The sequence below is a fragment of the Macaca fascicularis genome, chromosome 5, assembly GCF_037993035.2.
Source record: "Macaca fascicularis isolate 582-1 chromosome 5, T2T-MFA8v1.1".
Classification (NCBI taxonomy): Eukaryota; Metazoa; Chordata; class Mammalia; order Primates; family Cercopithecidae; genus Macaca; species Macaca fascicularis.
The window spans coordinates 113,226,669-113,370,847 of NC_088379.1; the positions used below are offsets into that span (position 1 = coordinate 113,226,669).

The 144,179-nt window shown below is 39.3% G+C and overlaps 1 protein-coding gene and 1 long non-coding RNA gene across 6 annotated transcripts; one reads left to right on the forward strand and one right to left on the reverse strand.

Annotated features, from left to right (window-relative positions):
• Positions 1 to 7,766: 7,766 nt before the first annotated feature.
• On the reverse strand, positions 7,767 to 111,407 carry PAPSS1 (3'-phosphoadenosine 5'-phosphosulfate synthase 1). Of its 5 annotated transcripts, none has more exons than XM_015450723.4 (13): positions 111,290 to 111,407; positions 109,527 to 109,581; positions 92,306 to 92,420; positions 84,876 to 85,111; positions 78,162 to 78,300; positions 73,447 to 73,565; positions 57,291 to 57,404; positions 54,219 to 54,330; positions 52,084 to 52,289; positions 50,883 to 51,018; positions 42,113 to 42,381; positions 25,825 to 26,054; positions 7,767 to 8,487 (listed from the first exon to the last, which is right to left on the reverse strand). In XM_015450723.4, exons 3-13 carry the CDS (start codon positions 92,415 to 92,417, stop codon positions 8,349 to 8,351), a joined length of 1,812 nt encoding a protein of 603 aa, XP_015306209.3. In that variant the 5' UTR covers positions 92,418 to 92,420; positions 109,527 to 109,581; positions 111,290 to 111,407; the 3' UTR covers positions 7,767 to 8,348. The 5 variants fall into 5 exon arrangements, with proteins under 5 accessions (XP_015306209.3, XP_073897072.1, XP_005555683.3 ...); XM_074040971.1 differs by lacking the exons at positions 109,527 to 109,581; positions 111,290 to 111,407 and adding exons at positions 103,376 to 103,504; positions 104,838 to 104,956; XM_005555626.5 differs by lacking the exon at positions 109,527 to 109,581.
• Positions 111,408 to 124,673: 13,266 nt separating this feature from the next.
• On the forward strand, positions 124,674 to 132,773 carry LOC141410380 (uncharacterized). The gene is made up of 2 exons (XR_012435337.1): positions 124,674 to 124,915; positions 130,304 to 132,773. It is a non-coding gene; the product is annotated as an uncharacterized lncRNA (long non-coding RNA).
• The last annotated feature ends 11,406 nt before the right edge of the window (positions 132,774 to 144,179 follow it).

Below are 144,179 nucleotides of genomic sequence, written 5' to 3' on the forward strand. Positions count from 1 at the left end.
CTAAGACCTCAAATATAGCTATTATGTGGTATATGGTGATTTCCCTGAGAGATTGGGACATTAAAATTTTTCTTTTGTTCTCAATTTTTAAAAGGAAACTAAATGCAAAAAAAAAAAAAAATACTAATACAATGCACAAGACACCAGTTAAAACATGGAAATCAAGAAGCATAAAGGTGAATGTTCTCATAGGAACCTCAGATCATGTATCCTGTTTCTATGCATGATCTGGGTGTTTCTGCTGATAAACCTGACATTTTGTTTGTTTGCTTGTTTGTTTGTTTTGTTTTTTAAGATAGAGTTTCATTCTTGTTACCCAGGCTGACGAGCAGTGGCATGATCTCGGCTCACTGCAACCTCTGCCTCCTGGGTTCGAGTAATTCTCCTACCTCAGTCGCCCAAGTAGCTGGGATTGCAGGCACCCACCACCATGCCCAGCTAATTTTTTGTATTTTTAGTAGAGATGGAGTTTTATCATGTTGGCCAGGCTGGTCTCGAACCCCTGACCTCAGGTGACCCACCCATCTCGGCCTCCCAAAGTGCAGGGATTACAGGCATGAGTCACCATGCCCTGCCTAACCTGACATTCTGGTCATGAACCCTTGTAAATCTGTAACTGCCTGGACAGTCATCATATGTTTAGAAGTGAAAACAACTACTAGAATAATTGCTTATTAAATTTTGTATTTATTTTTATTCTCTGCATTGTATCTACAAACAATATAATTATCTGTATTTTTTTTTCTCTGCACTGTATCTTAAAACAATATATTTATCTGTATTTACAAGTCTTTAGTTTCCATTACCAGAATTGGGTTGATGGATCGACACAGTGCTAAAAAACTGATCTAGGCTGGGTGCAGAGGCTCACACCTGTAATGCCAGCACTTTAGGAGGCCAAGGCAGGTGGATCACGAGGTCAGGAGTTCAAGACCAGCCTGGCCAACATAGTGAAACCCTGTCTCTACTGAAAATACAAAAATTAGCTGAGCGTGGTGCACATGTCTGTAATCCCATCTACTTGGAAGGTTGGGGTAGGAGAATCGCTTGAACCCGGGAGGCGAAGGTTACAGTGAGCACTCCAGCCTGGGTGACAGAGCAAGACTCCATCTCAAATAAATAAATAAATATAAAAATTCTAATCTATTCAGTAAACAGATCAGTCCACAAGGCCCCAAAATGAGTCAGACTGAATGTGTGACACTTAATTGAATTGTTTAGACATTTTATAGTCGTAGACATCCAATCTCACTCCTAGAATAGGAGGCAATTGAACAAGCACCACACAGATTTCTTTGACTTTGAGAGGTTAAATCTGCTGGAGAGTTTTGGTCTCTTCCCTTTATCATCTCCCCCTACCCTCCTTCTTCCCTCCAAGTCAGAGAAGGGAATAGAAAGGCACAATATACAAACTAAACATTATATGTAATGCTATGTTCCCCAAGTCTTTTAGGTGGAAACTCTGATGTGCAAACCCCATGATGTAGAACTAATTCTTGGTTTGGAGCAGGGGTTGGCAAACTTTTTCTTAAAGGGTTAAAGAGTAAATATTTTCAGCTTTTCAGGCTGTAAGATCTCTGTCCTAAACTCCTCACCTCTTCTGTTGGATCATGAAAGTAGCCACAGATAAAACATAAACAAATTGGCATAGCTACGTTGCAATAAAACTTTATTTACAGAACCAGGCAGTGAGCCAGGTCATTTGCCGACTGCTGGTCTACAGAAGTCTAGCTAGTTTGTTTTTTCTCATTGTATTAAGGATATATTCTATTTTAGAGTTCAGTAATTCAATGCTATTTTTTAAAAATATACACTGTTGCCTGATTCCAGTTTATTTCTTGATACTACTATTCTAATTAATCTATCAGGCATTCTTCTAATTGTAAAACTTCCAGCTCCAATTTCAGATTCCTTTAATTTTCTTTACCTTTATCACAACCCAAATTTCCCCAGCCTTCATCTGCTGATGAGTACAATCACAGCTGAGTTAGAACACATTAGCCTTATTACTTGCTTTAATTAGTGTAAGGTATCAGAATATGGCATCCCAAAATATGCCACTTTGGCATAAAAATTATTTTGAGTTGGAGGCATATGAGAATCAACAGATGTAGAAAGAAGTCATCCTGGAGCTTTCCACATCCAACTAAAAGCAGACAATTCTCAGAAGCGAGAACTGCCATGAATGTCCTCTCCTTGATGGCCAAGGAGATGGAAAGTCTGCACCAAGGGGGACCTGAACAAACAAACCTTACTCCATTTGTTTCTCCCACATATTCATCCTCCATTTGCCACTTGTCTTAGTCCATTTCGTGCTGCTATAACAGAATACCTGAGGGTAGGCAAATTATAATGAACAGAGATCTGTTTCTTATGGTTCTAGAGGCTAGAAAGTCCAAGATTGAAGGACTGACATCTGAATAGGGTCTTCTTGTGACATTATCCCATCACAGAAGGTAGAAACACAAGCAGGCACTTTCGTGAGAAAGAGAAGGGGGCTGAACTCAATCTTTTATCAGGTACCTACTTTCAAGATAACACACTCCTGCATGCAGCAGCATTAATCCATGTCTGAGAGCAGAGCCCTCATGTCCTAATCACCTAGTAGGATGCTACCCCTAAACACTGTTGCCTTGGAGATTAAGTTTCCAACACATGAACTTTGGGAGGCAAATTCAAACCACAGCACCACCTTTGAAAGCCTGAAACCGTTTTTCTTTGTTTTGTTTCTTTACCAATTTTTGTTTTGTTTTGTATTTTTTTTGTTTTTTTCATTAAAATGTTATTGGCCGGGCACAGTGTCTCACATCTGTAATCCCAGCACTTTGGGAGTCTGAGATGGATGGATCACCTGAGGTCAGGAGTTTGAGACCAGCCTGGCCAACATAGTGAAACTCAGTCTCTACTGAAAATAAAAAAATTTATCTGGGTGGCATGCACCTGTAGTCCCAGCTACTGGGGAGGCTGAGGCAGGAAAACCGCTTGAACCTGGGAGGTTGAAGTTACAATGAGCTGAGATCGGCCCCATCTCAAAAATAAATAAATACAAATAAAACAAAAGATGCTACTTAAACCAAATTCTAGCCTTTCTTTCATTTCAACTACTCTTCAAGAGGTTTCTGCCTTGCTGTGCACTGCATCCATTAATAAACTGGTTTTCTCTTGTTAACCTTTTTTTAGTCTAATTTATAGGGCCCTTGCCAGAGAACATGAGTAGATGGAGCATATTTTCTGTCCCCTACAAAAGCTATTGCCGTATAACAAAGCAACCCAAAACTCAGTGTCTTAAGGCAACTATGTAGTATCTTTTCGTGAGTCGTTGGGTCAGATGGTTTAAGTCTCTCCTCACTTTTTCATCATAACGTTCTCAGCAGTTCTTGGTATTTATTATTCCAAATGAACTAATAAAATAATATCCTCTAATTTCCAAAATAAATCATGGAGATTTTAATTGCAATTTCCCCATTTCTTTATTTTAGAAAGATTGACGTTTTTATGATATGTTTTTTCACCTAAAACCATGATATACCCTTCCATTTTTTCAGACCTTGTTTTCTGTCTTTTCCTAAAATTTTCCAGTTGTATTCAAACAGGCCCTGGTTTTTTTTTCTTAATTTTGCTCATAAGCATTTTACAAGTTGCATGGCTATCATTGGGGCATTTTCATTTGTAGTCAATTATTGTTAATACAGAGAATTTTGATTTTTATACATTTATCTTATGCCGACCCTCTTTACTAAAGTCAAATTTGTTTTAAATTTCCCTTTCTACAAAATTATATTGTACTTTTCATTTTTTTTTTCAATTCTCGATTTAGAACTCTTGTTTCTTCTTACTCCTTTCTTACTATTCCTTACTATGTGCCCAGTGTTGTTACAAGCATTAAATAAAATAGCATATGCAAAGCACTTTGCACAATGGCTGGTGAAAAGAGCAGTAAGCACTCAGTAAATGTTAGCCATTATTAAGAATTTGCTGTTTATTCAAGATGAATTTAAACCTTATGCTATACTTTGGTCATCATCCTAGTCATAGTCATGAGATCTTTTGACTACATGAAGTGGGAAAAAAAATATATGTGTGGAAAACTCTGGGAAACAATATACAATTCTATTTCATATTCCCATATTCCTAATACCTGTTAATATCCAGACTATATAAATAATGAGCTAACACATGAAATACCATTTTAGTTAATTCAGTTCTAAAGATTAAATGTAAGATTTTATGCTTTAATGAGAAGTATCAAATTGAATTTTTTATATGAAAATTATGCTTATGAAATGCAGCTTTAATATAACCAATGAACACAATTAAAGCAGACCTTCCTAATTAAATATAATGTTGAGAATAATCTATGTTTCTAATTCTGATATTCCACTACCTATATTGAAAGACACTTGATTCTGCTTTCCCAAAGTGCTATTTTTTAAATTTTTTTCTACTACATTTGAATTTATCTATGCTTGCTTTAGACAAATGTTTCCACTTTTCTGCTTTTTCCCCTTGTAAAAATACACTTTTTAAAAAAAATCTAAGAAACACAAGAGAAGTTGGACACAAGGAAAAAGAAGTGCGGCTGAACCAAGAATACTGTGTTTTGACTGCCTTTGGATTTGTATCTACCATGTATCACTACAGTCATGTGCACCATAAGGATGTTTCAGTAAACAACAGACTACATTCCTAGACCGACTACATACCTACAGAGGGTAGTCCCATAAGATCATAATGCTGTATTTTTACTGTACCATTTCTATGTTTACATATACAAATATTTACCATTGTACTACAACTGCCTATAGTATTCAGCACAGTAACATGCTGTTCAGGTTTGTAGCCTAGGAGCAACAGACTATACCATATAGCCTAGGTGTGTAGCAGGCTGTATCATCTAGGATTAAGTCAACTTTATGATGTTTGCACAATGACAAAATCACCTAAGGGCACATTTCTCAGAATGTATCCCTGTCATTATATTTAGTCACTTGGCTCAGTGGGCTATGTACCACTTGGCTGAGTGGTACTACGAAGCAAAGATTCCAAGGTCTAGTCTTGTCAATTTTGGTATCACTGTATTTCTTGGCCAAAAGACTGTATTTTAAAAGTAAATAAATATTAATAAAAGCAACAGTTTTTGAATGCAGTATTTCATTTAATTCCTGACTATAACTTTTGCTTCACAAACAAGGAAACTGAGGCCCAATAAAGCTGAAAGTCAAAAGCCAAGGAGGAATTAGTGGTTTGACTTCAGAATCTGAATTCTTAATCACAAAACTATACTCTCTTAAACTTTTGTCTTCTGTTTTGCCAAAACATTTTCTCCTAAGTAACTAAACTTTTAACCGATTTCTTACTCAAAATTCTTTATTGCTACGATGTAGTAGAAAAGAAAAGCGCATTTTTTTGAGGACAAAGCTTGCACTGTGCACCTGGAAAAGCCACAGAGATGATTTAGGGTATCTGAAGGGAGAAATTTCTAAGCAGCAAAGCATTCAAGAGGTGACTTGGGTGCTGTTAAGAGCATTCCATTTTAAAATGTAAAATTCTTTTGCATTTTTCATCAATTCTGTAAAATACCTAGTAGCCTTCCCATGATTTCTCTTGCTGCCTAAATTATCTGGAGTAAGTTTCTATCATTTGCTACCAAGAACCCTGATCATAACAGGTGGCACGTGGAAAAAAAAAAAAAAGTGTACTTTTCATAAAATTCTTGATACTGCTATCAAGTGGGTGTTGCTGAAAAGATATCCAAAAATGTGGATGCGACTTTGGAACTGGGTAACAGGCAGAGGTTGGAACAGTTTGGATGGCTTAGAAGAAGACACCAAAATGTGGGAAAGTTTAGAATCTCTTACAAGATTGTTGAATGGCTTTGACAAAAATGCTGATACTGATAAGGTCCAGGCTGAGGTGGTCTCAGATGGAGATGAGGAACTTGTTGGGAACTGGAGCAAAGGTGACTCTTGTTATGTTTTAGCAAAGAGAATGGTGGCATTTTGCCCCTACCCTAAGAGATTTGTGGAACTTTGGACTTGAGAGAGATGATTTAGGATGAGAGAGATGATTTAGGGTATCCGGAGGGAGAAATTTCTAAGCAGCAAAGCATTCAAGAGGTGACGTGGGTGCTATTAAGAGCATTCCATTTTAAAAGGAAAACAGAGCATAAAAGTTCAGAAAAATTGCAGCCTGACGATGCAGTAGAAAAGAAAAGCGCATTTTTTGAGGACAAAGCTTGCACTGTGCACCTGGAAAAGCCACAGACGGTCTTAAAGCCAGTCAGTTAAAGAAGCCAGGTGGTGGCTATACCCCACAAAGTCACAGGGGCAGATCTGCCCAAGACTCTGGGAAACTACTTCTTGCATCAGCATGACCTGGAGTCAAAGAAGATCATTTTGGAGCTTTAAAATTGACTGCCCCGCTGGATTTCGGACTTACATGGGCCCTGTAAACCCTTTGTTTTGGCCAATGTCTCCCATTTGGGATGGCTGTATTTACCCAATACCTGTACCCCCATTGTATCTAGGAATAACTAGGTTGCTTTTGATTTTACAGGCTCACAGGTGTAAGGAACTTGCTTTGTCTCAGATGAGACTTTGGACTGTGGACTTTTGGATTAATGCTGCAATGAGTAAAGACTTGGGGGACTGTTGAGAAGGCATGAATGGTTTTGAAATGTGAGGACATGAGATTTGGAGGGGCCAGGGGCAGAGTGATATGGTTTGGCTCTGTGTCCCCACCCAAATCTCATCTTGAATTGTACTCCCATAATTCCCACGTGTTGTGGGAGGGACCTGGTGGGAGATAATTTAAATCATGGGGGCGGTTTCCCCCATACTGTTCTCATGGTAGTGAATAAGTCTCACGAGATCTGATGGTTTTATCAGGGGTTTCCAATTTTGCGTCTTCCCCATTTTCTCTTGCTGCCAACCATGTAAGAAGTGCCTTTCACCTTCCACCATGATTCTGAGGCTTCCCCAGTCATGTGGAACTGTAAGCCCAATCACACCTTTTTTCCTTCCCAGTCTCAGGTATGTCTTTAATCAGCAGCATGAAAACAGACTAATACAAGAAACGTATCCCTACTCCCCAATTCCAAATATAGAGAACAGAATGGCAACTTTGGTACTTACTCACAACTCATGGTCACCAATATTCCCAGTCTACTTGTCTTCCTATACCCACAGAAGTCTGCATTTCCTAACCCTCCTTACACGTGAGTGGGGCCGTGTGAACTGTTTTGCCCGATGAACTAGCAGGTGATGTGTGTCACTTCTGATTCAAAACACTGAAGAGTTGGTGTGTAATTTTTATGCTCTTCCCTCTAAAACCTCCCTTTGACATAGGAACATAAGGTGGAAGAATTTCACCCTGAATGACTAAGGTGAACAGAATGTCAACCTGTATGATCAAATGGCACAAATTTAGAGATGTGTTTCTACAGCATAGTTTTTCCTAACTAAAGCAGTATGTACCCATCTATGTTTCAAATCCTTGGTAACTGTTATACAGGTGTTTTAAGAATATTAGAGAAATATTCAAAGAAACTTTTTTCTGGATGGACTAAGACTGCCTCATTATTTTCCCACTTAAATAATGGAACATAAGCTCCTGCTGTCAAAAATTTCACCGTAATACAATATTCGAAACCAAGTATTGGATTCCAGTAATAAAAAATGCCTGCATTTTCCCTCTTCCATCAGAAACTTTTTCACAAGGAGGAAAGGGTATGTGGAAACAAAGCAATATAAAATGTATCACATAAGTAAGAAGCCAAAAAGTTAATTTTATTGAGTAAAGTTCATTCAGAGCTTACACAGATCATAAGAATACTTTAGATTGTAACAGCTGAAAAGATCAATAGCTGACTGGAAAGAAGAAAGGAGGCAGTTTCTACTTTCAATGTAGAAAAAAAAAAATCTAATTGCTACAGATGTCTTGTAAAATCCTCAAAACAAGGTCTAGCCAAGTTTATTGTTTGGTAATTTTTTTTTTTTTCAAGGGGAAAAAAAGCAAGATTCAATGTGTGTACTACTGGTTACAACTAATACAACAGCTTGAAAAAATCATGAGACAAAAGCATAAATATAATATAAAACGACAAAATTTTAAAATTGTATTGTAGGAATATAACTATAATAAGTGGAAAAGATACATTAAAACCATCAGTGTGTTACACTTGTTCAAAACAGAACTCACAAGGCAGACGAAAACTGATGCAAGTTAAGGAAAATGGTCTGTTTTTAGGAAGCATGTCCAGACAGACACCACAAAGAAATGCCAACAGAGACTGTGGTCCCCTCTTGTTACTAGTAACGTGTGAAAGGTGGAGTGACTGGGTTAACAGCCTAAGCTTTCTCCAAGGATTTGTAGTATTCCATCAGCACAGTCCAAGCCTTGGGAGCCATGAAACCTTCAGGTGGTTTCTGGCCTTCTCGAGCAAGTTTGCGCATTCGTGTTCCTGAAATAAATTCAAAGTCTTCATGGCTAAAGGAGAGGAAAAAAAGAAAATTATTTCATAATTTTAGAAACTTATATTTTTAAAAAGCATTTGTTCCTTCTGTTCATATTAGATAAGCTTAATGAAAAAAATACTGAACATAGTACTTGTGAATATAAATCTGATTTCAAATTTGTCAGAACCAGAAAAAAAAAACAGTATGGAAATTTTTATTAAGACCATTGTAGAGTCACACGAAATTTTAAGAAATAATATAGCCAGTCACCATTGTACCCTTCATCCAGTTTCCTCCCAAAGGTAACATCTTGCAAAATTACAGCATATCACAGCCAGGGTATCAGTGTGGAAACAATCTACCAATCTTACTCAGACTTTCCTAATTTTACTTGTACTCATTTTTCTTATACACTTAATACTATACTTTATCACATGTGTAGGTTCATGTAGCCACCACAGTGAAGTTACAGAACACTTCCAAAACCACGCCCATCCCACGGGTTGCCCTTTTATAGTCATACCTGCCTCGCCCCTCTGCCCTCTCCTCCCCAGCTCCTGGCAGTCACTAATCTAGAATTAGATTTCTGTTTTTTTTTCAAGAAAACACTAAATCTAATTTAGCTAGCACAAACTGAAAACTTTTAAGGAAGTTACAACCTGAAAGGCTAAAAGAATGCTGAAATATTAAAATTGAATTTTTTTTTTCTGGAACAGCAAGTAAATAGCAATAATCAATACTATTTAATTGACAAGACACAACAGAGGTAGCGTTGATAGTTTTTCTCATCTTCACACATACAAAAACACACAAAAGCCCTCAAATCACTAAGCACAGAGCACATATAGGTATGGCATATATTGCTTACCTTAAATTCATCCTCTTCTTTCAAACATGGGAATCAACCTAGATGGCCAACTATGACTCAGCAAGCATTCAGAATTGCTCAGGTCACCAGATCATGAGCCTGTTTACTTCTAGTTGGTAGTTCTATGTTCCTTCCTCTCTTCATTATTTATAGACTTAACCTGAGAACCCAGTGCCATCATAAACTACCAAGTGGCCCTGGCTTCTGGAGGTATGCCAAGTATGTTTTAACTAATAATCACACTTCTACAAACCTAAAAGGAAATAATTAGAGGCAGACAAATATTATGCCTAAGACAGCTATGTGAAAGTCATTTTACAATAGCAAAATACTATAAATAACCTAAAGGCCAAAAGATCCTAAATAAGTTACAGTACAGTCCTAAGTAGAATATTACATAGTCATTAAAGTAAGGATGGGATAAGATGCTCATGATGTGATTAATGATAAATAAAATAACCAGGACACAAAACTATATACAAACATTGCTATGAACTCATAGGTGGAACCTTAGGGAAGTAATTAGAATTAAATGAGGCCAAAAGGGTAGGCCCCCCAAGATGGGATTAATCCCCTTATAAGAAAAGAAAGAGACAGGAGATTCTTGCTCTTTCCTCTACGTGAGGACACAGCAAGAAGGCAGCCATCCACAACCAGGAAAAAGGGTCCTCACCAGACACTGCATCTGCTGGCACCTTGATCTTGGACTTCCCAACCTCTAGAACTGTGAGAAATAAATGTTTATCATCTAAGCCTTCCAGGTTATGGTATTTTTTTATAGCAGCCTGAACTCAGACAAATATCACTGCTATTTTGAGAAAATACAGAGAGAGAGAGGAGAGAGAGAATGAATGAGCACATAAAGAAATATACCCTATGTACTCATTGTGGGGGTTTAAAAAAAAGAAGAAATAGGCCCAAATGTTAACAGTGTTTATCTCTGGGAAGTGGTCTTACAAGTGCTTTTTATTTTGTTCATGTTTTCTGCAGTTTTCTATAATGATCATTTTATCAATTATTAATATTATCAAAATCAAACAAAAATATCAATTATTATCAATAATCTTATACTGAGTAAAAACTTATTTTAAAAATCTCTATCCAAAGTGATCATTCTGGCCCCACAACAATTATAATGGCTATTAACACACCTGTAAATGACAGACATTAGCAGTAAAAAAATATCTGAATGGTGCTAAGGACATCAAATATATTCATATTCAATAAGTATTAACTAACCAGTGATAAGGTGGTTTATTATCTAAGTAGGAGCTCAGTAAATATGTGGTGAAATATGAAGGGATAAATAGGTACATGTATAGGAAAATGTATTGGTTCAATATAGCACCATTCATAGCCCTCAGTGACTAATCTTTATACTGTGGCAAAAAGGGGAATTTAGCTTTACTGAATACTGTGGTCAATTTGTGCCACTCCTTTGTTTTTTGAAAGACATTAATGTTTTATTCAAATGTAACAAATTAAGAATGGGTCCTAGAAGTGGGTGGCAGAGGGTCTTAAGACAAAAAACTAACATGCATTAAGATGGGATAGGAGTGCTGATATAAATAAGTGAACACATAAATACATAATATAAGAAATGTCAGTTACTGAAGTTTGGGCTACTTCTTCATTCCCTTTTATCTAAATCTGGACTATTCATATTAGAAGTTTCAGCACGCCCTTCATAACGATCTCATCAATAATCCTCTTCAGATCTGTCTTCTCTCTGACCTCACTTACCTCCACACTAGTCAGCTTTCCACCATCTTCCTTATCACAGTTCACTGAATCTAGCTATGAGCTTGTGGGCTATCCACTCACTAAGGTGGGCTCTAGAACAAGAAAGAAGTATTATTATTTCCTTAGTGATCTAGGTGGTATATCAAGCTTCTGGTTTCTTCTGTTTGATGTTTGTTATCTGTGTGCTCAATGACTCAACCGCTCATAGGGTTTATATGAGTCTTGGGCTTGTTTTGTTTTTTTTTTTTAAGACCAGTCTCCAAGCATCTCCTGTACCTGACCTACCCCTCTGTCTGACCACTGCTGTCAGTTCGTACAATCAACTTGACACTTGGTTCCTGGTCTAGTTCTACCTCTTAGCTTCACTACTGGCTCCAATTCTGGCCTTTCCAACTTGCCAGTGAGGAACCAGGATTTTAACAAATGCTCCATTCCCCTTTGAAACATGTCTAAGAGTTTTATTCTGGAATGCTATACATATATAATATGAATATAAACTAGTGTGACTCATTTAATCAGTCACAAGAAAAATCAGTGTCAGTGTTTTATAATCTCCTTCCTATTAAGCAGAAAGGTACTACTACTTTAATTCAGATATGTGACATCCTCCCCTAGTCATCCTGTCTATTCTCCCTATTCTCTGCATTACCAGGAAGTAGACATAACAAGAAGTAGACATTCAATTCAGTATTTCAACTCTCATCTTCTTAGGTAAAACACATTTTACATGTCTACACCAAATTATTAAAGATGATGGATAAACATTAACAGATAAAAGATTAACAGATACTGCTTCAAAACAAGATGGTTTGATTCAGAGAGTTTGTAAACGTAGGGAGTATCTCCCACCTCTATCATATTCAATGTGCAAGAAATGTCAAGTGGACCATGATATACGGGCCCATGCAGATGGGCTAGTTACTATAGTTCAAAATAAAGTAAACTATCATCTTTATATTACATAAAGGACTATGACTTAAGGGGAGAAAAACAAAGTTACTGCATGTGAAATGAGCCTAGGAAAATAAGCAAGGCTATGAGAGAAGAGATTTCAAAAACAATCAGGAGAGCTGGAGTTAGAAACAATTTGTAAGTGTATCAAAACTAAAATAAAAACTGAGTTTGAGAAAATGGGGAAGCTCTCCAAAGAAAGAAAACTCACCAAAAGGCAAAGCATTTGTCAAAAAGGTAGAAAGAGAACCAAGATGATTATATGTAGTCATAGAAGAAGGGAAACTTAAAAATGGTAAGGTCACAGAGGGCTTAGGAAGATGACCACATTAGGGAACAAAATACTGAATTTACAAATCAGAATTTAAATCTTCCTTAATAGAGGAGTTTTAATAGATGATGAAAGAAAGAGATGGAGCGGTGAAATGGCAGAGATACACAATGGAGTTAAAATGTGATTTTTTTTTTTTTTAAGGAAACCAGAGAAGGCTTAACAAGTTATATAGGCAGGAGAAAATAAGTGGCAAGAATGAGAAAGGGGAGAAGGATGAGCGCCAGGAAAAGAAACAAGAGAAACATAGGTTGGAGAAGGAAGGCCAGGATGAAGACACAGGGAGAGGGGCTTTGACAAGGAGGAGGGTCAGGAGTGATGAAAAGAGGAAAGAGAAGGTGGGGGCAGGGTGGAGAGAGAGAGAGAGAAATGATTTGGTGCTAGAAAAAGATGTCGTGGTTAATGCAAGACGGTCTTAATTTTCTCAATAAAGATGTCAGATTGCCTTCTGAGGGTGTGGAGAATCTGCGTGCGAATGAATATATAAAATAATCCATCAATGCAGTTAGTTGACTTTATCTCCAGGCCAGAGAGGTTACATCTCAGGACAAGACTTAGCGAGCAGAGCCTAGACAGGAAGTTAAGGGAGTTGAGTAGCTATGGAGGGGGTCCAGATAGCTTTTCAACTATATCCAAAAATGCTTGCTCTAGCCAGATGTAAAATTAAAAACTGGTTTGGTCAAGAATAATTTAACAAAATACTGACTGAATGTGCTTCAGTTCCATAGGAGGTTCACTTATCGGCTCCCTAAATAAACTTCATTTTGAAAAATTCTGATGCTAGAGCTTTCCGGTCATGTACATTTTAAACTCTGGTTTCAAAACAGAAAAACTTATCACTTGCATAAAGTGCTTGTTCTTGAAGGCAAAGAAAAAGAAGACAGCAGCTTGCTGGATGGCTCTGCCTAACTGTTTGGAAAAAAACCAGACAAATTAAAGTCCTTTCTTTCCCCAGAATGCCAAACTGTCTGAAATCCAGAAGTCTGCTTGCATTCCTTCTGAAATTGCAATTTGAAAGCAAGGTCCCTGGGTACCTCTTGTCCTGAAGCTATTTCACACTCCATCTGCCCTGCATGCCACAAGCATTTGTTCATCACACGAAATGGGAGTTTCCGCTTCCACATGGTGATGGTTCCACTCCACCCTGGCTACGGAAAACACATTTTCCTCTGCCTCATACTTACATTTCTATCTCTGGCACATAAGGATTTTAACTTTTTATCAGAATGTAGGTTCAAGGAGTTGACTCAAGAGTCACCATAATCAAATCATACTTTTCACAAGTACATCTTCATTCAAATGGACACTATTTTACAGAAATAACTAAATTTAAAAAAAAAAAACTGAAGAATTTCTGGAATGGGCTAAAATTATCTCTGAACTTCACCTGTGAGTAATCAGGAATCTGCCAGTAGCAGGAAAGGCTACTAAATATGGGACCTTAGGTTTTCACTACAAATAAATTCTAATTTGGGCCATTTCATTATACTAGTTAACCAATCTTCTATGGCACCTGGAAAAAGGAATACAAGTATGTTTGCTTTTTTCCTTCTCAAAACCACTTGGTTACAGATTCTTATAATCTACAGCAGACAGAATGCTAGCTCTTAAAAGAGAAGAGGTTAGAACAGCAAGGAGGGGGAAAAAAACCCAAATGAGCAGAATATGTGAAACCCTTCATAGCATACTAACCACATGTGGCCAGCATCTTGACTAACTCCAAAGTGGAAATGACTCTCGGCCACTTGTTGAAGATTTTAAATCTTTACAACCATCTGCTGTTTCTTACTCCACATACATGGCCATCACAGCCACCATTACAAGTTGCTCACATGGACAAGAGCTAGGGTCAGCAGATGGCCCTTCATGCGTATCTTTTCAAGGTTCATATTCAATTAGACCAGCTTTTTAAAAGTGCTAACTAGGCAACAAGCAATTCAGAGAAGCAAAAGGGAATTTCTTCTTTGATAGGATGAAAAATAATAGTGGTAACTTATAAGTGAATCTATTTTGAGTCTAATTAACTTTTTAATCTAACTTGAAAGTGGGTTACATCAAACACAGTATACATCAAAACACTAAGCATTTTTAAGACTGGGGTTAAAAATTCTCTTCAAAATCAGATAAACATTTACAGCTTTCTTTTTAGGGACTAAAAAGCACTGTTTGATATCATACATGACAAATTTAACAATTTTCATTTTCAAACCAAAGACCAACTGAAAGACATGAAAAATTGAATTATCTAAAATCTAATTAATAAAAGCCACTCATTTGTCATGTTTTCCTCCCCACACTCCAGTCTTCTACATAAAGGCCAGAGTGCAGCACCTATTAAATATTCAGCCAAATGGACTTCCAGGGCTGTCCTAAAGTGTACTGCAAAATCAACTCAATTTCTCAACAAAGATGATTTTTGCCATCCTCTTCCCCTTCCCCAGGGCAAACATCCCACAATGCATAGGACAGCCTCTCCAGAACAAAGCATTATCTGGCCCAAAAGGCCAATACTCCTGAGATTGAGAAACCCTGCTAATGGGTATAATAAGAAAGCAAGCTTGGGTTGATAGTTTTATAAAATATAAATTACACCCTCGCCCTAAAGGGGCAGAAAAGAAAAATGAAATCTCAAAGTCACAGGAAAAAAGAAAAGCAGGTAACAGAACAAAACATCACTATATAAGACATAGAGCTTTATAGTTATTTCCTCCTAGACCTCTTTACGGTAAGAAAGAAGGTCAATGACTGGACACAGCTCAGGTCTACAGCCTAAGGCAACATCATGTCCGGATCTCAGTGGCATCTGATGGTACAGACACAGAAAAACTATACTCTGTGTTTTTAAGAGGAGTGGGAAGAAATGGGACAAGGAGATGGATGCTACCTGCCCACAGTGATACCTAAGGACATGAGTGTGTGATGAGGAAGCCTTTTCCAGAGTAGGGGGGAGCCTTCATAAACTTCTTTATTCAACTACAACCAGTGAGACTTACGGCATAGTATGGTACCAGATACTGACAAAGAGCCATTAAAATGATTACAAAGAACTTCTAGTAGCATGGAACAATGCTCATGAAAAGTAAATTAAAAAGCAGGACACAAAACTCTATTATATTATAAACTCAACTATGCACAACTGTGTTAGATGAATGTATAAAGAGAATAAAAGCAAACCACACAAAAAGTATTGGTGACATAGGTGTTATTTTTCTCTTTTTAAATGCTCTCATAATTTTTCTCAAACATATTTTCAACTGGTTGACCTCTTAGGGAGCACTTATTCCATTTACCGCTTATTCACCCAAGAATGCACTGAAATCAGGGCACCCCACTTAGCCACAAAGAAGAAACTTTCTAGGAAGAGAGGTTTTTCAGAGTGAGCACAAATGACTGGGACCTATTTTCCTTCCACTGGAGGACAAAGGTACCTGTATGGGGAGACCTGGACTGCTCTACATAAGCACTAGGGAAAATACTCCTTCGGGAACTGTCTCATTTGCTCTTTTTACTTTTCTTTGGTACTGATACTTTACAAGAGTGGTCAAACCTGCTCAGGGCTTTAGAGAGAGAGAAAATGACCTTTGTCCTGCTTTGGGTTCAAAGCTACTTTGGCTTCCTGGCATTTAAAAAAATGTCTTCAACGTAGTCGATTCCAGCTCATTAGAATTCTACACTGGGGGCAAAGCCCAAGAGTACTGCTCTGTTTCAATTGCTGTTTACTGCTCCATGCATATCTCCCCTTCTCCCTCCCTTCTTTCTCCCAGATACTATGGTTGATTAAAAGCAGCATATGGGTATTGCTGGGTTTTATACCAAAAATATCATAATAACATCTCTTTAATGGTGTCATCTGTCATTCCTAGTATTAACCACTAAGGGAAAAAAAATCACTTCTATTTTGTTTCCAGAAAATGTAAGCTTCTCACCTCTCTAGAATGGTTTCAAGAGAGGGGCTATTGAAAGGATAAAACAAATAATGCATATTTCCATGTCATCTGTTTCATTACTGATTAAAGAAAGTTTCCCATCTTCTATTGTTAGAAAAAATATTCTAAAGAGAGCAAAATACAAAAAATCTTTTATTAACTGCTTTACGAAATGTAGAAGCAGACTCTTGCCATCCGAACACGTTTGGAATCAAAAGATTTGCTGTACAGAAAACTTAAAATTGTACACAATAACAATGGTGTGTGAAACACGAACTCTTCACTAATTCCATCACACTTTCATACCTACAGTTCTTTCTGTTAAAACTCTGCCCATTACCTGTGGAATTACAAAGGAGGACACTGAATTAAATTGCTTGTCTGTTTTGAAAGGGGGGAGGTGAGTAGATTTATGTATTTGATAAGAAAAAACAAAACAGCCTTCATTTAATATAACAGTTACACTACAAGTCCTACTGACTGTGCCTCCTGAAGATGCTTCGAAGTCAAGCCACTTCCTTCAATTTGCCCACTGCAACCCACCCATATGATACTGATACATGCCTACACACTCACCTCCCTGTCTTTCTTTCTCTTTTCTAAACTCCTAGGTCATTAACTTTTATGTTCCATGTGGATACTTTCACACTTGTCCTTGGTTTTACAAACACTACAAGTATGGTGATTTTATAACCTATATCTGGTAATTCTAACGTGAAGTCTCTGCAGGTCTGCTTCTGCTGACTATAGTTTCCATTTTTTTCTTGCTTATGGCACTTTGTTTCCTTGAATCCTTTGTCATTTTTGACTAAAACTGTTCATTAAGTATATATAAACATTAATAGGAGGAAGTCGAGACCTAGGACGCTGATGTGCTGCTCTAAGAAGAGTTTATGTTTGCTTCTGCTGAATGCTTACAGGCCTGCCTAGTCAAGAACCACAAAAAACTAACTTCACGACTTGAGGGTTTTTTGTTTGTTTTAATATCACCCAGGTAATGTAAGTTTGGTCCATATGAGGAGAGATTCCAGCTTTCGAGCTTAAAGCAGAATGTCCTGCTCACAGTCTCCTAGAACAGGGGAAGGAATCGGGTTCACTTCAGGTTCCCCCTTACACTTAATTAAGGTAGGAGGGAGTCTCAACTGAATGGGAGTGTCTCCTGTCGGGCTCTCCACCTTGATCATGACCAGAGTTGTATTTTCTGTCCCCAACCATACTACGAGGCATTGAAAATCAATACTCTCAAGTTTGCTAGGTTTAACAGGGCAAAAGCAGCTTCAGCACTCAGCTTATCTGACTTTTCAGCATTCACTTACTGGTTTTGGCCTCACAGTTCTTATCATCATCTTGTCAGATCCACAATACTTTTATGAAAATGTTTTATTTAATTCAGCATTTTTAATTTCTTCAGAAAGGCAATCTGTAAATCTAACCTACCTCTTTACCAGAAACCTGAATTTTTAATAACCAATCCACAGTCACACCACAGCCAACAGACACATGAAAAAATGCTCATCATCACTGGCCATCAGAGAAATGCAAATCAAAACCACAATGAGATACCATCTCACACCAGTTAGAATGGCAATCATTAAAAAGTCAGGAAACAACAGGTGCTGGAGACGATGTGGAGAAATAGGAACACTTTTACACTGTTGGTGGGATTGTAAACTAGTTCAACCATTATGGAAAACAGAATGGCAATTCCTCAAGGATCTAGAACTAGATGTACCATATGACCCAGCCATCCTATTACTGGGTATATACCCAAAGGATTATAAATCATGCTGCTATAAAGACACATGCACACGTATGTTTATTGCGGCACTATTCACAATAGCAAAGACTTGGAATCAACCCAAACGTCCATCAGTGACAGACTGGATTAAGAAAATGTGGCACATATACACCATGGAATACTATGCAGCCATAAAAAAGGATGAGTTTGTGTCCTTTGTAGGGACATGGATGCAGCTGGAAACCATCATTCTTAGCAAACTATCACAAGAACAGAAAACCAAACACCGCATGTTCTCACTCATAGGTGGGAACTGAACAATGAGATCACTTGGACTCGGGAAGGAGAACATCACACACCGGGGCCTATCATGGGGAGGGGGGAGCGGGGAGGGATTGCATTGGGAGTTATACCTGATGTAAATGACGAGTTGATGGGTGCTGACGAGTTGATGGGTGCAGCACAGCAACATGGCACAAGTATACATATGTAACAAACCTGCACGTTATGCACATGTACCCTAGAACTTAAAGTATAATAATAAAAAATAATTAAAAAAAAAAATTCTTATCAACTCCAGCTCCTACCATTCAAGAACTGCCTTATCTGGGCCCCGAATATCTCATCATCCTCCTTTGACTCTGTTCTACCTCACTCAGTTCAACCCTCTATGATCCTTCTCACCCAGACCTTGACATGCACAGATCCTTTTGTCCAGAATACTGTTATTCCCTTCTTCATCAAAGGAGTGCCGACTCATCTTCTGGAGCTCAGCACAAACATCACTTACTCCAGGAACCTATCCCCGGTACCTCAGACTTACTCAAACAAGTGCTGAGTTTTCCAAAGTCCTCTGCCAAGTACTTACCATCCTTAACTGTGTGGTCAGTGGTTTACTATCTGTCTTCTTTCCTAGAATTTAAGTTCCATAAGGGCGATGACAATATCTGCCTGTTTCCAACTATAGTGCCTACAACCTAGCAATGGCTTGCAAATAGTAAAGGCTCCAGAAGAAGTTAATAAATGAATAATGCAAAGTGAAGTCAAAGTTTTTACTAATTTCAATAGAATATATTGACCTCAATACAAGATCTAGTATATGTAAAATATATAATTTGCTTTTCAAAAATATACATAGTTATACTATACCTAATTATAATTCAAATGCATACTAGAAGACAACATGATAGAGTTTAAATTAGGTCTTATCTATTAATGATCATGAAGCAACTCCCTACAATAAAGTATGTGCAAAATTGACAAATACAGGATGAGACTCATTGGTAAATTCATGCAGTTATAGTCGGACTCTACATGTATTCAGAAGAAACATCAAAATTAATAAAAACAAAGCATTTTATGATCGTTTCCCAATACTCTAACAGAAATACTTGTGTATTGCAAAGACTGTGGCAAGAAAGGGAAAGGAAAGCATTCACACAAGAAATATTTCAGTGGTCAACCTGATAAGACTTGGCTATGAAGAGTGAGGGAAAAGGATAAAGGACTTGAAGGTTCTATATAGTGCGAATAAGAAGTAACTAAAGAAATGTAGGATTTGGGGATATTATGAGGGTAAAGGTAAAGCTGGTTTTGGTCATTTTAAGGAATGGCCAAAGAAGAAATAAATTTATAAAGAAATCAAAGAAGCAAGAAATTTAAGTAGAAATGTTCACTAGTGTGGCAGGCAGAATTCTAACATGGCCCCAATGACCTTTGCCCCCAGTGTTATTACCATCCTATGTTATCGCATGGCAAAAGAGATTTTGCATATACAATTAAAGTTACTCATCAGTTGACCTTAAGATAGCAAAATTATCTGGGTGGCCCTAAGCTAATCACTCAAATTTTCCTGTCTTGTAGCAGAAGGGAAGTCAGAGAGACATGAGGCATGACAGGGATGCAACATGAGGGAGGATCTACTGCTGAGAGGGAGGGGTCCACAAAAAAAGACCAAAAGTAGCCTCTAGGAGCAGACAGCAATCCTCAGCCAATAGCCAGTAAGAAGACAAGGACTTCAGTTCTGTAACTAGAAGGAACTGAACTCTGCTAATATCAAGGTTCAACTTGACAGTGGATTCTTTTCAGAGCCTTCAGATAAGAACCCAAGCTGGTCAGAGAACCCTGTCAAGCACACCCAGTCTTCTGCCCTAAAGAACCATGCATGAGGTAATAAATGGGTGTTATTTTCAGTGGTGCTTTGTTATACAACAAAAAACTAGTATGACTGGGAAACACTGATGTACAGGTTTAAAAATCACCCCCACAGAAACCACAGGAACAGATGAGCTCTCCCATGGAAAGTATATCTGAAAAAGCCTCGAAGGATGCCTACAGTCAGTGTTTTTTAAAAATGACACTAATAGTACATGATTTAAAGTATACTCTGGCATCAAACACGAAAGAAATACTGAAATAACCAGACAACAGGCATTTATGTCCACCTACCCAGTCATTTACAAATTTCCACAAGGCACTCTCACTTGTGTGTACTCTGCTTTTTGAGTTTACTATTTCACTAATCTGAATAATTCTGTATCTATCTACCCTAATACAAAGACTTACTTTATAATAGAGGAAAAAAATATAAATAATTGAATTACCTCTAAAAGTTTATTTGCAATATCTGAAAGATTGGACTTTAATCTTGTAGTCCTAAAACTAAATTTCCTTTAGTCCCTATTACAACTAATTTGAACCTCCTTAACTTTCTAAATATAAACAGATGATTTTTGTCATAATTCCTATCAACAATGTTTTGCCTGAAATCTTCATGAAGTTTGTTTCTTTTCTCCTAAGACTTGTCTTACATTGGTATTGAATCAAATAAAAAACAAAACAAATTCATTAATTACATAAAAGCTGGCGCTAAGTAACATCCATTAATCAAACAAAAGACAACCTCATCTGTGCATAATTAATAACTCTTTTCTCACTACATCAAAGGCTATCGCCTTTCCACAAAATTTTAATCACTTTCCAACGTATTACCATCAACTTAATTACTTTTGAACACAAACACAAAAAGTTAGAAAACTAAGGCAGTTTTAAAGCTTCCCCAGTTATTACCTATTAAGATTTTGTAACTCCCCAAAAATTCCAAGAAAATGAGCCACTCATGCAACTAATATAGAATTCATCTTTGGAAAATCTTATGAGACTGATGTAATTATTTAGCTTCTGAATGATTAAAAGAGAAACTTAAAGCAATACTACACAGTTATTTAACCAAATATCAAAGTTATCAAAGGCTTACCAGCACATCAGTCAACTACATACAGATGGGGTTTAGGGTCCTGCGTATGATTAAACCAACTGAGCATGCAGAGACCACAGTAATGAAACATTTCGGCACAAGTAAGTGTAAAAAAAAGCTCTACTCTTTTTAGTTTGGTTTTGTTTTCATAACTCATCAAAATGGATATTCATCTAAGTTTTAAGCATTTAGCCACTAGCAGAATAATTTTATTTCTCTCTCCTTTCTCTCCCTTGCCACTATATTAGCAACTTAAGGAAGTTAATCCTAACTCTCAGAAAAGATTGTGTTCATAATCCCTTATACAAAAACTAAATAAATTTTATGCTAGGTGAGAAGCAAAAGGTTTCTGGGCCCAGCATTTCACCTGACATTGTATGTTTTATAGATCTGTAGGAAGGCACTTCTACCCTTTTTTAGTGGTTTTAGGGTAGGGAGCTTTTAAAAGAACTACAAATTATAAGGCCTCTCCCCAGACTAAGTAAATCAGCACTTTTGACAATGGCCTACCATAAAAGGGCAGAACTGTACCCAAAACTTTTTTACTTCCCTTAATAATCAATTTATATTTTAAAGTTTTAATCCCTTTTGTGGTAAAACAGTTCAAAGTTTATTATAATTTATTTTTATTCTTTTTTTTTTTTCTTAAAAAAATTTTAAGGCATCCTTTGGTAGAAAAGGCCCATTGGTAGAAAAAATCCTTTTACAACTCTCAGCACACCACTTTTACAGTTGCACTTTTTAGACAGTGAAATCATACTAGGTGTACATATATAGTATATATGCCATACATATACATATTTCTTTTAAAGGCAAAAAAACTCCACACGATTTAGAACTATTTCTAAATGTTTACAAACCTAATTTTGTACAAGGGTAAAAATGTTCTAGTTTGTTGCAAATTTTTCTCTTGGTGTGGTTCAGAAGTATACTAGAATCTGGGCCACATTTCAGATCTTCAGAAAATATAAACTAGAATATCTCCTGTCTTGAATTATATAGGGAACAGTCAGGAGTCCTTTTACATTTGCCTGCCCCAGTTATGAAAGCCTTTTCTGTTCATTCACTCTCATAAGACTTTCCTGTATTTTAGCTACAGTTCACCTCTCAGAAAAGTCTGCTATTATCTAAAAGTATGCATTGTCTCCAGAATTATTTCTGTCATTAATGAGAAACCTAACATTCCCCAATTTCCACTGGTAATAATAGTACTTCTTTCTCCAGACAACTTATCATTTATTTCAAATAAATCAAATGACAACAAACTTTACATCCATTTTAGAAACAAGAGAATGTTGTTTTAATTTTTTAAAGGTTTCTTTTTCTCTTCTGTCTCCACTATTACAAAATGAGCCACACAAATGAGGGCACAGGGTCTGGGCTGCATTATTCCTAAATGGGGAACCAACTATGAAGTATCACGGCAAAGGATGGCAGCTTTCAGATTAATGGTTACTAGGCCATAGTCAATTTCCAATTAGTTCATATCAGTAGAGCTGACACTGATAAAAATGTAAATTAAAAAAATTACCTGTTTTGCTTGCTGAATTATCTGTTTGCTTGCTGAATGTGGATTGTGATTTGTACTAAAAGAGCAGGTATACTAATAAAGGTCAAGCACTAAACAATTCACATGTACAAGTACCTACTAAGGTATAAAAATGACTAGGTGCTCTAGATAATGCAAAGAGCTATACCTTTTGGGCTAAGAGTGAATCACCCTGTCCACTGCCTTTATTCCAGAGACATGGAAACAGGGCAGAGAAGACAGGACTCTCAAGTCACATAGCCAGGACAGAGCTACCTACCTGTCACACTACCACTTTAAACTTACAGAGTGTACTACCTATAGATGAAAGTTAATACAATTCTGTCAAAGAGAGACAGATACAACGGGTCTCCAAAAGGTTCATGGAAAATGTTCATTATGAAAAAAAGCTATGCATGGATTTCAATTTTTCACCAAAATAAACTCACACTAACTGATTATAACATGTCTGAACGGGATCCAGTTTGAGGCACTAGGAAGGATAAGACATCAGTTTGAAAAGAGCCCCTATCAGGGCAATATGAATTCTGCTAAAACTGAAGCAAGAACAAACATCAACTTTATGGTGAAGCTTGGGTAAAAGAATGGTGAAATCATGCTTCAGGAAAAGTTTATGGGGATAATGTCCCAAAGAAATCAGCAGTTTACATTTAAGAAGAGACAAAATGATGTTGGAGATGATGCCCATAGTGGCAGACCACATAAATTTTCCAGGAAGAAGTTAATCTTGTCCATACGCAAGACCAACAATTAACAGTAGAAACAAAAGCCAACACCATAGACATCTCGATTGGTGTGGCTTACACGACTCTGACTGTAAAATTAAAGTTAAATTAAAGTTAAAGTTAAAATTAAAATTAAAGTTAAGCAAACTTTCCACTTGACTGGTGCCAAACCCAGATCAGCTGCAGACAAGAGCAAAGCTGTCAATGGACATTTTAAACAAGTGGGATCAAGATCCTGGTAAGAATTGAGGGAGGAGACCAAACGTGGCTTTACGAGTACAATCCTGAAAATAAAGCACAACCAAGCTATGACTACCAAGAAGCAGAAGTGGTCCAGCCGAAGCAAAAGTGAACCAGTCAAGAGCACAGGTCGTGGAAACAGTTTTTTGGGATGCTCAAGGCATTTTGCTTGTTGACTTTCTGGAGGGCCAAAGAACAATAACATCTACTTATTATGAGAATGTTTTGAGAAAGTTAGCCAAAGCTTTAGCGGAAAAATGCCCAGGAAAGCTTCACCAGAGAGTCCTTCTCCACCATGGCAATGCTCCTGCTCATTCCTCTCATCAAACAAGGGCAATTTTACAGGAATTTCAACGGGACACTATTAGGCATCCATCTCTAAGGTCCTAATTTGGCTCTTTCTGGCTTCATTTCCTAATCTTAAAAAATCTTTAAGGGGCATCCATTTTTCTTCAGTCAAAAAAGACTACATTGACATGGTTAAATTCCCAGGACGCTTGGTTCTTTTTTATCCCTAGTCTCCAGATCTCCAGATACCCTCCTCCTTCAGGAATGGATGAAATGACTGGTATCATCACTCACAAAAGTGTCCTGATCTTGATGGAGCTTATGTTGAGAAATAAGGTTTACATTTTTTAGTTGTATGTTTTAATTTCATTTTCCATGAACTTTTTGAAGTCCCCTCACGTATGTTTGATATAGTTTGGCTCTGTGTCCCCAACCAAATTCCATCTTGAATTGTAATCCCCACGTCAGGGGAGGAACCTGGTGGAAGGTGATTAGATTATGGGGGCAGTTTCCCCCATGCTGTTCTCATGATAGTGAGTTCTCATGGATCTGATGGTTTAGAAGTGTGGCGCTTCCCCGCTTTGTTCTCTTTCCTGGGGCCATGTAAATTGTGCTTTGCTTCCCCTTTACCTCCCCAGCTGTGCAGAACTGTGACTCAATTAAACCTCTTTTCTTTATAAATTATCCAGTCTCATGTAGTTTTTTATAATACTGTGAAAATGGACAAATACAATGTTCAATACTACCAATAATTTGTACTAAAAGCTTGGGGTTTTTTGCTCTTCCTAAGATCTTTGAAGACAGAAGTTGTGCTGTTAATGATTAAGAGCACAGACTCTACAACCAGACTGCCTGGCTTCATATGCTGAGCTACCATTTACTAGTCCTGTGACCTTATACAAGCTATTTGGCCTTTGTATGCCTCAGGATACTCACCTATAAAATGGAGGTAACAGCACCTACTTTAGAGACTGTTACAGAAAATACAAGTTGAGCACTCCAATCTACAATCCAAAATACTCCAAAATCTGAAAATTTATGAGCACCAACAGGACAAAAGTGGAAAATTCCATCTCTGACACCTTTGCTTTCTGATGGCTCAATGTACACAAATTGTTTCACACACAAAATTATGTAAAATACTGTATAAAATTACCTCCAGGCTATACATATAAGGGTATATTTGAAACATAAATGAATTTCATGTTTAGAATTGAGTCCCATCCCCAAGGTACCTCATTCAAATATTCAAATATTTCAAAATCTGAAGGAATCCAAAATCAAAACCACTTCTGGCCCCAAGCATTTCATACAAGAGATACACAACTTGTAAACAATTTAATACTCGTAAATAATTAGGACATTGCCTGTCACATAGTGATTGCACAAATATTAGCTAAACTCTCTCTCTATACATAGATTCCCTGGGCTTACCAGAGTAATCATCACTAAGTCCTCAAACTACTTATGCTCAGTAAGCTACAGCAGACACAGTAGGCAGATAAATAACAATACTGTCCTTACAGACTTCAAAACAAAATTCCTGAAACCATGAAACTAGATTCAAGTTTTATTTCTACTTCTAATTTCCAGAATATTGGGAAATTAGTTTTCTGGGTTTACCTTTCTCTGACATGGGTACAACAAAGCCTGTCATCAGTACAGTTGTAAAGATTAGACAACAAGCTAAATCCCTGGGTGCAGCTAGACCACAAAGTACTTCAAAGATTTGTATAAAGAATGTAAGACTTACTGTTCAGAGTCATAGTAGTCCATACGCTTCTTTTTCTTGTTGTAAGCCGCCACTCGAAAGGGAACTATTTCCAAAGTGATTAAACCAGGGGCCATCGTCAGCACTTTGGCACCATGACTTGGCTCATAAAGATCTTTCCCTGTTTCTGGATGAGGCATGCCAGCAGGGTCTCGTCCAACAATGTAAAAGTTGGCTCCTGCAACCATCCGTGCTCTGCAATGCCACTGGACCTAAAATAAAAGTTTCATTTTGGATAACTTTGCTTTTATGACTATGTACTTAGAAGTAGTAAGTGGATAATAAATGCATATGCTTTTTACATAATCATTATCAGTAGGAAATCTCAACAAATTTAGATGTATCATCATGGGAAGCCAGAAACAAAACTAACAAAAAACAACAACATATCTCCCCCAAACCAAAAGATTAAAAGCATAAATATTTATGGATATATATGTATATATATTTATGTATTACTTATATGTAAATGTACATGTGTCTAGATGTTTGATTTTACACAACTACCAGATGCCATTTACACAGCTCAAAATCTAATCTCTGAGGTTAGAAGTCAGGATAATGGCTGATCCCTGGAGGGAGGCAACTGCAAGGAGCTTCTGGAATCATGGTAATGCTCTGTTTCTTAATCCAGTATCTAGGTTCTGGTAATTAGGGTGTGCTCACTGTAAAAGTTCATTGAGATATATACACATTTATAATTTATGAACTTTTCTGTATATTATACTTTAACAGGTTAAGAAAAAAAACCCTGTTGGATAAAAAAAGACATGTAAGTACTTACAAAAACTCGTACTGAGAAAATCATATAATATATAACTAATCTTGTAACATATGCCCAATACTAGCTAAAAAAAAAAAAAAAAAAAAAAAAAAGATTGGTTGTGAGTAAACGGCCATGCTTGCATTCAAAACTAGCCTTGAAGCCTCTAGTTTCGGACCTAGTAAGATCTATTATTAAAAAACCAAAATTAGTCTAACACCTGGAATAATGAAACCTTAGAACTTAAAGTGACAGTAAAAGATCATCTCTAGTTCAACAGTCTCCTTAAGATTTGAAGAAAGTGAAGGTTATGTGACTGATCAATAAAGTTTAGGATAAACTCAGGCCTAGAAATTTGGTCTTAGCTCCCTTTCAGTGTAAGGCTCTATTATTTAGTAATTTATAAAACCATCACTGTTCCATATTAAAATAAGGTATAAATGATGACCACTACACATAAATAACCAAATCATCTTTTATGGTTTTGTTTTCATTTTATGTCTCCCGATAATTTCCTGCATACCAGGTACTTACCTATTTACCAACATAGTTTAGAAAGTGCAACAGTAAGAGGGCAATTCCATACCTCACACCTGAATTGTTCACCCTGAGTGGTTTTAACTTTTTCAGTTGTTTCTACTGATGTTTGCCTGCATGTTTTCAAACAGCATGCTTACACTTTGTTTTGACTGTTTAATTTTACATAATATATAACATAGACCTTATTTCCACCTCACTTAGATTTTCTACCACATTTGAGTATTTAATGAGGTTCTTATTCTCCAACGGGTACAGTGATATCAATATTTTTGGTGAAATCAATATTCATTTGTAAAGTGAGGATTATAATAGTATTTATCTCATAGAAGTTTTAAGAAAATTAATAAATGAAACATGTGAGGGCTTAGAATAACACCTGGCACACAGTAAGCATACAATAAATGTTCGCCACTATTATCTCTATTTTAATCCCCTTTTTGTACAACTGTTTTTCCTAGAGTTAAAGATTGCCTTGATTTTTTTCCACTTGCATAGTTTTCCCAGGTTTCTGTGTACCTTGCTCTAACCTTCTTCATGAGCACACAGTTTAACATAATTCCCATGTTCCTTGCAGTGTGGCCATATGACTGAGTACTGACCAAAGGAATGACTGCCAAAGTGATATGCAGTTCTTCCAATTGTGGCCCATTAAAAAGCCCCCTGGCACTTTCCTAGTTCCTAGAACTAGGAAGGAACTATCATAGTTCTGAATGAACAATACAGCAAAGTATGATGCTGACAGATGTTTGTTCCATATATATATATATATATGTATATGTATATGTGTATGTGTATATATATATATATATATATATGCTACTACTTCTTCCACCCACCCTCAGATTCAGCTCTTCACAACAATTCTGATCATTCCCCTCAGTCCCTACACAGTAGATAGACATACGGCCTCTCAGTTCAGACTCCTGTAATCAAGGGATCAATCAGAATTTTATCTTCAATTAATTGCTCTGCAACTCCACTTAAATGGAAAATCTTTTCTGCCTCATGCAAATTAGAAGCTACTTATATGGAGTGAAATTAAAAGGGCAGTTTAAGTTCTCTGAACTTCAGTAAACCTAATTTGCCTATTAAATATCTATGTCTATCACATTCAAGTACCCAAAGGTCAATAATCTGGAAATGTTTGACTTAGTTTTAATATGTAAGGAAGCTCAGAAAATTTAACCCAATTCCTTTTGTCCTTTTAAAATCAGAGAGGAAACTGAAGCTCAGAAAAATTAAGCACCTTACCAGGGGGTAGAGCATTATTGGTGGCAGTGGCCAGTTCTAATTTCTAGTCTTGTACAATTACTAGAAAATTTAATTGCTTCTTTGATTTCCTCTAGAGGTTATATGAGTAAATTAAAACCATGAGTCAACATTCTCTTGCAGGTGACTTGAATGATTTTCATTTACATTTTACTGAATGGTTCTCCAATGAGAATACTTTTAAATTTTGAATAAACATGAATAAACAGAACACATGAAGCTCTTCCAAGAATACCTGTTGTGAGTCAACTTATAACCTACTTTAAAGTTATTATACTTTGTAGTCAAGAGAATGTAAGTCAGCCTTCATCAATGGTATATCTGGTTAAGAATACAGACCTTAAGAGTCAGGCTATCCTAGATTTGAGTCCTAGCTTTGCCCCTTACTGACTGAGTGTCCTTAAGTAAGTTCCTTACATAAATGCAGTCTTTTAATTTATAAAAATGAGAATAATGCTTAACACCAAAGGTTAATAGAAGATTTGAAAGCACTCAAGATAGCACCTGGCCCTCAAGAAATACAGCCACACACACTGATGCTGTTACTATTACTCAGTGAAACATTTCCTGCGAAACTCAGCTGAATGAATTGCTTCCTAACCAGAGTTTCTAAAGAAAATTCACCCTCTGAAAAAGATGACATGCTGCCTATAAAATGGGCACTGAGAACCAGTGAGAGTTTCCTGCTTATCTCCCTGACAGACTTAGGTCAAGATGTATTATTTCCTGGGGTTTTTTGTTATTGTTGTTATTGTTGTTGTTAAACAGTTTTCATTCTTCTGAGATTCCCCATCCATAGGACTATGTATTTTTTTTAAAGGCATTAATGCTCTTATTCCAACAGCATCATCTCAGGTATGTCTTTAGTAACAGTTTTTACTCTAGATTATAAATCACATTTTGCTGCTGCTTCTAGTAATTTGCTATTGTATGCTTCCAGTAATTTGTTATTGTATGCTGGACTTGTGGACGATTTAAGGAGTCTGCATTGTATTGTTTTCCTTCAGAGTGTGAAGACTTGATTTTAGCAGGCAGGTTATTTACAGGCACTTCTTCTGTTTTTGAGGCTTGGCATTAGACCCTGTGGGGCAGGTCTAGTCTAGCCTTCTGTGTTAGTCATCAATCTTTTGCCTCTCAATTCCAAATCCACCCTCAGTACCTATTCTGCGATAATGGATTAAACTCCTTTAAGCATTTTCCCTTTACAGTGAGCATAGCATTAAGTTCTATCAGTTCAGGACTTTAGAAAGACACTGTAGAAGAAAGAGGGTTCTCTTCCTGGTCCTGATAAGCTACATTTTGCTTTCTTGTTCCTGCTGTATAATCTGTCAGTGGCGACTGTGTATGGGAATACCTGGCGGCACTCTGTTCCAGCAGCAAGCACAATGCACACAGTTCTTCACCCATCTCAAAGCCATGGTCTGAGCCCAGTGACCACTTCACTGTGGCCCTCCTAATGCAGACACTAGTGCACTCCTGTTGCCCCTCCACTCCTGTAAACACTCAGCATGTCTGCTTCAGCAGCTCCAAAATCTCTGCTTCCTTAGCTTAACAGGACCACTGTCCTCTACTTGGGTTCCAACTACACATGCTGAGCTCTGGAAATTGTCTCCAGGCAGAGAACCAGGGTAAAGATGGGGTCTATTTTGTGTGTTTTCCATCTCTCAGGGATCATTTTCCTGCACTGCCTATTTTCCAATTCTTTTAAACAGGCGTTTTACATACTTAATTTTATTACTATTTTCAGCAAGAAGGCAAGTCCAACGTATGAGGGCAAAGCCAAGTATCAGTTACTCCATCACAACCATGGCAGAATTCAAATATATTTTGAAAGAGGCGGCAGCAGCATTTTTGTAGATAGATCAGGCATGGAGTATAACAGAAAGAGAGGAGTCAATCATGAGTCCAAGATTTTTCAGTGACGATTCCAAGATTTTTCAAAGTACAGTAATCAATTTAGATGGGGAGGGGCTATAGATAAACCAGATATGAAAGGGGTAAAATGAGGCAGTTAACATTTTAAATAAGTTTGAACTATTTGATAATTCAAGTCTCAGGTGGCTGGATCTATGGGTTTGAAGTTTAGAAAAGAGATGTGAATTAGAGATAGATACTTAAGCAAAATAAGCAATAGAGAAAGTATTTAAAGCCAGGAGATGAGACAAGATCATCACAAGGGTAGTATACAGAGAACAGAATCATCATACTGAGATGTAGGACATGAAGAGATCTGATTATTTCCTTAAGAAAAAGGATAGCCAAAAACCATTCAATTTTAACACTTTAGCTACACATTATCAAATCACCTCCCCCAAAAGGTGATAACTGTCAAATAACTTGCAGATCATTTCAGTTTTATCACTCAGAGTGTGAGAGTGTAAACTGATACAATCTTTTTTAAAAATAATTTTGTTACCATTTCAAGTTGGATATTTGCATTTCACAGGATCCAGAAATTCCATTCCTAGAAGAAACTTTGTTCACATGCACAAAAACAATATAAAACAAAAATAGAACACACCCAATAAAAAAGGAAATAACATAAATACTTAACAATGGGAAACAGATAAATTGTGGCATATTTTCAGAATGAAATACTATGTCACATATATGACATATATGTCATACATAAGCACATGAATCTTAGTAACATAAATGTTCCCATAAGTGCCATAAGCAATGAAAGCAAGTCCCAAAACACAAAGTTGGAAGCAAGTAAAATGAAACAATATATCATTTAAGCATATGTACATGAAATAAAACTGTGTGTGTAAGTGTGTAAAGATAAGGGAAAAAATACAAAATTCAGGACAGAGATTATCTGGGCGGTGGGGGGGCAGTGGATGATGGGAATGGCAGTGTGAGAAGGGGATTGGTAGGAGTACCTGTTAGACATAAGTCATATTTATCAGGTTAGCAGCAATTCTATGTTGTTCATTATATAGTCTGTTTATTGGTTTTGAGACAGGGTCTCACTCTGTCACCCAGGCTGGAGTGCAGTGGTACAAAAATGGTATATTGCAGGTTCAGTCTCCCAGGCTCAGCAATCCTCCCATCTCAGCCTCCCAAGTAGCTAGGACCACAGGGATGAGCCACCATGCCCGGCTATTTTTTTATTTTTTGTAGAGACAAGGTCTTGCCGTGTTCTCCAGGCTAGTCTCGAACTCCTGTGCTGAAATGACCCTCCCACCTCAGCCTCCCAAAGTGCTGGGATTACAGGTGTGAGCCACCATGCCTGGCCATTAAACAGTTTTTAAAAATAACAAATACATACATCATCAAAATTAAAAAGAGTAATTAATTCAGAGGCTAATGACAAGGCATCACGTACCACAGATTATGATTAATCCAATTCTGTGCATTTGCGGTCCATTCAAGATATTTTTAGGAAGTAATATTAATTTACATTCCTACCATGTTTTACTTTTTCCAAGTAAATGGGGGAACATTTTATTAAGCTTCAAATTTACCGACATAATTAACAAGATATGTTATCTACACATCATTTAAAATAAACGCAAACAAAGAAATACATTTCTTAAAACGTAGTTCATATTTTACCTAATTTGGTGCATAGGGTTCCTAACTCACACTGCTTAAATGTATTGCAAAGTATATGAACCATAAGATTTTGTATACATTACACAAGTTGGAAAAAAAATTAAAAGATGGCTAAATTTAAGAAAAATATTCACAAGATCCAAAATTTCTACACTATTTTAGACATATGTATATATTTGAGACGGGGTCTCGCTCTGTCACCCAGGCTGGAGTGCAGTGATATAATCTCGGTTCACTGCAAGCTCCGCCTCCCGGGTTCACACCATTCTCCTGCCTCAGCCTCCAGAGTAGCTGGAACTAAGGAACCCGCCACCACGCCCAGCTAATTTCTTTGTATTTTTAGTAGAGATGGGGTTTCACCGTGTCAGCCAGGATGGTCTCGATCTCCTGACCTCGTGATTCACCCGCCTCGGCCTCCCAAAGTGCTGGGATTACAGACGTGAGCCACTGCGCCCAGCCTATTCTAGACGTATTTTTAAAGTTTTTCTAAAATGTTTTATTTTTCCTTCTTTTTTATATTCTATTGGCGTTGACTAAAACATGAATACACTTCCTTAGATAGACTTCATCAATTTCCAGTTCCTTGACCAGAGAAACCTACTGTCTGAAAAAGACATGTTCCCTAAAGATGACTGCTAAAAACAAAAAGTGAGAGAAAAAATTTGAGGGAAAAAAAAATCTAATCTTTCATACCGTATTTTATTCCCAAGCATTAATATGGTATACACTTGCTGATGTTTTTTCACTAGGGTACAGTTTAAAATAAACATAAGAATTAAAGAGAAAAGTATCTCCACAAATATGATTCTTTTTGTTATCAACAAAGCCAAGAAGATGCTCATCCAACACGTCAATTCAATGACCTCTGCATTTAAAAGCAGGCCAATAATTAAAGGAAACAGGTGGAGCAAATAAGGACTGTTTTCCTCTACATACTTCCAATCTCCTACAAACTGTTTTTTATGATAAAGTGAGGCAATTATAGGAAACAAAAAGGAGAAACAATAGGAGGTGACCAGTGAGTTAACATTTTAAAAATAAAACCACTAACATAAATTTATATGCTGGTAATAACCCTACAGAAAGAATAATCTACATGCTGGGACCATGAAACTAAAAAATTACATAATAAACATTACTTTATAAAGACTTTAAAATATTCTTATCGCCCAAAATAGCACAACAGTTGCATTTTCTGGAAGCTGTGGTATTTCACGGACTTGGTGACGTAGGTACACAGAGACCCCGGCTTAGTAAGTGTGCTTCTCTGTTTATCTTGTCAGTCACAAACTTTCAAGCTTCCAGCATTTCAAAGTCAGTGACAAAGCAGGTGTGTGAGTGCACAGTGACTACCTTTTTAAACCGTATTATACTACTTTGCTCTGCTTATGTGAAAGAAAACTGGGTATAAGACATCTGAAAGGCAAGATTTTGATAATATGTCAAAAACCCCAAGCAATTTCAATTCCAGAAATATTGTGAGGCAAATATGCAAAAAGGTTCACTTTAGGATTCATTACAGGTTGTCAAAAGACAGAAACTAATCCAAAGATCCTTCAATTGGGTGTTGTTATTGAATTAAATTCCTAAACAGCAGGGAACTGTGCCATCATTTCAAAAAAGATCAATATCTAAATTAACATAAGAAGATATTTATAATATAGGAACTTTAAGAAGCAGTTTTACAATACAAAATACATAATAGAAACGTTGTGGAGAAACGAAACAAACATTCTAGGCCTTGATCTCTATCACAATCATCATGCCCTAGAGAATCTGATTTTGGAAAATCACTCGCTGAATTCGCTTACTAGTAAAACGACAGCAGAAGCGTGCAACTCAAGCAAAAGGAGGAATGAGAGTGATGAGAAGTATGAATTCGAAGAGACCAAATGGGTAACACTCTGGAGTGTAAGGCAGGGCTTACACTCTGGAAACAGAATAATGACATCCCCAGTGTGGACCTGATTCACGATGTGGTACAAAATTTCCACACTGCCTTATTCAAGAAAATGAAAAAGCAGGGGAGGCCAGGAGGACCAAATTCAAGTAAATAATACTTAGGTTCAACAATTATCTCATTTCACCTTTAGATAGGGTTTGAGAATTGTCTTATCAAAATGGAAGGCAGAATATGGGTTACTAAAAATAAATAACTATAATTAAAATAAACAGATATTTGTTTCAAAATTTCCTTCCCAAGGACATTTGTGGAGCTAAGGTTTACTCAAATTTTTACTTAATTTCCATACTGTGAGTCATACCAGTAAGAATTAGTTAAGTTTACTATCCAATAGTGAGAATAGGAAAGTAGTTTCTGATCCAAATTACAGTCAATGCTTTAAAAAATTTATCTATGAAAATTTTAATTCTATAATGGCTTCTCCTTGCCATCCATCATAGGTTAAGATACCACATGACTAATAAGTCAATGATTGCTGATAGATAAGAACCTCAGTTACGTATCTCCACACACAACATTTATAATATAAAATCCTTCAGAGTTAGAATAGTTCTAGATTCATCCCAATATGGCACGTTATTGAGAAGAGTTTCTTAACCTTTTAATTCATGCCCCTTTTTATAAACCTGATGTTTATATACATTCCAAATCCATTTGAAAATAGTGTCTATCACTTATCTCCCCACTTCCAAACCTGGCAAAGACTTTGGTAAATTTTATTTTCAGTAGTTTCTAAAACAAAAACAAATTAAAAACATACTTTTCAAATTTAAAGTTACATTATAAAATTATAAAATGGACTATACCGCTTACATATAATACCACTACCACTAAACCATTCTCTCCCCACACCTAACGGTTGAGAAATTTCACTGTTCCAGAAATCTGGCAGATTAGATATATGACATTTTCAATTTTTCTGAATTAAAAATACTGAGAATAATGAATTGAACAATTAAATTTTAAGTCCCACTTAAGTAGTTTATTTCTTTGTATCTTCACACCAAAATCTGCATTTATTTAAGTGTAATAAATTTTATTAAAGTCAACATTCTCTAAGGCCAACTTTATATACTCAAAGGGTTTATAAAAGAACATCAGGCACAGAAACTTTTTTTTAGTAAATGTTTGAATATTATTTTCTAGACTGTCAAAAATGTATAAAAATTCCTTAGGAAGTCAAATGCATTACCTAATTTTGCTGTGTAAAAAATCTATACCTTAATTAATCTGATGAGTTTGATATTAAAATATCCCTAATCTTGGTTGTACATTATCTAGCATTAATACATTTTCTTGAAATTCCCGAATCATAGTGGCCTGCCTCTTGATTTTCCAGAGATTGGAATTATTTTAAACTCTTCAAGCTGACTGGGAGAATCTAGACAGGCAAGTGAAAGGCAACGCTCATCCTCCCAGCATACAGATTCCTGATACTGTGGCTTTTGATCTTCTTTGTATTAATACAACTGATATTCTAAGTGCCTCTATTAAGTTCTATTACTCTGTACTGATACTGAACAGTTGCCTCATGAGAGTCACATTTCTAGTTTGCAATGCAAAAATTATGAAAGTTACTTAGACGTTTCATTCTTCATCTTGTAGGAGAGAATTAAACATACCTTACAAAAACTCTCAAACAATTTTAAGGGCTGACAGGGAGTCTAGATTATGGAGTCTGAATTATTTATTTCATATATGAGGTCCAATACAACATATACAGAATTTCCCCCAAATTTCCTTTATCTTTAAGAATAATGTCTCAATCTCCAAAAAGATATACCTCAAATGTAAGAGCTGCATTTTTTTCAGAACAATCAGCAACCAAACTACTTTTATTCTTGGAAGTGACCTTGCCCTGGCTGAGCCCAGACCCCCAGTCAGGTGAGGACAGTATCAGCCCTCCCAGAGTGGGGGCTCAGAGTAGAGACAGCAAGCCCGGAAACGCTCAGCCTCCACCTCTTCTTCCTGCCCCTCAAACCCAGGGGCCCTCAAGAGGCTCTCTGCCCTCCCACTGATTATTATTCTAAGAAAATAGAGGAAGGCAACCATGGTGATAAGGCACTGGAAAATATTTCATGAGGTCCTTCATTAGGGTGAGAAGAGGAAATTAAACTAGGTAACAATTAACAAGCTCTTCCTAATATGCCAGTCACTGTACAAAATGTTTTATAAATATTATTTAACGTTTAAAGCAAAAGTTATTATTCCTGTTTTACAAATAAGAAAACAGGGACTTGGAGAATTCAAATAACATATCCTAGCTGCAAAAAGAACTAGTGAAGGATCAAGTCTTTGGACCTGGGTCTGTGAGATCCCAAAACCCACACATTCATATTCATACTGAGCTACTGACACTGTGTCAAGGACACTTAGGGAGGAAGCTGTATAGATTACCTACCTGGGAAATCAGAAAACCTGAAAAATCAGACTAACAGACAAATCTGAATTTGATACTGCTTTAGTAAAGAAACAAGCAAGAACAAATTCTGAACTGAAACTCTATTAAGAGAAAAAAAAAATGACATTTTTCCCCTATGAAAAGCAACCTATAACACCTGCAAAATCTGATGTTTCCTAATGAAATAAGTTCAGTTCTCAAGACATAGATAAGCCAAAAGTATATAAAAAAGACTACAGGGATCCCCAAAATTACTTTCAAAGTAAATCAACACACTCTAAATGTATTTGTGGTACAGGCCCACAATTGCTTATCGAAACTTCTGAAATCTAAAAACCTAGTTTTGTAACTCACTTGGTAGCAAAACCTGATCAAAACTGAGGAAGTTTCAATCAGCCTTTTTGCCGACCCTATTTGTGAGAAAAATCATTCCCTTTGCTACAGGAATATTAATGTGCTTTAACATGGGGGTACCATCCCAGACCCATCAGGAGAAATAAGTAATACATAATCCTAAAGATTTTGGAAAAGAGATTGTGAACAGTATCATACTACTCAAGAAACTTTGGAACAAGATAAATGAGAAGACAAAATTAACAAAGACCCCCAAAGAGAGTCAAAGGTACAAGTAAAACTTAGGTGTCTATGGCTTATATAATTAGACTCAGATCTCAAGAAGTAACATCAGTTGCTAGAGCTCTTGGAAGTGTGTAGAGGGAAGAACAAGTTTATATCCTAACAGACACCCTACTCATTGCTCCAAATACTGTTGTAAAGCATGGACTAATTAAACAAGCACACTGGCATCCATGTCATAGTATGTTCTACTGTCCCTGGTGAAGGGTATCCACTCGCTTACACAGAATCAGTTTCTTTTAAAGAGTTATTTAACAGTGCATGGGTAATTTTCACCGCAAAGGATAATCTCTACCTCCAACTGCATTTTCCCCCAAATTCAACTGGTAATCCTCATTAAAACTTCATAAACCAAGGGTATATCTGTTAGTAACATATATCCACATTCTCAAAAACATCTTACTTTTGACACTTTCATGTCACAGGTCTTAGAAAGTATTATTTATCCTTCACAAAAATGGACTTAGTATTTAGTGAGATGAGACAAACAGAATTTCCTACATAGTCAATTAATACCTCAGAAAGACAAAATGTGTATCTATAACACCATTTTAGCATTAGAAAGTTAACACTCCCTCCACATCCTCGCCTCCTCCATTCCTGAAATGGAATTTAGGATTCAAGCCATAAAATCTTTACAGACTGGAAAATCAGGAACATCCTGTTGATAACCAAATAGGCTTAACAGCTGCTCATGGTTCTGAAAAGCATTTGTGCTAAGGAAACAAATCTGGTACCAATGCCTTCTAAACGACCTACAGAAAACGATTAAAGAGTCATTGTTTTTATTTTATTATTATTAGCTGGCAAATAAGCATTACTGACAGACTTTTTCCTGATGTCACTGGAAAAGCTACAAAAATGAGGGTGTTTTTTTATTACAAAAAAATTCTTCACTTATGGCTGCAAATAAGCCAAATAAGTCAAACACACAAGTTAGGTCCTTGAGAAAAAGAGATACTTTTCCTAAGCAGCGCAATCCAACAGCCTAAATACTGCCAGTCCAAAAACATTAAAACACTTCATGGTCTGAAATATTAAGATGTTTACTAGAATTTCTAAAGCTTATTCTTCACAAACTCAGAAGTTAAAAAACCACCTTTTGCTCAGGCATCAGAGCTGGGCCTTCCTGAAAAGAACCACATCTCTTACGCTCACAATTCACACTCCAGACAGAGATGTAGAGGCAGACACAGCTTTAACGTGCCTCTTAGTCTCCCTAGAAAACCTGGGAGCTCTGTAGGCACCCAGAACAACTAACTTCTTGGCCTTCCCTCCAAATGCCAAAGCCCAAAGTTACTTTGAGGCTTCCTGGCAGCAAGGAGCCCTAGAAGAAAAAAAAATAGGCCCAAGTTTCAGTTCCAGTTCTGCGTCTCTCCTAGACAGACACTAACTAGTCAGGCTCCTCTGAGCCCTCTAAGCCTTGACCTTTGGTGTCCATCCTTATCAGGCCTGCATTGCCCAACTGTAGCAAAAATCTTGCCAAGTTTGTTTATTGAGAATCCTCTATTCTCAGTATCTGCTCACCCTCATTATCTGATCAAATTCCTTATCTTCCACCCACTTCCCAGGTACCTGATGATCCTGGCCTGCCTTCAGCAAAAATCCCACTTATCCCAGAATCCCCTGCTTCCAATGTTTCCTCTCAGTAGTTTTCCATCCACTTACCTCCACCCTGTCCTTGGCTATCAATCCCCACCTGTCTATGCTGTATTCAGAGTTGAGCCCAGTTCTACACTGAGGTCTTTATTCTCCTGTTGCAATACTTCCTGAATAAAGTTCTGTTTTTATTACTTTAATCACTGTACAGCTCTGGTCTTCTTTGACAGACTACAGTTAAGTCACTTAGCCTCTCTGTGCTTCAGTAATCTCACTGGTAAAACAAGAATAAAACCTTCCTCACCAAGTTGTGGGGTAACCTAATGCATGCAAAGCAGCTATTCAGTGAGTGACACATGCATAGGCACTCATAAAATGGGTATTTTCAATTTCTTTATATTAGCTTTATACATTATTAAACACCAAAGGATATCCCAAATCAGGGCTAAGACACACGCTCTGACATGAAACCTGTTAGGCAGTAGGTCATCCCAGGCTCCCTGTCATAATCAAACTCTAGGACTTCATAGACTTATGAAGCAGCCTAGAGATATAGACAGTTCCTTGGATGTGGGGCCAGAATCCTGGAAATGCTGAGAATTTGCAGCAAAGCAGTTTTTTAAAGGAAGCCCAATTGCCACATATTGTCATGAGCCAGGCAATGTGTTACATGATTTACATTGATCCTATTTGCTCCTCTCAACAACAGAAATATAGGCAGATAATACCAATATCACGAGTCAGGTATTGTAAGAATACAAAGATTAAGAATACATATTATACAAAGAATATCACAACCCACAACTCTAGGCTCTGAAAAAAAAATAAGTTTGTTTGGAGATTCCACCTCTAACGAATGTTGCTAGGGCCATCCTAACTCACTATTTTGGAACTCTTATAGGATATGATAAGAATTTATTTCTAGTCTTTTCAAAAAAGATGTGGCTACACATTTTTAAAAATATCTTAATGTTATATAATAATATTAAAAATTATGTGAAATTATAGTACATAGCTCTGGAGCCAGATTACTTAGGTTTAGATTTTATCTCTACCATTTACTACTACTATGTGATCTCGAACATAGTTTAACCTCCCTACTTGAGGTTCCTCAGCTGTGAATTGTGAATAACAATAGTACCTACCCTCTTATAAGGATTAATCCTTATAACATAAGTTATAAAACCTAACATAAAACTTAAAACAAATAACTTATAAGTTATACATTAACTAGCAATCTTTATAAGGATTTAGTTAACATATGTAAAGCATTCAGAATATTGTCTGAAAAATATAGTAAGAAATCAATAAAATATGGACTATCATTATATTCTATTTCTCAATCCTTTATAACTACAACGCATTTACTAAGACTCCATTTCAGTGAAACTGGTTCAATGAGGAGATTTTTTGAGGCTGGTTAAGAAGTAGGAAAAGTATTACAGAGTGCTTGGCTAAGTAATCAGGACTAAAGGACCAAAATGGCTAAAATGAAAAGGATACTCAAGTACTGATGAGGCAATACACTGCTGATGGGAGTGTAAACTGGTACAACCACATCAAAAAACTGACTGGCAGAATCTACTAACACTGAACAAATACATATCCCAGGACCTAGCAATTCTCCTCCCTGGTATAACTAACAGAAATGTCCACAAAAACACATGCACTTAACTCTTCACGCCAGCACTATTCTTAAGAGCAAAAATCTGTAAAGTGCCCAAATGCCCATCAACAATATTGGGTATAATCACACAACGAAACACCACACAGCCCCAAGAATGAACAATCTGCCACTAATTACATAACAATAGAGGTGAGTTTCACAAGCACAATGTAAAGTGAAAGAAGCCAGACACAAAAGAGCATATGTGGTATGATTTGAATTACAGAAATTTTAAAAACCAGCTCGACTTAATGCTGTGATGCAATACTCAGGCCTTCTGCAGGAAGGGAGCGGGCTCTCCAGGTTCTCGGCTGCCAGCAGACACCCAGCAGCTGTCACCCCGCTCAGAAATTGCTTCTATTGAAAGGAGAAGCAGCACCCAAAGGTAAGCCCCCTCCCATGGGCAGCCAACCCCTGGAAACACTGAGGTATAATGCCTATTTCCCATGCAACTTTGGACATCTCTGAAGGGCCTTTCCAGAGCTCCCCATGGACTCAACTAAAGCCTCCACTGAGACTGACTTGTAGCTCGACCTCCCCCTCTACAGAATCCTGCTCCCTTCCTTTCTCTTCCCTTCCAGAGGTGTTGATCCCAAGAGTTCTCCCTAAGAGACTTCCTGAACTCTCACCTCACTCTCAGAGTCTGCTCCCAGGGTATCCAATCTTAAAGACAAGCTAATTGGGCCTATGATGTTAATGTGAGGGTACTGATGACTCCTATGGGGAGGACAAGTAGTGAACAGAAAGGGGCAAGAAGAAAAACTTCTGGGTGCTGATAAAATTTTTTTTTAATCTGGAAGCTGATTGTATGCCGCTGTTCCAATGGGAAAAATTCATTTACTTGCATCTATGAAAGATGTGCTTTTTCTTTTAATACGTCTGCAACTCAAATCATATATACTTTTTCATGTATACTTTCTCGTGTGTGTGTGTGTGTGTGTGTGTATACGTCAATGTGAAGTTAAAAGAAAATAAGACAAATTAGGAACTGATCAGAATGGGACAGAATCTTAAAGAACCCTTAGTCCTACCTATTCCACTTACTGTGCACTTAAACATAGTCTAGAGAGGTCTCAAGAAGTCTAATGTGAGATTACAAACCAGCTGGTGGCAACCCAGGCCCAGAACTGTGCCTGGACTGCTCGGCAACAGTCTTGTATTATTTCCACTAGACCATGCTCTTGCAGGTAGTGAGCAGAGCTGAATCTGAGGCCAGGGAAGGAGTTGCTGCAGCTAGCATACTGATACGGTTCAGGACACACTACTCCAAAATATGGCACCTTGGCATTTGAGAAAACAGCAGAAAAAACCAAGCCACTCTCACCTTCCCCTAAGGCAGTCATAAAAATGTAGCAGATCTTCCCCTGAAGTAGGTCAAAAGACCCTCATTCCAGAGGTGCCCATCCTATACCTAGAGGAAAGGAATGTGCCTATATCTGAAAACACAAGGACACAGAGAAGAATATAAACAAAAAGGCTTTGCCCAGCTCCCCTCTTTAACAAAGACCTAGAACTTTGGTAACGGGACAAGATCAGTGTTGTTGTTGTGTCTGCAATGTGGCCAGCAATTACAAGAGGAGCTTGTGGCATAACTTCCCAAACACATCCAGCCCTGTTTGCAGGGAACATCCCCTCCTTCACAACTGGCACTAAGACCCACAAGAGCAAGTGAAACCTCTCCCCACCTTTCCTTTCTCAAGGCTGTCCCTAACATCCAGGGAACATCCCTAATGAGCAGGAGAGGATGTCATGTATGCTAAATGTTTGGAACAGGCCTACACAGCAGAGAAAAAGCAATTGGATGGTGACGCTAGCTGTGTTGGTAAGAGTGGCTTTAACACTGCTGCAGTGAAAATCTTACAAGCAGTCTACCTCTGTTGGTCCGGCATACATCATGGGAGATGGGAAGATGGCCACCACTGTCGTCTCAGGATTCAGAACTCCTTCTTCCAACACTGCAGCATGCTGCTTCATACGCCACATCAAAGGAACGTCATCATCCTTTGTCCAGCCACCCAGAGGGTGGAGGAGGAGGACGGGGCGCCGGTAGCCCCTCTCTAGAAGTTGCTTATGGGTATCCTGCATTAACAGGGCATGTCCATTGTGCACTGGGTTGCGTAATTGAAATGCAAAGACAGCATCTGAAAAGAGAATTTCCAGAGTTAAGAATAGCACGCTTCTAACAGATTACCTTCCAAAGGATACGCAATTTTTCTTAAAACTTGATACTCAGGATTAAGCAAACATATGCAAACTCAGAAATCAGAAAACTGGTAAAAAAAAAAAAAAATGTTCTGCTCTGACCATTTACTCTAGGATAACATGACCTATACTTCTACTATACAATATTAAGTAAATCATACTTATCTGAGGATATGTAATATAGCAATCATGGATTTATAAGAATTACTTTCTTGCATTCATGGGAAATGAGAGCAATCATCAGACTTTCTGATTCTAACATCGTGGATCCACTGCTTACCACAGATATAAATTTTTGGTCTGTGCCTCAGTTACCCATCAGATCAATCCCTCCAAAGGACCTAAGATAATGCTTTACTAAGGGAGACAGAAAGGTAGAGACATATATTTGTAGTTTCAAAAATTTACTTACTGTCCAAACATGCTCACTTACGATTACTCTGCTCGACTAGAACCATATTTTGTTTTATGATCGAAGGTCTGAATTCTAGATTATAGTTTAGCAACAATATCCCGTAAAACAATGAAAACTACTAGACAGATGAAACTGGTTAACTCCTTATCTCCTGCTTACAACCCTGGCTTCATTCCTACCTGGTGCTTGCTAGCAGGAGACCTGTCTAATCCGGTTAGAGGAGCTCTGTATTTCGCCGCCCTCACAATACCTGACAAAGCATCATGCCATGCTGATCCAAGGTCGACTCAGAGAGAGGAACAGCCTCTCTCCTCTAACAATCTGTAAGCCAAATAGTACATTTTCTCCAATTTACTCTCAATTCTGACCCTCTTCTATCACCATAACAAAAAGGTATCACAGGAAGACTGTGGCATCCTACTTAACTGGAATTTTTTGTTTTTGTTTTGCCACATCATGTAAAATCCAAGATTTACAGCATGATCACTACTCTTGGAAGTTCCTCACGTTACCTTTATACATGAACAGAACAGGGCTGGTTTTCACAAAGGAAACAGCTGATACGACATTAGGTACAAAAGACAGAAAAGTCTTGATATACAAGCATTTAAAATTATTTTGCTTTGGGATGGGAGGAGGGAAATAGACCTCACATTTTTCTATCCTTCTCAATGTACTTCAAATTTTGTTTTACATATGGACCTAACATTTTTCTATCCTTCTCAATGGATATAGACCTAACATTTTTCTATCCTTCTCAATGTACTTCAAAGTTTGTTTTACATATGGACCTAACATTTTTCTATCCTTCTCAATGGATATAGACCTAACATTTTTCTATCCTTTTCAATGTACTTCAAATTTTGTTATACATATGGACATAAAAGATCCCAAAATATCCCTTTTGACCACTAGAACTACAGATATACACACACACACACCTCTTCATTTTATCCTTTTTTTTCTTTTTTTTTGTAGGACCATCGTTTGGTCCCACAAACAGTGACTACCCAGTGGCAAGAAGCAAAACAAAAGCCCAAATTTTACGTTCTAAATACCATTCCCCACTTAAATAAACAAGAGCTCCTTGGCAAATGGCAGCTTTTAGCTGGGGCAAGGAAAGTACAACATGAGCTGGAACACCTTTTTGTACCACTAAGAAGGGAAGTGCTCAAAGAATAACGGGGACATCTCATGAAGGCTCATCTGACAGACCACAGTCTACACACTAGTGAATAAAGCCACACTATGACAACAGCAAGGACAGGCGCCGCCCTCCCCGTCAAGCCCCTCCCAACTCTGCTCTCAGGTGCCTGAGGTCACTGAGCAGAGCCCTAGGTACTAGTGATTTACAAACTGTGTCTTCTGACCAGAACTCTACCCAAACTCAGACTACTGTCTCCTCAACCGCCTCTTAGTGCTCCACAGGCACCTCACCAGCAATTCACCATTACCCACCTTAGAGGCTCAGCTTCCTTTCTTGCCCTGTCCTCCACATGTAATGAGTCCCTTCTGTTCCCTGCATCTCATTTGCAGCACACTAATTACCAGCACACTCAGCCTTCCTCATCTCTTCACAAGATCTATCTTCAAACAGGTCTTCTTCCCCTATCCAACTTTACACAACAGCCAGTGACAGGGAAGAAATCCAACAGGGACAGGATGCAAATGCAGTTGGAGACATGCTGAGCCTGAGGAAGTAGTGAAATTGGCCTGCCCTCCAGGGGCTTGCAGTCTAGTCAGAGCAGGGGAGCACAGACGTTACCTAAAAGAGTAAATACACATTAAAAGGAATATAGTTCCCTCAACTCCAGTAGGACATGACAAGATTCCTTCACTTACTCCTCCACACTATTACCACAAGACTGGTGACGGCACTACCACAGTGTGGAGGAGAGAGTGAGGGAAGGAAAGAATGGGTGTCTTCACCTATACATGAGACTGCTGGACTGGATTCATTGATTCAACCAATTCCTTGCTGTTCCATCAACAGTGAGGATGAAACGTGAGCCAAATTCAAACGGCACTTTCCTGATTTAAGTGGTCCTTACCTCTCTACTGACTGACATAAAAATCTACACCACTTAAGGCCTTCTAACTGTGGCACCAACCTCACCAACCTTTTATATCTCATCTGCCTCTCTATGCTTTTTTTAAAGTAAAAACCATGAAACCCAATAAAATTTGATGAGAAAATCATCCATAAACACACTGTCCTGAAAGCATGGTCTTTTGTTTTGTGCAATCTTCTAGTTTTTCTCTTTGTTGCACACATTTTTACACAGCTATAATCAAACATATGACACGTCTATTCCGCTTGGCTATTCTGGTCTAACCACCTGTTTCTGACATCTTGTGGTTCTCTTGGAGCCACAAGGCTTACTGCTGGGCCCTATGAAATTCCTTCTTGACAGACTCATTCAGGAAGCTTACCCCCACACCTGGGTTCAATTACTGCACACATACAGATGGCTTCTCTTAGCCACATCTCTAAGTCCTTCCTTCCGGTTCACCGGACAGACGCATTACAAAAACTATTTCAATATACATTGCTCATTACCTACCCCTTTCCCTCAATTCTTCTACCTTTCCTATTACTGTCACATCTCAAGCCAAATTTGGGTCTGGTCCCCAAAGCCTATTCCTTCTCCTGTACTGCATGTCTACGTGAAGGAACTTGCCAGTAGAGCAAGTTCTCTCCCTTTCCTCTGGATTTCCTATCATCTAGTCCAGGAGCCAACACACTAAGGAAACAAGTGAAGTCTGATCCCTTTCCTTCCAGCAGGTAGAAGAGGAAGAAGAAAGTAAAGAAGGTTTTCCTGAGCACATATGTGTGACAAGGAAGGAAATGAAGATATCAGCATTCCCTGAAAACATGTAGGACAAGCCACAGACTGCTTCACCTAGAGGCATTGCCAGCAAGGACTGTTGTGGCACGGTGCAGAGCAACCCAGACTCTACTCTTTCCAAGCTGAGTATCCAAAGACATCTGAAGCTCAGCAAATAAATGAATGAGATGATGAGCAAGACAGTGCTCCTAAATCCTAGTCACCCTTCCTCAGACTTTCCAGAACTGTGCTTCACATCCCAGCCCACAGCCAGAGCCCCAGTATCCACCCCAACCACTGTACACAGAATTACAAATCTTCTCGCTTCTTTCCTCTTAACTTCACTGTAAGATCTTAACTTCACTGTAAGACTGCACTGCATAGAGCAGTAATTAATAATTCCTTTCTTCCCTCCCACCCAAGGTTTCTATCTGCCTCTCTACCCCAAAGCTCCAAGAACAGACATTTCTGTTTTTCCCTAAATCAATACAGTAGCTAAACAAGACAATGGAACGGGTTGCCAGAGTTGTGTGTGTGTTTAATGTTTGTTTTTGTGGGAGTTTTTGTGAAGGGACCTGGAAGAACAAAGCAATCTGATCTCTCCTCCTTCCTTGGGATTATCATAAACTCACAGTCTTTCTTTTACTCAAACTGCTTGAGAGAGGGGGGAGAAATAAAGGAATGAGAGATGGACCCCTTGAACAAATATAAAGATACTAGAATTTTTCACAAACTGGTAAATTCATACTCTAAAGCATGGCAGCAATGAACTATTTTCTATTCTCATGACTAAAAATGCTTCCAAATTAAAGTAAGATGTTGACTATAAAGCTTTGTGCCAGTATATAAAGTTCTGTGCTGCTTATTTGCCATTCCCCTCCCCATCTATTCTCTGGTGTCCTGGGGCAGGGAGTGCAGGGGTCCCTCAGGGCTTCTCCTAGACGGGGCTGTTGTCCTCCTGCCTCGAGGGTGGAGGCATTAGCAGGCAACCAGAGGATGGACGGAGAAAAGTTTTGGGGGAGCTCTTCTCCCCACTATCAACTGCCTCAGCACTGTGATTCTGGCTGTGCCGGTGACCCTTCAAACAGCTTCTGCCCAGCAGCCCTCCCACAGCTACAGCTCCCACCTGGCTTCAGAAACACAGATTCCTGCTCTCACCCCTTTGGGACTGGCTAACGCTGCTTAATGCCACTAGTCCCTGGACATCTCAGCAACTCCTTGTAGGTTCCCTTAACTCTGACCATCCTTCTTTAAATACTCGCTTCATTGAATTATGCTCAAAGCCTCATCTGAGTGTGCCTTCTGCTTCCTGCTGGGAGCTGACTGACACAGGTTCCCCTCACCCAATCTCAGCTCTCTGGCTTGCTGCCACTTATCACTGAGATCCACTATCCACTTCAGAGCCAAACATAGATCTGCTTCTGACTCAGCTTTCTCATGTACCATCCCTAACTTTACTTAAAACATCCTTCTGATGTCTCCATTTACTCACTTAAAATGTAGTTTGTAATTCAGCAACTCTATAAAGCTTTCTCAGATTTATTCAACACTGTACTACCACACACTAGTCTGAAAGAAATTATGTCAACTCTTCCCTTTGCAATCAGCAGGACACCAATATTCTATGTTTAATAAACACTAACAGGCTCTGACTTGGCATAAGTGAAACGCATTCTTCCCCTCCAGGACATTGGTCAATCATCGGTAATTCAAAGAACTTGCCATCTGGAAATATATCACCTTGCAATCACCGATGTGGGTATTAAAGACTTCTCAATCCTTCCCAGCTACAGAGTGGTCTAAGAACAGTCACACTGATAGTGCTGTGCACAGGACAGTAGCCCAGATGTGGTAATCAAAGTACTTCTAAGATGAGGGGAGGAGGAGGAGGAAGAGGTAAGAAAAGAAATCCTAGATTAAGAAAATAAATAAATAAATTCCCTGCTTTCTCTCCCCTGAACACATCAGAACTGACTTGTTATTGGCTTCCTAAAAGAGTGAACAAGAACTACAAAGTAAACTCCTTGGTCTGTTGCTTATTTGCCTCAGTATAAAAATGGAAAAATAAAATAACACTCCAATTTGTGTTGTTTGATGTATGGCTAATAACTGGCTCTCAGCTACTTTAAACAAAGTTGCAATCATTCATTATGCAACACATTCTCTAAATGACTTAAAATGGTTGGCTCACAAAGAAGAGTGCGAAACAGATGTAATATGAAAGTCCCTAATTATGAACAATTCCTTGATAAGACCCTTTCAACAATGCCAACAACTAATTTACTAACATCAGTTCCAGATATGAATTCAATTTTTGGCAAAAATTCAAATAACATGGTCACAGCAAGTCCTCCATTAAACATGTTTCTGTTCACCAGCAGAAAACAGAAGAGCACAGATAATAAACTACCAGATGCTTCTGGTTGCAAATCACAGAAAACCCAACTAGAAGTATCTTAAATAATTTGAATATATGCTATCTCTTTGAATAAGAAATCTGGAGATAAATGATTCCCTGGTTGGATGAGAAACTCACAGTATAAGGACAAAAGTTAGCATATTTGGAATTTTCATGAATATAAAATGGTTGCAGGAACTCCAAACATCCAAAACAGGAAGAAAGAGAAGGGTGAAAAAAACAGAATTTGTTTGGCATAAGCCAAACTGTCGGAAAGAGAATCTTTCCTGAAAACCCTCTTCCTTAGAGCTCAATGGCCAGAAATGACTTAATGCACTGACCCTTAAATCACACACTGACAAAAAAGAGTGGGACATCATTATTAACTTATATCAGTCATTATTCATTCCTGTATATTGGGCCTAAAACATGTTAGCCAAAAAGAAGAGAAATGAGCTGTTATACAGGCAGCACTAAGTACGGCACTCAAAGAAGTTTCTGTATGAGTAATTTAAGCCAAATATTTGCTTCAAATTCAGGAGTAAAGCATAAAAGGGTAAAAAGGGATCCCACACTCAAAAACCCTAAAGGAGCCAAGAAAGAAATGTGAATGAGTTAAGCAGACTAGGTAGGAACTACGGAGCACTGAAGAGTGGGTGGCCCATCTGAGGCCTCCAGTTCTTAACCCATTTTATTAAATTCATAACACTTCAAATTTCAGCAGTCTACAGCAGAGCTTAGGTATAAACAGATATTCTTGCTCTAACCTTCACATGAATAATGTCTAGCTTCAGTTCACACAACAAAAATTAAGGCACCTGTATTACCATGCTGCTCTGAAGAGATGCCCAAGACCGGGTAACTTATAAAGAAAAGAGGTTTAATTGACTCACAGTTCCACACAGCTGGGGAGGCCTCAGGAAACTTACAATCATGGTGGAAGGGGAAGCAAACACATCCTTCTTCACATGGTGGCAGGAGAGAGAATGAGAACCAAGCAAAAGGGGAAGCCCCTTATAAAACCATCAGACCTTTTGAGAACTTACTGTCATGGAGGAAACAACCCCTATGATTCAACTACCTCCCACTGGGTCCCTCCCATGACAGATGCGGATTATGGGAACTACAATTCAAGATGAGATTTGGGAGGACAGCCAAACCATATCAACAACTTAATCTCTTACTACATAACAGTACAGTTTAAAGTCCCTTACACATCTTATCTCATTTCACTTTTTAAAGTAAAATGTTATGCTTTAGGTACCATCAATATCCTCATCAATTGTCCATGAGCCTTAGAGAGAAAAGTAATTTCCCCACAAACACATAACTGCTAGGTGGTGAAGCAGAGTCTGAACACAGAACTCTGAATGCCTACCAGGAGCATTCTGGAGTTCACTGACACTAACACAAACACAAATGAAATGCCTGCTCTTTCCCAGTTGTTCTGCAGTTGCTTGGAATGAGGGTTTCTGGTTCACAAACACGGCTTGGTGGCCAGCTATATACCCCAAAAAGGCAAACACATTCGCCTGCCCTTTCTCAGCCACATCCATCTGATTTCTACACAGAAAATATGAAAGAGAGCAGCACCAGTGCTTAGGGCCAAACCATCTCTGCAGTGGGTGGGAATTAATTAGGAGCACAACTGCAGGATGCTTCAAATTTTAAGGCTTAAAAAAGCCTCCCCAAATCTACAGTGAATGCTGTTCCCTGATACAGAATCTTCAATTTGCAGGTATAGAAAGAGTATGGGTGCATCAAGGTAAGCACATCATTTACCCACCTCTGTGTCAAAGACCTAATAGCAGGAAGTTTGATATAAAAATCCTGTCCTGGAGTGCTTTATAATATAGAAAGCAGTATTATAAAGAACAGCATCTGCAGCTTCTCTATTCTCCTCTTAAACAACTTTTTCTGTTATTGTTTAATGTCTCTCTCTTCTATACCATAAGCTCCTAGAGTACTTATTTATGGATCCTCAGCACATGGCATACTGGCATATAAAGATCCACAAACATTTTTTAAATGAAGTGAACATGGTAAAAGTTCCATTGTTCTATTATTTGCTGCGATACATGACATTCATATATTGGAAGTACACAGTGTATATCTGGTGATGTTAGGCTTAACCAGCTGATTCTTTCTTGTTAAGTTTCTTTTACTTCTGTAATTCTATACCAAAAATTTGTACCCAAAGACAGTTTGATGAATTGTTTTGAGAATAATTTCTACACACAGTGTTGTTTCTTTTAATTTTTGCTTTAAACAACTTTCTCTATTGTTTAAATCATGGTCATGTTTCATTGGTACAATGGTATGATACAATGCTCATATATCATCATTTGCTGTGATACATCACCATATATACACTGTGCACTTCCAATATATGAATGTCACGTAAAACATTGAGATACATGACATTCATATATATATATGTGTGTGTGTATATATATATGTCACGTAAAACATTCTGACATAAAAAGCATATTTATATGAGTGAATTATTCAAATAATATTCTATAGTTCCATTCAGTTTTAACATGTGAGTTTTATAATAAACGAAAGGTAAATTCTATATTAGCATCTAGCTTCCAGGGTATTCAAAATAATGTCAAATCAAGTTATACCACTATAATGAAACTACACAGGTTTTGATTGACTACCTTTCTTTACATATTCCACTGCTATATTTACCTGTACTCATCATTGTTTTACATTTTAGTAAGCACTAGAAAAAATCTTCTAGAACTTTCTCTCCAAGCCGACCCCTATTAGGTAATTAAATACATGTCTTACCAGCATTCATATCTTTAAATTTCTGCTTTAGCTCAGTAGGAGTAAGACGATACTGATCAAGACCATCATTCCAATAAACTCGATCCAAGACTTGAAGATCTCCTCCAATCAGCCAATCTCCTTGTTCCATAACCATCTAATAGGAAGGAAAAAAAATTTAATGGAAACGGAGATCAAAATAAGTAAAAATATTTCTCTCATATAAGCTAAACACAGTCATTGTAAGCTACTCTCATCTTAAATGAGGTAAATCTGACTTATCAACTAAATTGGCATTAGAAATGCTATAAAATTATAATCGATTTTGTGATTTCCCAAAAAACTTGTGAAATAACTATCTTTACATATGAAAGGCAAACAAAAGCAATGTAAATAATTATACCTTTTCAAGTAACAAAAACATTCTTTTCATTATTATTGTACATTGATTAACAGAACAATTTGTAGCCCTCAGTCATCCCACACTCTGTGTTCTCCAATCCTAACCTTTTGAAGAATTAATGATCATTGAGTTAGATAAAAATTCATGCCTTCCAGTCTCCACACCACCTCAAATTTCTTACAATTTTACTACTTTCTTTCCCTGCATCTGAAAGGAGGAGCTATTACCCTCCAGGACCTGTTCATTTTTGCAAGGCAGCTCCAGCCCTCCTTTTCCCCATGAGGCTTTGGCTTATGTGCCAACAACGTGCCCAGCTTCTTTCTCAGTCCACCTTAACACACCTAACAACTGACAGAAATTTGACTTCAATAACATTCCACATACAACATACACATATAATAAATGAGGTACTTTGATGAGAAATTATATTTCACTGCTTTCACAAACCACCCTGGTGAGGGTTCCCTTAGCCTCTACCTCACATGCTCATTATAAGTACACGCCTAAGCATACGACAAGACTGTATACTCCAAGAGCTAAAACACTGTGCCGGTGGTGTCTCTGGCCCTGCATTCCCAGCATCAGCACCTAGCTCAGTGCCATGTATATAATAGAGATTTAAAATATGTTTGCTGAATAAATATTTATCTGGACCAAAATGACAAGAGCATAAACACTCATCACACTAATCTAAGGTCCACTCTCTATTCTGCAAAATATTAACAATTCCAATGAAAAGTCAATACACAGAAAATGCCCACATTTCAGCACAAACGTCACTGGCAAATCAGGATAAAATGCGCGAGGTTTTTTCAGCACCTTAATGTAGGGGTGGTTCCTGCATGTTGTTCCCCACTGTCTGGCACAGCGCTCCTCTTTCCTGTGCTCAAAAAACTCTGGATTGCGAAGAATGGCCACACGGCGGCCCTCATACATCAGAGCAAATGCTGTAGAGCCATCCAGCCTCTCTTTATCTTCATGAGTAGCAGTCAGAACTATAGGTACTGACAAGTTAATGACACCTCCTGCAGAGCACAAAAGAACATGAAGCACACAGCTTGGATTACTCAACAGGCTTTACTTATATCCACCTTTCACTTCAGGGGACACTTTTCAAATAATAAAAGGTTGTGGGTCCAGTGACAGTATTCAACTGGTACCTGGCACAGAAAAACAAAAGACAGAACAAGCTATAAAGAACAGGGAGAATAAGCAATGAGCTCAGAAGTTTAAAAAAAAAAAAAAAAAAAAGCAAAAATTTAAAGAATCAAATTGTCTTTGGGTACATTTTGGCATGGAATTACATAAGTAAAACAAACGGTTTAACAAGAAAGAATCAGCTGGTTAAGCCTAAAATCACTAAATATATATTGTGCACTTCCAATTTTCCAATATATGAAACAGACAAAGAACTACGATTCTGGGCCTTTTCAGGAAAAATTTACATCCTTGTTGATAACAGGATGACATAATAACTATAATTTATGTGACAAGCTGATTAAGTATACTTGAGTATCCTTGAGATAGGAAGACAGAACTATCCAAAAAGTCTTTTTTTAATACAGTCAAATTCAAACTGATATCAGCTATCACTAACCAAGAAATAAAGACAGTAATGGTTGCATTTAAACCAAAATGTGTTGTCAGTGATACTAAAGGCACGGTCTCAGCATGCAACCTTGCAAGCTGTAAAAATCTTTTTTCTACTCATCATCTATAGGTTAGAAAAATAAAAAAATGTGCTCTCATATTCACATCTGGACTATTTATATACTAAAGAAATCATATTTTTGGACATTCTTTGAACAAAGTATGTCAACCAGAGTAATGAAAACTGCTTGGCTGCTTTTTAAATTACTACCACTAGGTAAAGTGTAACATGGAAAATGAATAGGTAGATTTGCACCAAGTCCAAGACTAAATCATTATAAAGGAGGTAGTCCACAAGACTTTGCAATTAGTTCCAAGGAAGAAAATCAAAATGTATTATTTAATCTTTATGTTCTTGTGATAAAGTTTCTTGAGAAGAATGATTAGGAATTATGTTTTCTAATATCTATTTCACCACCCAGTTAAAAGAAGTCACAAAACAAAAAAACTTGGTAGCAATTATAGTAGGGTTCTGTGACATTTAAAAATATTTTCATAAGGTAGTAAATTAATCTTACCAACAGTATACAACACAAAATTAAAGGCTGCTGGATTATAATGATAATACGTTGGACATCTTTTTTTTTTTTTTTTTTGAGACAGAGTCTCGTCCTTTCGTCCAGGCTGGAATACAGTGGCACCATGATCTTGGCTCACCACACCCTCCACTTCCTAGATTCAAGCGATTCTCCTGCCTCAGCCTCCCAAGTAGCTGGGATTAGAGGCACAAACCACCACCTCAGGTGATCCACTCTTCTCCAGTGATCCACTCGCCTCAGCCTCTCAAAGTGCTGAGATTACAGGCGTGAGCCACCGTGCCTGGCCAACATCAACTTCTTTGACAATTTTTTGTTAATGTTTTAAAAGAATAGAAAGGACCACATTTTTAGCCACATATTTCAGAATTCCTTAACTAGGACTCCACAATTCCTCATTAGAAGGCTCAAGCATGAGCTTCAGTACCACAAAAAGCAGCACACACATGCCCTGGGTGGGAAGCAGCTTTCCACAGTGTTCAGGCAAAAACAGCATAGAATAACTGTATGTGTTTTACAATCCATCCTCAGCCCTGATCCCTAGATTTCCCTCTCTCTCTAAAATAAGTAAGAGTCAGGAAAGGGAAAAACAAAAATGAGGTATCACGATTCACTTAAATAAAGTGTTCGGTACTGATATAACTTAGTCTTATAAAGCTACCTCTACTAAGATGTTTCCCTACTACTATTTGTAAACAGTGACAAATCTCTGCAACTACACAATTTCTCTGCCATATATAATATAATTTTGAATGTAAAATGTCTTACCATCCAGAAGACAATCAAAATGAAGGCACTGCAAGTACTCCCTCTCTCTCATAAAGCCATTCAATGGGGTTGCCCAACCTTCTGCCAAAACCTGCACCCACTGCATATCCACCTAGTAAATTTGAAAGTAAAGCAAAATTTTCTATTGCATGTATATATGAGCAAAAGCAGTGATGATCTTCAGGAATTTAATTTTGAAAGCAATGGAAATAGTGTAAGGATGAGTATAGATTATACCAAACTAACAAAGAATAAGGGCACTAGGAAAACATTTCCTTTTCCTATTAAATTTAAGTAACATTAGGCCTCCAAGTATTTCTAATAAGGACAGCCTCTCCTAAACTCGTGGTTCTCAACCTTTACCTCAAACCCCTGGAAAGCTTGCTAAAATGATGATTGCTTCACGTGCAGAGTTTGATTCAGTCAGCTTGCTGTGGAGACCAAGAATCTGTATTTCTAAAATGTTCCCAGAAAATGCTAACAGTGATGATCTAACACTTTGATAACCACTGTCCTTAACCAAGAGAAACTTTATGGCCAGATGAGGTGGCTCACGCCAGTAATTCCAGCACTTTGGAGGCCAAAGCAGGCAGATCACCTGACATCAGGAGCTCAAGACCAGCCTGGCCAACATGATGAAACCCAGTCTCTACTAAAAATATAAACAATTAGCCAGGTGTGGTGGTGCATGCCTGTAGTCCCAGCTACTTGGGAGGCTGAGGCATGAGAATCGCTTGAGCCAGGAATCGCTTGAGCCCAGTAGGTAGAGGTTGCAGTGAGCTGAGATCACACCACTGCACTCCAGCCTGGGCAGTAGACTGACACTATGTCTCAAAAAAAAAAAAAAAAAAAGGCCTTAGGAGATAAGGAAACTCAAATGACCAATAAATGTATGCAAAAGATGGTTGTGCTCATAAATCATCAGGGAAATGTAAAATGATGGCATAATCATTTCACAGAGAAGACTTCGACTTTATCTATAAAGCTGCATTTTATTTGACAGTTTGGTACCTCTACAGTGCACCCAAGCACACGGCTTATGATCTCCAAAAGGAACTAGGGCTGGTTGGAGAAAAGGCTGAGTCCAATTATAGGACTAGAGGGTACAAAGTGAGCCTGGAACATCTTGCTGAGCCAGGAAGCAAGGAATCTTTCCAAGATTAACAAAATCTTGTTGGAAAGACACAGGCATCACCCCACTGGCCAGCTAAGACCATTTAAACTTCAAAACGGAAATATTGGCTGAGGTCACTTGACATATAATAAATAAGAAGAGCCTTGGTCCATCAAGTGACTCGCAAAAAAAGTGACCATAAAGTACTGTATTCTCTGTATTCTAAAAAAAGGTGTATAGAATTAAGTACCTTCTGTTCTGTGGTCTTGTTAGAAAAAAAAAAAAAAAAGGGAAGCCACTGTACTCCAGTCTGGGCAACACAGCGAGACTCTGTCTCCAAAAAAAAAAAAACAAAAGAGAAAATTTAAATAAAATATTTTCCAAGAAAAGTCTCTTTTACCCATGACAGAGTACTCTTCATTTTGCAAGACTATTATTTCTTGAACTTTGAGATTTTTAGCATATCCCATCAGAAAATTAAAGGACCAATGAACAATGTACTTATCGTTAACGTAAGCTGGATATGCTCATTTTTTAACTGGGCATACAGCAGTGGCTCTCCATTGAGAAAGATAAAGCACCTGGCCGAGTGGTGTGCAGTAAAATGCAGCCTACTCTTTACTCCCGGAGTATGTTTGCCAATGTGTTCCACTGCAAAATCAAATACTGGTAAAGTACTCTCCTGCTTCAATTCACAGGAAAAAAATTGTATTCATGGAGAAATTTTTTTTTCCAAAACCTTTGATGGTGGCTACTACTTGTTTCTACTGGAATTCAATTCTAGATGGTATCTGTTAGGGGTTGAACGTCTGTGTCCTCTCAAAATTCCTATATTGAAGCCCTAACTCCAATGCTACCATACTTAGAAACAGGGCATGTGAGGAGGTACAAAGAATGGCAGTGTGCCTTCCAGATGCTCTGCCAACTGAAGAAATTTGAGAACCAATGAATTGAAAAAAACATTCCATTTAGAAAAATCTACTGTCTTTCTGGATTCTAGAATCTGACATGTAAATTTATAGTCATTCATTCTCCTTCTCTCTGCCTTTGTCTGTGTGTATTCACTCCATGCAGTCTGTAAACAATAAATTCTGTTGTTCTTTTGTAACAGTTCACTTCCTGAGCTGCTCTGCACTGTGCTTCTCCCTTCTTGTCATTCCCTGGGATGTCCTGGTTTCTGGTCAGAGACCCAATCACACACACAAAGTGCACCAATATAATTTACTCCCATCAGGGATTTCGGTAACAACTTAAAGAGTCTTTCTTCAAGCCTAGAAGTTTTGTTTTGTTTTCCTTTCTCCTTACTTTCAGATGTGGCACTTCCCTGGGTATTTTGGGTTTTTACTATATTAAAAGAAAGGATGGGGAATCCAGCTTCCAGTCCAAATACTTTTAATCTCCCTTTTTTAAAAGTATACATAAATTATAAAACTTAAAATTCTCTAAGATTTGAAAATGATAAATTATAGTTTCCATTCTCATCATGCTTAACTAAGCAGTTGTTTTGGGAAAGACAGCTAATGATATCATCAGAGCTAAGATACACAATAAAATTATTCTTAACAATATAAGATGGAGAGAGTCAAGTTTTGGCAAGGGATTAGAAAATATGTCTGAAGGGGAGAATGTTTACTTAATAACTATGGATTAGTATTTCTTGACCTTTTAGGACACATTATTTCTGATATGCCTAAAGATCTCATATAATATTTGTTCTTTGATAGTTCAAAATAAATAAATATTATTACTCAAAGCAAATCAAAATCACGGTAATTTGGGAACGTGGTTGCACAAATTAAACACATTCCCCATCCTTAGAAATTGTGATATATACCACAACATCTTTGCCCCCCAGCTAATACCACCCCAGGCCTCAAATACTGCTGTACGTCACAAATTTAACAAACTACTGTACATAAGGCTGTATCACTTGGTGTGAAAAGCAACAAAGAACTTACTTTGTTAATTTTCAGTGCCGGTAATGTTTCCGCATCTGTTTTTGCCAAATGAAGTTTATTTTCTGGCACATATAGTTCTTTTACTTCATAAGATGCATCCACAGGTACAATATCCTACATAACAACAGGAGTACAATTTAAATGTTTGGTTCAAGAATTTAGAGTTCACCAAAGGTATCTTAATGAAGAAAATCTCTCAAAATGAAACCAAAAAGTAGTATAAAAGAAGGCTGTGGGCCGGGCGCGGTGGCTCAAGCCTGTAATCCCAGCACTTTGGGAGGCCGAGATGGGCGGATCACGAGGTCAGGAGATCAAGACCATCCTGGCTAACACGGTGAAACCCCGTCTCTACTAAAAAATACAAAAAACTAGCCGGGCGAGGTGGCGGGCGCCTGTAGTCCCAGCTACTCGGGAGGCTGAGGCAGGAGAATGGCGTGAACCCGGGAGGCGGAGCTTGCAGTGAGCCGAGATCCGGCCACTGCACTCCAGCCTGGGCGACAAAGCAAGACTCCGTCTCAAAAAAAAAAAAAAAAAAAAAAGAAGGCTGTGAGTGCTATGTTCCCCTCAATCAATACTCTCAAGCAGATAGTATCCCACATACAAGAAGTAATTAAGCACAATGTCCCATTAACTACTGGGAAATAATAAATTCCTAAAATATACTACATATGTCAAAATCAGGCAACTACAAATGAGAGTGGTCTCAAGTAAGAGGTAACAACAAAAAGAATTTGGAAACAAGCAAACAAAAACCACCTGAACCATCACACTTATTATCTTTACCATATCATGAAACCATTTTATTCCAGCTTTTATATATACCTTTATCACCACTGTCAGGAAAGCCACCTTTTACCCACACAACACAGTATTCTAGAATGTCAGCTTTACTTCCACCACTGTGGTTTGAAAATCAGAACTTTTTGATCCCACATGAAATGCAGCCTGGAATTTTTATCCAAGCTCCATGTACTCATTTATAAAACACTGGGATGGTGTTTTTCCCCATTTATACTACAAGTACATATTTGTGAAAACAACATAACCATTTACATACTGCTCATTAGGAGCTCTTTACAAGGTTTGTTCACAACACTTGACATATCCCTAAGCATAATTACTAAATGTGTCTAATCACTTTAAACACATCTGTCAGGTAACCTCTACAACCACGAAAAACTGGCACTGATGGAGGGCTTTTCATAGATGTGTCCAACACTTTGTTATTCGAAATAAAGTAATTCTCAGAAGAATGAGAAGATAAGCCAAAGACTGGGAGAAAAATATGCTCAAAAGGCATATCTTTAGATAAAGGATTGTTATCCAAAAATATACAAAATAAACAATTAAAACTCACCAATAAGAAAATGAACAACCGAAATTTAAAACTGGGCAAAAGACCTGAATAGACATCTCACCAAAGAAGATACAGATTATAAATAAGCATATGAAAAGATGTTCAACATCATTAGGAAATTGCAAATCAAAACAAGACAGCACAATACACCTATCAGAATAGCCAAAATCCAAAACACTGACAACATCTAATGTTGCCAAGGATATGGAGCAATAGGAACCCTCGTTCATAGCTGGTGGGGATGCAAAATGGTACAGTCACTTTGGAAAACATTTTGCCAGTTTGTTACAAAACTAAATATACTCTTACCAGCAATTTCACTCCTTGAAATTCACCCAAATGAGATGAAATCGTACCTCCACTCAAAAATCTGCACAGGGTGTTTAAAGCAGCTCTGTTCAGAATTGCCAAAAGTTGACAGCAACAATGTGTCTTTAGTAGGTGAATAAACAAACTGTAGAACATCTAGACAATGCAATATTAGTCAACACTAAGAAGAAATGAGCTCCATGAAAACATGGAAGAACCTTAAGTGAGAACTGCTAAGTGAAAGCAGCCAATCTGAAAAGGGTACGGACTATATGATTCCAACTACATGACATCAATTTTGCAGTGAACCTGAAACTTCTCTTTAAAAAAGTCTGCTTTTTTAAAAAACAATACAAAACAACAAAAAATTAATTCAAGATGAAAGAACTGGATTTTTAAGGACACTCTCCACTATTTTTCCTGAGGAATAGATGTTCTTTAGAAAGAAACTTCAATTTATATTTGGTCTTACATGATATGTTCAGTAGGGAAAAAAAGGCAGATATGTCGATCAAAGCCACATGACTTCATGAAAGACCTAGGTGCTACCACTCAACCAATCAACAACTATGGGTTCTGAAAACCTAAAAAGAACTATTCTCTTACATTTCTCCTAGTTTCTCACACATCCTGTTTCCTCAAAGACAGAACAAGAGACAGTTCAGCAGTGGCTAAATATGTGCCAAAATCAGGCTCCTCCTACTGGTAAATTCAAAGTCTCTGTCCCGTCTAATAATTAAAAAATAAATAAATAAAAGAAGAACAAACATCAAGGAAAAGAAAAAGAAATGTTAAAATCAAAAGACAGACAAGAAATAAACACTGCTATACACAATAGCAAATTCAGCCAGCTGCGCTGCTCCTCGGGTGCAGACATGAACGGCATTTTCTGGAGGCCCCTTGTCCCTTCAGGGTCTCACTGTTCACAGGAGGAAAGCAGAAAAGTGTGTGAGGCACAAACCCAGCACAGCATTAGACACTTCATATACCTGCCAAATGTTCTGCAATTAAGCTTCCAGCAGGCACCCATAGCCGAAAGCTAACTATTGTGTTTACTGAGGGTAAATAACACATGAGGGCATTAAAAAATAATGGTGAAAGAAGAATGCTCCACCAGCTGCTTCTGTGTGCTCTTTGTAGATACAAATATGAATGATACAACCAGGTACTAATGGGGCAGATTATTTCTAATGAACCCACACTATAGAGGGCATGTCTTAAATTTTGCCAAGGAGTTCAAAGCAGTGACAAGTAAATATACATAGTTTATACATAATACCAGGAGGAGAAATCACATATAGAAGAAAAAAAGGACTCTTCCTTAAATCCAGCATGAGATACAGCTTATCTTCCAACTCCAGAATTATTTTAATACATTTATTTTAAATTATAAAATAGCAGCAAAGAGAACTTGGGAATGAGAAAAACAAATCACCCTGTATCCCAGATATGGTTATCATTGCCATTTTTCTATCTTCCCTTTGATCTGGTCTCCATCCATAGGCACATCACAGGACAAATGGTAGTTTAGCAGTCTGTACAAAGCCTATTATTTCAAGTAGAAAATAATAATTTAGAGTCAATCTTTCCTGGAATGACAATATGATGCGCATTAAGTGAACTACACATACATTCTGTATGTTCAATTAGCTTCTTGGATATGTAAAGCCTCCAAAGATGCCTTGAGGCATACAGATTCCCTGCAGCTACAAAGTAAAGAATTGAAATCCTCTATACTAGGGGGAGAAAACACTAAACATAACAAGTTACACAAAAAGTCAGGCACTCATTAGGACTTTTGTGAGGAAGAGTATGATACGGTTTCACTCGACATTTACATATTTACATAATCACAAAGCTTCAGGGGCATAACATCTTCAAAACCAACAAGATACAAAAAGCAACAGGGGTCTATAGGTCAGTTATTTCCAATATTCTTATCACTAAGAATATGAAGTAAAAAAAGAGGGCAGAGGCTGTTTATATTTAAGATCTGAGTTCCAATTCTAAGAGTGCAATCTTAAGCATCTTACAACGTGTCTCCCCAGTTGTTTAAAAAAAAAAAAATACAGAAAGATACACACATACATGTTACAGGGCTGTTGTGACAATCTAGTGACTCAAAGTACCTGAACAGTGGAGGATAACATTAGTGAGAACTGACTACACCACCAGACATTGTTCTAAGGGCTTCATGTGAATTTTAATCCATTAATCTTCACAAAGTCCTACTTATGAAGGCAGAAGAAACTACTGCTATCCCCTCTTTACAGAGGAAATCGAGGCCCAAGAGAGGTCAACGACTTGACCCAAATCCCTGCAATACTGTCTTTCAATGGACTTAACACAAAAAGAATACTCAATAATTAGACTACATTTGCTACATGCCAGGAACTGTTTAAGCACTCGGCATATATCAACTCATAGAATCCTCTGCACAATCCTGAGACAGGCACTTTAATTATTTCCCATTTCACAGACGAGTGAATTGAAGCCCAAGAAACTAGACTATATCTTCCAAGGTCATATAGTTGAGAAATACTGAAAACTAAGGTATTAAGTATTTTGTCACACAAATTTTTCTTATTTTCATGATTTTATTAAACATAATTCCCAAGTTTTTAATCAGCACGTGATCTTTCAATGCGTTGCCAAGGTTCTAGAGAAAAATAAAAGATATTCAATATTCCAGTTAGGCCTAAACAGTTCTACTAAAGACAAGTAAGCAATTTGCAACCGACTGTTCCAAACCCTGCCACTGTGAATAATCAAGAACCTCCATTTCCACTACTGAGTATCCCTTAGCAGGACACGCAGCCTGGGAACAAATGACAAAGGACTCCAGAGAAGAGAAGAATCTCATTCTCAACTTCAATGATAAGAAAAACTCTATATAAAACTTTCTTTGCCATCTCTGAAATGTATATTATTGTAAGGATGCGATATCTTTTTGTACGCTGACTATGGGGCTTGACTAGTCTTCCCTAGGTTTACTGCTGAAAATTGTCACAATTCTAGAGAAGCAGAGGAAAGCATGCAGCAGACACATCTTCTGATTTTTACTGGCTACAACAAGGCATGTTTAGCTGGTTTCCTAAACCAGCATCCCTAGTTCAGCTCACAAAGACTGAAGACCAGCAGCAGTGTGCATGGCCCAACGCAATGCTCCAGGCGCAGGGCTGGGGCTATTCTCTTCCCTCCACCCCGAAGCCCCCACAACACCTAGAGCACACTCAGGTGCGTCTCTGCTTCCTCTGAAGAGATGTCCCAAATAAGAACTCTGCACTAACGAATATTTCCATAGATGATGTCTAGATGTCTACCATTACCTTCCAACTACATCCCCAAGTTAAAAAAAAAAAATGTACAAATAATTTGCGATCAAATCTGTCTCCAAGGTAACTATTTTGAACACGAAAAGGACAATATCTATACTGTAAGCCCCATCAAATTACTGAAATGTTTTGTGCACTAATAAAGTTATTCATAATTGAGCATAAATTTTGTATTAATGTGCTACTTTACATGTATTAACAAAGGTTATAACCACTTTCTTTTCAAGAAAGGAAATTTTTTCATTATTTTGTTTTTGAGTCAAAATAACGTTTTCATTAGAAGCATTTCATGAAACTCTTCCCTTTTCAAAATTCACACCAACAATATTTTTAAATGGATTTTAGCCTCACAACTTCAATACAAAATTCTTCTCATACCTAACCAATGCCAAAATAAGCATTCAAAAGGTTGCTACTGTTTTTCTCTTCTAAAAAAGATACATAGAGTGAATGTTTTGGGAATTAATGCAAAAATAGCATGAATCAAGAGGAACTGGGAGCATCTGCTCAGTCTGTGGAAATGTGTTACACACAGATTCTATGTGTAAAGACAAAAGGACTCAGTCTCTAACAGGAATATAAAAAGAATCTTAAACATGCAGATGCTGCCAGCTTCTAGCACATTCCAGTGACAAATCTCAGTTTCCAAAACCACTACTAAACATCTGAAAGGAGCAAAACCACCTCAAAGTGAGACAAGATATCTGGACAACAGAAAGTTGAACTCCCTGCCACATGAGCTATCCACTTTATTTGGGATTCATTAGGATTTCCACAGACCGAGCTATTAGAAACAACGTGCTCTTCTTCAATTTGTACATATAAAACCCTTTGTTTCATGAAATGTCCTTTAAAACACAAATAGATCCCAAGTCAGGCCAGGAAAAAGTCTGCACATACCTGGACACCTCACCTCCAATCTGAAAGCTCCAGTCACCCAGCACTGAAGGGGGCTCAGGGAGGTCCTAGGAGTCCTCCTGAGCAGGGGATCAGTAAACGACCTACACTCTACTATTAATGAGAGGTGAATTCTGTAACCTGTAAGTCTAGAGATATTATAAATTTATAAGTATTAATTTAATTTTAAAATGTAACACAGGGTACCCAGAACGTTTTTTGTTTGACTTTGACAGTCTAAGATCTAACATATGTTGTATCTAGAAACAGACAACTGTTTTTGTTTTCACCTGGAAACTGGCAGGCAGGGCAAACAACCCGCACTACATGAAAGTGGTAGCTCTCGCCTCTCATTTTAATCTTCCTAAAGAACTCTGAACATGTTAATACAATGATTCCACATTTTAAGTTTTCCTTTAAATACTTTCTGTACTTTTTTCTTGAGCCAAATCTGCCCAACAGATTTGAACACAAGGGCACATTCATATTTTTATGTAACTATTAAATTTCTATTATCTAAACTACATGCATCCAAAGCATGAACACCAAACGACATTCTGGCAACACTTTAAAACTAAGCTGCAAAGTCTGGCTTTTATGTGCAGCATAAAACCCACTTAGAGCACTAAACCACCATTTCTTAAAAAGACAAACCTTTAAATAATTTATAGCACTAGTAAATCTAAAGTTCCTGGTAGATTTTAAAACAGTATTTAAAATATCACTTTAGATTAAAACCAGCAGCAAGAAGTCTACTTCCTTATGTCATAACAAGCCAAGTTAAAATGCAATACTAGCAGGCCATCTAGTGACCAATTTAGGGTCTAGGAAAATAAAAAATCCTGATTTGTTAGTGTCTTCTATTTTCTTAAATAAATACATACCAAACAAAGAAAATGAAGATGCTGTGAGAAAACGCTGAGAAATGCAGTCTTTATATGAATGACCACTTTATCTATCCCGATTATATTACATAGTCACAGTGAAAGAGAAGGCAACCCAGAAAATGACAGAGAATTCTTAACTTTATGTAAAGTACCCATGGTAACCAAAGGACCCATCATCCCATATTATCCATTGTACAGCATACTAAAAACATTTTTCTTGGACAATGAAATAAATACTGTATCTTACTGAAGACCATTAAACTCTTCCAGTTACAATTCACTTCCGAAGAGTCTCTCCAAAGGAATACAGAGCAACAGATAAAAGCAAACTCTACCTACCACTATTATTTCCATGAAGACAGTGCTTTTCAAACACTTTCATTCTCTGGGAAGTCCCAGACTATAGTACTTTCTTCTCTCTAATAAAAAGTGGTATACAATGGGAAATATATACAGTGTTTGGTCTTTGTCCTCAGTTCTTGGCACAGAGCTCCTAAAACCCTTGAAATCCCCTAAGTGATCAATGTGTCTCTGGAGGGCTGAGGAGAGGACTCTTGGCTGAAGACAGCTTCATGATGGCAGCTGGGACCAGAAAGTCCAAGTCACCATCACAGGGTTGAAACTTTCAGCCTCACTCTTCTCCCCTGACCTCTGGGGAGCAGAAAGGCATTAGAGAGATTGAGTTCAATCACCAATGGCCTATGATTTAATCAAACATGCAACTTAAAGCCTACATAAAAACCTCTAAATGATGGGGTTCAGAGAGCTTCCCGGTTGGTGAGCACACGGAGGTACTGGGTGGGGGGTGGGGTTGAAGATCATGGAGAAAGCATTGAAGCTCTGCCACCCCTTCCCTGCACATCTCTTCCATCTGGCTGTTACTGAGTCTATAAGAAACTGGGAGTAGCAAATAAAGCATTTTACTGAGTTCTGTGAGTTGTCCTAGCCAATGATCAAACCTGGTGTGGGGACAAGGTAGGGAGGTAGGAAACCTTGGATTCATAATCAGCCAGGCAAGAAAGTGGGTAGCCTGGGCACCCCATTTGGGCTGGGATCTAAAACAGGGCAGTGTATAGGAGTGAGCCCTTAACCTGTGAGGGCTGAGCTAACTCCAGATAGCTAGAGTCAAAATTAAATTGAATCACTGGATACCAGATGATATCAGAGATTAAACAAACTGGTTATTGTGAGGAAAAAAGTCTTCAAAAGTCTTACAAAACTAAGCTTGAAAAGGGGATAAAATGTACTTAGCTTATTTTAGAAATAAAGTTGTCATTATATATAGTATAACCCTTTACCACTTAGATTTACGTTTTAGGACTTACATAAATCATAATTCACTAGGCAAAATGTGCCTCTTTCCAAGGAAAATTAGATAACCCACAAACACCTTTCTTATTGCACTTACACAGAACAAGCATTTCACACTAGCTGGGCACAGGTATGAGCAGTTTATTTCTTTAATGAACATTCTTTCCAACCCAGATAGTGTTGTCTTTGATCTGTTCAAGTACTTTAAAAGTACTCAAGAAATAATCTTTCTAAGGTCAACAAAATGCCCATGCCGCTTCCATTTCTTAATCCCAACTACAGTTAGGGAACAACTGATCAAGGAATGTGAAAGAGAGTCAGAGAAAAGATTCTATTTCAGAAATAAACTAGAAATGGAAAGAATCTGGATACTAGTAAGGGCAGTGTAGTAGAAACATGAGTGTGTAGGCTGCAGAATCAATCAGAACTGTGTGCAAACCTCACTCTCTCTAACTGAACTATCTGGGAGAAATAACTTCACCTCTGGAATCTGTTTCCTCAGCAGCAAAATGAAGATAATTATAAATACTTATCAGTTTCAATGTAAATTGGATGCAACAATGCCACTGCAGTACCTAACACAGGGCCTAACATATAGTAAGAGTTCAACTGATAAGTTACTGTTGATGGTCTCCATCTCTGCCTGTGACGGTTAATACCGTGTGTCAACTTGATTGGATGGAAAGGATACAAACTACTGATCCTGGGTGCGTCTGTGAGGGCATTGCCAAAGGAGATTAACATTTGAGTCAGTGGGCTAGGAAATGCAGACCCATTCTTATCTGAGTGGGCACCATCTAATCAGCTACAAGCATGACTAGAATATAAACAGGCAGGAAAATGTGAAAAAAGAGACTGGCCTAGCCTCCCAGCCTACACCTTTCTCCCATGCTGGATGCTTCCTGCCCTCAAACATCAGACTCCAAGTTCTTCGGTTTTGGAACTCAGACTGGCTCTCCTTGCTCCTCAGCCTGCAGATGGCCTACTGTGGGACCTTGTGATCATGCAAATTAATACTTAATAAACTCATATATATATGTGTGTGTGTATATATATGTGTGTATATATATGTGTGTGTATATATGTGTGTATATATGTATATATATGTGTGTGTATATATATTCCATTAGTTCTGTCCCTCTAGAGAACCCTAATATACTGCCCATGGCATTCTCTTTCAGCACACACGTTTATATATTCTTTTACATAATGCTGGTTAATCTAGGACCCCTAACCTTCACCTCCCTACTCCAAACACATACTCTAAAGCTGCATAGATTTAGTTATTATTCCTTGCTTTAAAGCAACATGGTATGTGATATATTCACCCCCTTCACCTCCCCATCTATATTTAGATTGTACTATGTGTCCTCCCATAGCCCACCTTTGGAAAACCTAGCAAATGTCTTTGTGATAACAATGAAGTTGAATGAACTGAATTTGCTAGCCCTGGATAGAGGGAGTTCGATATGAAAAGTACACATTATAGCAAGTCACTTTGCAATGAAGTACAGTGGGCAAATGCACAACTGGCATCTCTAAGGATAAACTTTGAGCTGAATGTCAGGTATTCACTGGTTTCTCCATGTGCCCTAATGCCCACTGGGATTCAACTTAGTGAGAAAAACAACCAAAAGAAAATAAATGCCAGATATAGTTGTGTGTATATGTGTATTTCTTCCTTCAATTGCATTTTAAAATTCTACATCATAGTATAACAGAAGAGAAATAAATGAATCTATATATGGTCATTCTAGCCTATACACTATAAACAAAATAACAGTGGTGAAGACCAAACATTAAGGTCCATGAGGCCGGAATGTTTATTGCTTAATTCACTGCCACATCTCCAGCGTTCACAAAAGTGCCTACCACATATAGCGCCATCGATTAAATTAACTAAAAAAATCAACTAAGTACAACAGAGAAATACGCATGCTTTCATTGGGAAGTGAAGTCATTTATTCAGAAAACCATGTAACAAATATTGAAAAGGAGGGTGACACCAAAAGAAAGCTATCAAATTAAGTAGGCATTTGCATTTCTTCTTTTGTCACCACCCACCTTTAAGATAAAAATTAACAGTTTTTCAAAAGAAAATTTCTCTCTCCTAAATGAACACAATCAGAATCCCTTACTGGATGTAGATTTAATTACATCTCACTTAAGTGTAAGGAGAACACTCCTGAAAGTAAAAGCCAGAGGTGAAAGAAAATGACTGAAATTCTAGAGGCAGAATCCAACATGTCCATGAACAAGTTTCTTCATTTCTCTGAACCACTTCAAATGTTTACTGTATGAATAAAATTAAACAACATATGAAAAGAGCTTAACACAAAGACCATTTGGAAAACTACCACAGTAATTCAGGTGAGAGATAGTTGGAAGCTAAATTAGGAAAAAAGGCCATTTCTCCAACTGAAATAAACAGAACAAGTTATTTTAAAAGACAACATACTACATATATATGTCCCTTATAATAAGGACTCAGCAAATGTTAATTTCTTATCTATCCTTCTTTTTCAATGAAACTGTCCAATCATCAGATTGTCTAGCAGGCATAATATAGATTAGTATCCATATGAAAGGAAGAACAATTAGCATAATCATTAATTAGGTACAAATAAATTAGGAGAAAGGCATTAACTAAGACCACAGAGATAAGACAAGCAATAGCACCAAACTATGAAGAATTGTGAACACAAATCATCTCTCCTCTTTATTTTATCTTATTTTCAGTGATGTATTTTATTTTATTTCATTTTTTTATTTCAGACAGGGTCTTACTCTGTCATCCAGGCTGGAGGGCAGTGGCACAATCATAGCTCTCTGCAGCCTCAAACTCCTGGGCTCAAGAGATCCTCCGGCCTCAGCCTCCTGAGTGGCTGGGACATGCCACCACACCTGACTACTTTTTAAAAAAATTTTTCGGAGACAGAGACAGGATCTCACTATGTTGCCCAGGCTGGTCTGGAACTCCTGGCCTCAAGCAATCTTCCTGCTTCAGTTTCCCAAAGTGCTGGGATTACAAGTGTGAACCACCACACCTGGCATACAAATTGTCTCAATTCCATAAACAATGGGAAAATCAGTAAGTGTTTTAGAGCAAAAAAGGGAAATGCTTCGACTACACTTTAGAAAGATGATTTTGTGAATATCATAGGATGGACAAAAGGGCACACAGAACTGGAGGTGTGGTAACCAGTTAGCGGAATATGGGATAGTATGATCCTAAAATCACACAGTGTCAATTTACCTTCAGTTTTTAAACCATCAGAGAAAAAAAGCAAGATGCAAAGTCCTGTACATCACAAATACCACAGGAATCTGTATTTTCATTATACAGAATTATAGTTAAAAACCAACTGAACCCTGAATACAATGTGGAATCCTGGATTGAATCCTGGAACAGGAAGAACGTTAGTGAAAAAATAAGTGAAGAGCTGCAAAATTTTCTCAAAACCAAGTTTTGTTTTGTTTTGTTTCAAGAAAAACTTAAAATTATCCTCCTCCCTGAAGAAAAAAAAAGAGCTTATACATAGGGAAAGTGTCAAACCCAAAGGATACTACTCTAAATAGGGCCCCAAAGAAGTGATTACGAATTTAAAGTGAGAAAGATGGGAAGAAGGTGGGAGAAACCTGTGGCATCCAACACAAATCAAGCTTAATAATCCCATAAATATGTCTGAACTATCTGGAATTTATAGTCAACGATTAATAAGCCCCATAAAATTATATAAAATGGTATCTATTAAATATGTACATTTTTCTGAGATTTTATAAAACACGAATCACTAGATATTTTAAAAATCAAAACAAATAATAAAACTGTATAGCCATCCCTCAGTATCTGAGGGGAATTGGTTCCAGGACCCCTTGAGGACACCAAAATCCACAGATGCTCAAGCGATATAAAATGGCACAACATTCACATACAATCTACACACATCTTCCCATATACTTTACATCATCTCTGCATTACTTATAATATCTAATACAATGTAAACATTATATAAGTAGTTGTTACATTGTATTCTTTTTAAAATTTGTATTCTTTTTCATTGTTGTATTAATTTTCCTGAATATTCTCAATCCATGGTTGTTTGAATCCACAAATGTGGAACCCACAGATATAGAACCCCAGATACAGAGAGTCAACTTTGTAACACTGATATGGCAAATTTCAAATTAAAAAAAGATAGGCTCAGTATACAAAAAAACTCAAACAAAACTACAATCAAAATGAAAAGGAAAAATACTAGAACTATAGTTTCAATAAAAATGAAATGGATTTAATATCTATGTCTAGAAATAGAATTTTATACAAATTTCTAAGAAAACAGCAATGGAGTAAAACTGAAGAGAAAGGATAAACAATGCATTGAAAACAAAACAGATTTCAAAAGAGAGCATCACCTAACAAATGAAAAGGCCAGCCAATCTACAATCATAAACTTTCTTGAGCCCATTGCAGAACTGAGGTGAAAAAAAGCAGTGAGATGAACTGCTTCCAAGTGACAAGTCCCACCAAGAAAAGACCAGGCACATGAACTGCTTACCTTTAGCAGAACATGGGAGGAAGAGGTGGCTACAATAAAGGCAGGTAAGAGGAAAAGAGCTAAAATGTCTTTAAAACTTTTAAAGGCTGAGTGTGAACTAGTGTGACAGGCTTAGTACAATTGAGGACCGGGGGTACCAGACACAAGGGGTCCTGAACTCACTCACAAGCACGCCTATGGCAGGTGCTCAGAACATAAATCAGGAGGAGGTCTAGAGACTAAAAAGAGTCTTCCTCAGTGGGGCACAGGCAAAAACCTATGCTCACTCACCAGACCCTTCTTTCATAACCACAAAAGCCTTAAGCTAATGAAAAAGGAAAGGAAACCCTCAAACCTTCCCAGGGTCTTCTGTTTCTGGGGGAGGGGTGGAAGCAAATATGGTCTGCCAAAAAGAAGGAGATGAAGGAAATCCTTTTGGGCCCAAGATCCGGCATTCATACAAACCAGGTAGCCAGTACAAAACAGATACAAAACACGCTAATGCATGTGAGGAAAAGAAAACTCCCTTCCAAGCCTCCCAGGGTGAAAGCAGAGATTAGCTGTTACGCAGGGAGAGGAAGAAGCACTGAGGAAAAACCCACCTCAAGACTCAGGAGCACACAGGTCGCGCCTTAGACTGAAGTTGGGCCAGGAAACTGAGAATCATCACCACTTCCCAGTCATGAGCCTACCACCAAGTGATAAGCCACAGCAGTATGCTGCTGAGAAACGAACAGGAAGAAGACTCCTTCTGTGGTACAGGTATACAGGGAACACTGAGGATGAAGGAGGAACACTAAGAAAAACCCAAGAGCAGGCCAGGCCCCACGCTAAGTACAAGGTAGAAGAGCCCACCACTGCAGAAATTTGAAGCCTGTGATGCAGTAAGAACAACTTCATAAGGAATAAGGACTGCCAAATCCAGCTGAGGGCTAAATCAACCTACTACGATAACAGTATGACAGAAAATGAAACATGCCCATGACATAAACACTACCTCAATCTCTACTGTACATCTAGACACAATGTGCATTCACAAAACATTACAAGATACACCAAAAAGCAAGAAAAACTACCCACTGTCGAGAGATATGACAAAGAAATCTCAACAAAATGAGATTCAGAAATAACACACATGTTCAAACCATAAGGCAGGATTTTTTTTTTTCTTTGAGGCAGAGTCTCACTCTGTCACCCAGGCTGGACTGCAGTGGTGTAATCTCAGCTCACTGCAACCTCCACCTCCCAGGTTCAAGCAATCCTCAATCTAGTACTTTTTAACTGGGATTAAGTTAAAGGATCTAATGAAAAAGTGGACAGCATGCATGGAGAGATGGAGAATTTCAACAGAAAAATGAATACTGTCAAAAAAAAAAAGTCAAATAATGAGAATTGTTTTTTAATGATTATCAGAATTTAAAAATTCCTTCTATGAGCATATGAATAGATTGGATACAGTTAAGGAATCAGCAAACTTAAAAATCAGTTATTAGAAATTATCAAAGCTAAAATGTTAACAGAAAAGGGATGAAAGAAACACAGCATCTAAAAATTGTGGGACAATATATTATTTAACATATGGGTAACTAGAGTACCAGAAGAAGAGTGAAAAAGGCAAAGGAAATACTTAACATGATAATGGCCAAGAGTTTCCAAAAACTAATGAAAAAAATATGTATCTACCCAAGCAGGTTGGGGAATTCTAAACAGGAAGAAAAAAGACTTAATTAAATACAAGACCTAGACACATGATATTAAACCCACTAAAATCCAAGGAGTAACAGAAAATCTTAAATTCAAACACGCAAAAAAATCACACAGAGGAACAAAGAAAAGAATTACATTATACTTCTCATCAGAAATGAAGCAAACAAAAAAAAGGAACATCTTTAAAGCACTAAAAGAAAAAAAAAAAATCTGTCAATGCAGAATTCTATGCCCAGTAAAAGTATTTTCTAAAAATGAACAAACAGATGAGAAAGACTGATAAAAAGCCTTTCCAAATTCATTCCCCTGTGCCTCCCAGTATGCCATGGACATAACTGAAATCATGATTTCTAACACACTTCCGAGGAGTTAAACACTCTTATGTCTGTTTCTATCACTTATAATGTAAATTCCTCAAGGATGGAGACACTGCTGGTAAATCTTTGCATTACTAGCGCCTAGGACTGTAAAATCTACAGTGGTGGGCTTTTAATCAGTGTGTGGTTGATGATGGATGATGAAAGAATGGACGCTGGGACAGCTTTGGAGAGATGAGAAGGAAGCTAAAAGTAGAACAATAGGATTAGAACAAGAGTGCAGAAGTCATTTAAAAAGAAACCTAGAAGGCAGCGATGACGAAGCATAAAACCTCCTGGGATGTCTCAGTGACCTGCAAATAATGATATCTGAACAGTAAATACAGAGAAAAACATCAGAATATATCGATTTACATTATTTATATTTATTCAGCTACAATGTTTAGATAAAATAAAATAGGAAGCAAAGTCCCACATTATCTACCTGGTAGATATAATGTGGAAAAAAATCAAAGGCTAAATGTTTATAATATATTCAGACAAAGAAATTTCTTTAAAGTTGTATGTCGAATATATCCAGTAAGACAGACTAGATGAAAGAGGTTTATAAGATACACTAGATGAAAGAGGTTTATTACAGGATTTTGTAGACTAAGAGGAGGTTCAAACTCCAAAACCCACAGTTAGGACAGAATGAGGAAAGATGGTACCTCATTTTCTGTGTACCCCTAGGTCAGGACTGAACAGCAAAGGGTGGATGCATGACAAGGTGACAGGGTAATCACTGACCCAAGACCTCTACCCACACGGAGGCCAGATCCTCTCCAACTACAGTGAACTATGTGACCCTCTAACGAAAAGGGGAAAGGGGACTGAAGGTAGTATGGACAAAGCACAAGGGAAAGAAAACTTCTAAAAACCCAGACTAAAGTCTGAAGGAACCCTGCACTTGTTAGTGGGCCTGAGTACCCTGGAGAACATCAAGCCTCTTCATGCCTCCATATGTCCAGGCACCCAAAGGTCCTTATGTCCTAGAAACTTACATCCTCCACAGGTCCCTCTCTAGAATCCACCCATAAGGAGATCAGCATGTTATCACAAGGAAAATGTGGGCGCTCTAAATGTCTAAGAAAACTTAACTACTTTGTATACCTCAAATTGAAAAATATAACACTATCAAGTTACAGGACTGAGTAATCATGGCTGGATTTTCTGTTAGGTATTTTTCTGTGGTAAAATTACTGGTAAAGTACAAGACTGTTTGACTCCTAAGCCTCCTGAGGTTTATACTGATGGGGATATTTCATATACCGCACATTCACGGTGTTCCCCACAACACCTCACACTGACATACAGACACAGAACACCGCTGGCATTTCAAAGCATTTAAATTAAAACGTTACTCAACATTAACACCACCATTTTTTTTTTTGGAGGGGGAAGATTATGAGAGAGATGTAATTTTTCTCTGATGATTCCTTCTTTCGTCTTCTCTTACCCGTTCCTGTAGAAGTTCCACAACTTGCTGGACACAGTCATTTACATCACAGGAGTCTGTTTTCAGCACCAACTCAGGGGCTTCTGGCTTTTCATATTCAGAATCGATCCCAGTGAAACCTGTGAAAGGTACCAGATAACAGAGTAGGGTGGAAAATAAAATTAAAATTGCTTTGTTTTCTCAGCGCAGACCTCTGCTACACTGAAGTTAGTATCTGCGCTGTCCTCCAAGTCACAGGATTATAGTAATGAAGTGTCTTTCTTGGGAGATTTCTAATTAAACTTTTTTTTTTCCTATAATGGGGGCCATTTTAAACTGCAAAACTACCCAAAATAGCATAAAAATGTAAAAAATCTGGCACCAAATAGGCTGCACAAAGAAAAACTGCTTATGGTTTGAGAACTAAACCCAGAAGGTAAAGTGCTGCCTGGTCGATTTTCGCTGGGAACTGTGTCAGGTGTGTCGGACGTGCTGCACTGACCGTGAAAGTGCCAGGAGTATTGATGTGGAGATTACAAATAAATTTTGTCAAGTAGGCAAATTCATAAATATCAAATCCACAAATAGTAAGAATCAATTCTACTACTTTTGTCACCTTTTTTCTTTCTTTTTTGTCTTAAAAAAATGCCCAAGTTGCCTGTGAAGATATACGGAATTAATACCAGGTGATTCAAAGCATCTCAATTTCTCTACAGGACATGGACATAAAACCAAACGTGACAAGATTATTTTCTTCTCAGTGCAAAAACAAACACTAAGTCAATCTGTCCAGTATATTCATAAGAATTATCCGTGGACAAATTGAAGCTCTGCAGGCTTCTTTTGCCATCAGATAACAAGTGTTAAGTCAAATCAACTACTATCTGCTTAAACTAGACATAAATAAGGATAGTAAATAGATCACAAAATAAATTACACAATCAAATATAATTTTAGTAATAACCACTATTTAGATTTTTCCTATGGTATATGTGTTACCATATAACTGCTAAGAAAAGAGCAAATAGATGACAATTTCCCAGAGAAGGTTAGCCGAGTTAAAGATAGGCTATTCCTATCTTATACCCCTGACCTTACCTCACACGTAAGTCATTCAAGGCTTGTCTATCTTGGAAAGCCTAGGTCACTCTTAGGTTAGAATGGTATGCATGAATTTAAAATCATTACCATTAATATTAAGAAATGCAGCTAGCAAAAGACTTCAATAATATATACTACAAACCTACAGCGCACTTATTTCATTTTTTTCTATTTCCTATTTCTAAGCATCCCCTGCAGTCCTGAACTCAAGAAAAAATTTCTGCATTACCAGTATTCCCATTTAGCAGTGGGTCACAAGAAAACGGCTGGGGAAAAAAAAAAAATCCGGTTAAGAACACTAATTGTTAAGCTCTGATTCTTAAATGCGACGATATACTGGAATTACCGGGTCCCACCCCATGAGATTCTTATTTCACTGGTCTGGAGTACAGCCTTGGCACTGGATTTTTAAAAGTTCCCAAGGAAATGCTTACATGCAGCAAAGCTTGACAAGCACTGGGTTAGAAGAGGTGGCTTAACATTTTAGAAGCCCTGGAGTTCTCCTACTAGATAATTTATCCATAAGTGATTACAATGATAAATGTAAATTCTGAGGAAAAATATTTAAGTAGGTAATAAAAACTATCTTAAGTAGTCATCATGAAAATAATTGAGATAACATAATGAATGACACAAGGATATACTGACTGTCCAATAAATGTCATGTAAAGGTCTATAACAGCCTGAGGCCCTGTGAATATACACAATCTTGTCTGTCCTGGAATGTTTACCATTACAGCTTTGAAACAGAGTTGATAGGGAACTTGTTAAGCACCATTTACAAGTAAAAGCTTTTTAAAAAAATAAGTGACTCTACAATCAGGAACTCCAGCACCATGGGAAACCTAAATATCAGTGTATGCATACAGACACACACACACACATTAACCTAAGGAACATTTTATCAACCTCTACTCAGGGGAATACAGTCAATAACTGAGAAAGTAAACAAGAAACTGGACTAATACAAACACACTCCCAGTTATACAGTACAAACTGTAAGAGACTCAAGAGCATTGTGGACAAGGTCTTATTCATCTTTGAATACCTGGCACCAAATATATACCTTGCAAATAGAAAGCTGAGGACTAAACTCTCATTTTTTATCTTGCCCCAATTCCTATCTAAGGGGCCTGGGAAGTCATGCCCTACAAACCATAAATTTTCATCAGATAGGTTTTATTTAACCCTATATATCATGACTTCTTTTCCAACCTGACTCTGGCATAACATTGCAAGACAAGAAGAAAATCAAAACATTTTCCCCAAAACATGTTTCTTTGTCATATTTTGAAATGGCCCTGCAAAGCTGTTTTTTGTGAGGGGAAATTTGTATCTTTAAAGAATCGTTATTAACAAAACCGTTTTTTTTTCTTCCAGACCCTCCCAAGAGAGATTAAGATCTGAACAGGAAACATCTGTCATCTGTTGGCTCTAAGGGTAGCCACTGTAAGACTTCAAAAGAACTTTGGTCTCCACAATCTTTATCTTAACCTGAACATTCTCTTTCTATCAATCCCAGGTCTTTAGACAAACCCAATCAATTGTCAACCAGAAAACGTTTAAATTCACCTATATCCTAGAAGCCCCCCGACAACCTGGCTTTGAGTTGTCCCACCTTTCTGGACCAAACAAGTGTATTTCTTTTATGTATTTGATTGATGTCTCATGCCTCTCTAAAATGTATAAAACCAAGCTATGCCCTGACCACCTTGGGCACATGTTCTCAGGACCTCCTGAGGGCTGTGTCATGGGCCACAGTCAATCGTATTTGGTTCAGAATAAATCTCTTCAAATATTTTACAAGAATTCAACTCTTTTCGTCACCAAAGCATTGGCAAATGTGTATTGAATATTCCACTCCCACTCCACCTTCTTATCCATCCAACAAGCATTAACTGTGTGTGTCACAGGTATATGCTTTGGGTGATGTACTGTGCTAAATTCTAAACACACAAAAATGTTCACTATGATCTCCCTGCTCACAAGCAGCTTACTCCAGCCAGGATGACAAACCTTCCCTCACCAATCCATTCGTGCAAAAACAACAAAACCAACTACAATTAAAATAAGTAAAAAGTTTAGACTTTATTTAGGATCCACCATTTTGCTTTTCTGTGCCAAATTTCTACACAAAGACTGATCTGAAAACTGGCCATTGAGAGAGTAATATGGGAGTTGAAGGGTTAAACAGGTTTTCCTCCAATTGTCCTAAATTATTCTGGTCAAGCAGCCTGCTCTTTCTGGGTCAAGAAAGTAACAGCTTAATGGGGTAGAGGGTTGACAGGCAGGAGTCCCCATCAAGGAACTGATTCTCCATAGTCACATTACCGGAGGTCAGCCTTGCCCATGGAACTAATGTTACCACAGCAGATGGAACTTGACCCAACTGCCAAAGCATTCCCAGGTCCAAATACAGAAGAACCCAGAATAACTACCATTTTCCTTCCCACTCTATCTTATTCTTTTCAGGGCCAAAAACTGAATGCCAAAATCTATCATCGAGAGAGTTCCTGGGAGTTCCTGTGACAGTCTCAGGCTATCACATTCCCTGCTGGGAAGGCAAACTTAAAAGTTACCTGCAGGACTCACTGATTCCTAAACAATGCTATCTTTAGTTGTTTGTTGTTGTTTTTTTTTTAATCAAGCAAGTCCTTTGTTTCTGTTAACAATAATAGAACAGAACAAGTCAAGGAATGTCTACGAGATAAATACTATGATTGATATCAAAGGCCAGAGCAGAGCTGGGTTCTAAATTTCTCCCTCAATGTCTAAATGTCCACCACAGTTGAAACTCTGGGAAGCGGACCATAAAACCTAAAAAGCGAGGTGTAGAGCTGTCCCTTGGTAATCATGTGGATTTGTTCCAGGACTTCCTGTGAATACCAAAATGTGAGGATGTGCAAGTCCCTTACATAAAATCGTGTACTATTTGCATATAACCTATGTTCATTCTCTTATATACTTTAAATCATCTCTAGATTACTCATACCTAGTACAATGTAAATGTTATATAAATAGATGTTATACTATATTTGTTATTTATACTATTTTTTAATTGCTGTATTATTTTATATTATTTCTTCTGGAATATTTGCAATTCATGCTTGGTTGAAACTACACACGTGGAACCCACAGATGTGCAGGGTCAGCTGTATATATTTTAATAGAATCAGTGATACATTAATTCAATCTAATTCAACAATGGTACATGAAATGAATAAGGGACCATTCCAAGGATTGTAATAAAGTACAAGGCATTATCCTCGTCATTAAGACGTTTATCATTCAGGCATTTTTTCCAATAGCTATGGGATTTCCTCCATTTTCCCTGGAACAAAGAAAGTAGAATTGGTGGCAGCAGGCAACTGACGTTCAACTTAATATTAAGCACCTAATTTTCTCAAGTAGGTTTTCACCAACTCCCAAGCCCCAACTCTGGCTACTGAACAGGATTCCAAAAGGATCAACAAGACTCATTTAGCCCAGCACCAGGCACTGCTGCTATGCCTGAGAGATGGAATAGTGTAATAAGACTACATTCTCTCCTCAAGAAGCTCCAAGTTACTCTAACACTTCCAATCTCTTAGAAAATATCCTAAGCAAAGTGAAACTGGGAAGAAAGTATTACTGACCTTTAATTTCTCCTGCCCGGGCTTTTTTGTAGAGTCCTTTGACATCCCTCTGTTCACAAACATGCAGAGGAGCATCAACAAATACTTCAAAAAACGGTAAACTTGCACCCTCATGAATCTGCCTTGCATTGTTGCGATCCTTAAAAAAATAAAAAATAAAAATAAATTAAAAATGATCACACAAATCAAAAAGGTACTATGTTAATACTACAAATGAGTAAAAAGTGCTTCTCATCTAATTTAGTGGGAAATAGACAAAATTTATGTTTTTAAATATAAACTGAAAAAAACTCCAAGAAATTATTAGGTTAATTCCTATTACTCGTGACAATTTAAAAAGGCATACTGTTCTACTAACCCAGAATACTGGGGAGTTACAGAAGGAAAACAATGAATGCACCACAAACTCTTTCACCCAAATTCTATATGGATCCTGAGCCAAAGCCCAGCTTGAATGCAGGTGTCATCAGGCTTCTCTCTAATGTCACATTCAAACCCAGCCTAAGCTGGCATGAAAACAACTGCACAAGAAAGATTCATTCAGAATCCTGAGGCTAGTTTCTTTGCCAATAGAAGCCCCCTGCGCCACTTCTCCTCTCTAACACTCCTAAAACTTAACTTTTCTGCTCCTAACTCCCAAATCTCTAGTAACCACCCTTGTAGTTCCCTCTAAACCCTCCCCACTCTGTCCTTTGGAACAATGTTTCCTTCCTAAGTCAATCTTTTCTTCTTTCTGGTCTTCAAAACCTAACTCTCCCTTTGTTCCACATTTATACTCCATTAACCAAAGAGTAGTTGCCAATATTTTCAAAGTTGGTGCCTGCAATTTCTACCATCCTTTTTCCACACAGCTCATTTTAGCATTTGCCACCTTCCTTGGTCCCTCTGACAATCCTTACCTACTTCCACTCTGACCAGATGGCCATACTTCATGGTTCAAAAAAAATAAATAAATAAATCCCCAAGCATAAGTTCTCAATCTCTTCTCTTTCAAGCAAAATCTCGTCTCTGCCATACAAAATCTCTTCTCTGTCATACAAATTTATCTACATACTAATGATCCTTTTCTCCCTGCCACTTCTACCTTCACATATTGGGAATCCCCTTCCCTTTCATGGCCTCCTACAGGACCTCGTTCAACCCAATCTCTCTACTCCACTTGAAATCTTCAGCATTCCCCCTTTGCTGGGTTCCCTGCTCCCCAGTAACAAACAAGTACAAGTACCTTCATCCATTTAAAACAAATGAATGACTAAGGGAAGTGGTGCAGCATGCTTATAGTCCCAGCCACTTGGGGAGGCTGAGGCAGGAGGATCACTTGAGCCCAGGGGTTCCAGGCTGTAACACACTACGACTGTACCTGTGAATAGTCACTACACTCCAGTCTCAGTGACAGAGTGAGATCTTGTCTCCAAAAAAATTTTTTAGCATAACGAACTAACAAATCATATAAAAACTTTTCCTTAACAACAGGTACTTTTCAGTATTTAAAATACCAGGCCTCTTTGCTGCTTTCCCACTGTTATGCCTATGGATGCCTATAATGTTATTCCCTGATCTTTCCCAGGCAGACTCCACCTGGGCTCCTCCTACTTCACCCATCCCTTAACACTGGAGTTGCCCACACTCCCGCCACAGCCCACTGCTCACCTTACATAGTTCTTGCGCATTTCTCTCAAGTGCCTTCACAGTATAAACTACAACACATATATCAACACTGAAGTTTGAACCCTGAACTCTGTCCTGAAATTAAACACACATGTCCAATTCTTCCTATGTCCACCTGCATATACCACAGGTGCCAAAAACTAAGCATGTCCAAAACTAAATCCAGTCCCTTTTCTCTCAAGTTTGCATTCTCTCGTATACTTCCCAAATCAAGGAAGACCACACTCCACACCCACAATACTATACTGGTTCCTTCCCTTTCCCATACATTAATTCAGTCACAAAGTCCTACAGATGTTACTTCTAAATATTACACCAATCCAGTTTGCAATCTTTCCCTATTCCCTAGTTCAACCTCAAATCTCTTGTCTGAACAACCTCAACGTATTACTGGTCTTCTGGCTTCTAACTTGGATATGCTCAAAGCCACAGTCTACACTGTGGCAAAGGATGCAAATTTGACCATCTTACTCAACTCTTCAGAGACTCCCTGCCACCACTGGGGTAAAATCCAAGTTTCTTAAAGTGAGGCATCAGCCCTATACCTGGCACCACCATTCTCAGTCTTGCACTTGATGCTCTATTAATAATACTTGCTTGGTCAGGCTGTTTCTACCTTAGGCCTCCCCACGCCACAATCCCACCCCTACCAGCAAATACTCAACCCCTCTCTTCTGGATAAACCAATGTGCTTCCTCACAGCACATCTCCATGGTGACCTCCTCCAGGAAGCCTTCCCTGCCTGCTCAGGCTGATGAGGCCCCTTGCTTTCTCGGGGTTCTCAGAATACTCACTATATATGATCATAGATCTTATTCCAGTATATTAAAATCATCTCATTAGCTTTACAATGTCAGTGTCTGGAACAGCAATTAAGCTATGATCTTACTATTCTAACTATTCTTTTAAAGGAAAGTGTCACCGAGTTTCTATCCATGGCTCTCATCTTATTATATACTCTTCTGTATCTAATCATCCTCATCTAGGTTTCAACTAATAAAGTTAATGATTCCTAAATCTAGATCTCAATCCTACACAACTTTCCTAAACTCTAAAACCAATTTCCTAGATGGCCCAGTGGTAATCTCCACTTAGACACTCCACTAGCACTTCAAACATAATCCACCAAAAATGAAATACGCATGTCCTCCCCTCCTATCCTGTACTTCATAACTCAATCATACCAGAAAGCACCATACTTCATTCTGTGTCTCCCCCCCCCAACCCCGCACCCACAATCAGCAATCAAGCAGGAACCAGGTTTTGCTGATGCTACTTAAGCCTCAAGAGCCCTTAAATATGCTCCCATAGTTACCAGTCCCATTGCTGCTGCTCCAGTTCACACCCTCTTCCCTGAAGGAGCTGGTGCTACCATAAGCCTCCTGGTTAGTCTCTTACCTCCAGACCATTCTCATTCCAGGCTTCAAGGATGACCTCACTCAAATGCAAACCCAGTGACACCAACCTCTGTTATAATCTCTAACTATTAACTCCTTTTGGGGCAAAATTCTTTCTGAACAGTCCAGAAGTCACCACCTAGCCTCTGCAAATCGATCAGCTCCATCTCCCCTCACAATCATCTTTCATAGCAGTCACAGCAACTTACCTACAGTTTCCCAAAAAAACAAACTGTTCACATTCCATTGAGCATACTGTACTGTCTCCTCTGTCTGAAATAGTTTTCTCCCTGTGGTCTAACTAGTATACTCTGATTCATCCTTCATGACTCATTTCTAGCAGCAGCTCCTCTGTGAATCTTCCATAACACCTTTTATATATATCTACTTCATCACTTGCCTCAAGATACTGTAACTCTTCACATCTCTGCATTCCCACCAGACTACCAACTCCTTAAGAATAGGAACTATCAGGTTTATTTTTAGAACCAATATGCCCAGTTCAGTGGTTGACGTGGAAATACCCAATAAACATCTCTTGAATGAACAAATATAAACGTGACTGTACAGAAAAATACACATGTCCTATATATTACATGTTTCAATCCAAATATTTTCATGGATTTTCAGATGCCCTAAACATAGTCCAAACCTCATTATTAGTGCCTTTACAGATGAGGTCAACAAAGATTTTGCTCCATACTATGCAATCAAGGAGGCCGCAAAGCAGATCAGCACACACTCTTAGAGACCCAGGTGTCTGCTGACAGCTCTCCATAACGGGTATTATAGACCTCCCCCTTTCCGAGAGCTGCAAGATTCCCACCAGAAGGTATAAGAATGCCAATATCATATTTTTATGAAAACTGTGTATATCCAAGGATTCAGGAACTCTAAATAACTCTTACTATGCTTCTATTAATTAAACACTTTAAACTGACATATTGGCAATGATCCAAGCGTTTCAAGAAATGGTTTTTACAGAATGTTTTAGGACCCCTGCCATGGTTCAATTAAGTGAACCTGCGTAAATAATACTCAATCTAACACTTATCCATAATTCTTACAGGTCAAATCTTGTTTTTTTTAAAAAAAAGTCCAAGTAACCATCAAAATGTATGATACAGTACTAGAATTGTGCTAATATAATTTATTACATTTATTGAATAGTTATTACATGCCAGGCACTGTGCTAAGGCTTTAAATACATGACTTACCTAATCTTCAGAGCAACCCTATGTTGCAGGCATTACTTGAACTGAGGGAGGTTAAGCGTGCTGGCCAAGGCCACAGCAGCAATAACTGGCAGAGCTGAGATTTCAGCCCCTTTGTTTCTTTGGAGTTTCAACTCCAAAGACCCTGCCTCTCACCTCTATACTAACTCACTTATTCACTGATATCAGGGCTTCCCAAGGGAGTATGCTATTGTCCAACAAATGCTAATCATATAGTATGGTCCAAGAGCCAGGCTTGGCATCAAGATTACAAAGCAAGTAAGATGTGGTCCCAGCTGTCAAGGAGACAGTGGAGTTTTGAGGCAGCATAGCATCTAAGCTCAGGAGATGCACTATCTGGGTGCAAACCCTTGCTCTTCTACAAGTATAGTGTGTGATCTTGGGCAATGCACACCTTGTTTCCTTGTCTCCCCACTAGGAGACAAGAATTACTTTAGTTAATTCACAGAAAAGCACTCTAGCAATTACCAGAACACAGTAAAGTGTTCAATAAATGTTAATATTATTATCACTACAGCTACTATCAGTATCACCAGTGAACTGAGTTTTTAAAAATAACATATGCATACCTACAACCATCTGATCTTTGACAAACCTGACAAAAACAAGTAGTGGGAAAGGATTCCCTATTTAATAAATGGTGCTAGGAGAACTGGCTTGCCATATGCAGAATATTGAAACTGGACCCTTTCCTTACACCATATGCAAAAATTAACTCAAGATGGATTAAAGGCTTAAATATGAAACCCAAAACTATAAAAACCCTAGACGAAAATCTAGGCAATACTACTCAGGACACAGGCGCAGGCAAAATATTTCATGACAAAAACATAAAAAGTAATTGCAATAAAAGCAAAATTTGACAAATGGGATCTAATTAAACTAAAGAGCTTCTGCACAGAAAGAGAAACTATCATCACAGTGAACAGACAACCTACAGAATGGGATCAACAAGGAACTTAAGCAAATTTACAAGGAAAAAAAAACATTAAAAAGTGGGCAAAGGATATATGAACAGACACTTCTCTTAAGAAGACATACATGCAGCCAACCAATATGAAAAAAAGCTCAACATCACTGATCATTAGACAAATGCAAATCAAAACCACAATGAGATACCATCTCACACTAGTTGGAATGGCTGTTATTAGAAAGTCAAGAAACAACAGATCTTGGTGAGCTAGTGGAGAAAAAGGAATGCTTTTACATTGTAGATGGGAGTGTAAACTAGTTCAACCATTGTGGAAGACAGTGTGGTGAATCCTCAAAGACCTAGAGGCAGAAATACCATTTGACCCAGCAATCCCATTACTGGGTATATACCCAAGGGAATATAAATCACTCTATTGCAAAGATACATGCATGAGTATGTTCACTGCAGCACTATTCACAATAGCAAAGACATGGAATCAACCTAAATGCCCATCAATGATAGACTGGATAAAGAAAATGTGGTACATATACATCATGGAATACTATGTAGCTAAAAAAGGAATGATATCATGTCCTTTCCAGAGACTTGGTGGAGGTGGAAGCCATTATCCTCAGCAAACTAACACAGAAACAGAAAATCAAACACTATATGTTCTCACTAATAAGTGGGAGCTGAATAATGAGAACACATGGACACATCGGGGGAACAACACACACTGGTGACTATTGTGGGTAGGGATGGAGAACATCAGGAAGAATAGCTAATGGATGCTGGGCTTAATACTTAGGTGACGGGATGATCTGCGTAGCAAACCACCATAGCACACGTTTACTGATTTAACAAACCTGCACATATAGTCCTGAACTCAAAATAAAAGTTGAAGAAAATAAAATAAAGTGTTAAGGTACCTAACCTAAGTCTCAATGTATGGCTAGAAGTCAGCTGACAATGTGAGGGAGAAGAGTGCTTTCCAGGCAGGGAGGAAACAAAAATCCTGATATAAGAAATGACATAATTTTTTCAGAGAAATACACAAACATGGTTTGTAGTTGCTGCAATCTCTAAAATAAGAGGAACTATGATGCAAGCTAAGAACAACGAATTCTGAGCAAAGAAGCCATGGTAGGGCACATGTTAAGAAACTTAGATTTTCTTCGGAGTATGACATCTGTGAAGCATTCACTATAGGTTTATTAAGTCGAAAAGTCGAGCTTGAAATAATTTGGTCATTGGCTTGAATTCAACCACTGTGTCAGGGCTTTTTTAAAAGCAGGTTTTATCAAAACCGGATTTACTTAGAATGTCACAGCATAGAAATGTTTTAGGTTATTTTAATCCTATGTTTGAGGAACAAAGAGATGGTAGCTGGGGAGAAGCAGTTAGCCTCAAAGCACACACCAATGTTTAAAGTATGTGCTTTGCCTGATATCATATTTTTAGTAAATGTAATCAGAAAGGCAATGGCACAAAAACCACATACCTGAGTATAAGGTGATATGAAACTTGTGATGCACACTAAGCCAGCATCTGCAAACAGTTTAGCAACTTCTGCAATGCGTCGAACATTCTCTTCTCTGTCTTCAGGACTAAAGCCAAGATTTTTATTGAGACCTTGACGAATATTGTCACCATCCAGAGTGTAGCATGGAATACCATGGCAAACCAGGTACTCCTCCAAAGCCATGCTCACAGTAGTCTTTCCTGCTCCAGACAAGCCTAAAATTAAACAGTCCAAACAGATTCCATGTGTAAAGTTAGAAGTGTAACTATGTAGTAAAACTTTTTTTTTTTCCAGAAACAGGGTCTCGCTCTGCCACCCAGGCTGGAGTGCAGAGGCTGCATAGCTCACTGCCGCCTCAAACTCCTGCACTCAAGAGATCATGCCTCAGCCTTCTGAATAGCTGGGACAACAGGCACATGCCACCACATCCAACTTATTTTATTATTCGTAGAGACAGAATTCTCAATATGTTGCTCCAGCTGGTCTCAAACTCCTGGTCTCAAGAGATATAAAAAATTTTAATCACAGGACTAAATACATTCATTATGCACAGCAATCTCTCAGTAATGTTCTTATCTAATATTTCTATTTAAGATTTACCTCTTACCTAGGAAAACACCTACAGTTTAAACATAATAAGAGTTTGTTTTAATGAAATATCTATGAGCAAAGGTATCAGAAATCACTGATAAACTTCAGAAAGGCTTAACTAACTTTATTAGCAGACATGGTTGGGAATTCACTTTGTCCTCTCGTTACCACTTTTCTAAAGCAGCATGCCAAATTTTAAAACAAAGTCATATGCCCAAATTATTTCTGGTGAGGGAAGAAAAAGAAAGGACAAAAGTAAGAAATGTTACAAAGGTACCTCCATTTTCCTAGATCATCAGCACTCACAAACCACCTTGATACAACTATCTGAGAGTCCAATTTATAATATAATTAATCTTAATAGAACACCCTCATTTCAACTCACCTTCCTATACTAACAGTGTTTACTCAGTAAACAAGGGGGAGAAGGAAAGAGTACATTTATGCACAATTATTTGCCAACTTGGCGAGTGTTGTAACCAAGATACTTCTAAAGCAAGATATAAAATACTGAAGTCTAATGTACCAATGCTCTTGAAAGAATTCATGGTAGTACAGAAGGCTAACTGGAATAAAAAAAAAATAGAGGGCTCTTTTTTGGTTCCATATGAAATTTAAAGTACTTTATTTCTAATTCTGTAAGAATATCAAATGATAGTCTGATGGGAATAGCACTGAGTCCATAGATTACTTTGGGCAGTATGGCCATTTTCACGATACTGATTCTTCCTATCCATGAGGTTGGAATGTTTTTCCATTTGTTTGTGTCCTCTATTATTTCCCTCAGCAATGGTCTGTAGTTCTCCTTGTCCTTCACATCCCTTGCAAGTTGTATTCGTAGGTATTTTATTCTCTTTGGAGCAATTGTGAATGGGAGTTTATTCATGATTTGGCTCTCTGCTTATCTATTGTTGGTGTATAAGAATGCTTGTGATTTTTGCACATTGATTTTGTATCCTGAGACTTCACTGAAATTATTTATCAGCTTAAGGAGTTTTGGGACTGAGACTATGGGGCTTTCTAAATATAGAATCATGTCATCTGCAAACGGAGACAATTTGACTTCCTCTCTTCCTATCTGAATACACTTTATTCATTTTTCTTGCCTGATTGCCCCGGCCAGAAATTCCAATACTATGTTGACTAGAAGTGATGAGAAAGGGCATCTTTGTCTTTTGCTGGTTTTCAAAGGGAATGCTTCTGGCTTTTGTCCATTCAGTAAGATATTGGCTATACGTTTGTCAAAAATAGCTCTTTTCATTTTGAGATATGTTCCATCAATACCTAGTTTATTGAGAGTTTTTAACATAGATGTTGAATTTTATCAAAGGCCCTTCCTGTGTCTATTGAGATATTCATGTGGTTTCTGTCATTGGTTCTGTTTATGTGATGGAATAACATTTACTGATTTGCGTATGTGGAGAAAATTTTTGCAATCTACCATCTGACAAAGGTCTAACATCCAGAATCTATAAGGAACTTAATACACAAGAAACAACTCCATCAAAAAGTGGGCAAAGGATATGAACAGACACTTCTCAAAAGAAGACATTTATGTGGCCAACAAACATATGAAAAAAAGCTCAGCATCACTGATCAATAGAGAAATGCAAATCAAAGCCACAATGAGATATCATCTCATGCCAGTCAGAATGGCTATTACTAAAATGTCAAGAAACAACAGATGCTGGAGAGGCTGTGGAGAAACAGGAACGCTTTTACACTGTTGGTAGGAAATGTAAATTAGTTCCACCATTGTGGAAGACAGTGTGATGATTCCTCAAGGACCTAGTACCAGAAATACCATTTGACCCAGGAATCCCATCACTGGGTATATACCCAAAGGAATATAAATCATTCTACTATAAAGACACATGCACATGTATGTTTATTGCAGCACTATTTACAACAGCAAAAACATGGAACCAACCCAAATGCCCATCAATGATAGACTGGATAAAGAAAATGTCGTACATATACACCATGGAATACTATGCCAGCCATAAAAAGGAACGAGATCATGTCCTTTGCAGGGACACGGATGGAGCTGGAAGCCATCATCCTCAGCAAACTAGCACAGGAACAGAAAACCAAACATCGCATGTTCTCCCTCATAAGCGGGAGCTGAACATATGGACACAGGGAGGGGAACAACATACACTGGGGCTTGTCATCGGGAGGGCGGGGGGGTGGGAAGGGGAGGGGAGGGAAAGCATCAGGATACATAGCTATGCATGTGGGGCTTAAAACCCAGATGACAGGTTAAAAAGTGCAGCGAACCACCATGCCAATGCATGTAACAAACCTGCACGTTCTACACATGCATCCCAGACCTTAAAGTAAAATTTAAAAAAAAAAAAGAAGAGGAGGATATTTTGAGAGCATCAATATAGTGTCAGTTGCTTTATACATTAAAAACCGATATTAACGACTGTAGCCAGCTGCATTTTCCAAAGATGGCTGCAACTGAATATCCCATCCTACAAGTGTCTACAATGTGACTTTACTACTGTCACATCAAGAGGTACTAATTCCCTGCCCTGAAATGTGGGCTGGCTTTAGGGCTTACCTGTAGCCAAAAGAATGTAGTGAAATAGTGACACGATGTGTGACTACTAAGGCTAGGTCAGAAAATGCTATGCAGCTTTTCTTTGGTCACTTAATTTGGGAGATGCCAGTGACTCAATCCCTCGAGACCACTATGCTAACGTGATAACAAGCAGGTATACCAGCCAGTCTCAGCCCACTAACCTCCCAGCTGACAACCAGCAGCATCTGAGTAAGTCATCTTGGATATCCAGCCCAGCTGAAACTTCAGATGGCTGTGGGCCAGGCCAGCATGACAACAACCAAGCAAGACCTAAGCAAAGCTGCCTATCTGAGCCCTCTTACATCCCTTACCTTCAAAATGGTAAGCAAAGTTAAATGCCGATTGTTTTACAACACTAGGTTTTAGGCAAATTGTTACACAGTAACAGTAAGTGGAACAAAGGGACGGTGGCTGGGTGAAAGAGGCTGTTCTAGATTTCTTCTGAATTGTTTTTAACCACCAATTGAGCACCAAGTATCAGGGAAAAAAAATCTGAAACTCTAAACTTTTATACAACAAAAACAACCTAAATTATAATAAACGTGTCTGTTCATACATACATGTTTATTTATATGTTTTAAGTGCATATTTAATTTGAAACAAAGAATAAGCACTGTTGAAATTGAATTACTGACATAAACAGTTTCAGTTAATAATTACAGTCAACAGAGCAGTCAGAGGAAATTGGTAATACAAGATAAGCAATCCAAATCTAAGATACGGATAACTGGTATACCTGAAGAATAGAAACCAGTTCTACTGGGTTGAATAGTGTTCCCCAAATATTCATGTCCACCCAGAACCTCAGAAGGTGACCTTATCTGAAAATAGAGTCTTTACAAACACAATCAAAGTTAAATTAAGAGAAGGTCATACTGGATTAGGGTGGACCCTAAATCCAACAGCTGGTGTTATTACAAGGCTATAAGACAAAAGTAGAGATTGGAGTGATCCGTCCACACACCAAGGACTGCCAGCCACCAGCAGAAGCTAAGAGGGGAACAGAACAGATTCTCCCTTAGCACTTACCAGAGGAATCAACCTCACCACAAACTTAATTTCAAACTTCTAGCCTCTAGAACTGTGGGAGAATAAATTTCTCCCTCCCATTTCGTGGTTAATTTGTTATGAGAGCCCTGGGAAGTTAACATACCAACCAATGTAGAAACACAAAACAACAAAATTTCCCTAAAATAAAATCTGATAAAAAGTGAACCATGTCTAGCAAAACAGTATACAAAAATCACTCAATACCTTGGGCAGATCCAGGTTAAGCACCTGAATTGCAAGAAAAAAACAAATCTTGACTTCCATGTCCAACATCATTATCAAAAAACATATACATATGAAGGCTACAGAAGATTTGACACCACAACTGACAAGTTTAATCTATTATACAGAATACTGCATACAACAGGGGAATACATATTCTTTTCAAATACACGTTTATGAAAACTACAAGTTTTCCAGGTCCACATAGAAGGAGCTTGAAAGTCACCATTACATCCGAACAAGTAAAAACCTGAACAGAATAACTCTTCTTGGATCCGTCAATGAGGGTAGGACAAGGGGCAAACCACTGTCCCCATGAATGGGGAGACAGGCAAATGCAGGGAGTGACGATTGACTGGAGGAGAAACTCACTGTGGGGAAAAGTGCTGTGGGAACCAGGGTCACACAGAAAAACCTAAACTATAATTGATGAATGAATTAAGGCTCAGTGTGGACAAGTCTGAGAGTTAAAAATTTCAAAGGAACCTAGTTACAGGGAGGTCCCCACAACACTGAGAGTTTCACCTCCAGGAGCTCAATCAGGTTCTCACAGTAAGTACTGAAGAAAAATCCCCAAGTGCGTCCATTCTGAAATATACCAGAGCACCAGATTTTTTTTAACAAGGACTGAACTCAGGAGAAACTATTTAACCAAAGCCTAAACTGCTGAGGTTTTATTGGAACCTAACTGACCTGGGGGAAGGGAAATACCAACTCCAGCCAACTGTAGCCATCCTGTCCCAATTGAGGAAGGCATAGGGTCAGGGCAAGGTGATGACTGAAAACTTATTACATAGTAGACCATAGAGTAAGTACCAAAAAATCAAATAAGCTTTATTTATAAGTATCATTAGTGATGAAATAAATGGAAAATACTATGTTTAAGAAAAAGAGTACCCAATATTCTAAAGATCGATTTTCCCCAAAAATTTACCTTAGATACAATGCAATCCCAAACTAAATAACAACAGAGTTCTGGGGAATTGGTTAAATCTATTACAAGATTCACACAACACTAACAGCCAGAAAAAAAAAAAAAAAAAGGAAGTCACAATGGAAAAAAAAAGGCAACACTGCTGATGAAGAACAAGGTAAGAGGACTTACTCCACTGTATTTCAAGACTTATAAAAATATAGTAACTAAGAAATGTGGCATTAACAGAGGAACAGACAAATATATCAGTGGGACAGAGCAGAGGGCCCACACGTAAGTGGAGACCTGATAACAGAGCAGACACTGCAGATCAGATAAAAAAGATACCCTCATCAATCTATGTTCTTGGGACAAGTGATCAGTCACATGGAAAAAAATGAAAATGAATCTGTACCTCACACTATACACAAAAATCAACTGCAGATAAGGACCTAATTGAGAAAGACAAAAGCCTCTATTTCCCTGTATTTTTACAGGGAAATAAATAATTCCTTAATCATCCAGATGAAAAAAGGAAAGCTCCTAAAAAGAAAAAGCTTATTAGACTCACACTTCTTCAAAAACATTTAATGCCAGAAGACAACAGAGTACTGTTTTTAAAATTCCAAGACCAAGAAAGTATGAACCAAATATATATTTTACCCAGCCAAGCTGGCATAAAAGATAGTCAGACTTTCTCAAACATAAAACCTCCAGGAGTTCAGAACCTAATGGAAGGCCACCTTGCAAAAATTATTTAACAAGGAAATACAGACAATTAAGACCATTCAAATAAAGAGCTTGTGAGTGAACATGTCATAGTAAAAGAACCGATGGTGAGCTACCAACTACTGACCCATTAAGTACTATAAACCTTGGCAATAAAAATGTAACAATTTAACAACTGTCTGGAATGAAGAATGAAGAAATGGGAAGAATGTGAGAGTGTATCTGCTTTCATACAAAAACAAACAGACCTGTCTAAAAATGAAACATGATTTAAAAAACAGTAACTTTTTTGCCAATCAGCACAAATTTTTAAGAACTGGTAACAACCACTGTTGACAAAGACACTGGGAAATAAACACCCTCCCATACTGCTGGTAGGAGAGTAAACTGGGATAAAATTTTAGTGGGCAATGTGGCAAAATGTATCAAAATTTTAAATATAATTCATAGAAGTGAAAGCATCCATCATTTTTAAAGCTACTTCAAAATCTGTATCAATTCAGTCACTCACCAGCCTGCTATGACTAGACCAAAGGACAGACTCTATGGAAACCAACACAATAGAAACAATCAAAGGCCAAACAAAAGCTGAATAATAGAAATTCACTTTGTGAAAATTCTTACCACTCATTTTTTCTGGTTATACCATGCTATGGTTTGAATGTGTCTCTCAGAGTTCACATGTTGGAAACTTAATCCTCAATGCAACAGTGTTGAATGATGCGGTCTAATGGAGGTGTTTAAGTCATGAGGGCTCCACCCTCATTAATGGAATACTCCATCTATAAAAGGGATTGAGGCTGTGAATTCAATCTTTTGCTCTTTCTCACCATGTGACTCCTTCTGCCATATTACAGACATAGCAAGAAGGCCCTCGCCAGATGCTAGTCCCTCAATCTTGGACTTCTCAGCCTCCAGAACTATCAGAAATAAATTTCTATTCATATAAATTACCCAGTCCCTGGTATTCTGTTATAACAGCATAAAATAAACTAAGACGTATACGGTTTTCACTGTTAGCTTCTTAGAGCAGAATCTGGATCTTATTTGCACTCAGAAGTGTGTAGAATGTAATGTAGTATCTATGAAAAAGTAGTTTTAAGGTGCATTGTGGTTTTTACCTTTATTTAACAGCAATCCTATAAAAGAACAAAAAAAATTACAAGAAATGTTATTAAGCAACTATGTCAGTTATACGTCATGATGCTCCAAATACAAGAACAGAGCTCGAAATTTAAATATGCCTATGCCTAGTCCAAGGTTACCTATACGCACTATTTTTAATATAAATTGCTTTATCTCTCTTGACCATACCTGTTAGCCAAACTGTGCAACCACGAAAGCCACCTCTGGTCCCCACCACCTGACCTCTCTTGTTCCTGCTGACATGATGGGCTTGGTAGGTGACGTTGGTTGCTCTCTGCATTCCCTAGAAAAAAAAGAAAAAAAAAATTCTAGTTTACATGAGTCCTTTAAAAGGCAAACACATATTCCTTGCAAACACACAAAACTCCATGCAACATGCCAAAAGCAAAGAAAAATATAAAACAGTTTTTTTTTTTCCTTAGAGTACTGGCATGGTGTTTACTGCTTTACACATGCCAACTGATTTAATCCTCACAGCAACCCAATGACATAAGTACTCTTCCTACTAAGGTTTCACAGATGAAGATTTTAAATCCGAGAAACAGTAAATAACTTGCTGGAGATTCCAAAACTAGTGAGTGGCAGACTCCAGAGCCTAGTCTTTTCACACATTCATTTATTCATTCATCCATTCAGACAGTATCTACTGAGGCCCTACTAGTATGCCAAGTGAGCAAAACAAGACCACTATCCTCAATTAGCCTACATCCCACTGGGGAACAACGTAAACCAATAAAACTTAATTACAACATCAGAGAGTGGTAAGTGCACTGCAGAAAAATAAAATAGGGTAAAAAAGCAAACAGAGATGGGGAAAGAGTGCCTCTTTAGAGAGGACGATCAAGAAATGCTAAGAAGGTGATATTTGAGTAGACTCCCAAAGAAAGTGTGAAAGAGATGCCTATGGGTATCATGAGATAGCTACTTCTGACATGAATAAAGTAGAATGCACTGGTTGTAACTTCATGTTCTCCCAAAGCTGCTTAAAAAAAAAAAAGCATAAAATTACATAGGCCTCAAAGTATCTGAACAGGCTTTCCTCCAAAGAAGATATACAAATGGTCAATAAGCCACATTATTTAAATAATATTCAACATCATTAGCCACCAGGGAAATGCAAACCAAAACCACAATAAGATACCACTTCACACCCACTAGGATAACTGTAATAAAGATAGATAATAACAAGTACTGGTGAGGATATGGAAATATTGGAATCCTCATACATTGGTTGTTGGGAATATAAAACAGTACAGTCATTTTAGAAAATGACAGCCCCTCAAAATGCTCAATATAGAGTTATCATATGACCAAACAATCCCACGCCTACATTATACTCATAAGAAATGAAAACATATGACCACATAAAACTTGTATATACATGTCCATAGCAGTATTTTCAGAAATACATTGTTATTATCATTACCATGTTATACAATAGATCTTTCAAATTTATTCCTTGTATCTAAATAAAATTTTGTACCCTCTAATCAACATCTCCTCCAACCACCCTCCTCGACCCCCACTCCACCCCAAACCTCACAGTCCCTGATAAACACCATTCACTCTCTACTTCTACAGGTTCAACTTTTTCAGATTCCACATGTAAATGAGATCATATGGTATTTCTCTTTCTGTGCCTGGCTTATTTCGCTTAATATTTTGTCATCCATGTGGTGATAAAAAAAAGGATTTTTATCAAGACTGAATAGTATCCCACTGTGTAAATATACCACTTTTTTTATCCATTTACCAACTGATGAGCACTTAGGCTGATTTCATATCTTGACTATGGCAAATAGTGCTGCAATTTGCAATTAACATGAGAATGCAAATATCTACTCCACATACTGATTTCACATCCTTTCATTATATACCTAGTACTGGGATTGCTGGATCATATGGTAGTTCTACTTCTAATTTTTTTAGGAACCTCCATATTGATTTCCATAATGGCTATACTAATATTCCTGCAACAGCATACTAGGATTTTCTTTTCTCACATCCTCACCAACACTTTTGTCTTTTTTATAATAGCCATTCTAACAGGTGTGAGGTGGTAGTTCATTGTGGTTTTAATTGCACTTCCCTGATGATTAGAGAAGTTGAGCCGATGATTAGAGAAGGTGAGCCTTTTTTCATATACATGTTGGCTATTTGTCTATCTTCTTTTTAGGAATGTCTATTCAGATCCTTTGCCCATTTTTTAATTGCATTGTTTTCTTGCCATTGAGTTGTTTGGCTTCCTATTCTGGATATTAACCCCTCATCAGATGTATGGTTTGGAAATATATTCTCCCATTCTGTAGGTTGTCTCTTCACTCTGTTGATTGCTTCCTTTGCTGTACAGCTGATTTTTAGTTTGATGGACTCCCATCTGTCTATTTTCATGTTTGTTGCCTGTACTTTTGGAGTCATATCCAAAAAAAAAAAAAAAAAATCACTGCCTAAATTAGTGTCATAAAACTTTTTCCCTACTTTTCGCTAGCAATTTCAGAGTTTCTGGTCTTACATGTAAATCTTTAATTCACTTTGAGTTTTTTTTTTTAAATATGAGGTGAGATAAGGGTCTAACTTCATTCTTCTTCATGCAGATATCCAGTTTTCCCAACACCATTTATTGGAGACTGTCCTCTCCCCATCATGTATCCTTGGCACCTTTGCCAAAAATCAATTAAATATAAATCCATATATTTGTATCTGGGCTTTCTGCTCTGTTCTATGGTTTATATGTCTGTTTTTATGACTGTATCATGCTGTTTTGATTACTACCGCTTCAGAGTATGTTTTAAAGTCAAGTAATGTAATAATGCCTCCCACTTTGTTATGTTTGCTCAATTGCTTTGGTTATCTGGGATCTTTTGTTCCATACAGATTTTTACAATTGCTTTCCATATAAATTTTAGAATTGCTTTTTCTATTTCTGTGAAGAATCCTTGGACTTTTTATGGGGATTGCATTGAATCTGTAGATCCCTTTAAGTAGTATGGACATTTTAACAATATTAATTCTTTCAATCCATGAACACATATAATGTTTCCATTTATTTCTGTCTTCAATTTTTTTCATCAATGTTTTACAGTTTTCAGTATACAGGTATCTTACTTCCTTGGTTAAATGTATTCCCAAGTATTTTATTTTTCTGGTAGCTACTATAAATGAGTTTGTTTTCTTTCTTTTATAGGTACTTCATTGTTAGTATATAAAAACATTACTGGTTTTCTAATGTTGACTTTGTATTCTGTGTCTTCACTGAATTTATTTATTCTAACAGTCTTTTGGTGAAATCTTTAGGGTTTTCCACATATTTAAAACCATGTCATTTGCAAACAGGAACAATTTAACTTCTACTTTTCCATTTGGATGCCTTTGATTTATTTCTCTTGTCTAAGTGCTCTGTCTAGGACCTCCAGTACTATGCTGAACAGAAGTGGTAAGAGTGGGCACCCTTGCTGTGTTCCTGATCTTAGAGGGAAAGCTTTCAACTTTTTCTGTTTTTCCATTGAGTATGATGTCAGTTGTGGGCTTGAAATATATAGTCCTTACTGCACTGAAGTACATTCCTTCTTTTCCTAATTTGTTGAGTTTTTATCATAAGAGGTTAATGAATTCTTTCAAATAATTCTTCTGCATCTATTGAGATGATCATAGGTTTGTCACTCTACATTGTTAGTGTGGTGCATCACCTTTATTAATCTGCATATGTTAGCCAGGCATGGTGGCTCACACCACTAATCCCAGCACTTTGGAGGCTGAGGCAGGTGGATCATCTGAGGTCAGGAGTTTGAGACCAGCCAGGTCAATGTGGAGAAACCCCATATCTACTAAAAATACAAAAATTAGCCAGGCATGGTTAGCGCATGGTGGCATGCACCTGTAGTCCCAGCTACTCAGAAGGCTGAGGCAGGAGAATTGCTTGAACCCAGGAGGTGGAGGTTGTAGCGAGCGAAGATCATGCCATTGCACTCCAGCCTGGGTGACAAAAGCAAAACTCCATCTCAAAAAAAAAAAAAAAAAAAAAAAAAATTGCCTATGTTGAACCATCCTTGCATCCCTGAAATAAATCCCACTTGGTAACAAGGAATGATCCTTTAATGTGCCATATAATTCAGTGTGCTACTATGTGTTCAGGATTTCTGCATCTATGTTCATCAGGGATGCTGGCCTGTGATTTTCTTTTCTTCTAATGTCCTTTTGTGGCTTTGATATCAGGGTAATGTTGGCCTCATAAAATAAATTTGGAAGTATTTCCTCTTCAGTTTTTTGGAAGAGTTTAAGAAAAAATGGTGATATGGTTTGGCTATGTGTCCCCACACAAATCTCATCTCAAACTGTAATCTCCATGTGTGGAGGGAGCAACATTGTAGGTGGTGATTGGATCATGGGGGCGCTTCCTCCCATGCTGCTCTCATGATAGTGAGTTCTCACAAGATTTGATAGTTCAAAAGTGTGGCACTTCCGCCCTTGTTCTCTCTCTCCTGCCACCATGTAAGATGTGCCCTGCTTCCTCTTCACCTTCTGCCATGTTTGTAAGTTTCCTGGGGCCTCCCCAGCCATGCAGAACTGTGAGTCAATTAAACCTGTTTTCTTTATAATTTACCCAGTCTCAGGGAGTTCTTTATAGCAGTGTGAAAACAGACTAACACAGACTGGCATTAATCCTTCTTTAAACATTTGATAGAACTCGACAGTGAAGACATCCCTTAACAAATTATTGTCACTATTGTTAATAGTCTTTTAATGTTCACACTAGAGAGATAAATTATTGACACAACAATTACAGTATTAATTCCGAACTTGACTGTGGATTTTCTTTTTAACAGTGAGTTTTTATACTTTCTTGTTACTAATTAGCATCCTTTTATTTCAGCTTGGAGAACTCCCTTTAATGTTTCTTTTGAGACATGTCTGGTAGTGATGAACTCCCTTAGCGTTGTCTGGGCAAGTCTTTATGTTTCTCTTTGTGAATTACAGCATTGTTGAATACAGTATTCTTGGATGACCGGGTTTTTTTCCTTCAACACTTTGAACATGTCACCCCACTCTCTCCTGGACGATAAAGTTTCTGCTGAAAAGTCTGCTGCTAGCATTTTTGGAACTCCCTTATATGTGATTTGCTTCTTTTCTCTAGCTGCTTTCAGAGTCCTCTTTTATTTTTGACAGTTTAACTATATGTCCTGATATAGTCTTGTTTGGATTGAATCTGATTAGAACTTTTGATCTTCCTGTACTTATTTATACCTTTCCCCAGATTTGGAAAGTTTTCTGTTGTTATTTATTTAAATAAGCTTTGTAACCCTTTGGTTTTCTCTTCTCCTTGAACTCCTATACCTCGACTTTTTGTACTTTTGATACTGTCCTATAAATCCTGTAAGCTTTCTCCATTACTTTTCATTCTTCTTTCTCCTCCTCTATGTAAGAAATCTGTCTTCAAGTACAGATTACTTTGCTTGATCAGTTCTTCTATGGATGCTCTCTATTGTATTTTTCATTTTATTCATTACATTTTTCAGCTTTATAATTTTTTATTTTTTAAATAATTTCAATCTGTTAAATTTCTCATGTTGCTCATCTACTGTTTTCCAGAGTACATTGAATTATTTCTATTTTATTGAGGTTTGCTAGCTTCCTTAAACAATTATTTTTTAATTCTTTTTCAGGCAGTTCATGTATCTCCATTTCTTTTGAGTCAGCCACTGAAAGGTCAGTGATACTTTTGGTAGTATTAAGTCTCCTTGTTTTTTCACATTTCTTGTTGTCTTATACCAATATCTGTACAATGAAGAGATAGGAACTTATTCCAGTCTTTGTAGGCTGGCTTCATCTGGGAAGCACTTCACCAGTCAGCCTGTCCAGAGAATTTAGGGAGGCCATCTGGCATGGTGCACAAGCAGGCTTGCTGCTGGAGTCCTCTGGGAGGCTGGCCTGGTATCTGGGTCAGCAGGTAGGCAGAGCTCAGCTGGTGCTGGAGCAGATGTGGAGGCCTAGGTCTACAGGGGTTGGTCTGAAGCCTACCTAGAATCATAGGACCTGCTCTGAAGCCAAGGGGGCTGGCGTAGATGCTCGGCATGTGGGTGCTGGCCTGGAACCTGGGTCCACAGAAATGATCCTACAGCCTGGGTCCATGGGGGCTGGTCCAGTGCTGAGATGTACTGGGATGGTACTGAAACCCTGGGTCTCTCAAGTATGGGGTTGCAGTAGCCGGCCTGGAGGGTGGGGCCACGGGGAATGGCCTTGTATTGGGGCAGACCTGACACCCAGGGCTGTGTGGGCCAACCTGGCTCTCAGCTGGTCTGAAACCTGGAGAAGGCCTGAAGCTGGGACAGCTTGGAGCCTGTATCCACAGGTGTCTACCTGCGGGAGCCAACCTGGTACTAAAGGGAGCTCTGAGTCCAGGGACACTGGGGCCAGCCTGGCCCTAAGACAAGTCTAAAACTTGAGTCCATTGGGTCTGGCCTGGTGGTGGGGGTCGGAGGAGCTGGAACCTGGGGCTGCAGAATCCTGCTTAGTACCAGCCTAGGCTTGGAGGCTCAATCCATGGGTAGATGCCTGGAGTCTGGGGTTGTGGGGACCTGCCTGGCACTGGGTTTCACTGGGGTGGGCCTGGTATTGGGTTCCGAGACAAAATCTTATGCTCACTGCCCTCTCCCTCCTCTAAGCAAAGGGTGTCTTTCTCCACATTGTGCTGCCTGACGTGGCAGGCTGGGGGCAGTGATATAGATCATGTAAAACTGTTCTTTCTACTCTCTTCGATGTGTTTTTTCTGATTTCTCTGCTACATGCAGGTGCTGTCATCTCTCACCTGGCTTCCTTAGCTCTTATTAAGGTATTTTTGTGCAAGAATAGTTGTTCAATTAATGTTTATTTGGGAATACAAGCACTGGGAAGTCCCATTCTATCATTTTGCTGACCTCCACCAAAACACAGATTTGATTTTTAAGGAATTAAATTTCTATCCAAATCTTCAACTTCCATGAGATTAAGGGTCTCTTTTCCTATCTTCCCCTTCACAATCCTGTACAGCAGGAATGCCATCTCCCACACATCTGAATCTTATTATCATTACCAGTGCCTAAAAAATCCTCTGGGACCAAAGGGATAATTTGACAATTCTTTCAATAGGTATGCCACAAAAGCTGCACCCCTTTCCATCTACTCATCTCATTAACAATAATTATTTATACAATTATTAATACTTTATTTCCAATAAAATACTTTTACATATTTAATAATCGCTTACAAAAAACTGTAATATGAGTCTCTAGATTAATTTCTTTTCAATAAACTGATGAAGCAAATACAACTTACCAGTTCTACACTTCCAAGAACTTAAAAAAAAGGGCTTCAGAAGTAGACATTTGTGTATCTTGAGAAGCAGTGGCACCTCTTTAGTTTTAGCTCCCATCAATACTGGCTAAGGAGGAAAAGGGAGCTAAGGTCTCTGCTAAAAGGGAACTGAGGAAGGTGCTATACACATTTTGCTGCCTATACTGGTAGAACTTGTTTGGTTTGGTCGTTTTGTTTGAGAATTTTTCCAAGTTACTTTGCTCTTTAGACAAGAAGAAACATGTATCTAATGAATTTTAATTGATTTTGGTCCTGTAAAATATCTTCTGCTTTTCTTATCAAATCAAGCTAGAATGTATAAAAATTATCTGTCAAACTATAACTGCTGAGAATATGGTTGAGAAAAAATACAGACAGGATAAGTAGAGACCGTCTGTTTTAATCTCTAAAAAGAATGCTCCCTCAGTTTCTTGCCTCCTACATTTAAAAAGATTCTGGCAGCAAACGTAGTACTCTGGATATAAGGAGATTTTTTTGTTTATGTATGTTTGATATTGTTAAATCAAGTTAAAGCTAACGCTTCCTCTTTACATATTTTAAGTTCAGCCCAAAGGTTTCTCCATATGTAGTAAACTGTAACCTAGCTGGAGATAATAAACAGACTGTAGCCACACTTGCGCCAATCACTGAGTTTTGGCCAATCAAATGTGGCCAATTGTTCAAAGCATGTTCAAATAAGCCAAATGCTGAGCTATAACCAATCCAGTTGTTTCTGGACCTCACTTCCATTTTCTGTACACCACTTTCCTCCTTCTGTCCATAAATCTTCCACCATGCAGCTGCACCAACTCAGGAGGCTGCCTAATTCACAAATCATTCTTTGCTCAAACTCTTTTAAATTTAATTTGGCTAAAGTTTTTAACGGTATTTTTCATATTAAAAAATAAACTTTAAAAAATTGCCACATTGTCCTACCTTCCAGTTTTTCAGAGTAAATCAAACAGCACTTTTATAAAACTACTGGAATTGAAACAGCCTTTGAAAAATTGTGAGAAAATTGTAACAGTGAAAAAGACCTGATCTAACCAACCCCCATCTTGCCTTGAACCTCCAAACTGCCCTTAGGTATTGCTGGGTTTGGGCCAAGCTAACTTTGGGAGAAATTTAGTTTTTAGTTTAAATGATAATAGTACTTCCCCAAAAGTAAACCATCTTTTAAAGCTAATAAAAGACCACCAGGTTAGGAGATGAGAGGAGCCTGAATTCTCCTAACGTGTAAACATAAATGATTACCAGTCACTGTTTCAGAAGTCACAAGATTTTCAACTTCCCCAGTTACTCCTGCAGATAACATCACTACTGTAGAATCTAAGATTGGCCTTTTGAGATGTCTTTTCAGGTTTTTGCATTTCTGACTACCAATGGCTCCACCTGGACCTACCAACCACCTGTGTGCTCCCACCCAGAAGCGGACTTAACACAGTAGGACTATTTTCCACACCCCTATGATTACATCCCCAACGAATTAGCTGCACCCATTCCCTTGCCAGCCAAACTATCCTTAAAAAACCCTGGCCTCCAAATTTTGAGGGAGGCTGATTTGTTCAATAATAAAAGTCTTCTGTTCAGCTGGCTCTGCATGAATTAAACTCTTTCTCTACTGAAATTACCCTGTCTTGATAAATTTGCCTGTGGGCAGCAGGCAAAAGGAACACATTGGGTGGTTACAGAATTGCAAAGTGGTAGACTTATGACTGAATTTATAGACTCTGCATGGCACTTCTACTTCTACTTCCCCTTTCCTTCCTTCTGCATCCACTTCAGCCAAATCCTTTCTATAATTCTGCTGAGGAAACATGACATTAATGACTCATTAAGGGTTGAGAGTGACTGAGTTCCCTTCACCTCTAAATTTCTATTCTTGGCTCTCTGGGTTGGAATTTTTTTAAAAAAGTATATTTCTATACTGAGTCTTCTGTGCCCTAGTTTCCACACACAGGAGAAACCAAGCTTACTGCTTAATAGTCTGGGTGCTTTGTAGAAATATATATACACACACACGTATATATACACACATATATACATATACATATACACAAATGTGTGTGTGTGTGTATGTGTATATATATATATATATATAATCTGGCTCGGTGTAAGTATGTGTACCTAGGAAGTCCCTGTAACATTTAATGCCCATATCATTCTTTTGTTATTTATGTACCATTAATATATTCAGGTATCTTCTTGTGCCTATATATTTTTACTCCCTCAGGAAAGTAGGTCAAGGACTATGAGTGTCCTGCTTGGGGTCAGGTTCCAGTTCATGCTGAGGTCCAAAGGGAGTAAGTGGATGAGCAGATAGCTGACAGAACACTCAGGGGCATAGGGAGGTGGAAGGTAGTTTTATTCAGCAGCTCTCTCATCAGCAGCCCACTCACATTAGCTCTCTCACACTGTTTGCCTTGTCTCGACTGCTTAGTCCAGCAGCTCCCACACACAGCTACGCGGCCAGCTCTCCCTTCAGGGTCAGCATCTTAAATCTCTCTCTCTCTCTGGGTGTGAGCGAGCCGAGCTGTGTCCTGGCTCACTCCTATCCATCTGCAAAGATGGACAGCTCCAGCTCTCTCCTTCTCTGGGGGCAAGTGCACCCATACAATGTCAGTAGGGCACTTATACCTTTTACAGACAATAGTGGCTTAGAGCCAAATGATGAGTCTTATTATGGCACGGCTACATGACTGTGATAACAAGTGGAGTTAAACACCTGCGCTGTAGACTCGCTGAGTCATTCTGGATGTTTACCTCGGCCTATCCTTGACCAAAGCACAGCCATGTTCTTTACATTGAGTTACAATTATCCATATTTTCCACAATGCCCAACCTCCTTTGTTTCTAGTTAGTACTCATAAATGTTAGATACAAGACATTTAAAGTATGGTTTGTTTTCTCTGTGTATCTTGCAAATGAAATGATGACTGATACTTGGAAACCTTAAATCTAGCAGAAATGGAACAATTCTTTCCAAGACCATTTAATACTTTCTACATTTAGAACTAAATGACTAACAGTCCTGTCACTAGGCTAACATTGCATGGCCTCTAATATTTGTAGTATGCATTTTCTGTACATACTACAAACTTCTGTCCTCGTCAACCACACAAGTGGCCCTTTTTGACACATCCTAATTTCCACATGGCCATTTTGTTATTTTATCCACTTGCCTATAAGGAAAATCAACTTATCTGTGATGCTATTTAGAGAATTTCAGATTTTGTGAATTTTTCATGATTTTATAAAGAATTGTGCATTTTTAAGTGAAATTTATAAAGACACAAAGCATATACCAAATACTAAGCATAACTCTGGACTTCAACATCTTTCATCCATTCTACCACCCACCCTAAACTAACTGCTAAACAGTGTATTACTCCAATGAGAAATCCCTGAAATGGCAACAGGTACCTTTCTTTTATGTCCCAAGACACAATATGGATAAAACTGAAGAGATAGTAACAATATGGATAAGAGACTATAGAATACAATGAAAAGAAATCTTTAGTTCACAGAGTTCTTGATAATTAAAACCTTTAGTTCACAGAATTAACTGATAACTGAAATTAATCTTGTAAATATTAATAAGTCAATGATAAAAAGCAAGTGAAGATCCTACAACCCTGGAGGATGTTGAGAAAACAACTTGAAAAGGCTACTCTTAAAACTTTGCTACTACAAAATATGTTGTGTGGCAACACTGGCATGGCCTGGCTGCTTGTTAGGAAGCAAATCTCAGGCCCTACTACAGACCTCCTGAATCAGGACTGAGTTACTAGCATGTTTATCTCATCACTACCATCTGTCATGCATACACTCTGCATACACATTACGGCTCTCCAACTATTCTGTTGAAGATTAAAGAACTTTTAAATATGTAATAGGTTTTTATATCCGTACCTTTAATGGAAAGGCCTTCCATTCCATTACCTTCAGCTGGGAATTTTGGCCCTAAGACACTCCTAGAAGTCAGAATGGGCCTGGGACTATCTGTTCATTCATTATTTGTTTTTTGATCCTTTCTAGACACTCAGGACACAACAAAAACAAAAACAAAAACATTTTGTAAAAGGAACTAGATACACATAGGTAAATAATCACTAATCTGTAACAGACCGTGTCTCCTACCACAAACACAGTGAGGCATTCACCACACATACAAGGGAGGTTCAGAGACTGGGGAACCAAAATACACTAATGTCCACCTCAAAGGTTGAAATTAACTATTAAAACCACATAAAAGTATCCACAAAAACTTATACACAAATGTTCATAGCATTTATTCATGAAAGCCAAAAAGTAGGAACAACCTAAATGTCCACCAACTGATGAATAAAGAAGATGTGGCCGGGCATGGTGGCTCACGCCTGTAATCCCAGCACTTTGGGAGGCGGAAGCAGGTGGATCATGAGGTCAGGAGATGGAGACCATCCTGGCCAACATTGTGAAACCCTGTCTCTACTCAAAATGTAAAAATTAGCCGGGCATGGTGGCACGTGCCTTTAATCCCAGCTACCCGGAAGGCTGAGGCAGGAGAAGAGCTTGAACCAGGGATGCGAAGGCTGCAGTGAGCCGAGATTGTGCCACTGCACTCCAGCCAGGCGACAGAGCGAGACTCCATCTCGGGGCGGGAAAAAAAAAAAGATGTATTATTATCCATACAACGGGATTTTCTTCAACCATATATTGAATGATTTAAAAAAAAAAATAGGAGTCTTGCTCTGTTGCCCAGGATGGAGTGCAGTGGCGTGATCTTAGCTCAGTCCAACCTTCGCCTCCTAGTTCAAGTGATTCTCCTGCCTCAGCCTCCCGAGTAGCTGGGATTACAGGTGCATGCTACCATGCATGGCTAATTTTTTTTGTATTTTTGGTAGAGACGAGGTTTCACCATCTTGGTAAGGCTAGTTGATACATGTTGTAACACGGATGAAGCTCGAAAACATTATCCGAGGTGACAAAAGCCAGATACAAAAGGCCATAGATTACATAATTTCATTTCTAGGAAAGCCCACAACAGCATAATCCATAGAGACAGAAAGTACATTATTGGTTGTCAGGGGCTAGGAGAAAATGTAGAGCCTGGGGAACGACTACTAATGGGTATAAGGTTTCTTTTTGGGGATATGTAAATATTCTAAAATTAGATTCTGGTGATGGCTGTACAACTCTGGCTATACTAAAAACCACTGAATTGTACACTTAAAAATATGAAAGACAGGTCGGGCACAGTGATAATCCCAGCACTTTCAGAGGCTGAGGCGGGCAGATCACGAGGTCAAGAGATCAAGACCATCCTGACCAACATGGTAAAATCTCGTCTCTACTAAAAATACAAAAACTAGTTTGGCATGGTGGTACACACCTGAAGTCCCAGCTACTCGGGAGGCTGAGGCAGGAGAATCACTTGAACCAGTGAGGTGGAGGTTACAGTGAGCCAAGGTCGCACAACCACACTCTAGTCTGGCAACAGAGCAAGAATGTCTCAGACAAAAAGAAAAAAAGAAAAAAAAAATATGAAAGACAAAAGCAGAGGGAAGGTCTGCAAGCATCAACGTAACTAGAGAGAACAATAAGAGAAAACAGCCTGCGCAATGGCTGCATTCATCCAAAGACAGACACTGAATTTCTCTACACAATGTCTGGTATTTCTACCATCATTATTCAGTTAAAATTTAACTGTGTCTTTAGGAAAAGATATGTCACAGAAACGATTATCACTGGCAAGATTTCTCTCCTTGATCAAACTAGGTAGGCTCCTTCTGAACCCTTTTTCAACTGGGTCCCTATCCTTGGGCATGTCTTCAAGAGTCGAATTTTAGCAGAAATCCCCCATCCTTGATAGCTGACCGAACTCAAGCCGCACCATCCCCCAGATGATGCCTGATCACCTTGGCCTGCCTGCCTTCAGCAAGAACCGTTAAATCGTTTTACTCAGAATACTCCCTAATTCTTAATGTTTCCTCTCTTAGTAATTTTCCATCCACTGATCCCCATACCGCTCCCTCACCATAAATTCCCACTTTTCCTCTTTGTGTTTGGAACTGAGCCCAATCTTTCTCCCCTACAGCAAAACTCCATTGCAGATGTCTCTATAGCCACTGCAACAGTCTCCCTGAGAACATTCTCTTTACTATCACTTAAATGAATACCAAAAAGAAAAGTCATTCCCTTTATTTGAACTAATTACTTAATCTGATTTCAAAACAATTCAGGATTGGGGTTTTCCTGTCTTGTTATTGGTATGCTATGAGTAACCGATCCACCTCAGAGTAAGAAATGGCAACTTCCAGGCTGATGGGGGGAAAAAAGGCCACATCAATTGGATTTTTTAATTGGATTTTACATTTGCATTTCAGATTTAAGAATTCAGACATTTAGGTTTTTTAAGAAATCTTTTCCAATAGATGTTAGAAGAATTATCCCCCTCCATACACAAGTAGAATAACCAAAAATGTCTCCAGAACTGCCAAATGCCCCCTAGGGCTGGTAAAATCTCACATGATTGAGAACCACTAAAGTTCAATGTAACACACCCAGGCTGGGAAGTATATTGACATTTCAAATCTGAAGAAGCAACTACACTAAGGGGAGGCTAATACTGCTGGACACGTTACCAGAAGCCAAGGTGCAAAACCGCCCAAAACTAAAATTTCAAAGTAGCCACTGACTCTAGAAATTACCCGTTCTTGGGAACAGAGTAAAAATACCCTAATACATAAACACACAGATAAGTAGGAAAAAAAAACTGGCAGCCATCACAAAGCTTCATCTAGATCTGTACTGTCCAACAGAGCTTCCTGAGATGATGAAAATGTTCTATACTGCGCTGTCCAATTCCTGTGGCCACTAACCACATATGCAGCTCTTGAAATGTGGTTATTGCAACTAACAAACGGAATTTTTTACTTAATGTTCATTAAATTTCAATTGCCACAAGTGGATCATGAACTGGACAACACAGATCTAGACCTTACTATCATTTGTCTTGTTGCTGTTGTTGGTAGAAGTTTAAGTTTCCCTTTTCATCAGGCAATTTTTTAGTATCATCTTGCCAGGGTAGAGAGATAATTCTCTGTTAAACCTGGGGGTGGGGGAAATAAAAGACCAATGCCTGCCCCTGACCACACCCAGGCAGATCCTCTGAAGGACAAGTATATTGGCCTCTTGTTTGGCTGTGTGTTCCACTTCTGTGTCCTTATTTCATTTTTGTATCACCTGAGTGTTCAGCTAAATCCACAAGGGGCTGCTGGCCTTCTATGAAAAAGATCCACATATAAAGAGACAAGCAGTTTGGGAAAGATAGAATTGGTAAAAGGGGGAATTACTTCATTCACTTATTTGGTTTAATTAACTCTCTCTCAGGTAGAACGTAATATCCATAAAACAGGACCGTTCTCTGTCTTTTTACCACTGCATCCTCAGGACCTGGAACAAAGGCACAAAGTAAATGTTAAATATTTGATGAACTAATAAATAATAAGAACAAGAATAGTACTCATGTGCCAGGAACCATAGTTTTATAAATATATTAACTTCTTTAAACCTCACTATAATCCCATATGGTATGCACCATTAGCCTCACTGTGAGGTATGTTTTATTATCTCATTACAGACGAGGATATTGAGAGATGGAGGGGTTAAATAATGTTCCCAAGATCACCCAGATGGTAAGTGACAAAACTGTAATCTGAATCCTCCCACATACGGAGCTTATTCTCTTACTTAAGCTTTTTTAAGATACTAATGAATTATCTAAGGATTTCAATATCAGAGCTACCGAGCTACTTTGCATCCTGCCCCTTATCCCCAATTCTGTTATATCAGGAAAAGTTTGGTATAGATACAAAACATCTATAATGAAATATGATTACAAGATACATATTAGCAGAGAGAACGCAACATAATGCAGAAGAGCACAAACAATTCAGCCCATGAGCAAGTGAATATATGTATCTATGAGGGCCACACATTTCACACAGTTAAGGTAAAATGGTCCAAGGCTCTGAACATTTCAGCCCCTGATAAAGGGTAACAAGCATCCCAGGGAGAAGGAAAGGCTTGTGTAAAACCATGAGGATGTATGATATGGATGGAAAGTTGGGCTGGAGCTATGGAAATTCAGGGAGTTGTAAGAGGGGAATGGAAAAGCAAACCAGAGAGAGACTGTATATGCTTCTTAATGTCGTGCCCGGTTTCAAAAACCTCTCTTAGCACCCTACTCCACTGTAAGGCAGATCCAACAAGGGACTCAGCCCAATATGATTCTACAAAATGGGTAAATGACATCTGGGCCTGAACTGAGTGTCCCAAACTTCCCTCAGTCCAACTAACACATCCCCAAGGGCAGATGAAAACTGGTCCCACTGGAGAAAGATTCAATTGGATAGAAAATGATATTCATTATGTCTGATGCTTTATCAGACTGAAGTAAGAGGCAGTTCCAAGAGTAAGTCAATTTCTTAGTTTTTCTTCACTATTCCCACAGGTATATGGACAACTTTAACTTTCTATAATTCTAACCGTTTCCCAGAGCTGAAAGACTACATTTTCCCATCTCTTTGCCTATTGTCTCCCATGAGTACATTTCCTTTACCTAATCCTTAACAGGAGCTATTACTCAAAGCTTAATATTTGGTCTCACATTTATTTTCCTAATACTCTTTAACTCAAATTTAACCATGAAACCTTTACTTCCAACCTCAGCACAACTCAATTTCTGTAACTATGTTATCCACATGTCCCTACTATTTGAAATGTGGATAGTATGAAGTGAAATGTGTACTAACTGTAAAAAAAAAGAAACTCCATACTTTTATAACTTTTTATTATTTATGATAGTGTTGAACTTACACTAACATTGAAAAGCATACTGAAATGATAGTATTTGGGATACAGTAGATTAAACATATTACTGAAATTTATTTCACCTGTTACTTTACACTTTTTAATGTGGTATCTAGTAAATGCTGAATTATACACATGGCTCATATTTCCTCTAAAACTATCTCTACTAAGGCTGTCCCTAAAATGCAACAGGTTTAAAATGGGTCCACCACTAACAAGCTCCATGACATCTCTGTGCCTCAGTTTTGTCATCTATAAAATGGAAATACTAATTGTAATAGAGGATGATAATAGTAAGAGCTAAGTCTAATTGTCACAGTATCTCTGTGAGGCTATCATTTTCATTTTATAGATGAGCACACAGAGGCACAGAGAAATTAAGTGACCAGCCAAAAGTTACATAGTTAATAAATAGTGGAGTCCAGATGTCAGCCCAGGCAGTCAGCTCCACGGTCCAGCTTTTAATCACTGTCTCTCATGATATTCACCCTCAGAAATGTAACAAAAACTCAATGGGTTAATATAGGTAAAACATTTCAAACCGTTCCTGGCACACACTAAACTGTCCTTTGTGTTTAACTAGTATCACCCTTACCCCCATGCCCAACCTACTTCCCCATTTCCACACAGGTAACAACCTTTCTCCCCACTTCCCAGACCAAAACTTCAGGTTCATCTTTTAACATTTCTCCCTTTTTCATCTCCTATATCTAGTCGGTCCTCTCTACTCTTCCTTAAATGTTTTTAATGCAGCTACTCCTCTAGTTCCACTGCCACCTTACCCCAGCCCTTCAGCCCCTCACACTGGATGAATTAACAAGAACATAAATAGTGCTCATGTGCCAGGCAGGCTTCAAATCTATTAATTCATTTAAACCTTACTATAACCTTGTCTGGTCTCCAGGGCTTCCCCATCTGGGTCCTACCGGGTCTAGATTTCTTCAGCAGAACATTCTTCCTGGATTACCAATTTTATCCTGTGATAGGAATTTTAAAGGTGTATGGGTTCTTCACACTTGTGCCTATTAAGCTGATTTAAGTATGAGAGAGGGAGAGACGACGGGTGTTTCATGAGGGAGAGAAAAAATTTACAAGGATCAGAAAATTTAAAATTCTAGCCCCATCAAAAATCTCCCATGGAATTAAGTCTTCTCTGCAGCCAAACATAAGAGCATCACGTAGCCCCAGCCTCCCTATTCAACCTTACCTCTACTTCCCAACAAAAACTCTCCAGAGCAGTCAAACAAGTTTCGTCAATGTTCCTGGAGTAAAAAAATAGTAATTTTTATTCCCAACACTTCTCCACGAAGTTCCCCTCTGACTCAGAAATCTGAGCTCCTCCATAAACCCTCCCAAAACGCCCAGGCGAAACTAATCTCTCCTCTAAATTGCAATAAAACTTCTGTCTTACGCCACTCACTGTGGACCACAAAGACATATTCACCAGTTGGCAAATGTCACAACCCCAACACAGACCATGAACTACCAGAAGGCAAGCAGTTTAAGTCCCACATTTTTCACCACATGTCTAGCACAAGTCTCTACATAGAATACGCACCATGTGGCAAATGTTAATAAATAAATGAGTAAATAAATGGACAACGTAACAGAAATTATCTGTAAATACCCCAAGTTAGTCAACCTTATTTCCCTAACCATGAAATACCTTAAGGTAACAGAAGCGAAACTGAGTCTCAGTTTCAAGGCAGTGGTTTCACTGCACTTTCAAATTCATGATGTCTTCTTTGTTCATCAGAACAATCCCGTGAAGTACATACTATTATACCCTTAAGTCAACTGAGGTTCGAATAAGTAGTGACTTTCTTCAAGATCACACAGTCAGTAAATGGCAAAGCTGGGAAGAGAGACCAGGCCAGGAGTCCAGTGCTCTTTCCACGGTTCTAATTCATCTTTTAAATCTCCTTCCCCTCCTTACCATCTATAGAGTTAAATAAAAGGAGAGAGGAACCAGCAGACAATTCTTGATAACAATAACAACAGATGTGGTAAATTAATGTTCCAAAGAACATTTGCCTGAAATTGCTTTTTTTTTTTTTCTTTGATTCATCAAGGGCAAGTAACGTTTTGGGAGACATTGCATTTAAACCTCATTATTTCATTGGACTGTGAAATTATATTTCCATCTAAACCTAAAACCTTTCCAGACTCCAAAGATGGGTCCTCCCCTGCTCCACACTTACAAAGAAAGATAAGGCTGTTTCTCATCACAGAGAAATTAAGGAAGTAAGCAACGTTATGAGGACACAGCACTTTACAAAGTCAACTGGCAGTCGTTACTAAACGTTATAAAGGACTGGTCCCACACCTGACTGTCACCAGGAATGGAGTCTTTAAAACTCCTACTTGTTAAACATTCCGATTTAACACAGAGACACAAAGAACCTCAGTTCAGGGCAGTCTCAACCCATGAATGACCACATTGTTGGGTACTCTCCCTTCACACTGAAACTCAGAAATGGAAAGACATGGAGATCGACCCAAACCTGGGCCAACCGCACTGGCAAAGCCAAGAAAAACCAAGAACGCGTCGAAGGCGCCCGCCTCCGCCTCCTCTGCAGATCTTCAGGCCACTCCAAGGGATGCAGGAAGCTCCACTTTCTGCAGCCGCAGGTTCCAGCGCCCGGAGATTTCAGCAGCCGCCAGCTCACGTGTGAAGGATTTTCCTGGGGGTCTTACCTGAGTGCAGGCGCTGGGGAGGGGAGGCGTTCTTCCCAAGAACGGTGGCCCGAACAGCACGCTGCGCCAAGCCAGGGCGAGACCCCCACCCTGCGCCGGGCCCCTCTGCCTCACAACCACTCATGGGCCCAGTCCGGAGGCGCCGCGGTCCCGGCACCCACCTCCGCGCTCCTGGAAGGATGCGGAGGAGGCGAGAGAGAGGCGGCGGCTCCATAATGAGCTGCTCCCACAGCCTCTCCGCTCCTCGCCGTCTCGCCCTCCTCCCCCACTTACCCAGTTCTGCGCGTTATTGCTCAGCTTGACTTTCTTGCACAGGCTCCCAGGGATCTCCATGACCGCAGAGCGCGCTGGGCAGCCGGGTTTCTCCGTGCCGGGAGGGTAGCAGAAGGAGGCAGGCCAGCGAGCGGGGCGGGCCTGGAGGGCGGGGCCTCCTCGCGTCGGGGCGGGCGCGCGCTGACGTGCGCACGCGCCCGTGCTCGTGGCCTGGGTTGCGCGGCGCATGCGGCGCGCCTCGGAAATGGGTCCGGGGCAGAGGTCTGCGGGGAAGGGCGAAGCGCCGGGATAGAACCGGAGGTAGAAGCTGGGGACGGAGCTTCAGCGCTCGCGCCCGCGCGAGCGCGCACGGCGCTCCTCCTTCCAGATCGCGATGAAAGGGCGGGGCCTGGGATGCAGTCGTGAAACTGCACGCACCTCTGCGGCTCCCAACCTATCTCTGAGCTAGCGCAGATCTCTAAGAGCGAGTACCAGCAGCCAGGAGAGCGGCATGGGGAGTGCGCGGCTGGCCACGCGTGGCACTCACTCAGCAGAGGCTGGTTGGGAGGATGCTGACGCGGGCTCTTGCCCCTTTGGCTACCCCTCCACAGGCTGGCTGACGGCCTCCTGTCCGCCCGTTCTGTGCCCCTGTCACCCTGGCCAGATGTTTTAAATGTTTTACAGCTTTGCAAAGGGAAGAATTGATTTACTGAACAGCTCATTCTCCACATTTTAACGCTTCACTTTAAAATTATACTCAAGACACGTTTTTTGTTTGTTTGTTTGTTTGTTTGAAACGGAGTCTTGCACTGTCGCCCAGGCTGGAGGGCAGTGGTAGGATCTCGGCTCACTGCAACCTCTGCCTCCCAGATTCAAGCGATTCTCCTGCCTCAGCCTCCCGAGTAGCTGGGACTACAGGCGTGCGCCACCACGCCCGGCTAGTTTTTGTATTTTTAGTAGAGACGATGTTTCACCATGTTGGCCAGGCTGGTCTCGAATTCCTGACCTCGTGATCCGCCCGCCTCAGCTTCCCAAAGTGCTGGGATTACAGGCGTGAGTCACCGCGCCTGGCCTCAAGATACAGTTTTTAAAAAGATGTAAAAGCCCGATTTCTTGACATCAATAATTAATATCTCAACGGGATTAGTGATTATTTATAAGGTACCTCCCTCTCCACTTGGAGACCTCCCTTCGCATCAGATTTCTGTGCAGTGCTTCTTACCGACCTACGCCGGAAAGGGGATTCTGTATTATTAATAGCTACTCAGGAAATCCCTAGAGGGCTGAAATCCAGGACCGGGGAGGCCGCAGGTAACCCCGAATAGAACGCCCGCCTACGGAGGGCATTTTCAAATTCACCTAATTATTCCAGGGCTAGTTCGTAGGAGGATGAGCTGGGGGCATGAGAGAGTTTCCTCCAGGAGCTGTCTTCCCTCCACCCCCCATAACTCTGAGTTCTCTTTTCCGCAGCTTGCCCCTGGTACCAAGAGAGTTGCTTGCAGCTCTGCCCCTCTGTGACACAGCTGCCCTCCGCCCCCGCCCATCACCAAGATCTGAGGCTGCTGCTGCTGCCTGTTAGTGACTAGCAAATCAACCACCATCACCAAGACCCGAGGCTGCTGCCTGTTAGTGACTAGCAAATCAGCCCCCCATCTATTTACCCCACTGCTACTGTCTTAAATTAGCCCACCGCCGCATATCCAATCTGAGTTGTCACTAAGCCCGTTCACTGGACATCCTCCCACCTGTGCAGCTGCTCTCCACACCCCCGCCACACACCCCATTCTTGCGCCTGCTGTCAGAGTGGTATTTCTGAAACAGAAATCTGAGCTTGTTACTTGACTACTTGAAATGTGAATGGTTCCCTTCAGCTTTTTCTAGGGAATTTTTAATCTGGGGTTCATATATAGAACAGAATTTCAATATAATTCCAAATTCTACCAATAACAAGAATGAGCTTGGAAGATCTCAAGTTTCATATGAGAAAATAGGGCCACATCTGAAGTTAGCCATTTCTCTGAGTTCTGGTTCTTATTAGAGGGAAATGGTATTTAGTTATAACGATCTGGCCCTCGGAGTGATCACTGCTGTGAGTTTGACCTTATTTCTCCTAAGAGTTAAAAGACTATTTTTTAAGGTAAAATATATCATAAGTTTACATTGATACTGTCCATCCAAATTCGTGATTCCAGATATGGGTCATGCAAATGAACCAGAAACATCTTGTCAAACAGGAAACATAACAAAAGACTATCAAAAGCTACTTGGATTATGTCAAAAGGACTCAGAAACCAATTTAAAGAAATTTTTCCATGTCAAAGATGGGAGAATTAAAGCACTAAATGGACTAGAACTACAAAATATTAAAACATATCAAATATGTTTAAACCTAGGTGTTTGCAATGATGATGATTTTAAAAAATTTGTCACTCTTAGAGAATGCTAAGAAACCAACTCATTATTTTGAAAACTGGTAAATAAAGGGGATGAATTAAGCATTTAACTCTGCTTTCCCTGGACTGTCAGGGACCCAAAAAGTTGATAAGGAGACGTTTCTCTTTACAGAAGTACCACTAATAAATAATGAAGAAATGATATAATTTTAATAACAGCACTTTTCATCTTCTACTGAAGTAATGGATAAAGACAATGATCCTCTGTATTAGGGTTCTCTTAGAGGGACAGAACTAATAGGATACATACATGCGAATGGGAGTTTGGGAGTTTATTAAGTATTAACTTACACAATCACAAGGTCCTACAACAGGCTGTCTGCAAGCTGAGGAGCAAGGAGAGCCAGCCCGAGTCCCAAAACTGAAAAACCTGGAGTCCGATGTTCAAGGGCAGGAAGAATCCAGCACGAGAGAAAGATGCAGGCTGGGAGGCTAGGCCTATCTTGCCTCTTCACGTTTTTCTGCCTGCTTTATATTCACTGTTAGCTGATTAGATGGTGCCCACTAGATTAAGGGTGGATCTGCCTTCCCCAGCCCACTGACTCAAATGTTAATCTCCTTGGGCAACAACCTGACAGACACTGCCAGGATCAATATTGCATCCTTCAATTCAATCAAGTTGACACTCAGTATTAACCATCACAAGTCCACCCCTTGACAACTTGAACCCATACACATCTCCTGAGATCATTCATAATCTTCAAATAAGACAATAATAAGGTCATAATTATGTCTAACATAACTGAACTATACTTTGTACAACTGGAAATGCAGTCCCCAACCCACATACTATTACATAAAGTTAGCAATACTTAAATGCTGATATGAAGTCAATAAACCTTATGTCACATGATAAAGGAAAAGGACATGCACAAACATGTTTTTAAACAAAGAAGGAGGAAATACTCATAACAATTACAGTCCTCGTTCCTGTAACTGGTCACGTGGTCATAGCTGATACTGATGACTACCTTTTTCTACTACCCATTCTGTATTCCCTTTGCCTTCAGCAAGCACCTGAACACAGGCACCTGAACAGGTTGTGGCTTTTTTTTTTTTTTTTTTTTTCCTGGTGGAGTGACCCAAACCTTCATTCCTGAAGGGTCTGGCCCATTTGTAGTCCTGCCTTGATTGGGCTGTTGTAGTTTCCCATTGACCTTAATCACAGGGTAATACTAAGATTCACCCTAATTGATCTCCTGTGTTCCATGTGTACTCTTCCTTACCTCTGCTGTGGAATAGTAGACTGATTTCATATTGATAGTCTGGGTCAATCACCCAGCTAACATTCTAATTTCCTTCTTAGTCTGTTAACTTAAAGGTAGGAGGAGCCCAAAGTGTCCAGGTGGCCATCTTAACTTATAGTTTAATGGAATTGTTGTGTCTCCTGGTGGCAGCATTCCTCCCTCTGGAACTAAGACCTCTAGGCCAGCAGAATGTAATGCCATAGGAACAGGAAGCAAAAATATTACTAGTGGATCACTAGGGTGATGGTGAGTGGTGCCACTTCCACTTCCACCCCTTGATTCCTGGACCTGTGAATCCTGGCTATGGGAGAAACAGTACTATATACTGGATGCTGATTCAGAGCCTACATGGCCTTCTGGAGATCTTTGCCCCAGCCCTGCAAACTATTGTCACCTAGTTGGTGTTGTAGTTGTAATTTCAAAAGGCCATTCCACCGTTCTGTCAACCCAGCTGCTTCAGGATGATAGGGAACATGGCAAGACCGGTGAATTCCATGAGCATGAACCCACTACCACACTTCTTTAGTGGTAAAGTGAGTGCCTTGGTCAGAGGCAATGCTGTGTGGAATACCATGATGGTGGATAAGACATTCCGTGAGTCCACTGATGGTAGTCTTGGCAGAAGCATTGCGTGCAGGATAGGCAAACCCATATCCAGAGGAAGTGTCTATTCCAGTGAGGACAAACCTCTGCCCTTTCCATGATGCAAGAGATCCAATGTAATCACCCTGCCACCAGGTAGCTGGCTGATCACCTGAGGAATGGTGCCATATCGCGGGCTCAGTGTTGGTCTCTGCTGCTGGCAAATTGGGCACTCAGTGGTGGCCGTAGCCAGATCAGCCTTCGTGAGTGGAAGTCCATGTTGCTGATCCCATGCATAACCTCCATCCCTGCCATGATAGCCACTTTGTTCTGGGGCTCATTGGGCAATGACAGGGGTGGCTGAAAAAAGAGGCTGAGTGGTGTCTACAGAATGGGTCATCCTATCCACTTGATTATTAAAATCCTCATGCACTGAGGTCACCCACTGGTGAGCACTCACATGGGATACAAATATCTTCACAGTTTTTGACCACTCAGAGAGGTCCATCCACATACCTCTTCCCCAAATTTCTTTGTCACCAGGTTTCCAATTATGCTTCTTCCAAGTCCCTGACCATCCAGCCAAACCATTGGCTACAGCCCATGAATTAGTGTATAATCACGTATCTGGCCATTTTTCCTTCCATGCAAAGTGCACAGCCAGGTGCGCTGCTCGAAGTCCCGCCCACTGGGAGTATTTTCCTTCACCACTGTCCTTCAGCGATGTCCTAGAAAGGAGCTGTAGTGCTGCAGCTGTCCACTTTCAGGTGGTGCCTGCATATCGTGCAGAACCATCTATGAACCAGGCCCTGGTCTTCTCTTCCTCTATCAGCTGATCATAGGGAACGCCCCATGAGGCCACCAGTGCAGGCTGGGGGAGAGAAGGCAGGGTGGCAGGAGTGGGAACCATTGGCATTTGAGTCACTTCCTCATGTAATTTACTTGTGCCTTCGGGACCTGCTCAAGCCCGATCACAAATATACCACTTCCATTTAATGATGGAATGCTGCTGTGCGTGACCCACTTTATGGCTAGATGAGTCAGAAAGCACACAGTTCATGATAGGCAGTTCAGGTCACATGATGACTTGGCCCATAGTCAAACACTCAGTTTCCACCAAAGCCCAGTAACAGGCCACGAACTGTCTCTCAAAAGGAGAGTAGTTATCTGGAGAAGATGTCAGGGCCTTGCTCCAAAATCCTAGAGGCCTCCACTGTGAGTCACCTGTGAGACCTGTCAACAGCTCCACTGCCACCTCAAGCACCAATGGACCTGCTGGGTCATATGGCCCAAATGGCAGAGCAGCTTGCACAACGGCCTGGACATATTGCAGAGCCTTCTCCTTTTCTGGATCCCACCGAAAACTGGCGACCTTTAGAGTCACTCGATAAATGGGACAGAGTAACACATCCAAATGAGGAATGTATTTCCTCTCACATCCAAATAGGCCCATTAGGTGTTGTGCCTCTTTCTTGGTAGTAGGAGGGGCCAAATGAAGCAACTTATCCTTCACTTTAGAAGGAACACCTTAACAGTCCCCACACCCCTAGACCCCTAGAAATTTTACTGAGGTAGAAGATCCCTGAATTTTAGTTGGATTTATTTCCCACCCTCTGGCACACAAATGTCTCACCAATAAGTCTGGTGTGTTTGCTACTTCCTGCTCACTTGATCCATTCAGCATAATGTCATCAATGTAATGGACCAGTGTGATATCTTGCAGAATCGAAAAGCATTCAAGAGCTCTCCAAATAAAATTATGACACAAAGTCGGAGGGTTGATATACCACTGAGGTAGCAACAGTAATGGTGTATTGCAGGCCTTGCCAGCTGAAGGCAAGTTGCTTCTGGTGGGCCTTATGGACAGAAATGGAGAAAAAGGCATTTGCCAAGTCAATGACTGCATACCAGGTACCAGGAGATGTGTTAATTTGCTCAAGCAATGAAACCACATCTGGTACAGCAACTGCAATTGGAGTCACCACTTGGTAAAGCTTACGGTAATCCACTGTCATTCTCTAAGATCCATCTGTCTTCTGCACAGGCCAAATGGGAGAGTTAAATGGGGACGCCATAGGAATCACCACCCCTGTGTCTTTCAAGTCCTTGATGGTAGCACTAATCTCCGCAGTCCCTCTAGAGATACAATATTGTTTTTGATTTACTAGTTTTTAAATTTACTTTTTGGTTTGATTTACTATTTTTCTAGGTAGAGACAACTCAGATGGCTTCCATTTGGCCTTTCCTACCATAGTAGCCCTCACCCTTCCAATCAGGGAGCCAATGTGGGGGTTCTACCAGCTACTGAGTATGTCTATGCCAATTATGCATTCTGGCATGGGGAAATGACCACAGGATGAGTCCAGGGACCCACTGGACCCACTGCAAGTTGGACCTGAGCTAAAACTCCATTAATTACTAACCTCCTGCTCTTTACAGGAAATGCACGAGGGGAAAAGAAAACACACACACAATACTTCTAAGTGTAAACAGCCTTTTTTCCAAGTATATGGCAATACAGCTATAATAAATCACAGCAGGAAAGGGAGAGGGCATATATATATGCATATATGTATCTATAACTGTGTGTGTATATATATGTATGTATACACACACACACTCACCAGACTATGGAGAAATCATCACCAGACTGGGAAGCAACAGCCTAGGCTCCAGAGTTGGCCACCCATCTATGCACAGACAAGGAGGGGTCTTGTGGAGCTTCAGTGTGGTCTGGGACCCTAGCTCATTTGTAACGAGTTGTTTGGTATGAGGCCCAGTCACGAGGGCCCTTCGTGCCTGGCTTCAAGAAACACAAAAAGGTCAACTTGTTTTTGTGATTGTCTTTTGTTTTTCAATAACTAACATACAGGAACAGATTTGTCTGAAACAATGCTAGATAAACCCCTCAAGAGGTTCATGCAATCTGTTCCGGGACTTGGTGACCATTGTTTCTGTCCATGTTCAATTGAGTTCAGATTAATATTTAACTTTTCCTCCACACGTCTGTAAGCCTCAACTTTAACTGGAGGACCACAATGATGCTTTGGGTCCCCTGGAATCAATGTCAGCTCAGAGCCAGTGTCCAGTAGTCCCCCAAATATCTCATCATTTCCCTTTCCCCAATGCACAATTACCCTGGTAAAAGGCCAGAAGTCTCCTTGGGGAAGGATGGGAGAAAGATTCACTGTATAATTTCTCAGTAATGTAGTGGGGTCCTTCCTTAAGGGACCCGGCCTCCCCTTCATTCAAGGGGTTCTGGATCTATAAACCGGCTCAATTCTGGAAATTGATTGAGGGGCATGATTCTCTGTTTTTATAATTCAAATTAGTCTTTTGTCCATTCGACCTAGAAGTTTTCTGTTTGTATAATTTAAGTAGGAATGCAGTAGGCTTTCTATTGGTTTCACTTCTAGGAACACCATGATTAACTAGCCAATGCCAGAGCTCTACACACGTCAGACCATTCTGCATTCTGATTACCACTTTGCCTCTGCTATCCATTATGTTAGCTATGCCCACCTTGCCTTTGACAGTTGAGTGCCACCACTTGGCCCCTACCACCTCAGTATCCAATTATTTCCATTGCATTTAAATTTTGTTATTGAGTGACTGCAGTTCCCACTGTTAGATCTGACATACAGAGAAGAGCAATTACAGGGCTCTTCAAAAATGCAGGCGCTGCCCTCACAAATCTATTTCACAAGGCATTGGTCAAGAATATATCTTCCGGATCCTTCCAACTGGAATGAGTAGTTCTAAAGTGACTAATCCACTCCACCATCCCAATCTCCCTAAATCTTTGGATCCTTCCTCTACATTAAACCAAGGGAGATCAGGCATTTCCAGCTCGCTGGCAGTGGGCCATCTTTTAATCCATATTTCAGCTAACCAAGCAAATAAACTATTAGAACTTTTTTAACTCCTTGAACTGCAACATTGAATGCAGAATCTCTGCTTAGGCGGCCCAAATCAATACATTCAGGCTGATCCAACTCTATGTTCCTTCCACCATTATCCCACACCCTTAATAGCCATTCCCATGCTTGTTCTCCAGATTGCTGTTTATATAAATTAGAGAACTCAGGCCAGGTGTGGTGACTCATGCCTGTAGTCCCAGCACTTTGGGAGGCTGAGGCGGTCTGATCATGAGGTCAGGAGATCGAGACCATCTGAAGGGGGCCTGCCCCTCCACACTTGTGGGTATTTCTCATCAGGTGGAGATGAGAGACTGAGAAAAGAAACAAGACACAGAGACAAACTATAGAGAAAGAACAGTAGGCCCAGGGGACCGGCACATTCAGCATGTGAGGACCTGCACCCGCATCAGTCTCCAAGTTTCCTCAGTATTTATTGATTACTATTTTCACTATCTCAGCAAGGGGAGTGTGGCAGAACAGGGTTAACAGGGTGATGTGTGGAGAAGGTCAGCAGGAAAACATGTGAGTAAAGGAATCTGCGTCATAAATAAGTTCAAGGGAAGGTACTGGGCCCGGATGTGCACTAGGCTAGATTTATGTTTCTCTTTACCCAAACATCTCAGTATGGCAAAGAGTGACAGAGCAGTATTGCTGCCAGCATATCTTGCCTCTAGCCACAGGGTGGCTTTGTCCTATCTCAGAATAGAACAAAGGGTCAGCTTTACACTGAGACATTCCATTCCCAGGGACCTGCGGGAAACAGAGGCCTTCCTCTTATCTCAACCGCAAAGGGCCTTTCTCTTTTACTATTCCTCCTGAGCACAGACCCTGTACGGGTGTCGGGCTGGGGGACAGTAACGTCTTTCCCTTCCCACGAGGCCATATCTCAGGCTGTCTCAGTGGGGGGAACCTTGGACAATACCCAGGCTTTCTTGGGCAGAGGTCCCTGCGGCTTTTCTCAATGCATTGTGTCCCTGGTTAATAGAGATTGGAGAATGGCGATGACTTTTACTAAGCATACTGCCTGCAAACGTACTGTTAACAAGGCACATCCTGCACAGCCCTAAATCCCATAAAACTTTATTCAATACAGCACATATTTCTGTGAGCACAGGGTTGGGGCTAAAGTTACAGGTTAACATCATCTCAAAGCAGAACAATTTTTCTTTGTACAGATCAAAATGGAGTTTCTTATGTCTTCCTTTTTCTACACAGACACAGTAATAGTCTGATCTCTCTTTGTTTTCCCCACACTATCCTGGCTAACACGGTGAAACCCCATCTCTACTAAAAAATACAAAAAAATTAGCCAGGAGTGGTGGCAGGTGCCTGTAGTCCCAGCTACGTGGGGGGCTGAGGTAGGAGAATGGCGTGAACCTGGGAGGCAGAGCTTGCAGTGAGCCAAGATCATGCCACTGCACTCCAGCCGGGGCAACAGAGCCAGACTCCATCTCAAAATAAAAATAAATAAATAAATACATAAATAAATAAGAGAACTCAAACAGTTCTTTTCGAATGTAGCGCACCTCCCCATGAGTCACACTCTCAACCTCACCTCTAGGGGGCCACTGGGACTTCAGTCTATTTACAGATCTAGAGGCAAACAGAGGTGCTGGGGGTGGCTTCTGAGGAAAACCAATATTATCTTGACTGGCAACTGCCTCAGGGGAGGCCATCACTGTTGCCTCAGGCAGCGCAGGATTTATCTCCTCAGTCAAAGGTGGAAAAGCTGATGGCAGCATAGGTCACGGAGGGAATGTTGCCACTACTGGAGATGGGGAAGCTGTTTCTTCTGGCAAAAAAGGTTCATCAGAGTTTACAAACTTAGTGTCCCCAGCTTCATCAGGGCCCCTCCAACACATCCCCATTCCAAGTTGCAGGGTCTCATTCTTTTCCAGTCAATGCCTTCACTTTAACAGTAGGCACCTGGCGAAGCTCTACATGCATCTTTCGTTGCAGGTCAGCCACTGGCATGATAAGAGTTTGTGTCTCTTTTTCCACAATTTCAGCTGTTTCTCTGTAGGAGATAAGAATCTCACTCAGGGCAATCTTAGCAGATCTGAGGCTCAGTATCTACTTTTGAAGCTGGGAGACAGAATCCCTGAATTTGTTTTTTTTTTTTTTTTTTTTTTTTTTTTTTTTTTTTTTTTTGAGACAGAGTCTCGCTCTGTCGCCCAGGCTGGAGTGCAGTGGCCGGATCTCAGCTCACTGCAAGCTCCGCCTCCCGGGTTTACGCCATTCTCCTGCCTCAGCCTCCCAAGTAGCTGGGACTACAGGCGCCCGCCACCTCGCCCGGCTAGTTTTTTGTATTTTTAGTAGAGACGGGGTTTCACCATGTTAGCCAGGATGGTCTCGATCTCCTGACCTTGTGATCCGCCCGTCTCGGCCTCCCAAAGTGCTGGGATTACAGGCTTGAGCCACCGCGCCCAGCCTATTATTTTCTTTTATCACTTTGTCCACTGAACTTAGGAGCAACCAGCCAGCTTCATTATGTTCCTTGGTGTTCCATATATGGTCATGGGTACTATGTATAGTCACTGAACTCCTTGCCTCTCACAAGTGGTGAATCAGGAGTGTCAAATGCATTTATTTTGCATAACTCTCTAAACAGTTTCTGCCAAGGACTATTGGTGTTCTCCATACTATTAGAAATAGAGTCCTTAGCATTTTTGGGTGGAATCATATTAAGCAGCCAACTCCAGAAACCCCAAAACCAATGAAAGAACTCCATCCTTAATATTCTGTTCCTCTAGAACCACTCCTGGTACCAAAATCTGTATTAGTCAGGGTTCTCTTAGAGGGACAGAACTAATAGGATATATACATATATATACATATACATATTTGTACTTAATAAACTTATATATATATATGATCTTATTAAATATTAACTTACACAATCACAAGGTCCCACAATAGGCTGTGTGCAAGCTGAGGAACAAGGAGAGCCAGTCCAAGTCCCAAAACTGAACAACTTGGAGTCTGATGTTCAAGGGCAGGAAGCATCCAGCATGGGAGAAAGATGTAGGCTGGGAAGCTAGGCCCATCTTGCCTCTTCACATTTTTCTGCCTGCTTTATATTCACTGGCAGCTAACTAGATGGTGCCCACTCAATTAAGGGTAGATCTGTCTTCCCCCCAGCCCACTGACTCAAATGTTAATCTCCTTGGGCAACAACCAGACAGACACTCCCATGATCAATATTGCATCCTTCCATCCAATCACACTGACACTCAGTATTAACCATCGCATCCTCAATGGCTGCAAATATCATGAAAATAAAGAACACTAACTTTTTGTCTCCTGATGAAAATCATGAAAAAGTCAAATCAAATCTGGTTCTAATCAAGTCTTCAGGACAATTTATAGGTTTACAGTTAATGCAGAGGAAAGAGGAAGAGGTGAAAACACTACAAATGCAATTAGTCAGACCCAAACTCTGAAAAACTACATCACTAATGACCTAAGTTTTCGATAATTCAAAGATAGGAAAAAATAAATGAGGAAAAACTAAAGAACAAAATAAGATTATAAAATAAAAATGGAGCAACTGAAACATTTGAAACATATTTGAACACTGATCCAAACAAAAAAACTTTTTAAAAAATTTATGAGACTGTATGGGAAATTTGAAGTTTCTGAACTCGATATAAAAGACTTACTTTTTTGGTGTGAGAAACAGCAGTGTTATTATATTTTTTAAATAAGTCATTTGAGAGTATATTAGTCCATTTTCCCACTGCTATAAAGAAATACCCAAGACTGGGTAATTTATAAAGGAAAGAGGTTTAATTGACTCATAGTTTCACGTGGCTGGGGAGGCCTCAGGAAAGTTACAATCATGATGGAAGGGGAAGCAAGCACGTCTTACATGGAGGTAGGAGAACAAACAGCAGGAAAAACTGCCACTTATAAAACCACCAAATCTTGTCAGAACTCACTATCATGAGAACAGCATGGGGGAAACTACCACCATGATGCAATCACTTCCCTCCCTCCGTGTCAGGATTACAATTGAAGATGAGATTTGGGTAGGGACACAGAGCCAAAACATATTAGTGAGATACATGCTGAAAGATTTATCAGTGAAATGGCAATGCCATAAATATTCAGGAAACAAAATTGGGTTCTCGAATATGATAGCAGGAATGGGGAGAAATTGTTGATATGTCTTTCAGAATGCAGAGCAAAAATCCCAAGAGATGGGAAATACAGTATAATTTTTTAGAAAAGAAAGAAAAGAACAGTCCAAGAAATCTAACATCCAAGTATTAGAAGTGCTAGGAAGAAAAAAAAAAAAGAGAGAAAACTCACAGAAGGCAATCACCATGGCAATTATTTAATGAAATTTCCTAGAACTGAAATGCTTCCCTGAATGCCTAACTCAGCAGATAAAATCAAGCATGGAAAAATCATAGCACCATGAAGTTTCAGAATACTGTTATACAATAGTTCGAAATTGTTGGGAAACTCTACAAGGCTCCAAAGAGAGGAAGAGTTCACGAACAAAGAGTCAGGAATAAAAATGACTTAGAAGTTGTCAAGAAAAATACTGCAAGTTAGAAGACAAATGGACCAATACCTTCAGAGCTCTGAAAGTATTTTCAGTTAGAATTTGGAATTGCTATTTATGCTTTCTCAAGGAAATACTGGAGGATATGTTCTGTGGCAGGCCAATTCTCCCTGACAATCACACAGACAGGCCTGCATAGCACTTCAGTCACACAGACAAATTTCAATAGAGCTGCCTTAACACTGAGCAAACAGTTAAGCCTAGGGAAATCAGTGCCCAGACATCAAAGCTAGAAATGAAACATATGGTCAGTAGGAGGCTTGCATGGGCTTCTCCCTAACCTGGAGCAAACCAAAATAATAGAGACAGCCTTACATTCCTAGTGCCAGGACCCATATCTCAGACAAGTCAAGGTAACAGAGGCAGCTGTTTGAATAGATTCATTGGAGAGTCTAAGGCAGCTCTCCAGAATAAGCTGTAAAAAAGATAAGATAGAAATAATCACTCTGGTACCACAGTAAACAGGCCTTGAAGGTACTAGGGCCCTTTTAATCAGACTTAGCAAGCATTTTTTGCCTCTGACCTTCTAGTGGAAACAAAATAAGTTACCAATAGGCTTAGGCAAATGCTATACTGCATGTAGGCACATAACCCCAACCTATATAAGCACTAAGAAAGTTGTAACACTTTGAATTGGTCTGGTGGAATTATCTCCGGCCTTCTCCCTGTATCCAGTTACAGCAATAAATTCCCTTCCTCCTTAGTTTGTCTGCTTCTCATTATTGGGCCTCGAGAAAACACAGCCAGATCCAGCTTGGTTCCAGGAACAAAAATTTTGGCAAGCCAGCCAGGAGGCCGCCAGGATGGTGCTGCCTTTGGTGACTGGCAGTTTGCGAGGAGACAGTCATGAGGAAACTCCCAGCAGTTACTGGGTAAGATTGTCCTGGGGACTCTACTGAGGGCTGTCCCGTGGACAAAACCGCATATCCTTTTCATCACTGGGATAGAACGGAAGTTTGGCAGGCGCAGACATGCTCAAAGGGTCAGTGAAAACCGGACCATTTATTATTTCCTTATCTGGGCTATTAAGCCTTTTGTTCAGTACCATTAGGAAGATAATAGGTCTTTTTTGTACACGCGTTTGCTACTTGGTTTGCAGGCCTTTTTCACCTAGGCGCACTTCCTTCTGTGTCTATCTGACACTATCTCTGTGTCCGTGTCTATCTGAAACTATCTCTGTGTCTGTACCCATAGCCTTGTTGAATCTAAGATGGGGAATGCGGCTCCCTTCCCCCAGGGAGCCCTCTGGGAAAGATCCTGTCGGATTGGAAACAGTATGGGTACTCTCCCATTACTAAAAATAAAATGATTTACTGTTGTAATATGGCTTAGCCAACATATGTTTTGGGATCTGGGGAATGGTGGCCAATTTTTGGATCTTTAAGCTACTTTACTATCTATCAGAACAGTTTTGTCAGTGTCAGGGGAGACAGGCAGAGGAGCCTTATACACAAGCGTTTATGTTACCGCATAATCAAGAAGTCAAAGGAAATAAGCTAATGGTGCAGCGCTCAGACAAGGTTTGTCTCAAGTCCCAGGGAGAGGGAGAAAAGGAATTAGAGACTCAACAAGTATTAAATGTGCTTAACCCAGTAAGTGACGACCCAGAGGGAGTCAATGCCCCGCCACTCACTCAAAAGGGGGAAGGACCTTCACCCCTGGAATAGGAGGAGGCTGCAAAAATAGTCTCTTCCTCCCAAACTAGACAAGGCACTAAATTTGACCAGGGAGATACTGAGCCAGGAGTAGGGCAATTTTCCCTCCAACAATATCCTGTGGGAGTTCATAAGCAAGGAGCCGGCAGGATATTATTTGGCATATAGTCCTTTCCCATGTCTGATTTACTGAATTGGAAAAATTCCAATTCTCCTGCAGGGCGGATCCCCAGAAGATGACCGAATTGTGTACTGCTATCTTTGCCACCCATCGCCTTACGTGGGCTGATGTGCAAGCCCTCCTAAACATCACGCTCATAGCAGATGAGAGAAGGCTAGTGTTAGACAGGCAAAGGAGGAGGCACCGTGCCTTCATGATGAAAGCCCCAATGATAGCCCGGACCCTAAAGAGGCAACTCCCCCAACTGATCCAAATTGGGATCCTAATGAGGCAGGTGGAGCTAGGATGAATCATCTGGAACACTATAGAAAGTGCATCCTAAAGGGCATTGGATCAAGGGTGCCAAGACCTGAAAGTCTGAACAAAGTACAGGCACTTTAGCAGACACCTATTGAGGACCCCTCAGAATTTACGGAACAGATCTCTCAGACATATAGAAAGTATACAGAGTTAGACCCGCAGGACCCTGAATTAGAATGGTGGATATGACCTTTATAGGGCAAAGTGCCCCAGACATTAGGAAGAAACTACAAAAAGTGGAGGGGGCTATTGGAATGAAGCGTCCCAATTAATCAACATTGCATTCAAGGTACATAATAGCAGGGAGGCCGAGGAAACCAAGGCACTTCGGCAGGCAGCTGTACTCCTGGCAGCTGCAGGAGGAAACCCAAAGTAAAAAGGACCCCCAAGGCAGAAAGGGAAAGTAGAAAAGGACCAGTATCCTTGCTGTCAGGAAATAGGACACTGGAAGACAGACTGCCCCAAGTTAACTCAGAAGGAACCCAGGTCACTTATGGCTGTCAAACCCAAAAATGAATCCGAGGAAGATTGAGGGTGCCCAAGACTCCCAGCAGCTCCAACTCTAACTGACACCAAAATTTCCCCAAAGGAGCCTCGGGTAAAGTTGATACTGGTGCTCGTTATTCAGTAGTTAATACACCAATCACTAAGCTTTCTGATACTTTCTGTCAATATAGTCAGGGTAAGTGGGCAATTGAAATCAGAACAGTTCCTGCACCCCCTTTCATGTAAAGTGGGCAACAATTTGATAACTCACCAATTCACTTATGTGCCAGACTGCCTGATACCTTTACTTAGCAGAGATTTACTACACAAGTTAGAGACTCAGATCATCTTCCACTCAGAGAAACGTCAGCTGTGCCTTCAAATGCCTCCAGAGCATGGACTGCGGCTGCAAGCACTGCTGGCGAGCACTGAGGCCCCACACCCTGAGGCAGAGGCAATTCCTCCAGAAGTCCTCGACAAGGTGAAGCCAGAGGTCTGGGTATCAGATCAACCTGGGAGGGAAATTAATGTGAGTCCAATAAAAAACAAACTGAAGGAAGGGGCCCCAGCCTGTCCAGAAAAAGGCAATACCCCTTAAAGAAGGAAGTCTTGGAAGTTATCCAGCCGTTATTAATCTGGTTTTGGCAATATGGCAATATGGCTTAATAAAGCCTTGTCAGTCCTCATACAATACTCCTTTCCTGCCATTAAAGAATCCTCGTTCCCATAAGTATAGGTTTGTGCAAGATATCAGAGCAATTAATGATATTGTGGAAGGCATTCACCCCACTGTGGCTAACCCATATGCTATGTTTGCTTTACTACCTAAGTATAACGAACGGTTTACAGTGTTAGACTTAAAGGATGCCTTCTTTTGCATACCAGTGGAAATAAAAAGCCAACTATTGTTTGCTTTCGAGTGGACAGACCCTGAGACAGCTGCACAGTTTCAATATTGCTGGACTGTATTTTAAACTCAAGGGTTTAAAAACTCCCCAACTGTATTTGGAGAGACTTTGATTCAAGCCTTGAGAGGCTTGCAATTAGAAAATGGGGTGTACTTCAATATATGGATGAGTTATTAATTTCTAGCACCTCAAAACAAGAATGTCAAGAAAACACTGTAAAGGCCCTAAACCACTTGGCAGCTTGTGAGTATAAAGTTTCAAGTAAGAAGGCCTAAATATGTAAGCAAACTGTAGAATACTTAGGGTTTCTGTTACAAGATCAACTAAAGCTCTGACGGTGGAAAGGCGAGTGCAATTGCCTCCATCACAACGCTCACAACCAGGAAGCAACTAAAGGGCTTCCTAGGAATGGCAGGATTTTGTAAAATCTGGAGTCCCAATTATGGGTTAATAGTAAAGCAGCTATATCTAAAAGGAGCAGACCATGGGAAATCAAACACTAAATCACATTTGAACAACTAAGCATAAATTAATATCTGCTCTGGCTCCGGGACTGCCAAACCCACACAAACTTTTCCAACTTTATGTGCATGAAAGACTAGGTCTAGCACTCTGGGTCTTAACACAAAACCTGGGAGAAATACTACAACCAGTGGCCTATTTTTCAAAGCAGCTCCATACCGTGGCTAGGGGCTGGCCCCCTTGTTTTAGGGCAGTAGCCACCACCTGCCTGTTGCTCAAGGAAGCTGAGAAGCTGATCTAGGTCAGCCCACCACGATTTCTGTGCCACACTAAGTCTTGGCGTTGTTAGAACAAAAGGTGGTTATTGGTTAACGGCAGGCAGATTAGGCCAATATCAGGCTATCCTGCTTGATGACCCTGCAGTGAGACTGCAGACCCCTGGAACCTGAAACCCCACCACTTTGCTGCCACCTACTGGGGAATCAAAGGAACTAATACATGACTGCCTAGAAGCTACTGATCAAGAGTTTTCTAGCCCCCCAGATTTGAAGGACACAGCCCTCTCATGTGCAAACCGGACATTGTTCAGGAACAGGAACAGTTTAGCCATTAATGGAAGGAGGAACACTGCCTGTTTTGTAGTGAGTCTCAGAGGGAATAGAGGCAATAAATCTCCCAACGGGGACTTCTGCACAGAAAGCTCAGTTAATCGCCCTTACTAGAGCCTTGCAACTGTCCCAAAGTAAGAGTGCCAACATGTACACTGATTCCAAAAACGCCTTCATAATAGTCCATGCACAGGGTACTATCTGGAAAGAAAGGGGCCTACTGAAGGCTGACAATACTGAAATCAAATACACAAGGCAAGTGTTAGAGCTACCAGAGGCAATAAAGGCCCCAAGAGAAATAGCTGTTATGCATTGCCCAGGCCATCAGCACAACAATTCTGAAGTAGCTAGGGGAAATGCTTTCTTAGATTACACAGCCAGGCACATGGCCAGCTCCAATGTTGAACTCCGGGCTCCTTTAATTCCCCAAATAGATTTGGCAGCCTTCAGACCCAGGTACAGTCTTGAGGATGAAAAGACTACCAAAGACAAAGGGTTTATTCAGGATGAAAAATGGCTGGAAATTGAATGGCAAAGGCCTAGTTTGGGTGTCAGAGATAAAATTTCTTTTATCCTATTCTTTCTCTTTACACCTAGAATTGTTTCTGCACACACTGCTAACCTCTTTCCACAATGGGCACAGGACTATGCAGACAGCCTCCAGCAGGATCCCTGTTGGGCCTATGGCCTGTTACCCCTTTCTAGCACCACAGGTTTACCATGGTGGGTCTCACCTAAGCAAGGGAAAGATTGGAGACATATACAAGGCTTCCTGGATTTAAAACACTGGGCCGGGTCACAAATGATGGGAGTGACTAGGGCAAATATATCAGAATGGCTGCACAACTTTAAATGACCTAGGACATGGGTCTTTCCTTCACCCGATACTAAAATATATTCATGATGGCACACCTTTTGGGCAAGATGTCTCGTTAACTTTTGTGTAGAAGTATATGAAAAGAAAAGGAATGAGGCCCCATTTAGAAAGTATAATCCTATGATGCCACTTTTGTGTTAAAAATGAGCCCAACGACCATAATACAGGACAGCCTGGACAGCAAGGGAGAGAGAAACAACCCCTAGAGAATTGGCAAATTGACTTTACTCAAATGCTACCTGCCCCAGGAGGGTACAAATATCTCCTAGTTCTGGTGGACGCCTTCTCAGGCTGGGTAGAGGCATACCCATCCTGCTCTGAGTGGGCAACGGAGGTAGTGAAGGTACTGCTAAAGGAAATCATTCCTCGATATGGGTTTCCTGACATTATCCAGAGTGATAATGGACCTTCATTCACATAGGAAATAGCCCAACAAGTAAGTAAAGTACTAGGGGAAAAATGGGAGCTACACACAGCCTGGAGGCCTCAATCCTCCAGACAAACTGAAATAATAAATCATACCTTAAAAACAACCCTCGCCAAGCTATGTCAGGAAACACAGCTAAAGTGGCTTCAGTTGCTTGGGATTGCTCTGCTCCAGGTAAGAATAGCTCCCAGAAGTGGGATCAAAATAAGTCCCTATGAAATCTTTTCCAGGAGGCCTTTTGCAGCCAACTTGTCCCGGGTGGCTAGAACGTCTCCAGACAAGGAACTAACTGTTAAAACTTATGCCACTCACTTGGAACAAACTCTTAACCCTTTGCATAACTTTGCTTCTAACAGAAATGTCATAGACTTTGCGGAAGCCCACCACCCGCTCCAGTCTGGTGATCACGTGCTGCGGAAGAAATGGAAGGAAGCTGGTCCTGCCCAACAACTACAAGAGAAAGGGAAAGAGCCCTATGACGGGCTGTCCACCACTGACTCGGCACTGACACTAGCAGGCATCCAGCCTTGGGTTCATCATGTGTGGGTGAAGAAATTCCAGTCACCCGAGAACTCCACCATGGGAATACCTGCAACCACTCAATGGGAGGCAGAGCCCCTAGAGGGCCTGAAGTTTCTATTCAGAAAATGATAAGAATTTCTTTTATCCTATTCTTTCTCTTTATACCTAGTATTGTTTCTGCACACACTGCTAACCTCTTTCCACAATGGGCACAGGACTATGCAGACAGCCTCCAGCAGGATTCCTATTGGGTCTGTGGCCTGTTACCCCTCTCTAGCACCACAGGTTTACTGTGGTGGGTCTCACCTACGCGAGGGAAAGATTAGAGACATTTACAAATCTTCCTGGATTTAAAACACTGGCCTGGGTCACAAATGATAGGAGTGACTAGGGCAAACATGTCAGAATGGCCCATAAACATAACTTTAAATGACCCAGGACATGAAAAGTCATTCTTGATTAACAAAACAATAGACAAAGTTATAGCACTAGCTTGTTAGAACCAAAAGTGCCCATGCAAACTTTTAAACCCCAAAATGTTTGATACCAGAGTGGCTTTCTCCAAATTTGGGATGGGCTCATACGGTTAACCACCTCTACTGGGCACTCGAGTCAACTAGCCCCCTTGTGTTGGGAACAATGAAACCACTCCCTTGACCACTGGCCCAATGCCACATGGGTTATGGGATGGATTCTCCCAGATCGGTGCCAACATATTATAGCACTCCAGCAAAGGGATGTATTTGCCACAGACTGGTCTCAACTGCCCAGCCTAAATATTGGGAGCAACAGCCCAGTATGCTCCCAACAGGACTCAGTGGCTTTGTGGCACCAATTTGTGGCCATGGCTCCCTGTAGGCTGGCTAGGATGCTGCAATCTAGGCCTCCCATGAGCACAAGGCTGGTGGGTACAAAAAAAATTAAAAAAAATCCAGCCTGTCTTCCACATATGATTAATAGGTGGACTAAGTCAGTCTTTCATTAGTACGATCATCTAGCTGCAATATTCAAGTCCTCAGTAGGGCTAGGAACTGTTATATGGCATATAGAAGCCCCAGCTAACTTTACCAAAAGGACTCTGAATGACAGCCTCCAGAGCATCTCTCTAATAAATACTGAAATGTGTCACATGCAGAAGGCTATTCTACAAAACCGAATGGCCTTGGACATCCTTACTGTAGCTCAAGGGGAAACTTGTGCCCTCATCAAAACTGAATGCTGTGTATATATTCCAGATAACTCTGGGAACATCTCCCTGGCATTAAAAGATATGCACCAGCAAATTCAGGTCATCTCCAGCCCAGAGTTGTCACTAAGTGATTTCTTGCATCATGGTTTGGTGGAAGGCCCTCTTGGTGGCAGAAAATTCTGACGTTCTTAGCCATTATCCTAGGCATAGGTGTCACTTTATGCTGTGGAATGTATTGCTACTGTGTGCTGTTTCAGAACATTCCTTGGACTCATGCAGTTATGTTCCAACAGGCACTGCCCCTAAGACCCCGAAATGAACAGAGGACAGGTGGACCTCTTCCACTCCAACCCCAGTTCAAGCACCCCTGATGACGACCCCTCTCAGCAGGAAAGAGCCAGAAGGATCACAACGTCCAGCACTCCAGCAGCTCCTCTGCCACAAGCATGACAAAAATCATGCACAAATTGACAGTGGGGATTGCGGCAGGTCAATTCTCCCTGATAATCCCACAGAAAAGTCTCTATGACAATCACACAGACAGGCCTGCACAGCACTTCAGTTACACAGACTAATTTCCACAGAGCTGCCTTAACACTGAGTAAATAGTTAAGCCTAGGGAAATCAGTGCCCAGACATCAAAGCTAGAAATGAAACATGCGGTCAAGACTTCTCCCTAACCTAGAGCAAACCAAAATAAAGAGACAGTCTTGCATTCCTAGTGCCAGGACCCATCTCAGGTCGATGAAATCTGAGACGAGTCAAAGCAAGAGAGGCAGCTGTTTGAATAAATTCACTGGAGAGCCTAAGGCAGATCTCCAAACTAAGCTGTAAAAAAGGTAAGATAGAAGTCATCACTGTCGTACCACAGTAGACAGGCCTTGAAGGTACTGGGGCCCTTTTAATCAGACTTAGCAAGCATTTTTGCCTCTGATCGTCTAGTCAAAACAAAATTAGTTACCAGTAGACTTAGGCAAATGCTATACTGCATGTAGGCACATAACCCCAACCTATATAAGCACGAAGAAAATTGTAACACTTTGAGTTGGTCTGGTGGAATTATCTCTGGCCTTCTCCCTGTATCTGGTTGCAACAATAAATTCCCTTCTTTCCTAGTTTGTCTGCTTCTCGTTATTGGGCCGCGAGAAAACACAGCCTGGCCCGGCTTGGTTCCAGGAACATGTTCCACAAAAAATGAAAGCAAGGCATTCAGAAAACAAGAATTTTTACACTGGAGACAGCTGAAGGGAATCCACAGACTGGTGGAAGGGAATCCCAGGATGACTCTGTGTCCCAGTTCTAGAGGGTGATCAGTGAGATGGCTCTCGGAGAGGTCAGAAGCCCTCAGAAACCTCGTTTGAAAAAAAATGAAATTGATAGAGTATTCACTAGGAATAACCATATTAAAAATGATTCAGACAACAGGCAATAGTTCAGGGTTAAATTCATGGTAACTACTTAAAGTCATCAAAAAGGACACATTTATCCTACCCTCTCTGTACAAACTATATTTCAGGGGAATCAAATAGTTGATAAAGGAAAAGTTTGTGCTGACAGAAGAATTTTAGCTAATGCAGAAAAAAATACTGGATTTATTATTTTTATTTATTGGGTTTATAAAATTTTTTTGAGACGGAGTCTCGCTCTGTCACCCAGGCTGGAGTGCAGTGGCGCAATCTCGGCTCACTGCAAGCTCCGCCTCCTGGGTTCACGCCTTTCTCCTGCCTCAGCCTCCCAAGTAGCTGGGACTACAAGCGCCCACCACCACGTCCAGCTAATTTTTTGAAAAATACTGGATTTAAAAAACACCATTTAAAATACCTTATGAAGTAATATTAACAGATATAGGCAATGATCATCAGTGAGTGCTAAAAAGTATTAGGTGAAAGGTAGGAAAGAGAAATTTATAATGAGGGGATCAGGCTGATACTGCCTGCATCCACTGATCAATCTTAGCATCTCTAAAACTGAGATGCCAAATATCTTGTGCCTTATAATGTGACATAATTAGCTGTGCACAGCATTAATTGTCTTAGTTTGGATTGTTTAAGAAGCAGGCCTGGGGAGAAGAATTCTAGTACAATAATTTGTTTGGGAGGTGATCCTATAAGTTTCCACTATTGGAGTAGGAAAGTGATACAGGGACAGGAAGGAAACCAATAGCGTTTCATCAAAGAGGCATCCTAGGGCCAGGCGTTGTGACTTAGGCCTGTAATCCCAGCACTTTGGGAGGCAGATTGCTTGAGCCCAGAAGTTGGAGACCAACCTGGCCAACATGAAGAAACCCCCTCTCTACAAAATATGCAAAAATTAGCTGGGCATGGTGGTGCACACCTGTAGTCCCAGCTACTCGGGAGGCTGAGGCAGGAGAATTGCTTGAACCCAGGAGGCAGAGGTTGTAGTGAGCCAAGTTCACGCCACTGCACTCCAGCCTGGGCCGAGCAAGACACTGACTCAAGAAAAAGACATCATAGGAAACTGAAGCTTAATCCCACTAGGGAACACTAAGAAACAGCATTGAATATGTGCCTCAGATATATTACCTAAGAGGAGAGGGAGTTGGAGTATTTATGCAACGCTCTTCAGTTGTTAGTCAAGGACTACTCTCAGGGAATATTCATTCCCTGGTATTTTTGGATTGCATGCACATAGGTCAAGAAGACTCTGGACCCAAAGGAAACCCTCATGCAAAGAAATGGAACTACTCACAGGTGGAAGTCAGAATGATATTTGCCATGATAGTAGGAATTAAGGGGGTATAGGTGGGCACCAGCAGTGTTTCCTGTACCGCCCATGAAGTATTTGTTAAAAAAAAAAAAATAGCATGGGTATATTTCTGTAATGTTTCTCTTTGTTTACACAAGAAGTTACTACTTCTTAAGAATAGAAAAAACAACAAAGAATTCCGCAAGGAAAACTATAAATACGTACACACACGTGTATATGTACACACATTCAGACGAAAAATATTTTGCTAAAAGAAAGGTAATAATGGTTTTACTGCATAGCTCAGTTCTAAGTCATACATAGTCATGATAATGTAAACTATGAATATAAACCTTAACAAGATTGCAATATAACTAGATGGAAAAGTTGAAGGGATATGAGAATAAGTATGTGTGTGTGATGGTGCTGGTAGGAGAGGAGAAATAAATTTTCACTTTCTGTTGTGAGAAACCAATAACAAATGCTTCTAAGGTCTGAATGTTTGTGTCACCTTATGATTCATATCTTGAAATCCTACTCCATGCCCAAAGTGATGGAATAGGAGATGCGGCCTACCCATTCAAGTCTCTGGGACTTGCCAGAAGATTTCTAGGTCAATCTGTGAGAAAATTACCCCTCTAGTCAAGCAGTTTCATTCTACCAACGACTCAGCAAAACTGTGGAGGTACATCTTCTCCAACAAGGAAATTTACTTGAATAAAAGCAAGGTAAGAGGAATAGGGCTCAAGGAAACCTGAAATATCACTTATTAATTTCATCTGAAGTATTTCCTTATGGTTAACATAGTCACTTTTTTTTTCTTAGAAAAATTTCCCCAAATAATGAATTTTATAAGGCCAGGTTACTAAAAAATGTATTTTTAAATTATGTCTTGCCTGTAATTTAAAGGAGATCTTCACTGTGAGTGGAAATAGCTTCCTAAAATTCTAGGTTTCTACCAATTATGTGGCATTGAGTAAACCATGTAACTTCCGTGAACCTCAGCTTTCTAATCTGTAAGATCAAGGGGTGGAGGTGGATCAATTTATCTGGATATTCTTTCTGCTCTAAAATTATTCTAGGTTCTTAATTTAGGTGCCAGTAATATCTGAGAATAGTAATTTAATCAAAACCACAAATGGTCTTTGTACCCCTTACTCTATATAAAACATTGTCTTAATATTAATAATTTCTATATGTTAAAGTAACTGAGTAGTAAGTAATGAGATGCAGCATGTCTTCTTTTCCCTGGGTTCTTTTAGCATAATTATGAGATTCATCCAATATTTTTCATGTGTATCAGTAGTTCATTCCATTTTATTGCTGAATAGTATTTTTACAGATATACCATGATTTGATTAGTCTTTCATCTTTTGATGGACATTTGGGTCATTTCAGTTTGAGGCTATTGCAAATAGAGTTGCCATGAACATTCACATACAAACCTTTGTGTGGACATTGGCTTTCTTTTCCCTGGGTAAACCTAGGAGAGGAATCACTGGGCCATATGATAGGTGTATGTTTAATTTTTGTAGAAACTGCCAGAACTGCTTTCCAAAGTGGTTGTACAATTTAACATTCCTCACAGTGACATATAAGAGCTGTAGTTGCTCCAAGTCCTCACCAACACTTGATATGGTTGGTCTTTTTACTCACTGTAGTCATATGCAACAGTTTCTCACTATGGTTTTAATTTGCACTTCCCTAATAATTGATGATGTTGAACATCTTTTCATGTGCTTATTTCCTATCTATATATCTTCTTTGGTTAAGGGTCTGATTAGATATTTTGTCTATTTTTCACTGAGTTCATTCTCTTATTATTAGATTTTTTAAATTACACATCCCACCTCAGACATTTTATTTTTTATCTCTAGAAGTTCAACTTGGGTCTTTTAAAAAATATCTTTCATGCCTCTATTTAACATGAGCAATCTTTCCCCATCCTTTCGAATTTATGAAATATAACTGTGTTAATGTCATTATCTATTCATTATACATGTTTACATCTTTTTGTATTGATTCATTTTTCTCATTAGAGTCATATCTTTCTCTTTTTCTTCTCTTCTTTCCTCCTCCTTATTAATCCCCTGATACTGTGAATTTTACCTTGTTGAACACTGCGTATTTCTGTACTCTATTAAAAATATATTCTTGAGCTGTGTTCTGGGTCACAGTTAAGTTACTTGGAAATAGTTTGATCCATTCATATCTTGTTTGTAGCATCATTAGGTGGTACCAGAGCAGCTTTTTGTTTAGGGTTAATTTTTCTCTATTACTCAGAACACCCTCTTGAGTACTTTGCCCAATGCCAAGGTTTTGCACTCTGGCTGGTGGGAACACAAACTCTTTCTGCTGGTTATGAGCTCCAGACATTTTCCTTCTGCTCCTTCTAGGTGGTGTTTTCTCTGGCCTGCATTAGTTTTCTCACTTGTCTGTGTTCAGGTGGCCTTTCTGTAATCTCTGGAGCTCTCTCTGTGGTAGCTCCCTCTTCGCTGGTACTTTCTCCTATCTCTTGGACTCCCAGCTTCATATCCTTAACTCAGGGTAACTGCTGGTTTTTGTCTAGGCTCCTCCTCCCATAGCAATGGCCTGAAAACTCCCCGCAGCTAGTAAGCTGGGGCAATTATAGGACTTACCTCATTTGTTTTCTCATCTCTCAAGGATCATTGTTCTTCATTGCCTGTTATTCAAAGTCTGAAAACCATCATTCCACATAGCATTTTTGTTGAGGTTATTTTAGTTGTTTCAGGTGGAAGAGTATGTCCCATCCCTGCTACTTTCTTTATCTGCCTAGAAATTGAAGTTGCCTTTTTAAATACTACTACTTTTTATAGTAATAATTTCCTTGCTTTATTTTTTAAGTTTCACCATTTAAATATATATCTTTAGACAATGTAATTTAGTCTTGGAAAAATTGGAAAAATTGGGTTTGGGGGTATGTATTAATTCCGTACTGTCTGCTTCATTTTTCTATAAATCTAAAATTGTCAAAAAAAAAAAGACTACTTTTTTTTAAAAAAATGAATCCTGGCAGCCCAATGCAAATACACTTCTCTCTTGTTAAATCCTCAAATGCTCAACATCCACTGAACCTTTTCAAACAACAACAGCTGGCAAATTCTGTTTACCTCTGGTATCTCAACTTCATTAATGCAGCCCTGCCAGTGATTGACATGGTGTTATATCAGTATTCTATTGCTTCTTCTCTCTTCTGTGGACTTAAAATGAATTATCTGGGTAATATTTCCTGCTCCCTTTTTCTAATAAATATCCTAGAGAGTGGTTGCTTTTTGACTCACCATAGACTCAGACTAGGGAGCATGCCAGCAGAACCTATCTCCTGGTTTTCCATTGTTCCCTAGATAGCTCTTTTTTGGTAATTAGCTAACATTGGCACAACAGTTCCAGCTTCATGGGTGTCCATGTGCTCTCTCTTTCCACTTCTCACCTCCTTCTTCTAATTAAATAAATTAAATAATTACTTTTCTCATTATTTTCCGACAGTCATCTAGAGCAAGTAACATGCTCAAAAGTACAATTTTCAGCATATATTTCAGAGATCCTTTAAAGAAAAATTCTCACCTAGAGCAATTTTTTTTTTTTTTCTGCAGCTGTTGACAAAAGCATTTCTTCCAGCAGTTGAAAAAGCTGCCTAACCAGCTGGTTTACCAGCATGACTTGTAGTTGAGTTTCCCAGTAAAGTCCCCACTGGGCTTGCACATTGGTGAAGGGACATGTCATATTGGCACTTCTCCCCGAGCTAAACAACTGAAGGAGTGTTTTCTGACTCTGAATAAGAGTGCATATACCTCTTTTCCTGACGTTACATACAGTTAGACTCTTTTCCATGATAAGAAATTGAGACAGGTTATGTTAGTTAATGGAGTTTTATTCTAAAGATGGGGGGAAGAAAAGGGGAAAGGAGGTGATTTCAGCAGCCACACAACCAGAAAATAAGCAGAGCACCCTAGGACTGCATATAATGGAAACTCAGTTACTCTAAGCTTCTGCTTCTATTGGTCTTACCCCTACCAACTAATTGACTGATTTTCTCAAATTCAAACTACTCAAAACAGAATATATAATTTGGTCTCCCTATCACATTCCAATTTAAGGTACTCATGTTTTCTCCTTCTCCTCCTCATCCTCTTTCTTTCTCCTTCCCTTTTGCTTAGCCTTCCTATAACCTCTAGTCCTTTTCTCCTTGGGGGGTCCAAAACACTGAGTAGGTCATAGTATCCTGAGTTTTTGTGATGTAGAGTCCTGAAAAATCCACACATTAATTTCAAGCAAGCCACTCAGAAACCCAGGTGTTGCATTACTATTTTATAACGGTGAGAATCTTCCCCCTTTTAGAAAGATCTTGTGCTAGGCTTCCTTATCATTGCTGGCTGGGCTAAGGAGGGCTGCCTTTGGGTCAGGTGCTCAGTTGGGTCTTGTCACCTGGGACCAGGAGATGGGATCATGTCATTTAAAGTGCAACAACCAATTCACTAGGAAGCACCCAGGTAGAAGCCATGGGTCAGGAAGAAAACGTGTCACATACTACTCTCTTCCATAATAGACCAGTTTTCCCAAAGTTCCTTCAGTGGAAACACCACTTCATTGGGAATGCAGTGTGCATTTTGTGAAAAAGGATCTTGTTATAAATTTCATTCCACAAATATTTATGAACAATTACTAAGTGCCAGGCACAGTCCTATACTCTTAAATATTTGAGGAATGCTGTGTTATACAAATTAAACAGATTTTTATGCTGCAAAACTCTTACCACTTTTAGCATGCCAATGAGCCCAAGTGAAGGGCTATAGATTATACTATCTCTCAAATTTATAATACAAGTGCTCTTTTTCTGAAAAACATTTCTTAAGCCTCATATTAAATAAAACATACATCTTGAGAAACACTTAAGTATACAGTTGAGGATCCAGGAAACCACACTGTCAAGGGATACCTGTATTGTAGCTAGTCTCCACAGCTACCCCCCACCCCTGATGAGCCAGACATCCTGGCATTCATACTCCTGTGTAGCCCTCACCTACTTTGAATCCAGGCTGACCTTGTGACGACTTACTTAGCCAAAAGAATGTGGCAGAAGTGACTGTATGTCAATTCCAGACTCAAGCTTCACAGCCTCTTAAGAAGTATGGCTACCTTGCTGGAAAAACTGCATGAAGAGGTCACATGGAGAAAAAGAGATTCTCAAACTATTTGGAAAAGACCACGGAACCCACCCTGCAGAAAGAATCAAAGTCCCAGATATATGACCCTGTTGAGCATTAGCCAGACGCCATCATTCATGCCATCCTAGCTGAAGTGACAGACATGGGAGTAAAGAAGCCTTCTTGGATGTTCCAGTCCCAGTAGCTATCAAGCAAATCCAAGATGAGCCCTCTCTGTATGTCCAAGCCAAATGCCCAATGCACAAAATTGTGTGAGATGAGAAAATGCTTGTTGTTTTAAGCCACTAAGTTTTGAAGTAGTTTATTAGGCAGCAATAGTTAAACAAAAAATATATTAACTATTCTGGAAAAATTACTACATAAACAATGTATTGCACCTAGATTACATTTATAAACACATATGTCTATTTCAGAAATGACCCATTTTAGAGGAAATACTTTAAATATCATTTTTTACAGAGACTTAAATAATTTCACCGTTTATTATAATAATTGTCCTTCATTTACTTTTGTACCTCTTTATCAGTAAAAATTAAAGATCAAATAAAGGAAGTTATAAAATATTTAATCACAGAGAAACCAATTTAATTGTACATATTTTTGCAGTAAACACATTAAAATGCTTGCATACGATAAGTAACTAAGAAAGAATTGGATTGAACTTGAGACATCCATTTGTTTGTAAGAGGCTAATCTAATTAAAAGCACATCTGTTTGTTTATGCTGCAACGAATCTCAATAGCAATTAGGAAATCATAAATTCCTAACATAAAAATGAGCCCAATTTTAGTCAGAGAACACCATCCTGTTATTTACAAGCTGGGGGGTACTAATTATTTACCCTGCAGAAGGTAAAATGCACTAGTGAATACAGTACTCCTTCTCCTCCTGCTCTTCCTCCTCTTCTCTTCTCCTTCTCCTCCTCATCCTCTTCCTTTCTGGTTCCCTTTTCTCAACCTTCCCATAACTTCTAGTCCTTTTTTCCTTGGATGTCCAAAATACTGAGTAGGTTATAATATCCTGCGTTTTTGTGATGCAGAGTCCTGAAAAACCCACACATTTATTTCAAGCAAGCCACTCAGAAGCCCAGATGTTGCAAGACTATGTTATAATGGTGAGAATCTTCCCCATTTTAGAAGTTGCCCTTTTCTAGGCTGAGCAGCCTAGCAGCATAAGATGCACAGGATCCTAAATAACAGTTCTTCAGTCCTTACATTAAAGCTGCATTCTTCTTAGTTAACTTTACTGGGCATAACTTTCTGATATTCACACAAATTATTTCATATGGATGTTTTAGTATATACAAATGATTAAAGCAGAGTTGTTTAATAGGAATTTAAATATTTAAGCGTAAGTTTTCATTTTGGAATTACAGTAACATATTTCAAGAGAATACAAAAAGATGTACTAAATAACATTATGTCCAATAAAGCGCAAAGTTAATAATGTTGTTTAAGGAAAAACTGGAAGAAAGAGGGCATTTTTTTCCTATTTCTTGCATCTAAGTGTTTGGAGGCTATCATGAGGTTGCCTACTTTGTTTTGTGTTTCTTTTTACATGTTGGCTTCACTCTTTTCAGTTTTGACCTTTTGATCTCTCTTTCATCTGACAATTCCAGGACAAATGCTGGCATATAACACATATTTAATAGAAGTATTGTAATTCAGGCAGACTTGCATGTCTCTGGTTCCCATAAGAATTTATTTCTATCAAGGAACAGTAGTACTCTGTGTTATCTCATTGGTTAGCATACAGTGCCTAGTGTTAACTTTCCTTCACCTTCTAATCATAAATTAGATTCTACTATGCTAATCTTAAGAGAAACTGTTGTATTAAAGGAAACAGATCACTATAACTCAATCTAAATTTACTTAGAAGGAATTATTTCATTAAAGGTACTGCACCTGAATATATCAAGAAACTGCTCTCTACTTATGTTTCTGCATAAACAATGAACTGACCAAGACATGAAAGAGTACCCTGAAGAAACTATAGATATGAGTACTGTGACCCATTGGTTTGAAGAACAGAAAGTTTCTCTTTGATGCTCCACAATGTTTTCCTTTCTTCTAGTTTTTTTTTCTTTTTTTACATTAACTTTGTGATTTATTGTGTGTATGTATACAATCTGCCCTCTGCAAACTGGAGAATTACAAAAGTCTTTGGTGTAAGTATTTAGTCTTAATCCAAAGGCTTGCGAACTGGGAGAGCTGACAGTGAAACTCCCAATCAAGTTTGCAAGCCTGAAAACCAGGGTGGACCACTAGTGTAAGTACTGGAGTCTGGAGGCCCAATAACTGGAAGCTCTGATGTCCAAAGGCAGGATAAGATGACTCCACCAGCTCAAGAAGAGAGAGTGAGGACAGGCACAGTGGCTCACATCTGTAATTCCAGCACTTTGGGAGGCCAAGGCGGGAGGATTGCTTGAGGCCAGGAGTTCAAGACCAGCCTGGACAATATAGCAAGACCTTGATCTCTACAAAAAATAAAATTAGCTAGATGTGGTGGCATGTGCCTATGGTCCCAGCTACTCAGGAGGCTGAGGCAGGAAGATCACTACAGATTGAAGCTGTAGTGAGCCATGATCATGCCACTGCACTCCAACCTGAGTGAGAGAGGGAGACTTGAACTTGCCTGGGGGAAAAAAGAAGAAGAAGAAGTAGAAGAAGAAGAGAAAGAGGGAGTGAATTCACCCTTTCTCCACCTTTTTGTTTTACTGGACTCTGTAAGGATTAGACGATGCCCACCCACGTGGGTGAAGATGTGTCTTCTTTTTCCCAGTCCACCAATTCAAACGCTAATCTCTTCCAGAAACGTCCTCGCAGACAAACTCAGAAACAATGTCTTACCAGCTGTATGGGCATCTCTTAGCCTGGTCAAGTTGACACGTAAAATTAACCATGACAGGAGTAAACCTGGATAAAGCAAAAGCTACAGAAAAACATATGCAAATATGCTTTATCTCTCATCAGATCCTAAAAGATGTCATTTTATCTTTTATCCTAAAAGATGTCATTACATAGATGTAATACAAACTTCTAACACAGCTGGTTTGAATGCTCAAAATACATGAGGATTGTTTCTATGAATCCCTCAGCTCTCCGTCCCTCTGTGTCAGCTTTACTCTGGAAAAACTTTTTAATGAGGAGTATCAGTTTGGCCCGCAGCAGTTCCAGGCTGCCATCCTAGACTAAAAACTTCAGCAGAAAGACGGGAACCAGAAAGATGCAGGTCTGTCATGCTAGGAGGTGTCCAGGGACTGCATCTTATCTGTCTGTCCTGGACAATAAACCCACCTATTCCAGAACTTATCACAGGGCTGGGGTGAGGGCAGTGTATGGAATGTTCTGACTGGCCAGACTAAGCCACAGGTCTGGAACTTGGGGAGGGGCTGCACAGTAAGAGATGTTATTCCCACACAAATGATAGGAAAAGATGGAAGATGGAATAATTCACTAAGGAAAGTTGGAAGTTCTTCTACCAGTATTGGGAGGGATAAATACTTGACAAATAGCACCTTCATATTAACCTGCTTAATTTCTTTCTTAGAAAGGTATACAACAGGATGGGGTGTGAAGATTCAATTATTTGTACTTGATAGTTAGAAGGGAGAGTTGGTTGAATGAAAACAAAAGTAGATTCAAGAAAAGTTTAAGGACTGCGGAAAGAATAACTAGCTTTCAGGGATGGTACCAAAGAGCAACTGGCCAAAAAATCATACTACTGAAGTTTTATAGTTGATTCCCTTTGCCTTTTCTGACCTAGCATCACCTTTTGAGCATCCTTTTCACATGTAGGCAACTTTCTGCCTTTTAATCCACCTCCACATGGTAGAAGCCAGAAAGCTCACTTTCTCACACTCACTTGCGGGGAAGCTACAGGCGTATAACCTAGGCTACCCCAATCACACACACCCATGTGAGACATCATCCCAGAAATGAGCTACATGACAAGGCAGGAGCTGAAGGAAATCCACATTTTGGCATAGGTAGCAGCTGAGATGTCATCTCTTAGGGTCAGAATGATGGAATTCCTGATGTTTCATGTCCAGAGTGAGTGGTGTGTGCTTTAGTGTCTAGTTGCATCAGAGCCTTTACTGGCACAATTTCACAATGCGGTTAGAGCATTGTTTCTGACTGCATAGTCTCCAAATCCAACTCTTTAACCCTCCAAAGATTCTCCGGGCTATCTGATATTCCTTAAGAAATATCCTTTTTCTGCTTAAACCAGCAAGAATCTTAATTTGTAAACTAAGACCCTAATTGAAACAGTGACTGTATCAGATTTCTAGGGCTGTCATTACAAACTACCACAGAGTAAGTGGCTTAAAAAACAGAAATTTATTTTCTCATATTTATGGAGGTTAGAAGTTAGAGATCAAGGAGTCTTCAGGGTTGGTTTCTTCTGAGGCCCCTCTCCTTCTCCTGCAGGTGGCCATGTTCTCCCTGTGTCCTCACATGCTTTTCCCTCTGCAGCTATCTGTGTCCAAATTTCCACTTCTTATAGGGACGCTAGTTATATTGGATTAGGGCCCACCCTAATTACCTCTTTAAAAATGCTATCTCCAAATACAGTCACATTTTGAGGTACTGGAGGATTAAGACTTCAACATATAAATCTGGGAGAGAC

Coding starts and splice junctions, on each gene's coding strand:
- PAPSS1 (XM_005555626.5), bottom strand. CDS start 111,349: ATGGAGATCCCTGGGAGCCTGTGCAAGAAAGTCAAGCTGAGCAATAAC. Junction 54,331..57,290: donor CGGCACTGAAAATTAACAAA/GTAAGTTCTTTG, acceptor CAAATTTACTAG/GTGGATATGCAGTGGGTGCA. Junction 26,055..42,112: donor TGTATGCCGGACCAACAGAG/GTAGACTGCTTG, acceptor CTTTTATTTTAG/GTCCAGTGGCATTGCAGAGC.